At 33.7% G+C, this 118942-nt stretch overlaps 3 protein-coding genes and 1 long non-coding RNA gene across 9 annotated transcripts; 1 reads left to right on the forward strand and 3 right to left on the reverse strand.

Annotated features, from left to right (window-relative positions):
• Window positions 1-364: 364 nt before the first annotated feature.
• On the forward strand, window positions 365-44690 carry sntg1 (syntrophin, gamma 1). 4 transcript variants are annotated; one of them, XM_052595390.1, is made up of 20 exons: window positions 365-705; window positions 3920-4045; window positions 14217-14380; window positions 19173-19222; window positions 24070-24204; window positions 25748-25804; window positions 25892-25949; window positions 26040-26083; window positions 27062-27103; window positions 27319-27454; window positions 27538-27620; window positions 28592-28722; window positions 30309-30438; window positions 33790-33828; window positions 34309-34425; window positions 37950-38021; window positions 38779-38931; window positions 40601-40693; window positions 42310-42420; window positions 42751-44690. In XM_052595390.1, exons 4-20 carry the CDS (start codon window positions 19196-19198, stop codon window positions 42922-42924), a joined length of 1602 nt encoding a protein of 533 aa, XP_052451350.1. In that variant the 5' UTR covers window positions 365-705; window positions 3920-4045; window positions 14217-14380; window positions 19173-19195; the 3' UTR covers window positions 42925-44690. The 4 variants fall into 4 exon arrangements, with proteins under 4 accessions (XP_052451350.1, XP_052451349.1, XP_052451352.1 ...); XM_052595389.1 differs by lacking the exon at window positions 3920-4045 and having other exon boundaries at window positions 14214-14380; XM_052595392.1 differs by lacking the exon at window positions 3920-4045 and having other exon boundaries at window positions 14214-14380; window positions 27319-27421.
• Window positions 44691-45637: 947 nt separating this feature from the next.
• Window positions 45638-60439, reverse strand: pcmtd1 (protein-L-isoaspartate (D-aspartate) O-methyltransferase domain containing 1). 3 transcript variants are annotated; one of them, XM_052595464.1, is made up of 7 exons: window positions 60293-60439; window positions 59784-59935; window positions 53677-54174; window positions 52275-52377; window positions 50813-50984; window positions 49718-49841; window positions 45638-48196 (listed from the first exon to the last, which is right to left on the reverse strand). In XM_052595464.1, exons 3-7 carry the CDS (start codon window positions 53981-53983, stop codon window positions 47820-47822), a joined length of 1083 nt encoding a protein of 360 aa, XP_052451424.1. In that variant the 5' UTR covers window positions 53984-54174; window positions 59784-59935; window positions 60293-60439; the 3' UTR covers window positions 45638-47819. The 3 variants fall into 3 exon arrangements, with proteins under 3 accessions (XP_052451424.1, XP_052451426.1, XP_052451425.1); XM_052595466.1 differs by lacking the exons at window positions 59784-59935; window positions 60293-60439 and adding an exon at window positions 59022-59044; XM_052595465.1 differs by lacking the exons at window positions 59784-59935; window positions 60293-60439 and adding an exon at window positions 58802-58916.
• A 709-nt stretch (window positions 60440-61148) lies between these two features.
• On the reverse strand, window positions 61149-61917 carry LOC128012890 (uncharacterized). Its single transcript, XR_008183204.1, has 2 exons — window positions 61667-61917; window positions 61149-61329 (listed from the first exon to the last, which is right to left on the reverse strand). It is a non-coding gene; the product is annotated as an uncharacterized LOC128012890 (long non-coding RNA).
• Window positions 61918-63519: 1602 nt separating this feature from the next.
• st18 (ST18 C2H2C-type zinc finger transcription factor) lies at window positions 63520-113481 on the reverse strand. Its single transcript, XM_052595470.1, has 22 exons — window positions 113264-113481; window positions 98673-98780; window positions 96796-96838; window positions 92810-92840; window positions 90334-90521; window positions 85387-86091; window positions 83005-83139; window positions 81226-81316; window positions 79462-79554; window positions 79021-79220; window positions 77550-77746; window positions 74426-74671; window positions 72105-72211; window positions 71907-71969; window positions 71739-71807; window positions 71042-71104; window positions 70558-70638; window positions 67343-67564; window positions 66502-66590; window positions 66302-66405; window positions 66061-66204; window positions 63520-65135 (listed from the first exon to the last, which is right to left on the reverse strand). Exons 3-22 carry the CDS (start codon window positions 96836-96838, stop codon window positions 64995-64997), a joined length of 3012 nt encoding a protein of 1003 aa, XP_052451430.1. The 5' UTR covers window positions 98673-98780; window positions 113264-113481; the 3' UTR covers window positions 63520-64994.
• Window positions 113482-118942: the final 5461 nt, after the last annotated feature.

Below are 118942 nucleotides of genomic sequence, written 5' to 3' on the forward strand. Positions count from 1 at the left end.
CGACAAAACGGTTTTTTTCCCACCTAGGCTAGCCTACTAAATTACACATGCCACATTGACTATTTTGTGTGTAGCATGTTTTTCGAAATATAAAAAAACAATAGCAATAACTATATATATATATATATATATATATATATATATATATATATATATATATATATATATATATATATATATATATATATATATATATATATATATATATATTGCGCAAAGTGTACAGTACAGTGCCGTTCCATTTCGAACATCCAAGTTCTCTCATATGCGAGTGACTTCGCATGCACACGCTTTGCGAATCGGCTCGATCGAATCATTCAGGCGAACCGGTTCAAAGAATCGGACAACGCTACTTGTGGTTTTCAGCCGGTCATTATTATTGCTCAGGATGCCTAGCGACAGCAGAAGATATGTAGATGGAAAGCTGCATGGCTCGGATTGCGGAGGATGCTGGAGAACAAGACGACAGATGCGTCTCGCCTGCTGTGGGAATATAAACTAAGAGCAAGTTTAAACGACTCGCTTTGGAGGATTTTCCCAAGCGGTTGCGGATGGAGATTGAGCATTAGTGGTCGTTATGATCCGGAGGCTGATCATCACTCGTTTTCGCATAGACAATGATGACAAATGCAAGAGGGATGGAAGAATTGTGAACTTGAATGAGTGGATCCAATTGCAAATTACAACCTGTTAGTTGAATATCAGGTAAGCATTTATAACTAGTAGTAGTGGGATTTCTATTTAATGCAATACTGGAGATGCACATATTTTAACTGACCCGTCGTTTGTCTATTTGGTAAGCTTTTCTGATAAGTGTTTCTAACCAAATTAGTCACTATTCAAACAGATCAAATTACGGAGATGACAAATGAAGGAGTGAGATCCAGAATCTCACTGAACTCTCATCCAGATTCTTAAAAACGAGGCTTTGTTGCCTAAACTTGAGAACACAGATGAGTGTGTGAAGCCTTTGATACTGCATTAGAGATGCTGGAGCACAGAACAGCCTGCTTATGCACGTTCTGCTGTGTCAGATCTTCCATTCACATCAGGTGCAATAAAGCACATACCTCCTTGTTCTCATCCTTGTGCTAAATATTGTCTATCAAATTGTTCTTGGGCTGGCAGCCCTTCAAAGATGAGTCTTTAGGGACGCCCATCATTTTTAATTAAGGGTTTGCATGCCCTCAAGCACCCAATTTGTCCTCAGTTTAATGTGATTGAACAATTCATTTCAATAATATGATGTAGCTTGTTAATATTTGGCATGCAAACATCCCCAAAGAGATGTTTTGTGTAAAGCTGCTTTGAAACAATATGCCAAAAGCACTGTAGACATAAAACTTGACTTAGCACCACAAGTGTCAGACGGTCAGCTGTCATCTTTTTTGTTCAGACCCATCTGTGATTGTGTTGCATGTATTCACATTCATATCCATTATATCAGTTACGTGTTTCTCTCGCTCTACTAAGTAACTAGAATCAAGAGAAGTCTTCAACATGAACAGGCCAGCATTATAATAATGTTTTGCCAGCGTGATCTACGACAGATTGCTCATTACGCACATACACCCTATAGTGCCTCATTAACACGAAACACTGTTTAAATATAGTGAAAATGGTTCACCGTGTCGAGGGAGGAGTGACTGTGCTGTGTGCGTTGTTGACTCAACCTGAATGTGACCTGTAGACAGCTGGTGAATGTCTTGTGGCTTTCCCTTTCTTAAAAAGGTATCTTTCTTAAGGCTGTCTTGCTTTTTATGCAACAATAACAATAGGGAAATTCTCTGAACCCGAAAGATATATGCAGACAGGTAATTAGGGAGTCAAGTTTTTGTCTTGAGCTATTCTGTCAAGAGAGCAGGAAACAAAAATAGATTTGTGTTGTTGTTGTTGCACAGAATAAGAGAGTTTATGGTTTTATGAGCATTGAAAGAAATGCTTCTGAGATCATTTAGGGTTCTATTCTAATGAGAAGCATGCTATCAATAATCAATCATATACCTTTAATGAATATTTAATGTTTGATATGTCTGTTACAGACAAAAATAAGGGTTCTTTATTGGCTTTGATTATTCCATTTATCCTTCTGTCCAACAAAAGTTTCTTTACAGTTTTTTTTAGATTTTTAAAATGGAAGAAAAAAAAACATGTTCTTTTAAAAACTGTTCACTGAAACCAAGAATAGTTTTTCTATGGCAGTGGTTCCAAAACCTGGTCCCGGAGAACCCCCAACACTGCACATTTCTGGTGTCTCTCTTATCTGACGCACACATTTGTGGATTCTTCACTAATGAGGATTCACATGGTCTTCATATCACATCACCCACCTGCAGCGCTTCTGCGAGTGGAGAAAAATGTAATAAAGCTAGGCTTTATATAGCGAATAAATAGGCCTATACGAAAAAAAAATATTTACTTGAATAATAAATTACGAAAATGAATGAAAAATGCAGTTTTGGTTCATTTTTGTACAGCGCAAAAGGAAACAGATGACAGAAAGCAGTATCCTATTTTTCTTTAGGTTTATTGTCCACACAAAGATATGTTTTTATTGTGAATGTATACAAATAAAGGCAAACTGTTCAAAATTCCAATTATCTTTATGACTAAAAGGAGAAGTTGATTCCACTGTTAGAAGGAAAAAAATCAAGTGACTGTGCTGGCACCGCATTCGTTCAGAGTTAAGCTTTACTTCTTTGACAGTGCAGCCTGTTCATTTATCATAATAAAATACAGTCAGTCAAACATATGGATAAAAGAACACTTCTCAGTTTTAATATGTAATAATTTCTTTGCTTTTACACTTCTCAGTTTTAATATGTAATAATTTCTTTGCTTTTATGTGTTAAGTGTTTGTTTGCATAAGCGATGTTTACAGTGTTTATTATAATGTTTTCTAAACATTTCACGTCAGCAGTAGGCCTATTTCTGAATGAAATAATAAAACTATTTGTTTATTAATTCTTATTAATAGGCTACTTTTCTTTAAAAAACAAACAAAAAAGTATATGTGTAGTGTAGCCTATTTTAACACTGCAGCAAACATTTTGAAATATATTGATAAATTACAAAAAATAATAAATAAATGACTTTTTAAAACGTTTAACTGATTGTATTAATTGGTCAAAATTCTTAAATTTCATTAACGGTTAACTGGTTAAATTGAACATCCCTTTAAGGAACAGTTAATCCAAAAAATGATTATTTGCTGAGATTTTACTCACTCTCAGGCCATCAAAGATGTAGATCATTTGATTAGAAAAAATTTGACGTTACATCAGATGCTCACCAATGGATGCTCTGAAGTGAATGGGTGCTGCCAGAATAAGAGTCTAAACAGCTGATAAAACACAGTAATCCACAAGTAATCCACACAACTTCAATTAACAAAGCAAAAAACTGTGTGTTTTAAAGAAACAAATCCACCATTATGGCATTTTAACTATATCATTGCTTCTGGCCAAAATACCAATTTGTTTAAAACAGTTTTGGACAGTTTGTGCTTGTAAACAGTGTTTGATCAGTGTATATTTCTCTTAACTTTATCACCACAGAAAACACTATTATGAATAGAGGACTTGTATTATAGTCGGAAGCAATGGTTTTAAAAAAGCTTAAAAGCATCTTAATGATGGATTTATTTTAATTATTATTATTATTATTTTTTTTTTTTTTTACAAATGTGCAGCTGTTTGCTTCAGAAGTCATTAATTAATGGACTGGAGTGGTGGGGATTATTGTGATGTTTTTATCAGCTGTTTGGACCATTCACTTTAGAGGATCCATTGGTGCTAAATCCAAATCTTTGCTCATGCCTGCAGTGCACGGTTTATCGTTTTGTCTCACTTCCAGTCACATTCAAGGTTACCCAGCGCACCCTGAATAGTAACTGACAAGTTCTCTTTTGATCCATCAGGCAGCGGAAGCATCCAGCAGACATTTCTCGTAAAAAGTGTGATGGGACAGATGGTGAGGCCTTTGTAACAGCAGTGATTTCTTTGGAAGAAGCTTAAAAGAATGCAGAAACAATGAAAATGATGGGGTGCGTATAAGAGTGATATGATGACATTGGTGCGCTTTGATTCTTGTGCTTTCCAGTGTAAATTAAAAACAGTGTGTGGGCTCTAATGCAACATTGCAATTAGAAAATTCAATGCACAGAATATAACAATTGGTATGTCAGTCTAAAATGTATTGCATCTACATTATTCTGAATATATATTTAACATGGTTAAAAGTGCATCCATAATAACATTGGTTACTGATACTTGAACATTTCTTGGACAGTGTATGTCTTTTAAAAGCTCTGTCAGAAGAATGGAGGCTGTTATAACAGCAAAAGACGACCAACTCACTAATAATGTCTATGGTTTTGAATGTAAATGTTCAATAAGCACATATGTGTTGGGATGCAATCACACTTTTGGCCATTTGGTGTAATGAAGAGTGGGGTGAAAGTGTCTGTTTCACCTCATTAATCAGACAAACTGCATAATTCTTTGTCTATGACCATATATATAATTTTTTAGAAAATGTCAGTTATACACAGCTGACTGTGTTTGAGTGAAACAGATACGAATTTTTTTTTTTTTTTACATGACGTAAGTTTTCGACATTGCAGGTAAAATGCATTTTATTTCAATTACATTTCTAAAGGTCTAAATATACAGTATCTAAACATGGACAGTTTTAGACCAATACTAATACAAAATATTGACAGTCGTTTCATTACATTAATCTGAATATGAAAAATGTTTCAGACTAGTTTATGAACATGTGAATAAAGTGCATTAAAATAAAATTGTAACATTTTACAATAAGGTCCTATTAGTTAGCGTTAGTCAATGTATTAATTACCCCTAATAAATCCATTTGTTACAGTATTTATTCATCTTTGTTAATGTAATTTAATAAAATGCAACTGTTCATTGTTAGGTCATCTTAGTTCAGGCTCATTAATTAATTAATATTAAGAGGTACAACCTTGGTTGAAATAATGTGTAATTACATGTTGAAATGAACTTAAACTAAGATTAATGAATGCTTTAGAAGTATTGCTCATTGCTAGCTCATATTAACTAACAAAAGAAACGTATAAAGTGTTGCCTGTAAGACATTCATATTTGAATATGTGCTGGATTACTCTTAACGTAAAAAAAATATATGTAAAAAATATATTTTATAGAATATATATTTCAAACTCTAAAATATTGTGAACATTTTTTTTTTTTTACTGAAATATTCATCAAACTCTGTATGTGTCTACACTGTCATTGAGCTGTTAAGTGTGTAAGCATGTGTATATCTTTATTTGGATGCAGATGGTCATGAAGCATACAGTTGTTTCAGAATGTGTAGTGTGTTTGCAGTGCATGCAAGGATGGTCAAAGTCGAAAGTGTACAATAGCTTCAGGCAGTCATGCTCATTCATTCTTGTCAAGCGCACACAGTAATAAACTCAGCCTTTTGTTGCCAGATGATCCTTGTTTCTTGGCTGATACTTCATGTTTTGCAGGTTAGGCTGCTTGGTTTCTAGAACAGACCCCATTTTGTTATGCTGTGTGGTTGTTTAGCTGATTCCTCACCCTTATATCTCATTGGCTTGAAAATGGGTGTTTCCAAAAACACAGAACCACCCCTTGGATTGCCTCAAAATGATGCAGCACCTTTAGAGACGTGATTGGTTTTGGAATGAGGTGCCGTTCACTGTTTTCATCATCATTAAGCTCAGCGGCGTCTGTGTGGGGTTTCAGTGCATTGGGATTGAGCGGCCAGGTGGCGAGAATATAAAGTAATGGGTCATGAATAATAAACTCTCTTTGCTTTCTCATTCACACTTGCACTGATGCTCCAGCGTCTCACGAGCTGCTGAGGGTTAAGTACAGCATTCAAGGGCAGCACGGCAGTTTTTAGCAACAAGAGTCATTGAGTTTGTTCAGCCCCTGTGCACTGGACCTGAGATCTGAACTACTTATTTCTACCTCTGTGTTTCTACATTTCTTTATTTCCATGGAACCTGTCACATCCATCATGACTGTCTGTTAAAGTTTATAGTATATTCGAATATATCACTTTATTTGCAATATATTTACAGCAGATTTACCATTTATTTTTCCTTGAGGATCACAAATAAGATCGTGAGATGTCTTGATCAGTGTTATACAAAACCTGAAGCAAAAGAAAAATAAAGAAAAAATACATGGAATATAAATCACTTATCCATGTTGGTGAATGAATCAGTTACTCACCGATGAAGTGCCTGTGGCTCAGTGGTAGAGCATTGGGTTAACAGTGCTAAAGGTCATGGGTTCAATTCCCAAGGAACGCACATACTGCTAAAAAAAACATTTATAGCCTGAATGCACTATAAGTTGCTTTGGATAAATGTAAATCAAGACATTTGTTACTCTACTACTATTTGAACTACTAATATTTTTTTATAAAAATGACAAAAGCACAACATTACTTAAAATGAAAGTGACATTAAATTGAAAACTGAATAAATGCTAATTCAAAATAAAAGAAGCTATAGGCTAATACAAATACAATACATAATACAAAAGTTTTACTGGTTAAGTAAATGAATCATTGTTTAAGTGAATGCATCATTGACAGGTGCTTGTTTCATTCCTGAATGAATCAACATCAGTTGAAATAATTTGGTTCATTGACTTGAATGATTTAGTTTTTGAAAGAATTGCTTGAATGTATGATTCAAACGACTCGCTCATAAGGACAGTCACTTGTAGCCACCAAGGGTGCTTCCACACCTGTAGATCGATTGCTTTGTTCCGAAACAGGGATTCAAGTTATGACATTATTGCTTTTTATTCTTGGTGTGGTTTACTTTCACACGGCAAAGTTTCTAAATGGACCATGTGCGAGTAAACTTTTTTGTCATTGGTCAAAGTTCCACAGTTTATTTTCCGGGATTCCACTTAGCTGTCATGGCTGTCATCCATCAGGATGCAACAACAACAGCTTTGCAGGCTTATTGTTTTTTTGTTTTTTTTTAGCTGTCATGATATTAATTTATAATTTTGAGCAGGATTCCAGGATTGATTGGGAAAACATTTTTAAATTGCACCTACTATGAGGGAGAACAATAAAACAGCAATATAAAATAAAAAAGTGTGTTTTGGTTTTGAATGGGGGAGATATACTCACCCACAGATATTCACAGGTTCATTTTAAGGTATTAGCAAAACAACAAAGCCAATGCTTTTCACGGCACTTACGTAATCTATCATCATCATTCAGGTGATCTCAGACCGATTGTTTTGGCACGGATCCGAGCGTGATTGCTATGTTCACATATGCCCAAACAAACCGAGCTACAAGGGGTAATGAGCCAGGTTCCTAAACAAAAGGGCCAGGTGTGAAGGCACCCATAAAGAAAGAGTCAATGAAAACTTCGTACAGCAAATGTATTGACTGAAATGAACACAGACCAGCGGAATGACAAACAGTGAAATGTCCCTTTAGTGTTTGACTGTTCTATCAGTTAAACTGTTTTTAAACATTTATAATGATAATTTTCTGAGTTAGATTTATTACTACAGACGTGGTGATGTTTGTTTTCATCGGTAAAGCCTAAATGCCTTTTCACACGGAAAAATGAAAATTTTTTGTGAATGTTGAGCGCGATGGTGCTTTCGAATCGAAACAGTAGATCCCAGTGGGGTTATACATACTTGGTGTGAACATTCACGGCGTGCAAAATTGAGGATTTTTTTCTTCCTGTGTGCCGATTTTTTTCCCCCGTCGCTCAGTGATGAAATGGGCCATCCAATTTAATTTGAGCTTAGATCACATGCCCGGAGCAGCTGCTGTTTTGTATGTGTTATGTATGCAACTCATGGTACAATAACATAGCATTACAATAAAGTATGTTTATGAGAAATGATAAGCAGTGTAGTGTTATTAAACGTACAAAGATTGCATATCTACCTATTATAGAATCAAAATCAACTATAGATGGCAATCGGAAGTTATTACAAGCACTCGATGCTGTTTAAATCCATATACGAGATAAATATCTGAGGAAAAATGTATTGTTGTTTGGCGCCAACTAGTGTGCAGGCATGAATTAGCAACAGACGATCAATTGTTCGGCACTTTGTGTGAAAGCACCATTCGCCGCCAATTCGTTTTGCTTTTTCGCATCACGCTCAGTGTGAAAGAGCCTTAAGATTACTTGTGCAGCTCCAAGAACAATCACATTTTGAAATATCACGATGTTACTAGGATGTGCACGTTTAAAAAGACATTTTTTACTTTTTGCTAGTGTTTCTATAAGATTTCAAATTCTCAATTCTGTGTCAGTTGTTGTTGCATCCATAACAAAATTAGGTCCATGCTTATAAATATTCATCTTGATTGTCATCAGAAACGTAAGTTATCTGCCTCAGCGGTGCTCATCATGTTTACTAATGTGTGCCAGTTAGTCTCATGTCAACACAGCTAATTTATTCTGTTTTTAATGGGCTGGTCTCGCTGACAATTGAAGAGAGAGTCTGGTACCTCATAAACAAACCAAACTTTGTCTTGGTCTTGAATAAACAGTACGGCTCGGTCTGACAGCGGCAGTAATTACCCATTTTTGTGGGTGTAATGAGTCTCCTGTGTCCATTAGGTTTCTTCTGGCACCTCCTCTGTACTTTCAAGCACTGCCTCGCCAAAAGTCATCCGTCATGGAGAGAGAGGTCAGGACTTGAGTCTATAAATCTGCCATTTGCTAATTTACTGAGCTTCATTCTCATTGTTGCCTCCATGTCGATGTGGTTTGGTGAGGTGATGTAGGCCAGCGGGTCTCGCCGTTGTATTAACTAATGAGGGCTGAACAGACATCCGCCCAGCGGGCAGGACAAGGTTGCTTTTGGCAATGAGATGTCAGAGCAGGATAATGTAAAAGGATGAAGCTGGGATGAAACTTTAATCAAGTGTGATGCCGTGTCCAGGCTCTCTGCAGTGACCTTTGCATTGCTCGCCCTCAGCGTGTTCAACAGAGCGACGGTGTCGAGAAAGCTGAGAAACACTTGATCAGGCCTAACAGATCTGAGTCGGTGTGACATTTCTATCTGGTCATTACTTTAAGCATGGCACTTTGAAGTTTGAGATGAGATCCTCAAATATATGTTTACATGTTTTGCAAATCTTAAAGGGACAGTTCACCCAAAAATTTAAAATTCTATGTTTATCGACTTACCCCCAGGGCATCCAAGATGTAGGTGACTTTGTTTCTTCAGTAGAACATAAACTGATATATTTATTACTCAAACCGTTGCAGTCTGCTAGTCATACTATGCAAGTGGATGGGAATCATGGCTAAAACATACAATAAAAAAAAAAAAAAAAAAAACATACACAGACAAAACCAAATTAAACCCTGTGGCTCGTGACGATGCATTGATGTGTAAAGACACAAAACGATCTGTCAGTGCAAGAAACTGAACAGTATTTATATCGTGTTTTACCTCTGATGCACTAAAATGCCTGGAAGGTCTGAAATGTAAGGCGCATCCTCAACACAGCCTGCGCGTGAGGCTTCTTCTTCTTCTTCTTGCTTTACGGTGGATTGCAGACTTATAAGTGCATTACCGCCACCTCTCTCAAAGTGACCATTGACAATGTCTACAATCTCAATTGTGAGTGTCAATTGTCCAATGGTTTCTTGCACAGACCAATCGTTTTGTGTCTTTACACAAAAAAGACTTTAAGGTTGCTCTTTCATACATTTTGAGACTTAACTGAATAATGTTGTCTCAGATGTTTCTTAGGAAAGACAGAAATGGCATGTTTATATTATATTCATTAATATTATTTCAGAAATATTATTAGATAATTTTTGCAAATGTTACAATTTATTATATAAAAAAAAATTATACTTTTACAATTTTGTCTTAAATGTAATTGGAGAGAAATGCTTATATAATTAAATATTATAACATATATTTTATTATATAATATAATTTTTTATTACATTCTATTATTGAGATCTTTGTCTTATTTATTAATTAATTAATTTAATTTTAATTATTTTTAATTATTTTAATAAATCATTTTAATAATCCGAGCACAGTTTGCCACATTGTTGGGCAAGCATGAAATAGCATGAAATATCATAAAAGTCTCTGTTTTCTCTTCAGTTAATCTTATTCCAATCTAAAACAAATTGAGATTCATTATTTGCTGGTAATGATATATATTATGCAACTGATTGGTTACCGTCTTAATGCTCGATTTATTTACATAATTTAAAGAGTAACATGTAAAAAACAAACAAACAAACAAAAAAAACATGGTAGTATTTATGATTGAATGCATTTGTAAGGATGCTTTTGTTCAGAAGTGCAGGGCATTACTTGTGTTGCTGTGAGACGCCGACAGGCTATCCCACTAAATATAAGCATCGGATCATTTATTGTATTGGTTGCTTGCTGAAATGAAGCAATGTGAATACATCTAGCAATATAATTTAGCCAGTATAAGCTCATTTTATGCATACTATAAAAAAGAAAACAACCGTGTTATTTGAACAAACACTATGGTTGAAAATCACTTTGTAGCGTGACACAGCAGTGTTGTTTTGCCCTGATTCCAGGCAGTGGAAATGCCCAGTGCCCAGAGCAGTGTGAGTGTGTTTGCTCTCTCTGTGTCTGGGTGTTGAAATACACAGATAAAATGTGGTTTTCTGGCTTACATCTCATGGGAGCATGTTCACTCACCTGCTTGAGAGGAACCCGACGAAAAACATCGACCATGATAGGGCATCAACGTCACAGACAGCAGCGTGGCGAGCCAACCGTTTGACTTCTTGTTTCTTGTTGAGTCTATGCGGGTGTTCGTGGGAAGATTAGATTCATTCCTAAAGGAAACATTAACTGCATATGGTTAGATTCAGCAGCGCTGGAAAGGTTTATATCACAGAGTGTATTTATGTGCAGTTGCATTTATCAAATACCAGCACTTGATGCTTGTAATTTTCTCAAGGAGCGTGTGTTGAAATACGTTGAAAAATGTAGAAGCGCATTAAAAACTACAATGAAAATTGACCTAATAATGTGGGTTTAAAAAAAAAAAAAGGAAATACAAAGAGTCATTTCTAAGCAAAATTGTTTAATTTATTAGAATACAAAAAGTACACTAGGTTTTTTAAAATGGAAAATATTTTGGAGAATGTTGGTTACCAAACAGTTGACGGTACCCATTGACTTTCATAGTATAGAAAAAATATCATGGAAGTCAATGGCAGCCGGAAAATGTTTGGTTACCAATATTCTTCAGCACATCTTTATTTGTGTTCAATAACTGAAAGAAACTCATACAGGCTTGGAACAACATGAGGGTGAGTAAATGATGACAGAATTTTTATTAATGAGTGACCTATCCCCTTAAAGACTCTCCGTGACTCACACACATGCTCCTCAATACATTTTACAGTACGCATCTATTTATAGTAACAAATGTGAGTGAAATGCTCGCACCGTTGAGCCCTTAATACAGTTCCTCAGATATTGCCAGAGCATTTCTCTGTAATTTAGCCTGGATCTTGGTTGCTTGGTAAAAAATTGAAACACTTTGAGCTGCTGTTGCACCAGGGTCTCGCGGAAATGAATAGCTTTTTTGGCGGCCCGACGGATTGGCCATTATGATGGTGATAAGTACATGGGTTTCCAGTCCACTGTGACCGGTGGAGACCACAATAAACCGTTTTACAGCAACAGCCGAGTTATAGTTACAATTGCAGCGTTTTATCAAAGAAAAGGTTGAAGGTGTCAGCCGGAGAAAAAGGGAGAAGTTAGTCAGTCAGGATAGTTAAATGGATGAAGACACGCTGAGATGCTCTGTTGCACAAATTTACAGTTAATAAACATGTCCCAGCCACTGTAATGACACATATATATATATATGAAGCAAGATTGTATGAGTCAGCCGTGCTTAATGCAGTTTTAACGATGACAAATAATGGTTTTATTTTAGACGTTTCAGAGGGAAAATCACAGGGTTGTGAAATTAAACATGTGAAGTAGAGCTCAGCATGTAGAAACGTGCACAGAACGGCCATGGATGAATTAGCCTTGGGATGGGAGATCATATTGCATTATGTTCTATTGAAATAAACCCCTGCAAACTCCAAGACTGACTTAATGCAGTAGGCAATTTACAAAACATACGCCTTGTTGCTTTTTTTTTGGAGCTTATCCACAGCTACTAAACCGAATGCTTTCACATATAATAGTTTAATGCTTTTGCTATTCCTGCAGATAATGCTCTTAAACTAGCAAACGGAGCTGAATAGTTTGGAAGCAATCATGCACTAACATTATGAATCTAAAGGCTAGTCGTGTTGTTGGAAGCCTGGCGTTTTAATTTGACAGTATTGACTGTGTGCTTTGTGTCTCAGAATCTTTCTCTCGGGGAACGAGGGAGAAAAAGACGAGGCTTACAATGGAGGAGATGTAAATTGCTTTAGATTGTTTTGCTCTCAATGTCGGCCACTAAACGCAATTACCAGAATTCAATATTTCTTTTCAAAGTCCTGAAGAAAAGATAAAACCATTACAATTGGGGGATTGATGTGTTCTCTAGACAGCAGCAATGCATTACAAACCAAGTATTTTCGGATTTGTTCGTTTTCAAATCAAGAGGCCAAAATATCTCATAGAGCAGCTGTTTTGAACTGTTTTAAACATCAGCAATGTTCAGCGTTCACTGTTTTTTTTTTTAATGAAATATTTGTATCTTGGTAATTATGTATTTAATATATTAGTATTGTATGGTGCTGGTCAGTTTGACCAAAAATCTGTATCATGTTTTTTTTTTTTTTTTTTTTTTTTTTTTTAAGGATTTTGGTATCATGGTTTATAAAAAAAAATTCTCTGACTGTGCTTTTATATGAATCAGCATGTACGAAACCACTGCATTTTAATATCGATCCAAACAAACATTCTACATGCAGCATGAATATTTTTATTTATTTATTTAAATTAGATTGTATAATTAAAAAAAAGAAAAAGAAAAAAAAAAGAATAGTCTGACCTTAGTTTTGTGAAAATATGCTACATAAAACATCTGCATGAAACAAAAACAGCAGATGGGCTGAATGAGACGCAAACTCACACTCTGACAGCAGGTGGCGCTTATGGAACAGCAGCAATACAGCGTTTCCTGGTTAACACTGTAAGCAAAGCACTGCAGTGTTTTTAATGTAATATAAAACAGTATTAAAAGCTATTGGTATTGATAATGATATTAATATTTTGTTTATATTAATCAATTGATATTATATGTATATTAATATCAGTCAATATAAGTATTAATATTGAATAGTCCAAGCTGGCTGGATGAATCTATGACAATTTGACTAAATCCAAAGCCTTTAAAAAGAACAAAGACATTTGAAGAAGAAAGTCATTTTATTCTCCATTTAAATGAAATAGTTCACCTAAAAAATGAAACTTTCACCATAATTTATTCCCCGTCATGTCTTTTGAAACCATTTCAATAGCTTTCTTCCATGTAGCACAAAAGGAGTTATTCATAGCAGATTTTTCTGAGTTGCTCTTTACTCTACAAAGAGAGTGAATAGTCACCACTGTGGTTATTCTATCCAGCAATATTTCCAGTGAATAACTTACATTTCATATGGCTTTAAAGCACTTATAATATACCACGAGTATAATAAACCATTCAGTTAAACATCTTATTTAATGTTATACAGCAGAAAGAAATGACATAAAGGGGAGTAAATGATGACAGAGCTTTATTTTGACTGTTTTCTATAGCTTTAAAAGGATTTTTTTTTTACTATCCTAACTTTGCAAGATTTCAAGGTTAATTGAATTAACTTGCATTTTCCACCATTTGAAACCAGACCAATGCAACTACATTCAGAAAACAGCTGAAAACCAACTCGCGCTAAATGAAACAGAATGCAGGGGTCTTGATTTTTCCTGTTTTTAATTTGACACAGCATTAAAAGAGCAATGCTCATGGTGGGACATTTAAAAAAAATGTCACTCTGTAGCAGCAGGAGATGAAATGAAAGAAATTACTTTTTATTGAAGATTTTACTTAAAAAAAATTTTTACACTGAAAGTGCAGCATGATGCAAACATGCTAATTCAAGATTGGATGCTAAAAAGAGCTACTGTATCGACCTTGCTAATCAAATAATTCTACCTTACTAATTCTCTGCTTTACTCCAGCAGCTGTAGGACTCTGGCTGGGCCTGAGGGCCAAAACCTCGTTCTAGAATAAAGAAAGGAAGAAAAGAAAAACATCAGCCCTTAACCAGCATCTGCAAAGACTCCCCTGCCTCCTCCCTCATGGCTTGACCTCTATGCTGTGCTGTGCTGAAGATCTTTCCCTGGAGGTAAGCCGAAAATACCCAAGCCTCTAGCTGGAGCTTGACAAATCGACTCATTTGCTGAGTAGGTGATCTTAAAGGAATAGTTCATAGAAACAACGAACATTCTGTCATCATTTACTCACCCTTGTGTCATTCCAAACCGGCATTGCTTTCGTTCTTCCCATCTTTGAGTGCTACGGTTGCTAGTTTATGGGATTTTTATGGTGCTTTTTTGTCCTTATTGAAGCTTGACAGCCACTATAACCATTCGTTGGGTGGAAAAGAGCAGCATCAGCATGGGGTTTCACAGACAAACACATACGGATTTATACTTTTGAGTGAACTGTTCCTTTAAGAACATCTTAGCCAAATTTAGTTTGCTGTCATGTTATTAGAAGCATATTAGACTTGTACTACTGAGAGGAATGCTGTGTTTCACTCTGTACATTGCAATGCAGAAAACATAATTCTTAGAGACATCTCCCAGAAGGCTCAAGGAATTGTTGCGAGACGCCCAACCGATGAGGTGCCTGTATAAAAATAATGTTGCAGATGAAAAAAAAAATAAAATGCCATACTGCATTGGCCTGTTAACATGCAAATCACATCTCATTTTCACAGAACGGCAAAGCGAGTGAGTCAGTGTCAAACTGCATGAACTGAATGCCAGGCATGTTACTGAGAGAAAGCAAAGCATAGAAACAAAACATATTCAATTATGTAGTCACGGTGAAGAACACCCAATAACATTTCTATTTTTGTTTGCAAGCCACAGCAAATGCGATTTAATGAGCTCTGAATGTATAAGAATGACCTTGGTATTGATTTTTAGCTGTGTTGCACATGGTGTTGTTTTTAATAAACCAGTGCTGTAACAATAATACATGGTTATAATTCTATAAAATAAAAAGTTTTGGGGTTTTAAGGCATATTGCATGATGCTGGGTTATAGAAAAAAAGGGTAATATTTTGCATTAACAAAACAAACCTGTTATTGTAACTTTATTTTCATCACAGTTAAGCACAGGCTCCCATTCTTATTATTGCAATGTGAGAAAATAGATGTTAAAAATAATTTAAATAATTTGCTTTAGAGTAATACGAATATAAGAAGAATCCTCAAGAAAAAGAATAATAATTGCAAAATAAATGCATTTTTAAAGTCAGAATGCATTGTGATTATGTGAATGTATGTGCTTCATAATGTCACTATGCAAAATATCCAAATTTTTGGTTTTGAATATGATTCAAACATGTTTTGACATTGTTATGAATTTATTAGGGTGCTGAAAGTTTTTTTTGTGTGTAATTTTTAAAACAAACTTTCTGTGTTTAATTTAATGTTATATTGTGTATTTTATTGTTGTTTGTGATATAATTTATTTATTTATTAGTTTCTATTGCCAAAAAGTACCTTATTAAGATTAATAAAAATGTAATTAAAAAAAGTAAAATAATTGAAATTATTTAATTTAATAATTGATTGTGAATCATCATTAAAAAATATTAAAATATTAAAATAAATCAAATGAAAACATATGAATGCATTACAGTGATGCAAATTTAGGGAGAGATGAGCTTCATAATGTCACAAAGCAAAACATCCTAAAATCTTTTGAGGTGAAAAATGAATTAAAAACATGTTTAGTGACATTGTTATTGCTTTATTATTGTGCTTAAAGTTTCATATTTGTGTAGAAACAAATTTTTCCCTATAAGCATAATTTTTTTTCTTATACTGTTCCTGTTTCTTACGTGTTCCTGTAGCTCAATTGGTAGAGCATTAGCGCGAGGTTGGGGGTTCGATTCCCCGGGAACACATGATAGGTAAACAAGTGAAAGCCTGAAATGCACTGTAAGTCGCTTTGAATAAAAGCATCTGCAAAATGCATAAATTTAATTTAATTTAATTTATACTGTGTCTTTTATCATTGTTTGTGACATGTTATTTTGGTTTATTAAATTCTATAGCCAAAAAGTGGCTTTGTGACTCCCTTAGGCAACTATGAGAGCTTCATCGAATCAATAAAACATAATGAATATTTTTAAAATGTCCTACATTATGATAAACTATTGAGCGTCCTTCTGCGCATTTCCTCTGCCGCGTCTTTGATAGATGACAATGAGAATGATTTCATTAGCCACACGTTAAACTTATTGGCTTTTCTCGGTCTGTATGAAGGAAGCAGCAGATCGCACGCGAGTGGAAAGACCTGTAGACCTCACAGAGATGTTTATTAGGGAACACTCGTTCTTGCCACGCCAATGAATTATTCATAAAGCCGCTGTCTGAAGGCCTTGTGTATTGTGCCAGGACTTTCTTAGCTGGAATCGATCCGTGGTGGAAATTCTGAGCGATCCGCGACGTCTCCTCCAGCTCAGAGGTTTTAAAGGGGCATGTAGCTCATTTTGACAGATGGCACTCAAGAGGTACTCACCATCGCTGCTTTGGAGACACATGTCCTCTCCGTTATGAACCTCAGATTGCTATTTCCTCTTAAGTGCACTCCATGTGAGGACAAGGTTCATCACCGAGACGGCTTTTTGTCAATTTTTGGTATATAATGGGGAATTTGGAATCTAAGGGCTCACCAATATATCTCGCTTATCAAGGTATCTTATGGCACATGCCACTTATGGAGAAATGTTCCAACATTTTACCATTCAAGCACTCTTAGGGCAAAAACACGCAAAAACACTGATTAAAGTAGGGGAAAATAGCCAAGCTGTGCATGTGTTTGGAATACTGACAAAATATGGTGAAAACTATATATAAAAGTCAGAATGGTAAAATACAAACTCAGAATTCTAAGAAAAAACATCAGAACTGTAAAATAAAAAAGTTGTATTGACTTTTACATTTTTTTTATTCTGTGACGAAAAAAAATTAATTTTGAGATTTAAGAAATTCGAACTCAGAATTGTGACTCATAAATTCAGAGTTGTACAATTTAGCTTGCAATTCTGCTTAAAAAAGGCAGAATTATGGGATATAAACTTGCAAATGCCAAGAAAAGCCGGAATTCCAAGACATAGACTTGGAACTGTAAGGAAAAAAATCAGAGTGGTAAAATATAAACTCATAATTCCAAGAAAAAACATCAGAACTGCATGTAAAATTAAAATATCACAATTATTTTTACATTTTTTTTATTTGATGGAAAACTAATTTGAATTCTGAGGTTTAAAAAATTCTAAACTCAGAATTTTGACTCATAAATTCAGTTCTGTGCAATTTACCTTGCAATTCTAAGTCAGAATTATGAGATATCAACTTTCAACCGCAAGAAAAACAAATTCAGATTTGTGAGATGAAAAGTCAAGTACCGTTTTTATTTTTCATCCTGTAGCAGAAACTAAACAAAACTCAGAATGATTGAGAACTAAACTTGCAGTTCTGACAAGAAAAGTAGGAATTGGAAGATAAAAAAATCAATTACCTTTTTTATTATGTGGCAGAAAAAAACTGATTTGTAAGTTTTTTTTTGAGTCAAAACAGTCAGAATTGTTAGATAAAAAGTTGCAATTACAGTTTAATTATTTTATCCCATAGCAGAAACAAGCTTCCACAAAAAAAAAGCAGATAGAGCTGTAATCCCTCCACATTTGCCCCGCTGAGTGGTTTCAGACTGTGCGAATTATGCGATTGCTCTGATTAAATGCGGTCCGCTGGTTATGATTTTAATTTGTGCTACTCTGGGAGATGAAACAGCAGAAGTGATTCCTCTGTATTTAATCCTAGTGCTCACTAGTACTTCTTGTACACAAACAGTAACAGCGCTGTGGTCAGCTACTGTTGTGTGATACGATTCACAATAGGAATTATTTAGATGTTTGTAAAGCAGCACTAGAATAACACAGCAGGAAATATGCCTCCAGTCATTTATTCATCCTCTACAAATAAGTATCATTGTGTACCAGAAAAATGTGTTGCTGGGTGAATCTCTCAAACAGCATGTCTGAGTCATATTTCATCCCAAATAAAAAAAAATATATAGTGTTTTTTTGTGATAAAAATGTGATTTAGATATGTTTTTGCAAGATTTGTCCATCTGTGTCCATCATAGGATCATTATCATGATTCAATAATTATGCTAATGATGCTTCACTGTGGTTTGGCATTCATCTTACATCTTAATAACAAAGATATTATTATCACTTGTTGGTTTAATAACATTAACACCAGCCCCAAACATTAGGGTTGGTTTGAATGCCATATTCTTATTGCACAATGAAGCGTTCAAGCAGACCGTGTACAGCAATCCAGAAATTGCAGTACATGTTCAGAGACCATCCCAAACAGGCTGATATATTGTTTAACAATAACTCTCACTGAATTATTTAGTAGGCCTCGGAGCAACTTGAAATGCCACATTTGCATTCGTTTTCAGAAGTGGTTATTGCTTTCCGGTTGGTTAATCTCTTCTGCCATCCACATGTTAGCAAAATAAGAATGTAACACTTTTAGGAGTTTTTACACCGAATATCAAAGCGCGTCTTCCTCTTTGGCTTTGCATGTCCAGATGCTGTTGTTATTTGTCAAAAACAAATTTGCTGTGAAGAGTTTTGATTCAATTTCTGCACAGCCAAGTGCGCTTTCATGCAAGGCAAAGTTGTGTATTTCTAACTAAGCAATGATTAATTTCGAATGCATTTTCATTAATCTATAATGAATTTGTCTTTGCTTTGCAACACATGCAACTTTCATTGCAAACACCATTTATCATTGCAGGTCTATAACATTTAGCTTTTGCTAATGCAACGTGTTTTAATTACATGATGAATGGTTTTCTTTTTCATGTTTTTCCTCTCTAAGGGCTGTTTCTCTGACCTTAGCACATGGATTTCAAGACTTCAAATGAAGAGGTAAGTATGCTGCTGTTGAAACATTTTCTTATTTTAGATCAAGTAGATCAAGTAGTGTTCCCATACAACCTGTAACAGATCAATTGCAGTGTTATTTGCTGAACAAAACTCTATCCAGATAAATGCTCGCTGCAGTCGTGGAGAGAGGCAGGAGCACATCGATCAAATAAATAGATTTGTTGACTTTCCACTGGGAAACAAAGATGTTAGGTCAAAACCGATTGTTTTAATTCCCCTGTCTGCGGACTAGGAAACATTTATTTAATAGACAATAGATTTACAGTTCCATTCTCTGTAATACTTTTCACTTTCTGATGGCAATAAGGACTTAATGTAAGGATTATAAAGAGGATTACAATCTACTATAGAAAGTAAAAAGCCATATGGCACAAAAAAATCTATCTATAAATAATTCAAAAGTGTAATGGTATGGATTAATGATTGACTAAATAATCAATATTTGACAATTTTGAGATTTTTTTTTTTACATATTTTATTTTTATATATATATATATATTATTACACGGCTATTGGTCAGTGGTCCGGTGGTCAGATATTTCCTTGCCGAAAGTTGTATATTAGTTGCTTTTCTGGGTAACAGGAATGATAAATTGATGTAATGATGTTCATTTGTTTGTTATTATTATTGTTAATATTAATAATTTAAGTGAAAGAAATATCTCATTCGTTGTATAATGCACTGTATAATAAGCAATTACAAACTCATTTTAAATTAATCTGTTTGTATGAATTAGTATGACTATTAAAAGAATGAAAATTTGTCCCAAACATGAAAATTTGTTGAAAATGTACATTCACATGATGTAGATGAGTTCGTTTTTTTTTATCAGATTTGGAAAATTGCAGCATTACATCACTTGTTCACAAATGGATCCTCTGCAGTGAATGGGTGCCGTCAGAATGAGAGTCAGCTGATAAACACAGCACATTAATCCACATGACTCCAGTCCATCAATTAATGTCTTGTGAAGTGAAAGCTGCGTGTTTGTAAGCAACTAATCCATCATTAAGATATTTTTAACTTCTGGCTAAACTGCCAGTCCATAATCCATAATGACCCTTCCTCCAGTGAAAAAGTCCATCAAAACCTCAAAATCCACCCACATATTTGTTTCGAAAAGTGCTTGACCTGTGCATATTTCTCTCCAGATTCAGACAACGTTTTCACTGGAGAAAGCAATATTACCAAGGACTTTTATTTTAGCTGGAAGCAATAGTTTGAAGTAAAAAAAAAAATGTCATAAGTTTCTCGCTTGGTAAACCCTGAGGAAAAAAATCAACACTCTCAAGTCCCCAAACTTGCGCTCTCATTTCTAGAAACGCAGCTAGAATGAAATCTCACATCTCAGTTATGGATTACAGTGAAAATGACCACAGAAGACTTGATTATTAAAATGACTGTAATATTACTGTAGCAATGTTTGTTGTTTCTACGCTGATTGTTTTGCACAATCCAATGCAGTATTTTCGGTAGCACTTTATTTTACAGTCCTGTTCCTCATGTACATACTATGTACTTATTATAGTAATTTCAATAACTATGTAATAACTAGGTACTAACCCTGAACCTACCCCTAAACCTAACCCTACCCCATGTAGTTACCTTGTATTACCAGAACTTTCTTAGGTAAATACACTGTAAGTACACTATAAGTACATGTTAGTACATGTACTGTAAAATAAAGTGCAACCGTATTTTCTTCTTAGCGAACACTTTAATATCATATCAATGCAAGATTAGTAAACAATATTGACTCAAATTTATTCATTTAGATGTCTTGATCACCCTGTCAGGATTTGTTTTGAAATAATAACCGGCTGATTGTACTTTATATGCTATATATCAGCGTCTATATCGGATACTGAGAAATATCAATCGTCCACTAATCTGGATGTTTTTCTCAATTCATTAAAATTCAAGACATTCGATGTGCCCTGCATTATATTAATGCAGTTTGGGATGGGATACAAGGCTACTATATATGCAGAGAGCACACATTTAATAGCGTTTGGGCTCAGAAACGCTTATTATGTGTGGAAGATTAATGAGCGCTCAGAGGAGGATAAGTCTTGTGTATAGACAGAAGCATTTCTGTTTATTTACACACACTGCTATGCTTTTTAAACGTGACGTGCAAGGCAAGATTCAACACGTCGTGGTCAGAAAAAAAAAGCTTTTTTTTTTTTAAACTTTTTTTTCACTTTTTTTTCAGAGCCTGTGGGTGTTTTAACTTTGCTGAAGCATCAATATGATATTCATATTAGCTGTGCTTCGTCTTAATTGTGTGAATTAATGCAGTCCTCCTGGACTAACTACAGTTATTTCACTTCTGGAATGGCGTGGTCTATGTCTGAACATGTTTTGACTGAAAATCTCAAGGGTACCCTAAAAATGGCTGACACTTGGCTGCTATGGCAACAGAATCAAGCATGTGTCCTAGCAACTGAAGTTATGGAATAAATTTCATTCTGGTATAAAGTATTTGACTGACTTTGCAAGAAAGCGCAATGATGCAGATGCCAGACTCAACAGAAAACCCAGGCCTCTTTCCTATTTTATGAGCGACTGCTTACCAACCAATTTGGTCATCACAGGAGCGAGTCTTACAACACAACCGGGCCCTGAGGAATTGATTTTATCTCGTTTTTCACTGTGCTGACAAGCGGAAAGGCCAAAATATACACAGAGTCAGTTCTATGCATCATTTCAAAGCGGAAAAAGCTTTAATTAAATAGTAATGATGTTAGCAAAAATATAACAATGTGAAATTATGAAATATGTATTGGCAAATTTTTGTAAATAAATTATCTAGGGATGCAATCTTTTTTTCACTGCAGGTTTTTGCCGAATTTATGATGATTAGATAATTTTGTGAAGGCTTAATATGTTTACATGCCTTTAATGATGTTGAAAATAATATATGTAAAGTGAGATGGATTTCACATCATTTTCAAATGATGATTATTGCATCACACAAAATAGTTAGTTTGTTGGTGTTTCTTTACTTTTAGTTCCCTTGGGTTAATTTTTATTAAAGCTAACAAGTTTGCAGTGTGAAGCATGATGTGTGAAGAAAACAAAAGAAACATCAAGCTACATATAGATATCACTTGCTGAATATATCAATATATATAATATATCAAGCTTTAATTTTTTCAATCACGCAGAAAGCGTGACAGTATCTTTACTTGTGTGTGATGTATTAAGGATTTAAAGAAGACCAGTGTTATTTTAGTATGAGATATTATTATAGTTTTTATTCATATTTTGAATCGATTTTTATTATGTTTTCAGTTTTCATTTTAGTTAATTTTTTTTACGTTTTTGTCTTTTTATTCTATTTACGAAGTTTTTATTTGTTTAGTTTTAGTTATTTTAGTACATCAAGTTAAACTAAATGAAAGTGAAGTAACTCAAATTAGCTGAAATAAAAGGCTTTTATATTTTATTTCATTTTATGTTTTATTTTATATTTTAGTAACAAATATACAAATACTAAAATATAATTGATGTACATTTATTTCATGCTAATTATATAATACAAATACATTATGTACTTACCCTGCAATTGTACTTTTGGTATATTAAACTGGTATACTTTAAAGTCTGCTAAATTGAAATGAATTTTGTGCTTAATGCACTTTAATTGTGCTGAAGTCCAACTAAATATATGCTGAAGTATATTTGATTGTGCTAAAGTGGAACTACTGCAAGTATTCTTCAGGTTCACTTTAAATATCTTACATTTAAAGACCGATATTATTCAAAGATCATACAGTTCTCATCAATATTGATATTAAAACATTTTAAGCTTAATATTATGAAATGTGCATTCTGTACAAATTGTAAAAATACAAGTCGAATTGTAATTTTTATATCAATAAGTCTCGAGTGATTTGTCAGTAAATATGTTAACAGATTTGGACTATACTTGGTATGAAATAAATGTGATTTTAATAGGATATAATAACCCTGAATGAGACATAGGGCATTTAATTATGCCAATATTGCTGGAAATGTATAAAAACACAATACATCGTGTTGTGGAAATGTTCCTAACTTTCAAATAATGAATCTCTTGAATGAATAGTATATACACTGTTGGACATAAATCACTAAATTGGACACATTAAGAGAGATGAGGGCTGAAAGTGGCAATACTTGAAGAAACTCCCATTAATGAAGTGTTATTTAAGAACTGTTAAAGCAGAGCCATTTAAGTTCGCCGTCTGCTGTACTTTAAATGATTACTGTAGGGCAAGAACGTTTCATTGCTCAAAATTACATCTTGCCAGGCAGTTCAAGTGCTCGCATCGCAGTGCCTTATAGCTACATGATTCTCATGTCATTTTTCTCAAACATTTATCTACTGAAGTAAAGGCCTTGTGGTAAATACTGAATTAATATGGAGCCAATAAGCCACATTAAAACCTCTGACAGGCATTCTGTCAAGATGAGCATCTGGACTTCATTATCCATTTGTTGGAGACATTTTGTCACATATTCAAAAAGCTTCATCAGTCATTATGACACTGTGTGGTGTGAAGATGTTTAATCCACTATCAGATAACTGATGAAGCCACTTGGATGAGAGGAGCGGCAAAACATCTTCCACAAATGAATAAGCAAGTCCAGATGGTCTAGCAATAATTTTTCTCCCTGATATTCTGCAGTGACTTTGAATGTTCAGTTGTGTCTCTGCCAGGCAAACATGACTCTGCAAACACAAGCCCTCGCTGTTTATCACGCAATCAGTTTCACGGCTAATTAACTTCTTGTTGTCGAGTGAGGATTACAGATGTTTGTGTGACTCTGGCTGTTTCAGACAAAGACCGGGATTTATTTGCTTCAAGATGGTAGCGAGGAGCCTTTCAATATCCGTCTGCACCTGGCCAAAGATCTTCTCACCATTCAAGAGCAAGACGTCATCTGTGTGTCTGGAGAACCGTTCTACTCGAGCGTGAGTTCAGCAGTTCTCATTATAAGCCGGATTGATCCGGTCCTGGACAATATGAAGCTATGAGGTGAAACAGCTGTTCAGCACATTCTGTTGTTTTGGACATGTCAGGGACTGCATCGTCTACACTGGAAGAAAGTGTTTAGTCAGTTTCCCTCAACATGTTCCTAATGTGATGACAGTAAGGTCAAAAATATCATTTACAATGGCTAAATCACCTGACTACAGTTCAGTTCAGGCAGTTTTTAGAGTATGAAGACATAAATAGGCACATTTTATTAAGTAAATGTCACATCAAAATTGAACCTTTTAACATTCATGCATATTATTAAAAGTAATAAATAATAATAATAATATGTATTAAGAGTTTTTTTTACAAAAACAGTTAACTCCATTTTTAAAAATCATGGTTTTTATTATGTTATCATGTCTTAATTGTGTTTTATTGTGTTAGTTAGCTGTATTTTAGTAATTGTTTACCTAATCAAAATAACCCAACTGCAGTTGGATTGAGATGAATTGGAATGCAATGAAAAAACATCAGTAAAATAATTATAATAATCTGTTTATATATATATATATATTAGATTTTATGTAGAATTTTATACATAAATAGACAGACAGATTTTAGTTTTTTGTATTTTGTCTGTAAAATATTTGGTGGATTGACACTGATTTTCAATCACAACAAATAATAAACATTTGTTATTTTTACCAATTGCGATTTACTGCAAAACAAACAAAAAGCTCTAAATTACAATATTTTTATTTGAAATTTGGAGGAAATGTTATCTCACCTCTATTGAATAAAACAAATATTATAATTTTACTCAAACCCATACCTAGTAAATCCAGAGAAATTTTTATGTTGTCTCTTCATTTTTTTTTTTGATTGTCTTTTTATGTAGAATTTTGATAGATTCAATATTGATGGATTCATAATTTTGTACACATACATTATTGCTTACTTTCAGAGGACTTTGTTAATTACATCTGTGAGTTTTATTGGACTTGGAATATTATTGTGCAGCTCAGGATATAAATACGTCGCCTGAGGCGTTACCTCAAAATATCTTGCCGCAAGAAAAGAACAGAGCTGCCTTTCTTGCGACTGAGTCATTATTCAGCTCTGGAATGTGTCATCATCACACATGTAGGAATTTGCTTTGATTGATTTCATATTTAATCCAGTTAACCTGTGCCTCTTTGATTCAGCGTCATTGTAACTGCCGAGTGTGTATTTCACTGGAATATTCTGACCATTGTGTTGCATCTATCATTGTCCTTATAGCATTCAGCAGCTTTAGCACTGGTTTAAACAGACAGATCATGTTGTATTTACTGCCCTTTAATTAAGTTACTGGCATTGTTGGCATGGTGCCGTTTCCCCCTGGGAAATCTACATGAAAAGGAGGCAATTAAAATTAATTAAGGACCTTCTCAGTTTCATAAACCAAATTGAAATGAAAAGTAAACTACCTGTCTTCCTCAACACACAGACCCTGTATGGCATGAAAGTGACGAGTTCCCTTTGATTCCTTAACAGGAAAGAACAGTAACGATCCGTCGGCAGACAATCGGAGGGTTTGGGTTGAGCATCAAGGTGATGGCGCAGTTTCTCGCAGCTTTCACTCAGTTCTCACATTTCTCGCAAGACTTTGAAAGTCTTTGTTTTATCATTTTTTCATAGGGTGGTGCCGAACACAAGATCCCTGTTGTTATATCTAAAATATCAAAAGAACAGAAGGGTAGGCTGTTTACTTACTCTCTCTTCTCTCCTGCTCAGAAATAAGTTGTTTATTGGTTTATTACTTTTGTTTTTTTTCTTTCGTTTGCAGCTGAGCTTTCCGGACTTCTGTTTATTGGAGATGGAATTCTCCAGGTATGCTTAGATACATAAATGGGTCATAAGTACAAGATCATTTCATTGTTAGGGACGCTTTAAAACTCCAACGGTGTCTTAATGTAATTCACTCAGTTCCAGCCAGCAGATGTTTAGGGAGCGTCTTTCTTTTGATGGAAATTTGAGTTGTTATTTTGGAGCATATTCATATTCTGTCTGTATATTCCAATTATATGTTCAATCGGAATTATCTGTGTATTTTTCACAAAGGGCGTGTTTTAGATGTGGGAATACTTCAAAATATGCTTGCATTGATTGTCAGCTTTATTTAACATATCGACTTTCCTTAATATTAATATTAAATATTAATCTGTTATTCAATATGTTATTAAATTCAAAATTAATCCGTGCTCCAATTCTGATCTGATTCGGATCTTTGTTGAATGCACTTACAACTAGTGATTTTTTATTATTAAAACATTTATAGATTACTGTTCAAATGTTTATGGTCTGCAATAAAAAAAGAAGAAGTTTATTTAGCAACAATTTGATCAAAAGATAAAGCAAAACATTTTTAATGTTACAAAAGGTTACAAATAAATACAGTTCTATTGAACTTTCTATTCCTGAAAGAATAACGTATCAACATTTGCACAAAAATATGAAGCGGCGCAACTGTTCTCAACACTGATAATAAGAAATATTAGAATGCATTTATCAGAAGCATATTAGAATGATTTTTGAAGGATAATGTGACACTAATGAAAGTTCAGCGTTCAATCACAGGAATAAATTACATTCTAAAATATATTCAAATAGAAAACTTTGTAAAAAAAATTTAATAATATTTCATAATGTTGCTATTTTTACTGTATTTTTGAAATAAATGCAGCCTTGGTGAACATCAGAGGCTTGCTGAGCCCAACTTTTGAACAGTACTGTATATCAGGATCTATTCATAACTCCCTCTTATTACACTTTTACTAATTTGTATTCTTTTACTAATGTTGTCATTAGATAAACGGCATTAACGTGAGGAGTTATCGTCATGAAGAAGTGGTATGTTTCATCTTTTCTGGATAATATTTCAATTCAATCAGTGCTGCTTTTACAAAGCAATGAACAGGTTTATAACATTTATCCCTGTCGTCAGTCTTTTAACAGAAGTGTGTCAGTAATTTTGACTCACCCTTTAAAAGCTTGACTAATTGCAACAAAACGGTTGACACATCTATTCTAATAAATGAATAAGCAAGCATATTTATTGCTCTCAGGTGCAGGTTCTGCGAAATGCAGGTGAGGAAGTGACTCTGACCGTGTCTTTCCTGAAGAGGACGCCTGCATTTCTGAAGCTGCCGCTGTGTGAGGACTGCTTATGTACGTCTGGGATTGGACACGCTATATTCACCGGTTAATATAGAACCTAAAGTGTCAAAGTCTCTTAAATTGAAATTTATAATGAAATAACTTATCCGTTTATTTTATTTCTTTAGGTATACCAAGTGACCAGAGCAGTGGAACATCGTCTCCACTGTGTGACAGCGGCCTACATCTGAACTACCATCCCAACAACACAGTAAACATCAGACAAGAATCTATCTATCTATCTGTCTGTCTATCTGTCTGTCTGACGATCTATCTGTCTATCTGTCGATCTGTCTGTCTGTCTGTCTGTCGATCTGTCTGTCTATCTGTCTGTCTATCTGTTTGTCTGTCAATCTCGTCTGTCTGTCTGTCTGACGATCTGTCTGTCTGTCTGTCTGTGTGTCTGTCTGTCTGTCTGTCTATCTGTTTGTCTGTCAATCTCGTCTGTCTGTCTGTCTGACGATCTGTCTGTCTGTCTGTCTGTGTGTCTGTCTGTCTGTCTGTCTGTGTGTCTGTGTGTCAATCTATCTGTCTGTCTGACGGTCTATCTGAAAGTCTGTCTGTCTGTCGATCTGTCTGTCTGTGTGTTGGTCAGTCTGTCTGATGGACAGTCGATCTGTCTGTCTGTCAATCTATCTGTCTGTCTGTCAATCTATCTGTCTGTCTGTCGATCTGTCTGTCTGTTTGTCTGTCGATCTGTCTGTCTGTCAATCTATCTGTCTGTTTGTCTGTCTGTCTGTCTGTCTGTCTGTCTTTGTGTTGGTCAGTCTGTCTGATGGAGAGTCGATCTGTCTGTCTGTCAATCTATCTGTCTGTCTGTCGATCTGTCTGTCTGTCAATCTATCTGTCTGTCTGTCTGTATGTCTGTCTGTCGATCTGTCTGTCTGTCTGTTTGTCTGTCTGTTTGTCGATCTGTCTGTCTATCTGTCTGTCTGTCAATCTATCCGTCTATCTGTCTGTCGATCTGTCTGTCTATCTGTCTGTCTGTCAATCTATCTGTCTGTCTGTCTGTCTGTCTGTTTGTCTGTCGATCTCGTCTGTCTGTCTGTCTGACGATCTGTCTGTCTGTCTGTGTGTTGGTCAGTCTGTCTGATGGATAGTCGGTCTGTTGGTCTCTCTTTCTGTCTGTCTGTACGTCCATCTATCTCTCATCTTAATCTCTAATCTCTATGTATGTGGCAGGACACATTGTCTTGCTCATCTTGGCCGATGTCTCCGGGGTTGCGCTGGGAGAAGAGATGGATGGATCTTCGTCTCATACCTCTCTTGCATGCACGTCTGTCCCAGTACGTCCCAGGTTCTGACATTTGCAGGTGAGCTGAACAGGAACCACACAATAAATGTCTCTGTTTTGTCTTTGGCTTTGAAAGCACTTACAGTTGTTTGTAGAGTTGCTTTGCCTAATATGATGTATTTTGCTCTTGCTTTCATCTAGTAATTCTGTTTGTATTCTAGTCACACAGGATTTTCCTTGATTAGTATTTTAGGGGTTATATTAACCTCCTGAAACCCGAGAGATTGCCTGCTGTGCATTTTATAATTTTTCTTGCTATTTGGGATATGTAGGACCTAATAAGTATAATACCTAAAATTTGTTTTTGTACAGGAAGTAGTTTTCCCAGAAAAAAGATGTCCTCATGTGAGGACAGTGGGTCTATCATGATGTGAAATGCTGCAAAGCAGTTTCATTCACTTTGCAAGCACAGATGCACATTGCATGTCATGCATCGCACACAGGATTTCCCAGTGCAGGCTTGTGCTCTGCATTCATGCATTTCATTTATAAAGTTATGTTATGTCCTCGGCAGAGGACATCGGGACTCAATTTCTAAAAAAAAATGAAAAGACATGAATGAAAATGCATAGGCAAAAACAATAGATTTTTTAAAATCACCAATAAATTTTTAATGTTCAAGATTTTTTTTTTTTTTTTTTTACCAAACTTTGTATAAAGATGATTCTCAACTATGGTATAACAGAATAATTCAGTATAACATTTTTCTTTCTGCAAAATGTGTGTAAAATTACCATTAATGGGTTTTCTAATTATATACAATGTATCTATAAACTAAATCTAATTTGCATATAAATGTGTTTTTGGGGCAACATGTAATGAAAAAAGAAGTGTAATAATGTGAGTAATAATTGTCAAGATTTTCATAATAATATATAATATTTCATAGAATATTGAAATATAATTTCTTTCTCTATTCATTTGTTATGTCTCCAAAAATGCGTCATAAGCATGCGTTTAGTCCCGGTGTCCTCATCTGAGGACATGTATGAAATCAATGTCCTGTTTAGTAACAGAAAGTCATATTTTGATTTGAAACCCCATAACATATTTCTGAGATGTTGATTTATGACACAGAATTTAAAAATTAGACAGATTTAAATGATAACTACAATATATTATAGAAATATTATCATATTTCTATAAGAGTGTCACTAAATTAATTTCAGACATTTTGATGACCAAGGAGAGGGAGTGGTCATGTGAAACATCCAATCATTTGGTATCTCTGAAAAGCCCTGAATGTGCTCTGTACAGGACATCCAGATCTAAAACTGTGGCATGAACAGACTCAGAGAAATTCACAAAAATATAATGTCCTCATATGAGGCCACAGGGTCTCAAGAGGTTAATTCACAGCCATTCCCGAATGAACCACATTAGACCTTTAATACCAAATGCATACTTTGATGAGGTTAAGCTATTTGAAATGAGACCTTTTGTGGAACGTAATTGAAAACTCTTAAATTGGATTGAATCAAATCAATCTGTTTTTTAAATTGCTTCGAATTAAAGTGAGTTGAAAAAGGAGAATTAGACCTTAGTTAGCTACTTTTTGCATTTTGTGGAATGTCTCCTGAGTGTGCATATTTTTAATTTCTCCAGGCAAAATGCCTTTCAAGTTATTGCTGTGGATGGGGTGTGCAGCGGGGTAATTCAGTGCCCCAGTACTGATGAATGCACCGAATGGCTGCAAGCAATAGCTTCAAACATTTCTGCCCTCACCAAGCACAACGTGAGTACCAATGCAGTTTCAGCATGGTTTAACTGTGGCAATTTAACAACCAAAGTCAATTCTTACACAAACGCTAATGGCTTAGATTGTAAGTACTAATGAGATGTAACCTCTGTGTCTTATAATGTGAATATGCAATGTTTAGAGGGGTCCAAAAATCTGAAATCACACTCAACTGTGAGATTCATTTCCTTTCAACCTGGAAAAAATGAAAAGTTTCAGATTTTGAAGAACCTAAAACATAAAACAAGTTTTGGTCGGTAAGATTTTTGAACGTTTTTGAAAGAAGTCTCTTATGGTCACCAATGCTGCATTTATTTAATAAAATGTACAGTAAAAAACGCAATAATGTGAAATATTATTACTATTTCAAAGAATTATTTTATATTTGAATATTTTTTTAAATATTATTAATTTATTTGATGCTCCGCTGTATTTTCAGCATCATTCCTCCAGTCTTCAGTGTCACATGATCCTTCAGAAATCATTCTAATATGCTGATTTACTGTTCAAGAAACATTTCTTTTCATTATTAATGTGGTAAAAAGTTGTTCTGATTAAAATGTTTGTGGAAATAGTGATACGTTTTCTTTTTTTCAGGATTCTTTGATGAATAGAATTGATAATTTATCAATATAATGCATCCTTGAAAAAAAAAGGAAAAAAGAAAATCCTACTGACCCCAAACTTTTTAACAGTAGTGCATGTGTATATTTATATATACATTTATTAAATTATATGTAAAGACCACCGTTGGCTTTATTTAGTCTTTTCAATAATAAAAAATACAAATATTATTAGCATTTATCAAATTAATTCATACATTTAATTGTGTCTTCCTTCATTTCCATTAGTTTCCTTTTGATTTTGTGTCTTTTTGCACAATATAAAAATTAACTGGTATAATTCAAGTTGAACTGAACACTGAAGCCCTGGTTTAATGATTAGCGCCCATCATCAGACATATTCAGCGTGAATCATGATATTTCTTGCTTTTGTTCCCCCTCATTTCCTTTCCTCTTTCCACCATTGTTTTTCTATGAGTTCCCTGATTAATACAACCTAAAACACCAGGTGTTGTGGTTTGTTTGGACCAGACTCTGTGCAACTGTGTCAAGGCAACATTCGCAGATTTATAGTGCATTATTGTCTCTGGAGAGAGTGTACCGAACCAATTTGTGCCATAAACTACATTTATGCTCAGTGATGGAGAAGACAGTAAATTATTTGTCATAAATGTTCATTTTCACCACGCAGGTCTTGTGTTGTAATCCCCTCAATGCAGTAGATTAAGGCATTAAAATGGCATTTCCCACACAATGAAGGATTTCACTCTTAATTACCGATAGAGTACAGCGTGTGCCTCATGGCCCAGATCATTCGCTTTTGAGCGAACCCCTACAAAAATCCTCCATCCTCCATCTAGCCTTGTTTTATTTTGAGTGTGTTTAGCATTTCCCGGAAGAATCCTCTCAAGGTAGATGGTATGTTTGCTCCTTGTGAACTGTAATAGTGTACTGTAGCTTTTGCCTTGGATTATCCTGCAAAGGGATCATCTGGATGAGCTTTCAGTGCATTTTCTGCAAGGAAAATAGACCTTATTCCACATTCAAATGGAGCTATTAGAGTCATTTGTGAGGCAGCAGTTACTGGCCAGGGTTACGTGGGTAATGAAGCTAGTGAGAATGTTAATCTTGAATAAAGCTTCGCAGCAGGAGCGATTCTCCTGTGCTCTGGATGAACAGTAGCTCCTCTGTTAGTCTGAAACACACAAGATGCATGACGTTCTTTTATCTGCTAGTTGAATAATTGGGCTGAGACACGCTAAAGGTCATTCGGTGATCACCAGAGCTCTTTATTTTATATCTGGGAAGCAGATTGCCCTATTCGCTGGCCTTTTGAATGGATATATGATTGAGATGTCTAGGAAATCAGTTTTGTGTCAGGAAGCTGAGGTTGATTGAAAAGGAATAATGAAACCGTATCTGTAACGTCGTACAGTTTTGTGGATTTTTTTTTTGTTCCCTAAAGTGCATTTATACTTTAAGTTAGTGTTTCCTGCACTGAATATTCTTAAAATACAGTAAATTACTTACAATGCTTCTCATTTGTAGGTCACTCTGGAAAAAGCAAATCTGCTGAATGAATAAATGTAAAAAAAGAAAATCCCCCAAAAGTCATGGGCCTGCTTTATAGTGTACATATCACGTTATAATATATTATAAATGTGTGTTAATATGAAGGCAAAAATATACATATTAAGTATAATATATAGAAATGTTTAAATATGTTTATTTAGAAAATATATTTTATATTTACATTATATTTCAATACATATTTAAACAATATTTTCTGTTAATAAACAAATATTATTGTTTAAAAACTAATCTATTACTTACAGTGCACACATCCTCTTTAAATCTATATTATTATCAGTATAGCTCTAAAATATATTTAATAGTATATAAATATTAAATATAATATATAGAAATATTTTAACTATTTATTTCACAAATAATTTTATTATTCAATATAATATACATTTTACATGTTTTATTTAAACAAACTTATTTAATTATAGTGCACACATTATCTTTAAGTATTCTAAATATATATTCTAATCATAAATGTAAAATATATTTAAAGGTATATGAATATTAAATATAATATCTATAAATATTTCAATTATCTATTTAAAAGTACTTGTTTTATGTTGTATATTTATATTTCATAATGCAATATATACTTGTAAAATATATGCATATTTAAAAAAAACTAATCTAATTATAGTGCACACATCATAAAAAAAAAATATATATATGAAATAAAAAAAAATAATATATACATTATTTTCTAAATGTCAGTATTTTTTAATAAATATAATATCTAGAAATATTTAAATTATCTATTTAAAAGTACATTTTTTATATTTTATTTTTATATTTCATAATGCAATATATACTTGTAAAATATATGCATATTTTAAAAAACAAATCTAATTATAGTGCACACATCATTTTTAAATATATATATATATTTCTTTTACATTTTATAAAATACTGACATTTAGAAAATAATATATATATTATTTACTTTTATTTTATATTCTGTGTGTGTGTAAGTGTAATAAATAATATATACATTATTTTATAAATTTCAGTATTTTATAAAATGTAAAAAAAAAATATATATATAAAATATGTTAATTCTTTTAGTGAACACATAAACTTTAAATATGTATTAGGTGTATACATTCATTATAAAATATTTCCTTTTTTGATTATTTGATATATTTGAATGTGCATTTTTTGTAGAAACACATTCAAAAGTCTCTTTATGGTTCTATTGCAGGTGAAGAAGATCAACAGAAACTTTCCAGTAAACCAACAGGTAAGGGAACCGAATCAGACTTGTTGAGAAGGTGTGAACTGGGCCTTGAAAGAGTGACAGAAAGCCTGCAGAGATCCAGCTAAAGCCCTGATAGAGCGAGAGACTTGTCCAGCACACTTGAATGAAGCACACTACAATGATGTTTTCTGTCAGAGCCGCTATTCTTCATGCGCTGTGACGCATGTGCCCTGCAGAAAGCCAAGAGTCAAGTTCACAGGGCATCGAGACGCTGTGCTCCTCAAAACCGTTTGACACACACAGACTGACAGATACTTGGTCACGGCGTCCAGTTTTAGTCTGTGACCTCCCAATGCTGACATTTTAAACGATCAAGATCCGAATTAGGCTTAATTTTTAACAAGTGTTGATAGAGAAGAGCGTTTCTTTCTGGAAACTCTGTGCAGAGTAATTACTTGGAACATCTTAGTCCTTCTATAACCTATTTGACACTTTCTTTTTTTGTGTCTTTCTGTCATTTAGATTATATTTATGGGCTGGGTGGATGAGAAGGAACAAGATTCTGTTCAGGACCGAATGTACACACCAAAGTTTCTTGCCTTGAGGGGTTCGTCTCTCTTCAAATTCTCTGCACCTCCAGTGAGTTCTTCTGCATGATTTACTGCATCAGGAGCCTTTCAGTTTCAGTAGCTGACTTTTATATGATTTTATATTTAGCATACACACGCAATATTTATTCTACTTGGGGCAACTTTGGCTGAAAAAAGAAACTGCTACAATTATGAAAGCACATCAAACTCTTGTTGAAACTTTTCTTGAGTGCAGTTCATTGCACTGAAGAATTGGTAAAGAAATAGTTGACCCAAAAATGCATATTTCTTCACTCGTTTAAAACTTTTAAGCAGTTTTTAGTGTAAAACAAAAGATTTAGACCTGAATTTCAGTGTTTTCTTTACACAAATCTAGCTCTCAAGTCATATCAATTATGTTATGGAGTTTTTTGTTATATTTGAAGCAAATATGAACATTGTTAACTTTTTAGAATTATTCATAAAATAAAAATGTTACATTTAAAATTATGATAATAATAATAATACAAATCTTCTTTGATGTTCCATGAAAATATATCTATTAAAAATAATTTTGTTAACTGAAATTAAGATGCAATTGAATAAAATATATAGATTAGAAAGAATTAGACTTAAAAACATTTTTGAACTTTTAAAAAACTTTAATTAGAAATTATAAATGTTGCCTTGGCAACAAAATTAAATAAAATTTATTAAAATTAAATTGAAGTTGAAGTATATTTTCTAAATAAATACATTTAAACAAAATTATTGAAATAAGTATTAAAATCACTCAATTACTGAAATAAAATTTTTAAACATTAATATGAAAAAATACAATAAAAATTACAAAAGCATATAACACAATTACAGAAACTAAAATTAATATGAAAACTGAAAATACAAAAATAAAATCGTATTAATAGTATGCAAATAATTCTAATAAAGCTACACAAAATTACAAAAGCATGTAACAAAATTAAAAAAAACTAAAATTATTATGAAAACTGAAATTATAAAAATTAAAGCTAGTTTAAAGTATTTAAAGATACTTCAATATTATGCAAATAATGCTAAAACAAATATGAAAAAAAACACAAAATTAAAAAGCATGTAACAAAATTGCAAAAACTAAAATTATAATGAAAACTGAAGAAAAAAAAATGCTAATTTAAAATATAAAACATAAAATATTTTAATGGTATGTAAATAATACTAAAATAGCTCTGCATGGTACAGTATGGGTTTGGAATTACTCCTTCAAATAATTCCCCATTTTCACCCCCAAGCAGCTGGCATCCACATGATTTGCTCCAATTGCTATCGACTTTATGAAATCCATTAATCCGTTCAGCTGTCCACAGGCTAAATCACCTAACCTGATGCTCTAACACCTCCATTTAATAAAGCCTAATCTCCGTACACATCAGCAATTAAACACCTTCATCATAATTCTAGGAAATGATTTAGAATGAAACATGAATGATAATCTGGGAAGTGTCTCATTAAAGGTAAACCTCTCCTAATATTGAGGTTGATAGCATTGATAACGCTGGTTTTTAACTCTCAGTCTCCCCCCGTGTTTCATGTCAGATGGTACGCTCCTGATGAAATGAGGAATTGCTGTAGTTGGTGCTTCTAGATGTTGCCACTTAATTAATTTATCTTGAAGAGATCGAGACATCAAAGAGCTTCATCCAATCTGCCATTAATCGTAATTTGATTGTGGAGTGGGAGGAAGATCAAAAGTTTGGATGTGGAAACCTATAATGGCATACGCAGATGCAAAATTACATTGGAGAGAACTTATGACACTCAGCAGTTTGTCCAAAGACTCTCTCAGGTTATTTCAGCTCGTTCAGATGTTCTCCTCTCGCGCCAGTAAACACTTGACATGCTGTCTTGCAGGAAGGACTACGTAGAAAGTTGGATTATTTTTAGCAAATTTTGACATGAAAGCAGTTCAGGTGAACAAAGCCAAGTTTTGGTTAATCTGGTAAGCCCCCCGAAACGATATTGTTTTGAATGTCTGTTGCTGTTCAGAACCTGTTACTTTCAAAATCTGAGACATTTCTGAGTAACAAAGGACATTCAAGCAGACCAAATATAGAATGACTTGATTTTTGCAACTGTGAGTGGATTGTGAAAAGTGTCTCTGTGTGACACATGAGGTTGGAGGAGTTGAAAAATAAAAGGCCTTTATGAAAAAGAAAGTCATTTCAGATTTCATTTTGATGAACGATTATGGAGACCATCATATTTTTCTTAGCAATAACTTCAGTGATTAATCATACACAACTAGAACAGTACCGTGTGAATAAAGTTACATTTTATTGTTTTATTACATTTATTTAGTAATTTATTTAAAACTATCCAATAATAATTATACATTTTTTTCTTTATTATAATTTATTATAATTATTTATTTTTCATAATTTATTAATATTTTCTGTTTTATTTATTTTGTATTTTTTTTGTAATATCATTAAAAACTTCTTTTTTTTTTCTTCTTTGGAGTAACACACAGTAAGGCCAGAAACAAAGAAAAGTATCATTTTATTATTATTATTATTATTATTGTTATTATTATTATTATTATTATTATTATTATTGTGTTCACTTATTAAATGTATTCAAATAATTTGTTTATTTGTAATGTTTATATTATTTGTATAATTTTTATAAATTTTTTTCTTGGAATTATTTTTTCACATGCTTTGATGAATCATACACAATAGAAGCGAGTTTAAAAAGTAAAAAAATAAATTATTATTATAACATTAATTCATTAAATATATTTTAAGTATTTATTCATCAAAATATTTTATTTATTATTATACAATTAATTCATTTTTCATAAAGTACAAAGGGTTATTAATAATTGTATTATTAGTATTGCTATTATTATTGCATTTACATTTATATATTAAATTAATTAAAAAGGTATCCAAATATTTCTTTTTAGAATTTTTTATAATGTTTTATTATTATCCTATTAATAAAAATATTTATGATAATAATGGCTAAGTTAACCAATTGGCTCAACTAAGTTAATGCACTACTTCCAAACGCCATATATTACCTTTTTATTATGTATTGTTCAATGCATCAAGGAGATATTTAGATTTGTGTGTGTGTGTGTGTGTGTGTGTGTGCGTGTGTGCATGCATGTTTGTGTGTGTGTGTGTGTGTGTGCGTGCATGCGTGCGTGTGTGTGTGTGTGTGCATGCGTGCGTGTGTGTGTGTGTGCACGTTTACTCAAGCAGTGAGTTCTTGACTGGTATTCTGACATTTAAAACTCTGCTCTGAGCCACTTGGGTCTGAAGAAAACACTCCTGAGTCTCTGTTCCGTCATGATCCATCTTCACTGGCCTTTGGGCATCAGAGGTTACTGCAGATGCTCAGCGTGAGTCGCTCTCGTACACAGGATCTCAGGGGGTTTTCCCTCTTTCGTCGACGAGCAGAACGTTGTTTACTTCATGTAGCATTTGAATGATCCCTCGAGGGCCGCAGTGAGAGCGAGTGACCCTGAGCTAATCTGAATAACACACTGTCTGTGACGACTGACTGTGACAGCCGTCTAAACTCCTCTAGGTCACCACCTGGGACTGGACCAGAGCCGAGAAGAGCTTCACCGACTACGAGATCATGTTCAAGATCCTGAAGGTATGAGCTCAAGTACTTGTGTCAAGCCTTACAAATAAATACTGTGATGCTATCCGATATTAAGTTGGTTATAAATCAGTGTCCCCCTATAGGTATGTATTCTGTGCTTATTTATTGAGTAATGATTAGAATTACATTTCATTTAAAACCCATTTAATTTCTAGTTTAAAACCCATTGATAATTGCAATTTGTAGATATAAAACTGAAGAAAGTGTAAAAAAAGTATATTTAATATTCTTCTTTTCGTATTCACTAATACAGTTTTATAACTATAATTATGTCATTCTCAAAAAATATTGTTTGTCTGATTCACAGTGTTTTGACTTTAGCTATTTTTCTGCCATATAAAGGCAGATGTAATTCTTAGCTAAATATTATTTTTATTTGCATTTAACATCCCATATGCATACACTTCATTTCAGAAAAAAATTAAAAATTAAATATATATTTTGTATAAAATATTTATATATTGCACTAATGCTTCACTTAGGAAAATAAAATCAGTAAAGAAATAAACAAATAAATATTAATGATTAGATATGGACTATAAAATCATTATTAGACTAAATAACTAACACTTTATATATTGTCAAAAGTTTAGAAACATGATTTTTAAACGTTTTAATGAAGTCTCTTGTGCTCACCAAGGCGTTATTTAATAAAGAATACAGTAAAAACGGTAATATTATAATGAGCCAATCCATAAAATCATACATCTGTGTTTTAACATTATTTCAATTCAATGCATTCTTTTAGGACATTGAGCTGGTGGACAAGCGGAAGCACTGCTTCAGCGTTCAGACGGACTCGGGTGAGGACATCTTCTTCAGCGTGGAGCTGGAGTGTGAGCTGCTTCTGTGGGAGAAAGCCTTTCAGATGGCCACCTTCTTCGAAGTGGAGCGAATACAGGTACTGAAGCAGAGTTAGTGCGATCCAGCTCCAGTTTAACTGCTCAGACAGACTAAATCAAACTCTGTAAGTGAAATGAGATGACATGAGGGACTGTCAGCGGCGATGTTACGTCTCGCTTGTCTTCTTGGCATGATCAACAAACCCAGCAGAGCTGAGATCAGATCCAGGCGAATAAAACTGCACCTGCCAGACAGTGTTGGCCTCCATCTGAACAACACAAACCTGGAGCGATTGAGGATGTGCCAAATAGAGATTAAATCCGACTTGTTATTCACTACTTGAAGGAAACACGTTGATCACAAACGCATTATGAAAACACACTTTGTTTGCAGATATTAATATAATCTAATCCTCTGTTGGACCTGATGAATTGAGTTTCTTCAGCTACAGCCACTTTTATGAGCCAGCTGTTGCTTTTTTTATATATATATATATGGTCACATTTTCAGATGTTTTACACTTTTTCAGATGTTATTTATTAATAGCAAGCTTTCAAACATAAATAGGTGTGTGTGTGTGTGTGTGTGTGTATATATATATGTATATATATATATATATATATATATATATATATATATATATATAGTTGGTAAAATCTATGAAAAATGGAAATGAAAAAAAAAAACAAAAAAAACATTGAAAATCCATAGTACAAATATGAATTTTGTAAACTAAAATAATCATTTCAGATAGTGAAACGAACGTCGGTCATTACCTTTTTTTTGTCCAAATCTTTTGATGAAAATATTGTTAATTTAGGAACATAAAATGTTAGTTGTTAAATAAGCCTTAGCAAAACAAAGAGGTCATTTATTTTCCAAGAAAAAATGTAATAAAAAATTGTTACTTGAAATAAATGAAAAATTAAATTAAATTAAATTAAATTAAATTAAATTAAATTAAATTAAATTAAATTAAATTAAATTAAATTAAATTAAAAACTTGGTAGCATTTTACATTACAGTCCTATTAAATAATTTGTTAATGTTAACAAATTTAACCTTATTAGAGTGTTACAAATACTTATTATATTCTCCTTATCATTTAATTTAACTTGATGTACAAAAATAACAAAAATAAAAAAGGAATAAAAAAAAAACTAAATAGACATATTTTAAAAAAAATGAATAAAAATGACAAAAACACAACAGAATTACTAAACTTGAAATTGGAGAATATAAAAATAAAATAAAATGTAAATAATTAACAAAAATTATGAAGGTACAACAATATTAAATTAACACTGATGTGTGAAAAATGTCTTTTGACAGAGTTTTTGTTCTTACTGGATCAAAATTGGCCATAGTTGTAGAAATAGCCGTAGATTCATGTATGATGTTTATTTAAAATATTATACAGTATGTAAGTACAGCATGCACTTTTGCATTGAAGCAAATCTATTTTCCATATTCTAGCAAAAAAGATATATGGACAATTTCCTGCAACTGTTTCAGATTCATGGAAAACAAGAGTTGCACAAATAAAATCGCTGCCAAGTTGTCCCACTAAACCAAACTAATGCGGCAAAACCTCGTGCCAAAATATCGCTTCTGTTTATTTTTCTCCCAAAACAATTATGTACGACACTTATCGTGCTAATTAAACATTTAAGAGATGGAAGAGATGTCTGTGTCTGATTAACAATGCCAAGTGTCTCTCGTTTCAGTGTAAAACATACGCTTGCATCATGGACAGTCATCTCATGGGACTCACCATCGATTTCAGCATGGGCTTCGTCTGCTTCGATGCTGCCACAAAGGTGAAGCATGCATCCTTCAGTCTTAATGTAACTGAAGTAAAGGTAAAATACATGATCACAGCTTATTCAAATCTTATTCATTAGAGCTACTCGTTTGCTACGTGCTTTGTATTTATATCACAACAAATATTTATAGAAGCTCCTCTTCTTTCTTAATGACACTCTTCATCTGTCAACTCTATGTTATGTAAACGTATATAAACATTTGTTTTATTTGAGTGTAGTTGTTTAAAGTGTTCTGTGGGTTTGATAATATTATTACTCTATTAAAGGAACAAACCACGTTTTTTGAGTTGAGTTTTACCGTTTTCGAATCCATTCAGCCGATCTCCGGGTCTGGAGGTAGCACTTTTAGCTTAGCTTAGCATAGATCATTGAATCTGATTAGACCGTTAGCATCTTGCTCAAAAATGACCAAAGAGTTTTGATATTTTCCCTATTTCAAACTTGACTCTTCTGTAGTCACATCCTATACTAAGATCGAAGGAAAATGAAAAGTTGCAAAAATTTTAACATTTTTTCACAAAAAAAAAAAAAAAAAAATTCAAACAATTTTTTTATTTTTATTTTATTTTTTTTAAAGTGGGGTGTTCCTTTAAGATACTGTGACTCTGATTGTAATAACCAACTTGCCACTGGCTATATTCACAGTAATAATATTTAAAAGTAATAAAAAAGTACTAATTTTATACAAACAACGTGTAGAATTAACACTTTACAAGTGTGACGAAAGTGGTTTTGGTGTGTAAAAAAAAAAAAAAGTTGTACATCAAAAATTTATTTAATGACAATGTCATATAACAGAGAATTAAATTAGAAAATGTGATATTTAAAAAAATATTTTGTTTGTGTTTTTTAATTAAAAAAAAGAACCCGTTAAATTGATCAAATGTGACAGTAAAACTAAACTAAGAAAAACTTTTAAGCAGCACAACTGTTTTCAACATTGATTATGATAATAAATGACCATATTAGAATGATTTATGAAAGTTCAGCTTTACATCACAGAAATAAATTATATATTCACATTGAAAACACATTTTAAATTCTAATGATATTTCACAATATTACTGTAACTTTTATCAAATCTTTATCTTGCTGAGCATTTTCAAAAATACAAAAAATAAATAACTAAATAAACTGACTTTTTTTACTAAGAAATGTAACATTTCTTTGTTAAAAACCCATTGGGAAGAACATGAGAGAACACGAATGCTTGTTTTCTCTCCTAACCTGTACCCCAAACTTCAGCATCCGATATCAGTTATCTACTAATATTATGTTGTTGTTTTTTGCTCCAGAAATTCAAATTAACAGCCAGATAAAAACATGAGGAATAAAATAACAAATATGAGAAGACTTGATGCTTTTGTGTGAGATATGGCCTGTGCTGTTTGTCTGAAATATGCGAAATAATTAAAAGCTAAGAAATTCCATTAACAAAGGAGTCAAACGAGTTGCAATAAACAACAGCTTAATGGGTATGAAATATTATTATTCAATGCAAATATTTGTTAAATATGAATAGTAAATGTCCACAGTTCTCTGGTTAATTTAAGACACTTTTCATATCTATAGAGTTATTAATATGCATAATATTTAAACCTCCATTATAGGCCGTGCTGTGGAGATATAAATTCTCTCAGCTGAAAGGATCATCAGATGACGGCAAGAGTAAAATCAAGTTCCTGTTCCAGAATCCAGACACAAAACTTATTGAAGCAAAGGTAAGTTTTGCTCTTGTTATAGGTTTTATAAAGTCTATCTTTGAAAAAGAAAACTGTTTCTCACTCTTAAGCATTTCAATAAACCTGAAGCAGGTATACTCGTATCATCAGCATATCAGACACTTTCCAAAAAACATCAGAATCTTGCCAGAGCAAAAGAAACAGCTGAAGGAAGCAGATAAAAATAAAGCGTGATGATATGAATTTCCTGTTTGATTATTTTCCCCGTAGGAGGTAAACGCAAGCACTTTCACGCACCGAGTTTGATTTGATTTCTGCTTGAGGCTTCCACCTTTCTTCACGATCATGTTTTCTCCCTGATGTTTCCAGGAGCTGGAGTTTTCCAACCTCTTCGCGGTCCTCCACTGCATCCACGCTTTCTTCGCCGCCAAAGTGGCTTGTCTGGATCCCATGTTCGTGAGCAGCCGAAACACCACCATGGTGTCGGCCACTTCCACCTTAACCGCCCCGTCACAGATCTCCAAGCTCAAATACACCAGCTGACAGACTCCAGCGACCTATCTTCTCCTTCCAGACTTTGAGAATGTAGGATGAGAGGAACCAGCACTGATGAACGAGTGGACATCCACTTTAAAACAAACAATTCAAGTATGTGAGATTGAAAACCTGGCTATATTCTCCAGACGGGAATCAGACTCAAATTTGAACGTGCGCTGGATGAATTTAAAACATTTTAGCATCATTCATCCAGCTGATAATCTTTGAGCTGTAGTTGCCAGGTCATTCGAAAAATGGACTCTTTCCTTTTGATATTGCGGTGTATCTGTTTGCATTCAAATGATATTAACACTTCTTGGTGTGTACTTTTAGAACATTATTTAATCTGGTTATTGACTGGAATGGACCTGTTGTGAAAGTGCATCATCTTCTAGCGCTGCGTTTTCTCAAACAGTTAACAAAAACAAAACCAGCCATCTTAAATATACACTGACACAAAAACAAACTTCTGAATGTTTGATAGCTATTCAATATTTGGCAGCGCAGAAGCTGTTGTTTTGGTCCAGAATGTTTTTAAGTCACTTAAATTGAACATCAGTTTTTAAATCAGTTGAAAAACTATTTAAATGGCGCCCCGTCTGACTGCCTAGAGAAACAGACTGGAGAATGTGGGACTTATTTTCATATTCCTATTTTGATACTTTATTAAAGGATGAATCACGGAGGTGAAGATGAACTGGAATTGTATGACGTGACTGTATGATGCACATTTTAACTTTCTCAAGGGAACGACAAGCTAATCAACGAAGTGATTATCTTTTTTTTTTTTTTTTGGCCATTATCTAAGATACATATATTAGTGTATAACTAGTCATTTTTGCAGTCAAAATATGTCACTCTTTTAACCTGATAAAGTCAACATGAAATGAAAACAGACCCTATTTACTAAAAATTAGTGCTGTCAAATGATTAATCGCGATTAATCGCATCCAAAATAAAAGTTTCTGTGTGTACATAATATATGTGTGTGTGTACTGTGTATATTTATTATGTATAAATAAATACACACACATACAGTATATATTTTGAAACTATTTACATGTATACATTTATATTCCTATATTTAAATCTATAAACTTTTTTCTGAAATATACAAATGCATGTGTGTATTTATATATACACAATAAATATATACAGTACACACACATATTATGTTAACTGAAACTTTAACTTAATTTAGTTGTTGCAGCGTTTATGAATTTTTGTTAATATTAAAAAAAGGTAAAATATATTTTACAGCGTCCTTATATTTACTATGAAAAAAAAGCATAATTACATGCAACTAACCCCAAACCAAACCCTCATCCCAACCCTAACCATACATTACATACAAGTACATGTAGTTTATTAACATGAATCAGTATTAAATGTATAATTACACTGCAACAAGGACACCTTAAAATTGTGTAACCAAAAAAACAACTGTTCATGTCAGCTGAGGTTCATCAAATAATATTAACTTTGATTTGAATAATGAATTAGTAAATGTTGAAATTAACATTTATTAAGATTGCTTTAGAATTGTTTGTCACTGTTTATTCAGATTAACTCATGGAAACTTATTGTAAAATGTTGCCATTTAAATGAATGTGTCTGTTCATTATTCAGAAAAACATTGGCTTTATTTTTTTTGGTAGTTTCATCTAGACTGTGTGGGCTGTTAGTTCAATTATTTAGATGTTTTTAGGTAACTGCTGTACTATAGATTTATGCAATTAACACGGTACATTTCATTTTAATGCTGGTTAACAGGAGGTTATTAAACAAAAAACAAAAAATATATTATATATATATATATATATATATATATATATATATATATATATATATATATATATATTAGTAGAGTGGGTTATGTATACACTTTCATGTTGACAAATTTCTCCAAACTGTACATATTTAAGGCTGCTGTTATGATGCTGTCATTTAACGCATGCTAGTGTCACGAACTGATATGTAGGATATATATATATATATATATATATATATATATATATATATGTGTGTTATCTAGCATTATGGCCAAAGCTTTAAATTCAGACATTTAACATTTCCTCATGCTGAAGTATGTAACTGTACTAAAAAAAAAAAAAACATTATCTTCCTCAACTACCACCTTGATTGAACTTATACATTTCTAAGTCCACAAAGTGATACCCCCGTCCACCCCAGTTTTGTAATAATCTAGAAAATGAGAAGCACTTTTGAGCCATTAAATCGATCTTATTTTTGTCATAGCCCTGATTTTCGTCCTGGTGTTGAGCGTTTAGTCTATGCAAAAGAGAGATTTGTGATTTACCCCAGACTGGGACATCTTTGGATAAAGATGGGACTGGAAAAGCGTTCTTTTATTTTTAGCAAACTCTGGTTTGTTTTAATAAAGATGTATAGTTAATAAAGATTTTATAATGTGAACTGGAAGGTTTTATTGTTGTCCAAGCTGAAGTGTGTTTTGAAGTTTTAAAGATAATGGTATTTGATTTTTAATGCACACTTTTTACACCCATTACACTATTGTGCAATAGGAAAAGCAACTTCCATAATTAGAATATTTTATAATTTATTCCAAAGAAAGAGTTAGGCATGAAACAAGCATATATATATATATAGTTTTTTTTCTTCTTTTTTAATATTATAATTTCAGAAGTTTTTGACACAAACTCAATTGACCACACCATCTCAGTAAAAACATCAGAGGTTGGCTATAAATATATTTAATGAAAAGATGGTTGAGAAACATGGCATCAAATTACAGTCAGAAAAAGACAGGGAGCATCTGTAGGACATCATGCTGTGGAATAAGATCTCATGAAACGATCAAACCGTCACAAACGCAACGGACAAATTCCTCTTACCTTGAGAAACGGTCCGGTCTACAGTCAATAAGCAATATGAAAAATAATTACAAGGTACGCTCACGTAGAATCTGCATGGCCTGTTGTTTCTTCTCTCAAGATCTCAAACGCTTTGAGCATTTTCATGATTGACTGAAAATAGTCATAAAAGGTCTTTGTTTTCAGGAGGGTAACCTATTAAAGTTTAATACAATTTTACACGTAAATGTGCCATCCTGCTGTCTCAATAACAAAACACACGAACCTCTCTCTTTTATGAGTTTTGAAGTCACTTTGAATTCGAAGCTGGTGCAATACTGTTTAAAAAGATGAAAGCATTGTTTCTAGACGGTGCTGGTGTAGATCTATCAGAGATACTGTGCCTTAACATGGAAGGCGAAATATGAAAAATCATTTTGGTTTTTATCTTTACATTCTAGTTTCCCTTTCACCATCATTTCATAGATAGGCGATGATTTAAGGTGCTTAAAGTCCCTATAAATCAAATAAAAATTGTCTGTGCGCTACCATATTTAAAAGAAAAAAAGTATTTTACAGTCAAATCATCAGCTTATCAATTTGTGGTTCATAGCTGTGGCATCATGGAGTTATTTTAGGAAAAAAATAAAAGAAAATATAGTCAGTATTAATATAAAATCTTACAATGGATTTTACAATGATTTTATTAATTTAGTACTGCCCTGGTAAAGCTGCACAACAGATATGTACATATATACTTCACAACACAAAGTCATTTTAATTAAACAAAAGATCCTGTTGAAAAGTTTACATTCTTGGTTCTTGATATCATGTGTGGTTTCCTCAAGCGTTAATTACTGTACGTTTTCAATCTTTTCTGATGGTTTTGTCAGGCCCTGAGTAAAACTGGATCTCAACATACTATAGCCACTGTGAGGAAGAACTCGAATGGATCCGGAGGACTTCTGTGGGACAAACCAGAGATGCACAACCATCACAAAAGACAACGAATGAACGGTTACAATATTAAGAACCTTTCAACAGAATCATTTATATAAATAAAGTTCTTTAGTACTGTATATATCCTACATAGCTTCATCAGGGCAGTACTAAAACAACAAAATGCTATTTTTATTTTCAGAATTTTCAGATGAATTTAAACAACTGAACATTCTATAAACATACTTTGCGGTTTTTTTCAATATCTTAATCTGTGTGTATTTTTGTGACAAACATGGCAGATGCAAATTCTATTATATTTCATTTCACCGTAACAAAATCCTTTACAATCAACTGAAGAACTGGAATGAAGCCATAGATTCCCTATGCTGACAATATATTGCAAACAAGTTGTTACGATATTGAGAAATCACCGATTACAAACCCACACGAACAGTGACGTTTCTTACATTTTATGATCACAAGCAGAACAGTGGAGCGTTAGGTCTTCAGGAGGTCGACTTGAAGACGAGAGATAGGAACGATCCAAAAAAATGACTTCATCTATTAAGTGACAGCTCAATATTTGCAAAACAAAAAAAAACACACCGGCCGAATAAAAAAACCAAACAATCTCTAGATGAACTTCACTAAAACAGTTCAAAGAGCTATCGAAAGCATTAGCATCATAAACAATGAAAACTCCCGAAAGCTTCGGAGAATCAAAGAAGGCAAAAATCAATCACAAAATAATGACTCGAATTCTCCCTAGAATTAAAATAAGAAAGAAAACTGTCATTACTGGTTTCATCAAACAGCTGGTCTTACAATACAAGCCTGTGAAAAAGAGCTTCCTTCACATCTTCTCAATACAAATAAGGTGAGCAAGAAGTTTCTAAGCCCCCAAGGTCCTCTGAAGTGAAAAATGTGAATATTACAATGTTATGAGCCATTAGATCAAACACAGCAAGCACAATCAAACCTGACGTCTCCGGCCAACGCAGCCCAACCCGGTTTCAATCTTTCAATTATGCTACATTATCCCAAAAAACTATGAAATTGAGTAGTCTGAGAAGGAAAGTGGAAACCACCGCCACTGATGAATGCTTCTACGGGCCGGCGTGTGTGTTATTTCTCGCGGTAGAACAGCAGGTACGCCTTCAGCGACTCGGGCAGCGGCAGACTCAGGATTTTGTCTCTCAGATGGTTGACCCGTGGCTCCTCAGGTTTAACCGGCTCAGTGTCTTTCTCCTGCTCCTCCTCTTTGCTCTCCTCCTCGATGCATTCATCCTCCTCGCTGTCCATGGGTTGAGGAATCAGCTGGTTGCCCACGAACACGTAGGTGTTGATGCGGCGGCGGCGACGGCGACAGCGTCTGCGTTTGCGCTTCTGGGACGATCGCTGTGTGTTGTTGTTGGCCGGTTGCTCCTCGTTGGTCAGGTTGCGGAGGGTACGGCGGATATAGATCCGCGCCAGGTCCTGAAGACTCCTCACGGACAGCGGCGCTGAGGGACGGAGGAATAGACGGTGAATAATACAGGTTCACGACTACAGATTTCGCGCAGATCTCATTTGTGTGCACAACTAATTAACGTAAAGACACCGCAGGTCTACAGGGTAAAAACAAATCGATATCACTACACTGCACAAGCTGATTCTTCGCAGTACATTAAGACAACCGTTTTGAAATTGTATGTTTAAATATGCAAATGAGGCACGATCTCATTAAAAATCCGCTAATTTGCATATACGTCCAAATTTGAAATCGAATTACTGAATAAAGCCACACTGCAATAAAAAGTGATTTCTGTTGCTTTTTAAATAATTACAATGAGTTTAAGCAACACAAGTACTTTAAGTACAAGTACACTTGCATTCTACACTGAAAAACAAAAACAAAAAAAAAAAACTAGACTTTTGACTAGACAGATTAAGTACTGTTTAGTAACACTGGGTTAAATAAAAGAAGAAATTTTGAAGTAGACACTGGATAGTATCTTGTTGTGAAACAATTTAATAATTTGTTTTATTTAAAAATTTACTTGTATTTTTACGATGTCCAGCCTACTTCTAAACAACTGTTTACTCAATATGTAAATTAAAAAATGTCATATGTTTACTTAATGCAATAAAAATGATTTATGTAGTCCCAACTCAATCAATTAATTAACTGTCAACATTAACAATCAATTTATTTATAAAATAAATAAATAAAACTGGGCAGTTAAAAATAACTTCCCACTGTAAATTCCCAGATTCCCAATGTAAAAAACATGGCTGATAGCCAACACACAGCGCTAATGCATTATTGGCAGCGGTTAACAATAGCCAATAGAATGATAATACTAATTTTTTTAATTAAATCTAAATCAGATGACCGATACATGAACAAATTCTTCTTCAGAATGCAAAACTGTAAAGTTTGGTTGCACTCTTAAACATAAAGGTGCTTCACGAATGCCATAGAAGAACTTTTTTTTGTCTAAATGGTTCCATAAAGAACCTTTAGCATCTGAAGATTACAAAAGTTTACAAAGGTTGTGTTCTTTGTGGTGAAAGAAGGTTCTTCAGATTATAAAAAGTTAAGAAAAAGATGGTTATTAGAGTGAATGGTTCTTTGTGGAACCAAAAACAGAACCTTTTAAGCACATTTATTTTTAAGAGTGTATGCAGGCATTACTGATGAAGAAAAAAAAAAAACTGAAAGAAAACTGCCTTTAAAGACGTCTACGGTAACTGAAATCTACAGGTGCAAATAGATAAAGTGTAATAAAATATATAATATAACTCTTTGTAATCTGTACTTTGGATGTTTTCTATCCACTTGTCTGAATAGCCCAAAATCTCAAGACTAACCAATGCGTGGAAGAAAAAAAAACATGAGTTTTGGCCTGTAGTGTTGTTTACTGTTCTGAATGAATCAGGTTTGTAATGGAATGTGCAATAAATCAGTCTGGAACACTGTGCCTAGCAGCAGCTGATTGGCCAGGACAGTGTGAGGTCATAAAAGAGAGGCGGAGACTCACGGAGCACCACAGCTTCAGGCTTGCAGCCGTCTGTCCTGCTCTGCGGAACAAGAGGAGCAAATGACACGGCCAGGATATTCTTACTCTCCCAGGAGCTCTGACCGGTTCTGGTGATCTGAGTCAGCTGCAGCAACACACAAACACTCGACTAATAAAGAGCTCAGACATTCCATGCTCAACAGCTTCAGAAAAGTTACTATTAATATTCTACAATATCATGCATTTATATTAATGTGATGCAATTTTTTACAATTTTCTCATTGAGAACTTTTAAGATGCCAAATATAGACAATAAAAGATTAGATGCATTTTTGTAAGTCTTTTTTCAAGCAGTTGTACATACTGTAGGTTAGCCAAGGCTTTTATCATTCTACTCAACATTTTAAAAGGCCAATTTCTACAACACCAAAATTAATTTGCACACTTTATAAAAACAAATAACTGAATGACTGAAGTGACGTTTATTTGGAATAAAAAGCAAAAGTACACCTGTCAAGCAAAACTTATCAAAAAAATAATTTTCGTTAGTTTGTCCTTAGTGGATATTTAATATAATGAACCACAGCTGTGGTTGCTCTACTTATTTTAGTTTTGTTTATATATACATATGTTTCTTTTTTATAGTTTTTTTGTAATGTGCTTTAGTAATTTCTAAAGGTTTATTTTTAATATTTATATTTAGCATACATGTTTTATTAATAATTAAGTTGAATTAAACATTTTATTTCATTAAGCAGCCAAGGCAACATTAAACATTTTCACTTGCATTTTAAGTTTAAATTTATCATCTAATATTTTTTATTTCAGCTTTATTTTAATAGTTTTAACCAATTTAATTAAATTTTTCCCAGCAATAAAAAAAAATTATAAAGAGCTGATTTCATCCAAAAATTTTTTTTAAATAAATCAAAACACCAGTGAATTAAAAAGACATTTAGCAAAAATGATGAAGCAAAGTAAATTAGTGATGAGAAAAGATCTTGAGATGGATCAGGGTTGAGATTTTTTGTGGTTTAATGACATTGATTTATTTGTAAGTGTGACTGAAGTCTCCTAACCTTTTATGCCCACTGTGTGTATCATCCTGTGTTTTACCTGATCCTCTATCGGCATGACCAAAATGCCTCCGACTTTCAGCAGGATCTTCATGTAGTTCTCGTGGTCCTTCTGAACTCCAGCGCCGCAGTAGATGCGGTCGTACTGGTGACTGTCTGAGGAAATCTCCAGACAATTCCCCACCACAAAGTGTGGTTCACAGAACTCAAACCTGAAATGACACATTTATAACATTGACAGTTATTTCTAGAACATCTACAACACAATTTCTCACAGCTATGTGGTTTCTAACGTGTTCCAGTTGATTTTAGTGTGCTACTATGCCGTTTCTGGGGTGTTTTCAACCTTTTTGACCTGAAGACCTGTCCAACACAATACTTCGTAAGCGATCGAATTTCCTTCGGCATTATATTTGTGACTCCAGTAGTTTCAAGAACTGTATAGTAGTTAACAGAAAAAAAAAGTTTTAAGTAACTATATATATATATATATATATATATATATATATATATATATATATATATATATATATATATATATATATATATATTTTTTTTTTTTTTTGTGTTTACTTTATAACAATTTTAATATTTATTTTAATTTTTACTTTGAAAGAGACTCTTTTTTAATACAATAATTTGAATCTTTATTCATTTTTAAATTGTATTTTTTTTTATTACTCTTTCATTGCAAAACAATTATTGTGAATGTGTGTGTATATATATATATATATATATATATATATACAAAATATAAAAAGCATTTTAGGCAAAAAAAAAAAAAAGAAAAAAAAAAGATGTACGATTATTTTTATTTTAACACACAAAACAATCCACCATGTGTGTCTACAATATTCTGGCCTCTACATGTGCAGGTGTTTTGCAAGATTTAATGTCTGCCAGGCAAAAATTGCTTTTCAAATCGTTTTGGGGTAATAGCACACCTCTTTTCAACAAGCTATATAATTTGAGCTATCACTAATGTGACAACGAAAGAACCACATAGCAACCAAATAGCAATGCACTAACAACACCCAAGCATTATGTCAGCCAGTTTTGCACAGACAAGTATATTCGCATTTTCTTCAGAACATTTACGAATCTATTTTCATGACTGAATAAAAAAGCTGTTTTCCTTATTTAACTGGTGGAGAACTGACATGATGCCAAGAGCAATCTGTTATTGAGCATATTATTAGCATCAGTCCATCCGCGGTTTTATTTGTTTAGCAGCAGTTTTATTGAGCAGTCACAGACTTGACAAGACGTGAAACAGATATCGAGCTCCGAACATTGATTAAGCGACCTTTGGACACATGGCCTTCTGTTATGAAACACATTTATGGCTTGTTTAATTTCGTCAGTGCTTTATCTGATGCGTCATTACAGCTCTCATTAAGCAAATTTCATTTCTATAGTTGTAACAAATCTAGCACTTTTTTTTTTTACTCACACTTACTGTAGATCTATAAAAACAAATGCAAGATAAGAGTTGAACATGCCTGTCAAAGCTGTCGCTGTTTTTAATGAAGTCATCCAGTCTTTCTTTTGCATATTCCACCACATCCTTGTGTAGCTCAACGCCATGATTTACCCCAAACGGACCTGCAATTAATAGTAATAATGAATACAAATCTTTTTTCTTATTAATTAAAATATATTTTAATTATTATTAGTCAAATACCATAATAATTAACTGAAAATAAATATATACAGACAATAAGACACCAAAAATGTTATATTCGGAATAAAAAAAAAACAAATGCACAAAACCTGCCAGTGTGCTGCTCTGCAGTATATTGTATATTATCACACAAATAAATTATATTTCAAAATATATTACAAATGGTAAACGATTTCAAACTGCAATAATATTTTACCATATTAGTTTTAACTGTATTTGTTATCAAATATATATAGCTTTGGTCATATAAATGTCAATGTACAGAATTGTGTACGATTTTTTTAAACACTTTTTACATTTATCCAACTACAAATCATAAATCTACTAACTAATAAAAGTTATATCACATTCTCTACTCAACACTTTCATGATTTGAGTCATTCATGTCTGTAGGACCAACATTTATGTTTGTCTAAATCCCTAAAATTGAGTAATAATAAGAATAACAGTGATGCAAATAAAAGAGTTATTAACTAAATATAATTCAAAAGTGAAATTAATATTAGGCACAATGTTTAAAAAAACTAAAAACTGAGACCTTCCTCTGGTCTCAGTTGGCAAGAGGCTGGTGGACAAAAAGTTGATTTATGCGACTTAATTGAAATAAAAAACTCGGATTGAAATGTAAAACTCGGATTGGTCCTAAAATAGTCTTTATCATTGTTAGCAAGTTTATTATTTATTCTTCTCATATTTTTTCTTTTTCTTTTGAATACTACTTCTATTATTATTATTATTATTATATTTTTAAGTATTTATTAGAATACTTAAAAATATAATAATAATAATAGAAGTAGTATTCAAAAGAAAAAGAAAAAAATATGCGAAGAATAAATAATAAACTTGTTAAATAAATAATTATTTAAAGATTAAATAAATAATTAATCTATTAAAACAGATTAGACAATAAATCAATTCTACACTCTTAAAAAGAAAGTAGCTTCACGATGCCATAGAAGAACCTTTTGGTCTAAATGGTTAACCTGTAACATTCTGTTTCACAAAAGGTTCTTTGATGAAAAAGAAGGTTCTAAAGATTATAAAAAGGTAAGAAAGCGATGGTTCTTTAAAGAACCTTTGACTGAACGTTTCTTTGTGGGACCAAAAATTGTTCTTCTATGCCATGGCTGTGAAGAAGCGTTTCCGCACCTTTATTTTTAAGAGTGTACCCTCAATCTGGGCTGTTTCCTTTATCGATCTGTCATTAGAGTGGTTCTCACCTATGATCAGGCCCACCATGGTGCTCAGGTACCCCGTGCCGCTGCCGAGGTTCAGGAAAGACAAACCCTGCTGGAGTTTCAGGGCTTCCATCACCTCAGAGTAGATACACGGCGCTGACAGGTGTATATTCCCGTGCTTCCACGCCAGATCCTTGTAGGCATTTTCTCTGTAGCCGTCCAGGTAATAATCTCCACGGTCTATGGCCCTAAAGGCCTGCTCCACGCGGTCTGTGCGGATGTACTGGGCATCCTTCAGGTTGTCTATCAAATCGTCATTGTCTTCGCCAGCACTCACTGCTCCCCCCATGATCCCCTCCGAGAAAAGAAACAAAACAAACAAAAAAAAATAGGAAAAATGCAGAGGAGGTGAGAGACGGATAACTAGACCGGTCCTCACATCCAGATGAAAGCTCTAGAGCGATTCTCCGCAGGGATGCACGGTCGTGATGCCTGTGTCCCACACAAATCACCTCAAACCATTCTCAGCTACGCCAAGATCTGAGGATTAAAAAACAAAAGGTGATGGGTTAGATCTCTCTCTCTCTCTCACACACACACACATTTCAGTTTACCCTTCTCTCCTGAAACACCTGATACCTGCCGGCTTTGATTCCTCAGCTAGGTGTTGCATGCACCTGATGTTACCTGCCTGATGCAAGCGGCTTTAATATTGCAGAATGTCTGAAGTCTTATTGTATGTCACAGATGATAATAAAATAAACAAATGTCAGAACAATCAAATAGACAAAGCGCTAATCTTTATTATAGTAGATTACATTTTTAACCCATTTTTTGTTCCTACAAACACACATACACACAAACAATATATATATATAAAACTAAACATGTAAATATAAGTAAATTCAATAAAAGTACACATTGTGTTTAAAAAGTGACAGTAGATAAAGACATTTATAAATGTTAAAAAGATTTACATTTCAAATAAATGCTCTTCTTTTTAAAACCTATTCACCAAAGAGTTCTGAGAAAAATGTATCAGTTTCCAAAAAAGCTCAACCGTTTTAAACATTAATTATAATAATAAATGCTAGAAGTACCATGTGTTACTGATGACTGATTAAAAAAAAACTGCTTTTCTGTCACAGAATTCAATTGTATTATTGACGGTCATTTTATATTATAATAATATTTCTGGATTTTTTTAAACTGGATTTTTTGATCGAAAACATTAAAAAGTACATTTGTTAATAATATCACATCTCTACTCAACAAGACATCTGATTTGATGAACAGTTCCAAATGTGGCACAAATGTGCCAATTTTCCAAGTTTATGACTTAGAAGTTTGTTCAAATACCTAAACGTAAGCATGCACAAGAATAAGAATAGTGATGCAAATAAAAGACACATTATCTTCGTATGACTCAAGGACACAGTTACTATTGAGGTGACCTGTCTGATGCTAGCAGCTTTAGCACTGCAGAAAACAGCAGAAGTTCAAGCCTGAAGTCTTACTACCCTTCTCACATGATAATATAATAAATGCCAAAGCAAAAAAAAAAAAAAAAAAAGTTATTAATCAGGACATCTGACCGTCTGCTTCGTGGAAATGCTATGCTCTTAAGAACAGAATAGGCTTTGAAAGCAAGAGCAAAGCAAGTCTGAAAGTGGCATTTGGGCTGCAGACAGGACATTTAGAAAGTGTCAGAATTTGCATGTCTGGTAATTGAGTTAAGCTGAAGTTCTGTAACCCCAAGGATTTTCATGAACCTGAACTTGATATGGATTTAAACAAACAAACATGAGGCTTATTTACTCACAACGGTTCAGTGAGTTCAAGAAAATCCCAATTACTGTACATCGAAACATCTCCATTCTCCAGTCCAATTAGGGATGGGTTTGCACAACCATCCATCTAAAAAAGAAACCAATTAAATCGGTTTCATTTTCTATGTTGACATACTTCCTATTGAAATTAAAGAGCTCATCCCTTTTTGTAATATATGAATTTTTACATTGTTTTTTAAAAGCAAACAGGCTTTCGTTTACATCACGACCAATAAAATCATGATGTTCTACTTGCAATTGCCAGTCAGGAACAGCTAGGATTAGAAGGATGAGATGTTCTCACTTTTACAGAGCCCTTAAAGTGACAACTGCAGAAGACAAACCCAAGAAAACCCAGAGACTTTCACATGCAAACAAAACCTTTTCCAAAGTGCACAGGAAAACAGGCTTTTACATTCACGGTCTATGCTAAAATGTAGAATACATTTAGTTTTAATGCTTTTTATTGTCTCTTATTCTCACCAAGGCTAACCAAAAATACATTAAAGCAGTAAAAATGTGAAATATTAATACTATTTGTACTAGCTGCTATTCAACAACGATGTATCAAAAGCAAAAGTAGGGGTATTTATATATTCAAATAGAAGACATTTTAAATGTTAATAATATTTCACAGTATTACTGTATTTATCAAATAAATGCAGCTTTGGTTCAAGCATAAAGCAGAATAAAAATAAATAAATAAAAAAAATCCAAAATATTGTTTTTTACACATTTATTAGTGTGTTTATTAGTGTGTTTTGTTTTGTTTTTATGCAAATGTACAAGTTTTTCATGCATGTATGAAAGTCTCAGGGTTTTTTTTTCTGCAAATGTCACTTTAGAAGATACGGAGCATCTAGAGAGCATTTGATTGGACAAAAACATTGGACACGCCCATTAGTGTAACATGATGTCATCAATATTTTTGCTCGTGAAAGACTGAAAACTATAAATGCACATTTTTAATTAAAGTTAATTATGTCCATATTTTAATAAGCACTAAACAGAAATGGATTAAAAACCACAAAACTCACGTTTTGATTTTTACAGGGTTTTAAATGTTTATATTTATGTCTTCATCCCTGTTATTTTCTTGTTTCTTTTTTCTTTTTTTTTTTGGCATATGCCTTCCTTTTCAGCCTTTTCCTGTAAAGCTGCCCTTTCAGTCTCCTGCACTAAAAATACTGCAGGGAGGGATCTAGGTCAAACCTCCTACTCTGTTTTGTACAAGACCTGATTGCAACCCTACAGAGACTCTCTGCACATCAGTATACAACTTACAAAAGGGAACGGCACGTATCACATTAGTGCTCTCTCTCTAACAACAGAGACAGACATATAGTGTTTATAACACTATAAACCAATAAAGCCATTAATATTGGATAGAAAAACAGGATGCTGGTTTTCATGCCATCGCTAGCTGGTTTTGTCGTGGAGTAACTGCTGGATGGTTGTGGAGTTAATACTGGAAGCAGAACAATGAACTGGAACAGTTTGTTATAAGGCTTAGCTGATCCGTCATTAACATGTTTAAACTTGCTGGTTGCATAATTGCAACATTATCACAGAACACTGATGTTCGGCCAGAACTAATCTGTTTACAATTCCTCTGTGCTTTTCAAGTGAAGATAAAACTTAAAATAAAGCAGGCCTACACTTTCTGATGTTCTTAGCCCTCATTGTTTTGATAAAATGTCGTCAGCTGAACCTTCACATAAGCCACTTTATAATCCAAAACTGTCCTGTCAATAAATAATTAATAAAAATAATGGTTCAGGTCATATTTCATCAAAAAAATAAAATAAATTATAATTATACATAGTGTTCCTGTAGCTCAGGTGGTAGAGAATTGCGCTAACAGCACAAGGTTGGGGTTCGAATCCCAGGGAACACGCTAGAAGAAAATTGTTCAATGTAAGTTGCTTAGGATAACAGCATCTGCTAAATGCATAAATTTAATTCATTATATATATATATATATATATATATATATATATATATATATATATATATATATATATATATATATATATATACACATACATACATACATACATACATACATATATATATAGATTCTCTAGTTTGACTAAAGAAAAGGATAAGGTCTTCCTGAAGTGCAAAACTATTTATAATTTCTTCTTATTATTATTATTATTTTCTTTTTGATTTTGCCATGAAATGCAACCTTTACATGACTGTAAGATTAAAACAATGAGAATAATTGACATAACTTTGTGCATTAAAGCCAAAATACATGCGGCAAAATATATTAATATCCATTCCTTACAACTTACTAGTGTCGAGCTTTGTTACCTATACTTACTTAAAACTATTTATATTGTCTTTAACTATTCAAAAAGTTACTAGTGTCTATTCCAGTTTCCTAGTATTAGCAAACAAATAGACACTAGTCAAGACTCTAGTGTGAAAGATTTGCATTATAAAGGGAAACGTGTGTGTGTGTGTGTGTGTGTGGCTACAGAGAGCAAACATACATTTATGTTGCTTTCCTTTTATTTCTATATTCATCATTTTTATTAATATTCTTTTTTAATAATATTACTCATTATTATCCATGCTCCTGCAATGCTGGCTCTTGTGGTCTAATCTTCTGATTGTGTCTTCACAAGTCACAGATAAGAAGGAATGTTTCCATTTCAAGGTTTCACAGGAGGTTGTGAAGCAGTTTGGTAACTTTTACGATAATCAGACGAACCCAGGCGAATCACAGACAGACAAAGACGTAAATGAGATCATTCAATAAACTCTGTTAATCTATTATTTATCCCTTTTTTACCTTAGTAAAATGGAAGACAATTAAGAATAATTCACTTGTTGACCGTTTGGATATCAAGACCAACATTGTGGCGGAGACAAGTTTTTTTTTACCATGGCTGGATCCAACATTCCCGGTGACTGAAAGTGACTGGTAAGATTTTTAATTTGACTGTAAAGCACCATTCCTTCATGTAAGTAGAGCTCAATGGCAAATTATTGATATTGTGGAAAATGCTGATAGTAGCTAGAGAACAGTAAAAAACCAAGGCCTACTAGTAGGCTATATGAATAAGGACTAGTATTTAATGAGCAGTTATTGTGAATCTTAAAATATATAACTATCTCTCTTAAATTGCTAACTAGTAGGCTAATTATAAAATGGGTTAGGTTACTAGCAACTTAACTAGTTAGTTGTAAGGAACACCTTTTCAAGAAGCTGCCATAACATCACACCAACGCTGGTCTCTAAACAAATATGACGCCAAAACGCTATATAACAACCAATTTTGTATTCTGGTTGATGTTTTTGTCGACAATGGAAAGAAAAACCGTACTTGCGACTCTGTCGGTTGTTTGTTTGTTTACGTTCGACGCACATTCCATGTGGATGGTGACGAGCCGCGTGACGTAGATCGCTGCGGTCCGTCCACGCGCATACAGATCTACAGTTCACGACGCACTTATAAAACACTACACACATCCGCACTGCGTTAAAACAAAACCGAGTTAAGCGACGTGTGCAGTGCGCATTAAATCTACACTGTATAGGCCTACCTGAGACGATCAGATGTGGTAATATCAGCAAAATCGAAGAAGTGGCAAGAGAGAAAATATAAGCGCTTTGCATGTTTAGATCCGACATAATCTCTCAAGCAGGACTTGCATGCATATTTTAAATAAAAAAACTCATCAGATCTAATAAACAACAAGGTTATGCAACAACACTTGTCATTTAAAATATGTATGAACTAAAACTCCTGGTGCGTCGTGCATCTGGCCTTGGTTATTATGCGTGTTGTGTAATGAACAAAAGGGTAGAGCTAAATCGAAAAAGGAAGTCGTTACGGAATAAAGCTTCAGAGACAGTTGTTTTACAGCTATTGTTAGTGTTTTTCTTACAAGTATCAGTAAACTTGAAGCAGCTGGATAAAACACCTCTGAATGTCTGAACTACAGTCTGTAACGTTAATTCAGATGAAAATAATCTGAGAGAGACGGCAAAACCTCTAGTTATTCGGTTTCTAAAGAAATCCATGCTGTAAGAGGGCATTTAAACGCTGCATGACTGGGAAAACCAGTAAGACGGGGTCATTGTGTATGTCCTGGCACAACAAACCAATCAATAGACAATACATAATTTGTGCATTTCATCAAAACAGATATTTTGGCCTTTACTGCATGCGTTAAACCAAGTTAGCAGGCTTGCATTTCAATGTATGCCGCATGCTCCATCTAACCCCAGCTTGCTCAAATCAACGCAAAGCAACAAAACAAAAATGTCGGCATCATCTCTGCGGAATAACAATGTTCACTGACCTTTGTAAAGCCATGTACTGGTCTCGGACTTTGCAGGAGCAAAACACGCTGGATGCACATTAGAGTGGTGTTTATGACCGCACTGTTGTTGTTGTGAGATGTATAGATTTTCGTGGCGTTGAAGATCCAGCGCTGTTTTTCTCGAGGAACAGCTGAGAGGATGTAAACACACGTCACATGGTTCACAGAAACGAGGCTGCGGACATTAGACGGCAAATGCTGTTTGCTAATAACTGGTCTCATTACAGTCCACCAGGGTGCTCCCTGAGGCCCAAAAAGTGAAACTTACATTGAGCTGCATTCAACTATCAGCTCGATTATTGAAATATTAGAGGCATTTGTAAATGTAAGTGTATAATCGTTTGAATCTGTTCATACTAAGGAATGATTTTTGAGTTATGTTTACAAATATGCTTCATAAAAATGATTGAATTCCATTTGCCTATCAATTAATCATAAAAGAGTGTGATTAGTCCATCTAAAGCAGCGGTGAAAAAAGTAACACGTACCACTTGACAAGACAGTCAACACGTGTCTTCACTAGCTGTCTTGAGCAGCGCTTGATTAAAAATAGCGAGATAAAACAGTTAAAATATAACATGTATTAATTATATTCACAAAATAGGACAAATTAGAGACAATTTCTAGGCTACTACCACGCCAGGCAACGTCGTCTAAATGTGCTATTTGCTATTTGCTATTTTTCGCCACCTGTGTCACAACACCGCCCCCCTGAACCAGGATTGGCTAGTAGGCTACAAAGGCGGTTAGTGATTGGACAATTTAGGAATCGTTCATATTGACGTAGCAAGCAAAGCTATTGAGAGGAGGCGAGACATGAGTGGAAAAAGACAAATTGTCTTGTAAAGGCATTTAGAATACACTTAAAACACCCAACGTAAACCAAATAATTACTGGCTTTAGCAGTGAATCAATACTTGTGTAAATCAGTTGAACAGCTTCGATCAGGGACTGTGTGTTAGCAAGCAGACTGATTTATAAAGATGATTTTTGGTGTTGAAATCTGTTGACAGTGGCTCATTCTGAAGCACACAGTCCTCCTGGAAAAGAACAAGCACGCCTTCTTGATTACATCCAAAGCGCCCATCTTGTGCCTATAGGGTTGCATCATTGAATGCTAAATCAGTCTGAATACAAGCATACTGCTGTCTGTCTGGCTGGTGTAAATATAAGCCTGGTGAACAGTTCTGTTGGTTGCATTTGTCATGTGTCAGTGCTCTCATCCGCACTGGAAAACAGTATTCACTTACCACTATGACATCTTTTTATTTTCCCATTGGCCACTCTACCCTGTTGACCCATCATGGCCCTGTAAGATCCTCTTAGTCCAACTCTACTAGGAAATTAGCATTTTGAAACCAGTTTAATATTAGTAAGTGTCCATTTACACATCTGGATAATTATGATAGAGGATGATGCTCCTACAGGACTGACTGCGTAATATTTTTTTTTTCCACATGCATCAGGCCATGAAGTTCAAACACTGTACCGAGAGAGCACAATGCTCTGCAACTTCAGAAAAATCCTGCAAATAGAAAAAGCACCAGCAAATCAAGAAAACCTCTTCGTCAGATGGACAGCAGGTGCTGCAAATGCTCATAACACAATTTTATTTGCTGCGCATTTCTTCATTTGGTTGTGTTGTGAGCATTTTCAGCGTAATTATATTATAGCAAGATAATTTTCTGGTATATCCCCCATGTTTGTAAATCAGTGGTTAAGATCAGATATACCTAACGATAACCTCAGTTAAGATGAGAAGACCACTTTATGTCAAATCACGTACTAAAATCTGTGCACACAGTGAATTTTGATGCATACAGCAGCTTTTTTAAATTTGTCATCTGCATGAGGATTAGTACCTTTAAAACGTAGATGAATAAAGTTGAACTCATTCCTAGGCACTATTTGCTAATGAGGACAGCTAGTATTGTGAGGCCTCGGGCCTGGGGTGGCTACAGAAGTTCACCGGCGCAGTGGGACAAAGAGCGAGCAGCTCTGCTTTTTCTCAGATTTTCATGAGATTTCTGTAGATCGCCATGAGCGAGAGATTCAGGCGAATCAACAGAAATCATGCATACATCATATGCTGTGCACGTCTGTCATGGACTATTTAATAATTGCTGGGTTTGTTTGTAGGTGACGTGTAACAGGAAAGCTGTGCCTCCTTTCAGGTAATTAGATGTCATTTGCATCATCATCAACTCATCAAAGGCAAGGATAAATTACTCTGATAATTATCAAAGATAATTACAAAGGGTAACAAACCAAACACCATATTTACACGGCGCAGATTTCACAGGGTCACGTGAGGGGGCATGAAAATACCTCATTGTGCAGTGATTTAACCAGTCAAACTGGTTAACATGTATTGTTTATTTGTTCTTGCAGTTGCTAAAACTGAAATCTGATTTTTTTTCTTCTTACTGTTCCATTCCAGGAACGAAGGCCTGAAACCGATTATACCACAAAGTTGCATTCATACGCCATCTGCTGGTAAATATGAAAATAGTTTTTGAAAATCTCATAATGTTCTCTAGGCCTAGAACATGTCAAGAGCACAATTTAAAATGCTACGCTCAAATTTGATTTCTGAAACAATACATTTTGGATTTGGTTTTCAGCGTTGATGTAATTCGGAACACCATTAACAACAAACTTATGTGAGGAGCAAAATTCCAACCTTTTCAGGCATTTTTGCAATTGCTACAATCCATTTTTGCAGTTTTATGAAACAATATGAGACTTTATGGAATATTTATACTTTCAAAAATGTTTTTTTTTTCCCCCACAAAGCAAGAGCAATCAAACTAAGTGAAAAGTTGAGAGTAAATTAGAGTTGAGTCAAAAACGTTTGAAATGTTAGTCAAATTGATTTGCAGATTGTATAATTTTGGATTTTACTTTTTTGATTTAATCGGGAAGCCATTACAACAACAAACTTCTGTGAGGAGGAAAAATGCTTCCCTTCATTTCACGAAGATTCAAGGCTTTTTTTTTTTCCTCCCCAAATTCTACAGTGTATTTCTTGCAGTTTTATTAATTAAATACAATACTACATGTAATGTTTCTAATTAAAAAAAATAAATAAAATTACATCAAAAGATTATTTAAAATAAACTAAAAAAGGAAAAATGTAGTGACCATGAAACCAGCAAAATGTGCATATTTATGAAAATCCGAACCTAAAATATATGTAGTAAAATAAGTTCAGATATAATATGTATATACAGTATATATCAAATGCACTCTTCATATATATATCTAGAAATATCTGTATATGAGCTTTAATATGAATTATATAATTTTTATAAGACTCTAATATGAGCAACTGTACAATAAGTGCTATGCAGATCATTTCAATAGTTTATTTCTACCATACACAAACTGTACAACACAGCGCAGTACTGCTTATGAAATTTTAAAAGTGTAAGGAAATCCTGATATACAAACTACTCAAACGGAAAGAAATTATAATAATAATTTAAAAACAAAAACAAACTAAATCATTTACAGTACTGTGTATTATACTATGTTTTTCTTTTACACAAAAATTCATATCACATTACAAAACATCAAATACAAAAAGGAAAAATAAATATTCCTCACAAAACTTCCTGAGCAAACAATCTGTGGTTTATAAATTAAAATTAGGAATTACAAATAATTGAAAGAAAATGTATCATGAATCATACAGTAATTTAGGATAATAATAAAAAAAAAAACATTCAGTTTTATTGAGAATACAATTTGTTATGCACGTTTGGTCGGATGATAGTGTTTTATTCCATCTGAATGACCTGCAAAAACACAATTTTTGACATTACCAATGGACAAGGTAAAACTAAGGTTAAACTCCTTCAGTGTGCTTATTAACCTGCACCGATCACACATTTGTGACCTGCTCAAAATAAACACTAAATAACAGAATAAAAGTGCAAAAGGGTACGTTTAGTGTTAGAGAAAGCTTAAAAAGTGCAGTGACGAGGCCGTTTGTGATCGTAACAGCACTAAGGTGACCTCGGCCGTGCATTAAAACACAAAATCAAGTGATACAGATCCAGTCAAAATGGAAAGATTACTCTCTGTTGCCGTTCTCTTGCTGTAAATTGTCAATTTTTAGATTTTGGTGGCTTGAAAACATGAAGTGCTTTGAGAAAATATCATTCATAAAACTTATTTGAGAGCCCACCGTTTGTCGCACATAAGAAGCCGAAGGTTGAGGAGTTCAGTCTCACAGAAAAGAATAAAAAACGTATTTTGCCTGATCATAAAACACCTTTTTTTTTTTTACAAGAATATCGTCACATACTTAAAATGGCGTATAAACAGTAGGTAAACAGAGTTTAGAGGCTTTTCATTCGGAAAATAAATATACTGCAGAATAAAATGAATCACCATTCACGTAATACTGCTCTACCACAAAACATAGCATGTTCCATGTACTCATTTACATTTAGGCACATATATGCACACACGGATGTGCACACCAAAGGCAGTTCATATGAACAGAAACGGAAATAAGTTGTGTGTGTGTGTGTGTATGTGTGGATGATTTTTGATTTTGTCGTTTGGAGAGTTAATCAGATCAATATTTTTCTTTTTGCTCTCTTGTCAACAAATGATGTCATTTCAGTGGTGTACACTAACTACATGTCAGGTTTGGATACAGTACAGCTCTAATAGACCAATACCAGCTGCTCACCTACAGGTGGCGCAAGTGGACTGTTCTCACATTTGACATCTGTTGATGAAGAACAAGTCATCGTGATAACTTTTGAACGACTAAAACTCTCAGTTATTGTACAACAAATGCAAAATTAAAATTCACAATATGTAAGATTGGCCTTTTTCCATTTTGGAGTTGCAGCAATAAATAAATCAATAAATAAGATTACTGTGAGATAAATAGTACCGATGAATAAAGATAATATGTAGCAATAATATAATAACACACAAAAGAACAATACGGAGGAAAGTCAAGCAAACCATAAGAAATAAATAAGTGCAAAAGGAGGTCAAATCTCACTAAAAGGAACATTGAGCTGTAAAAATCAGGCTGGTCATTTTCAGTGCAGTGAATTTGTCATGGAATGGAGTTGTTGTTGTTGTTTTAAACGAGACATATCTTGCACAGATGATAAAGCCAGCCCTCGGCAGACAATCAAACACTTGTGAGAGAGTTTGGCCTTATACGTGAATGCCCTTGATGGCCTGTCTGATGCTGTCCAGTAAGGCTTTGCATTCGGGCGAATACTCATGCTCTGAATTGTTGTACATATCCGTCAACGTGTTCACGTACGCTTCGAAGTTCTGTTCATTTATTGGACCCTGAAACACATTAAAGAACACATTCAGTAAATGCATTCATTCCTTACAAACGTGCACAATTTGAACTGTGGTTTACCTTAAAATACCACAATTGTTGTTGCTAGAGTAAAATCATATTAAATTAATTCCTCATGTGGCTATTAAATTGTCTTGTAATAATGATTAATATAAAAGTTACCACCATTTTATGATACTTTGTTCAAAAATACACTGTAAAATATCAAAGGTTCCTCAAGGAAATATTTATAGCTGATAGAAATGGTATAATCTAATTGATTCAATAGGATTTGGCCATATTAAATATGATTTTAGTTAATGCATTAACTAACAATAACAATGAGCATTTAATACAGTATTTATCAAATAACTTTATTGCTATCATCTTGAAATTTTGTACATTTTGAAATGAACTGCTTTAGAATTATTTTATATTGTTAGTTCATTGTACTTAATGTGGTTAATTAATATTACACAAATAAAGGCCTTAAAAAGGTCTTAATGGGAAGTTTAAATAAAATGTAATGTTGCATGCACTGCACTGAATAAATGAATAAATGCATACTGTCTCGTTACATTTACATGTGAAGATAGCTGAAGTCTTGTTTTTTGAGAAATGTAACAAATATAAGTGATTTTATTCTTTAAGCTATTACAAATATATATCAGTAAGGTAAGAAAACTATCATTTTATTTACTTCGTCTTCAACAAATATTTAAAAAGTCTTAACTCGGCCTTCATAAAACCTGCAGAAACCTTAGAAGTAGTGCATTGCCGTATTTTTAAATGATTATGTTACCTGAAAACTGGAAACGGTATAGTTTTTTGTAAGGGACCTTATGCGGTGATCAAAAACGGTTTAATGGTACGTGCTGAGAGAGATCAGGTTGTGTTTTACATGTTCATCAGAGTGTGTGTCAGTCTCACCATTTGCGGCAGCTGGATATCTGTCAGACTGTTGATAAGTGCTTGACTCAGATGTGCTAACTCCTTCAACAGACTGTCGTTGTGCTGCTCGATTATTTTATTCTCCTCCTCGATAGTTTTCAGGTTGCACTCCATGGATGAAATCTGTTTGAAAACAGGGAAACACTTCAGCTCTGAAACTACATTACCCACAATGCTCAGTGTGTAAGAAGGTCAAATGAATGCATATCATGTTATCTACCTGAGTCTGGAGCTGCATCATGTCTGCTTCTATCTTCAGATTGGATTCATTTAGCTCCTTTATTTCGTGATCCAAGTGCTGCATGTCTTCACTGTTTTCAATACCTGATTGACAGAAGACAAGCCAGGCCATGTTCATCTTGAGAAAGCTACGGCAAACTTATGAAGCTCTTTTCTCTTATAAGCTCTTGAATTACTCACCGCTGCTGGTTTTGAGTTTGATGGTCATCATCTCTTCATCGGAGAGTTTCTTCTTGATACTCTGAGCGTTTAGTGGACATCCTGACAAACTGTCAAGGGACAAAACACAAAATCTACAAATCAATACTAGCAATTTTTTTTTTTTTTTTTAATATATATCTAGTTACAGATAATAAGTATAAGCATTCACAGAATGTTTACATTTACAAATAATAACATTATTGGATACTGTAATGGTGATCAAAAATGAATAAATTTGAAATTTCAGAAGAAAATGCATATTTTGCATAATGAATACTGCTATTTTTACTTATTTCTAAAGTCAAGTGGTTTATTTTTGCATATTTTAATATTCATTTTGTATGTTATGTGAAAGAAATAACATTAATAAACCACACATGTAAGCTTGATTGGAAATAATAGTAATAATACTGGAAATGTATTGGAAGTATTATAATAATATAATGAGTTCTGTATTGTGTGTGTGTGTGTGTGTATAATTACAGACAAAAATGCATTATTTTTTATCTTATTTCTGAAGTAAACATGTATATATTCGTGTAATTTAATATTCGTTTTGTATATTTATGTGAACATTTAAATAATGTATAGTGTTTATTTAGAATATTATATAAAATAGAATTATATAGAATAGAATAGAATTGAATGTAAATCACATTTCAATATAATGTTATTTAAGATAATATATATGTACAAAACATATATAACAACTCAAAGTTCACAGTGTGTATGTTCAGGTTGGGTCAAGAGGTCTCAGTATACAGTAGATACTAGGTGTAACATCAGAAGTGAAGTTCAGGTGATGGTATAGTTTCCTCACCTCCTGTGTGTGACAAAGACGTTGTTGGCGTGACCCAAGCCGTTGCAGCCGGGCAGAGGGCAGTGTGGAAGCTCCTGTTTACAGAGCTTCCAGGAGAAGGCCGATCCGTTCACAGAGCTCTCCTTCTGCCGCTTGGTGGCGATGGGGCAACTTCCTGCGCTGCGATGAGACGTGTATTTACCCGACACATGGCCCTGACCGTCACAGCCTGCCACTGGGCACCTGGTGCACGAGAAAGGAAATATATACTTACCATTGCATTAACAATGGATTTCACTGAAGATTATGTGCATCTTGGTAAAGATATTTTCAATGTACATAAATTAAGACCCCCCCCCCCTCCAACAACTGATCAGTGAAACATCATCATCATCAGGGGATCGAAGAAAATATCGTTTTTCCTATTCATTTTATGAGAAAAATGTGTGATACAGCAAAATGTTATTGAAAATAGAATAAAAAATATATTTATCAGTTAATAATTAAAAAAGTTATATTACTAGAGAACTTTTTTAGACCTAATTTATGAGGTGCACATATACAAATTTCAGAATTGTCAATAACTTTAATGTTATTATAGCTTTTATGTATCTAAATATGGAAATAAAATAAAACATCAAATTTTTTAAATTGAAATAAAATAAACATTAACTGAAATAAAATAAAATGTATAAAAATGTTTGAATTCAGCTAGCTTCCAGGCAACTATTTTAATCTAGTTAAAAAATGAATAAAAAGGAAATCTATAAAGGCATACGATGTGTATGCATGTAATGACTATGGAAAATGACAAAAAAAATCACTAAAACTTTATGACTTTAATTTTACATTTTATTTAATGTTGGTTGAAATTTTAGTGTTTTTGTTGTGGGTTTTTCAAATTTTTAGTAGTTTTTGTTATATATATATATATATATATATATATATATATATATATGTGTGTGTGTGTGTGTGTGTGTATATAAACTTTTAACAACTAGAATTAAATAAAAACTGAAAATGTAAAAAAACTGAATAGAAAAATACAAATAAAATACCTATAACACTATATCAGCGATATTAAAACAATAATCGTTGGGGGGAACCAGGTCATAATTTGCATCACAAAGGTTGTTTGGTACAGATTTCTGGGTCAGCATGCCAAAACCCACACAGATGTGACCCGACCCCTCGACCTGCTTAAATGAAACCCCCCGCACAGCCCCCTTTTGTTGTCCTAAACTCAGCAGAGTAACAGTGATTGCCAAAGATAATCTCTTATTTGAGACTGAACTAGTTTCAGAGCTTACACCGCAAACACAAACGAGCCTGTATACATTCGCTTGATAATTTAATGGCTAAAACTTCCGAGGGTCCACACCGCTGACCGCGGCGCGTTTGTCATTTCGCGAGTCCGTAAACACCCCCACCCCCAATTTGCCGAGTTGGAAGACTTTTCAAATACCATTAAGGAGATTAATCCTGTGAAATGCTGATTAAAAATGTATTCAAAGCAGAAAAAAGGGAAGGAATAATTCTATCGGCACAGGCGGACTTCGTCTGAAACGCACTCCAGTAAATAATTACGGGCAGGGAGGTTAACGTGCCGCCGATGGAAAACATAAGCCCTACCAAGTTGAAGACTAGAGTGGTGAGGAGTTGGCCAATTTATTTTGCTGCTCACTTTCCCCCTAGGTCAGTAATGGAATGACATAAATTGCAGATAATTGTTGCGCGTCCTCCACAGGGGGGAAAAAGCACATGATTTGGAGGTGGCTGACCCTTTCCCTGATAGCCCATATTGGAAAAGGTGAGAGGTTATCTGGGATTGTACAAATAGCTTGTCTGCGGGCCTGTGTTGGAAAGGTTGTTATGGCAGTTTTGGCTCTAATACACTGACTAAAACAAGACAACATTACGACTCAACACTGGCCATTGCGTCCGGCTCCGGGAATGGTGTTCCTGACTCCGGGACAACAGTGATGGACCATATGGCCGCCAATTTACAATAATCTAGCGATATTACAGATGTACTTTCCGTTTCTCTGCCTCTCTGTTCCTCCTTTAGTGTGTGCCGACCTGCTACCGTCTGATTCCTAAGCTCTCGTCTTTGCATTAGTAATTAAAAATGAAATACTAGCCCAGATGCAAAAGTAGGAAAGCCCTGTCACTCTGGGTTAGACTTCGGATTTAAGGCTGGAATCAATTCAATTAATTTTTTTTTTCCTCCATAGAATTATGTTTTTACAAAACAAACTGCAGGGTTAATTGCAATTAAATAAGATCTTACGTAAAAACGAGGAAAGAGGATGATATTTTTGAATGTTCTTTTTTTCTTTTAGGAAATGCAGTGATACAAACATAAACTGTCCTTCTGTTTTTATAATAATAAAAAAGAAAAGGATTTCTATAATGATTTTCATCTGTTTGCTTTCTGGCATACAGTATTCCCTAAAACAACATTTATGTTATATTTACATGTGTTTTATTGTGAAAATAATTGTTTTAAAGGCTAGTTGTACAGGTTGTTTTGATGTAAAAAATAAATAATTATATGCACACTTTATATAAAATTTAATTTTGATTTTAAATGATTTTATAGTACATATATTGTCCTTTTTTCCCAACAAATTTAAACGTTTTTAATTTTTAAACCCATTAATTTTGTGAGAAAAATTGTGGGATACAGTGAAATAATGTTTTTCATGTAAAATATGTCTAACAGTTTTAGATATTAACAAAGCACCATTTTTTATAAAGATATAGACATTTGATGCATTTAAACCTGTTAGTTTAATTCAGTTTAATTTGAAATTAATTTTGTAATAGTTAATTATCAAATAATTTTCACCACAAAAAAATTTGACTCTCTGTGAATAATTGAACATTTGTACACATATTCACAATTAATATTTTATGGTTATGTTTCAATCATTTGATACATTTAAACCTAGCTACATTTCATACTAGGTACATTTTTATTTTATAATAGATTTTAAACCTACCAAATAGTTCTCACCTAAAAGCTTGTGCCTCTAATGCTTTAGTAAAAAAGTGTCACCTTAAGTGTACTCCATATATGGAAAGTGCATTCTAGATGAAAAATTTTATTGAATCAAATAAACAAGACATTTTGTGTCAATTGATGATGCATTAAAGTGTAAAGTAAAACCTTTCTGCTCAGTCGAAATAAAAACAGCAAACATTTGGATGTCATTGTTCTGGTGGTGTCTTACTTCATCTCTGGCTCTTCTTTGTCCTCTTTGCTTGGCGTGAGCTTCAAGGTTCCTTTCCTGGCACGAGGGCACCCTGACAGACTGGGAAGGAACATGACATATGTGACGAACCTTTCAGAAGTTCAAGCGTGCAGACGTGTGTGTGGGAAAGATACGGCCGCTGCGTTTACAAGCTTTGACACCTGTCGTGTTGCCATTGAACAGGGGTCATTACCTCAACAGCCGTGAAATGCCACAAAGTATTTACTCTTTGGCAATTACCCGGTGTTAAATGCAAATGATTTAACCCATTGAGTGCCTTTGTGTTGCCTGATGTCTAAAATCTATTAAAGTGTAACATCCAGAACTAGAACGCACTGGTTTAAAAATGAGACATTGTGTTGTTATGAAAAGCATGACCATTTTTGACACGCAGAAACATCAAAAACTGTCACTACATTGTCATCTTTCATTGAATAGAGATGTCCTGTCTAATGAGGCTCACCTCCTATGAGAGGCGTAGTTTCCTGTCACATGACCTGAACCGTCACAGCCAGGAGTTGGACATCTTTAAAAGAAATAGAAATTAGTGTCAATGATATAAATTAATATGATGTAAGAAAAACAGAAAAAAAATTATATATGTATATATATATATATATATATATATATATATATATATATATATATATATATATATATATATATATTCATTATATCATATTAAATAATTAAATTAAATAATGATCACACACACATAACATTTGTATATATTTATATGTACATAAACAGTTTTAATAGATATAATAATAATAAAAAAATAATTCATATTTAATCATTTAAATTGTACATTTAACATTTTTATTTTTTAATATTAAAAAATAATACAACTAAAATATGTACATCATAATAATTTATTAAATATTAATATTTAATATATAAATATTAATAGTTACTGTTAGTATTTATTCAATATTAATTATTACATACAATATTAATAAAATGCATTATACACACAAACAATGACAATTACAACAGTAACAACAAAAATAATACATATTTATAATTATAGTACAATTGTAGTTACTACCGGTATAATAATTTATAAAATACATATATTTACATTAGTTCTAAACATGAATTATTTGCAATTTTAAATTAATTTCTTATTTTATTGGATTGAAACTTTAGCTGACTCTTACTTGAGCTCTTGAGAATTAGCAGCCATTAGTGATTTCAGGGTCTTGTCAGCCAATGGGCAACCGGATACACTACAAAAAAAAAAAAAAAAAATTATTATGTATATTTTTTTCCAAGTTATTTTGCTGCTTGAAAAATAAAGATTGTGAAAAATATGCAAGGCTTTTTACCTTCTATGTGATGCATAATTTCCTGTCACATGACCACTACCATCACAGCCTGGTGTCGGACAACTGCAAAGAGAAAAAGAGCAGTTTGATGACCAGATGCACACAGCCTATGATTCTTGATCTATTATTAACAGGGCCTTTATCATGCTCACGTGTGACCCAGAAACCCCAAAACAGTGGTTCAAATAATATTATTACCTCATTAGATCTTTCTTGTTGTCTCTTATCAGCATCTTGTTTTTTGCCATGTTTGCATCTCCATTGTACACTTTATCCTCGAGAGACACCTTCTCCAGTTGATCCATCTACAAGAAAAGGGACAAGTGGTCAAAAAATCATACAATTTTTTCAAGAAAAGATGCAACGGCGTTCTGTGAGCACACGTGCACTAATAGTCTGAAAGAGGTCTGATGCTGCTTAAGTATACTTAGTAAAACATATATCCATTTAAACTCCACTATAATCCCTCGTGGTATTTATGATAGGCATAAAACCTTTGGATTTACTTACTTTGTTTATAAGGTAAGTATCTTTGAGCACCAGATGTCAGAGGGAGAACCAGACAAACCTACAACTGTCTGGGTTTGTTCTTTGACTCTAAAGAGAATGAAAAATTGTCGTCTTTTCAGGAACATTCTTCTGTGATTTCTTTTAAACTTTAGTGTCATAGCAGCACATCGCAAGAGACAGTGCGCCTAAAGACATGGCTGACTGAACCAGATAGTTTAGTTGAAGAAATAGAAACATAAGGGTTTTAAGTTGAATATGTTCCTATTGCAGCGTTCAACAAAGTCAAAAAGCATTCAGAAACAGAATCTCTTTCCTCAGGACATTATTATAAATAGACACTCAATTTTATTCGAGTTTTGCATACTACAGTTCAAGTTTTTTTTTTTTAATGTTCAACAAGGATGCATTAAACTGATCGAAACTGACAATAGAGATATTTTATGATGTTTCAAAATATTTATATTCCCAAATAATTTATTTATCAAAGAATCATAAAAAGATATAAAGCAGCTTTTCTGTAATAATAATATAGAACAATAATAATAACAAATGTTTCTTGAGCAGCAAATCAGCATATCAGGGCCGGGTTTCCCGAAAACGATTGATCCTAGAGCTTAAGAGCATTTTCTATGAGTAAATTTGCAATCGTTTGTTATTGTTTCACGTGCGTTTCCCAACAATGCACTTTTAACACAGTTGCACGTAGCTGTGCTTTAAGCTACTTAGGAGTCGCTGTCCGTTTATCAAGTGCTGAAATGTCACATTATAGAATGGCTCTTAATTGTAGTACACTATCGTTTTATTAACGTTAACCTAATGCTGCGTTCCAAACAGACAACTTGGATTTAATAACTATAACACAATACAATATTATATTATATTATAGTCTATAATATTATACTTTACATAATAATATATAATATATTTTTTTGTATATTTATATATTATGTTAGGTCAAAAATGTTAGCCTGAATGCACTGTAAGTCACTTTGGATAAAAGCGTCTGCTGAATGCATAAAATGATTTAAATTAATTAATTTATAGACAGTATAGATAGAGAGAGTGAGATGTTTTTTTTCGGATCAGATACATAGCTGTATATTTTTTCCCCCAGTCTTTGAAACATTTCCTACATTAGTTATTTTATTCTTTTTTTTAATTCTTTTTTTTTTTTTGTTTAGTCATTTAATTTAAATGTGTATTTCTATATTTCTGCCCTTTTTAATGATTTCATTTATAAATTAATAAAATAAAAATAACAAAAATGAGTCATAAAGTGTACAATAAAGCACAATAAAATCCTTATATTATAATCACATTGCACTTGAATCAAGTTAAAGGTGTAATCTGCCGAATGTCCTGCAGATGACCGCATAAAGTTTAGCGGTTAGGGTTTAACGATTACTCCAGAGCACTTGTAGATCTGCAATGATTTTCAAGTGCTACTTAAGTTACAAAGCTTTTGGGAATCCCGGCCCAGAATGTTTTCTGAAGACCATGTGACGCTGAAGACTGAAGTAATGATGCTGAAAATTCAGCTGCGCATCACAGGAAGAAATTACATTTTAAATAGTTTCAAACAATTAATTGCGATTAATCGCATCCAAAATAACGTTTTTGCTTATGTAATATATGTGCATATTTATTATGTATAGTAAGTAAAGTATACATTTAGAAAATATTTAGACTACAATTTATATATATAAATGATTTTTTTTATATACAAATACAACATATTTTTCTTAAATATATACATGCATGCATGTGTGTGTATTTATATATACAATAAATAAATATACACAGTACACACACACACACACACACACACACATATATTATGTAAACCAAAACTTTCATTTTGGATGCGATTAATCGCGATTAATCATTTGAAAGCACTAATTACAATTAAAAATTGAATAATTTTTCTGTTTCTACTGTAGTTTTATCGAATAAATGCAGCTACGGTGACCCGAATCGCTGAACGCTATTGTAAACTGCCTCTGTCTCACCTCTTTGTCTTGTTGCGCAGGTGTTTTGCTGTAGTTCAGCGGCGTGTCCCAGGCGTCCTGTTCGTAGAGGACGCGGTAGATGGCCGGGGAGATCTGGAGACCCCCTGCTTTGGCTAGAGAAGGTTCAGGTGGGGTGAAAAGAGCATCTCCTAATGCAGGCATCATGGGAGAGTCCCTCGCCTTTTCTCTCTTCTTCTTCATACTTAAATCCAGCGTTCCATTCTCGTCTACCTCTATCAGCGAGTCCTGAATGATAAAGAAACATAGAACGTCTTGTTTATACCCAAGAGCACTTTTCCCATAGTTCTGAACTTGTTTTCAGAGCCAAAACCTAGAACATCACACTATTGTTGCTCATAATTAGGGTTAGAGGCTTGAACAAACCCCTAACTGTGAATATTACAATTTTGTGCACAGCCCATCCAACCTTATTTGTGTTACAAACATAAATGGTTCCTCAAAACATGTGGTTTGTTACAATGTGGTGCACTTTTACTTTTCTAACCAGTCAAACTTACAATTTTTGCATTGCAGACCTATTTTTATTTTACAAAAAAAAAAAAAAAATATATATATATATATATATATATATATATATATATATATATATATATATATAAAGAAATACTCATGCATGTATATATTTAAGAAAAATATATTGTTTATATATAACATACATTTATATATATTATAAACAATATAAATATATACATGTACATTTTTCAAAATATATGCTTTTTAATATACATGTGCAAAATATGTGTGTGTGTCTTTATATATACATAATAAATATACACAGTACACACACATATATTATGTACATAAAAACTTTTATTTTGGATGTGATTTATCGCGATTTATAATTGCCTATCACTAATTACACCATCTTATTTTCAGATGATTAATATCATGACTTTTAAGTTTTTCTGCAACTCGTTAACTGCTTAAAATGTGACGCACCAATTATTCCACACAGTAGCAAACAAAGGAGAGTTTAACGGGAACTAATCGTGATAATTCAGATTGTAAACCAAACATGTCTCTCTCTCAAACCAGCTAGAAGCGACCGACTGCACACCTATCGAGTTCATCCCTGTGCAGGATGTGAGTTTTTCTCGTCTGATGAGATTCTCTCCAGCCTTAGAAACAAGTGAGGTGACATCTTTCTCCCACACCAAAAAAACAAGCGACTTGGCACAAACAGGGAAATCGAGATACTTAACATGCATAAAGACATTTCGACGCAGACATCAGCAGATGACAGATCGACTAACACTGTTTTATTCATTGGCTCAGTTTGTACAGTATACCTGCTCTCTGCCCACTGAGTGCCGGGACTACGAGCGGCCTGTGTGCTGTGTAGGTGTGTGAAGCATTTCACGCCATACTTCTGTGAGTTTTTCTCAGTTTTAACTCTCCGTGTCTAAGAGGAAGACCTGATTTGATTGAAGTCGCCAATGTTGCCTGGATGTTTCTAAATTTGACTGAAATCTTCAGTATTAGGATCCTGGATTGCTGTTTTTATTATTTTTGCGTAAAGTAAGAAAGTTAGTTAAATCACATAAATGACATTATATATATATATATATATATATATATATATATATATATATATATATATATATATATATATATAAATTTATATACAAATTTAACAATAATATACATAAAATATACATATAATATATAGTTTTTCATAGTACAAAAATAAAAAAATAAAAATAAAAATTATATATATATATTATTATTATTATTATTATTATTATTATTATTATTATTATTATTATTATAGCACAATTTATTGGCACATTTCCATTTTTTTGGAGAGAAAACAAGAAATAATACAGAAAATATTGCATGCAGGATTCGAACTTGCTTTGCCCATATGCACTAATCACTAGGCCATGACTCCAGCATGCTTTTTATTATTTTATTGTTGTTTTAATTATGTACAAATTATTATTATTCACATTATTAATTCAGATTATGTTAAATCACATTATATATTCTATGTCAATTATTTTATTAACAGTTTTTAAAATAAAAAATGTTTGCATAAACCCAGAAGACTTTTATTTTTAATATCATATTTATATTTAATAGCTCTCTTTTTTTTGCCACTTTTCCAGTTTTGATTCCAGCATGCTTTTTAATTCATTTTTAATTGTTCTTTTTTATTATTATTATTAATATATATGTATCAACAGTTTGTTTTTCTTTTAAAAAAGAGGCTGGATATATAAAAAATATACTGTAATTCGAAGGTTTCAAACTAAATGGATCAGTATGTTATTTTTTTTATTATTACTAGAATACTCAGCATTAGGATCCTGTATTGTTTTAAATATGTATTTTAAAATTAAATTTTATTATGCATTTAAATTGCATTAAATGTCAAGTGCTTATTTTTAATAATATAGTTGTACAGTTTCATGAATGCATAAAGCCAGAGAACGTCATATTTATGATTATAATAGCTCTATTAAAAACAAGGCTTAAATGAAAGAACACAACTTTTAATCATAACATCACATATCCATGTTCACACTGTAACATACATGATCTGAAGCCCTGTGTAGACTTTCCTTATTTAATTGAAATAAAAGAGTGATGTCTATTAATCCCCCAACCAATTGATTTAATCCAACTTCTCATAGATCGTCTGCTGTTAGAGATCAACGCCAAAGGATCTGTGTGAGCTTATCTAGGATAATATATTACTTAGCAAAATGTCTTCGACCATCTGCACTTAAAAAAAAAAAAAAAAGCTCTCTCCTGCAAACAAGAGAAAGACCGAACATTACCATTAGTGAATTTAAATGCACGGCCACATGTTTTACAAAAAGCCTTATAATTGTCATAGAGAAGGAAGCTGTGATTGTATTCCTCCCAACTCTTTTTGATGTGATTACACAAATTCTCCTTTGTGTACATTAAAGCTTTAGGGCCAGTGTGGGTAAAAGAAAAAAGCTCCCACTCTCTTGTTGTTGTGCCACCAGAGGCTACACAGTTCTCCGTGCCAAAAAGTGTCTTTTGATGTTACTCCTCTTTTTCATACACAAATCACAGTTGTTTCAGAATGACCACATTAAATACCTTTTTCTGAGTGCTCTAATTTGATTACCTTTGTGGATGATGCCAGGGGCCGGCTGGGGGGCGGGGCCTCGCTGTTGTCTCGGCAACGGGTGGAGAGGTTGAGGATGGCTGCGGATGCCATGTTGGACTGGAGGGCGTTGCTTTGGGCTTTATGGCGACTGGGGCTGTTGTCTCCGGCCATGATCATACGACCACCAGAACCCAGAAAACAGGGGAACTGAGCGGCTGGAAATGGTGGGAATAGTTAGTACTCAGAAAAAGAGGAACTGAGAGAGAGAGAGAGAGAGAGAGAGAGAGGGAGGGAGAGAGCATCACTGATCATATTATGAAGAGAGGAAATACAAACCCACATCTATGTAGAAGGCAGGTTTCAAAAGGTATTATACATATACTGAATGTAATATTATTAATATGCAATATTATTACCCATGTGTATTTATCATTCAATCACACACACATATTTAATGTTAATATTCAGTTTATATACAAATGGCTTACTACACTTTATTTTTACAATCAATTACACGAAAAGACAAGATATACAAAAAGAGCACCCTCCCTCTCTCTGTCTCTAAATAAAATCATTATTATTTAAATAATTTATATACATGACCATTTTTATTATAGACTTTATTATAGATTAATTTATCATATACATGTATAATTTAAATAATGTATAAGTTAATATGATTAAGAAATAATATTGTATTTCATATATTATTTAATTAAATTTATAAGAAAAAGTATATATTGTATGTATTATTTATATTTTGCCTTTTATATTGATTATATATTTATATATAATTATTTTATTATATATTTATAATGTCAAATATATATATATATATATATATATATATAAAATATGTATTATATTTACTAGTTATATGTATTTTTTATATTTTTATTTTATATTTATTACATATTTTATTAATATATAATTCTTAATTTTTTAATATTTATATATTTATATAAATGTTGTAAATTACATATATAATTTAAATACACATTATCTATCTATCTATCTATCTATCTATCTATCTATCTATCTATCTATCTATCTATCTATCTATCTATCTATCTATCTATCTATCTATCTATATATCTATCTAAAAACATTTAAAAAATTACATATTTGTTAAATTCATAATAATTAATATGATTAATGAATAAATAATTTTATTAGAAATGTTATTATATATTAATTATATATATTTTTCTAAAGATAATGTGAATGGTGTTTTCACATGCAAATGAATCCAGGGTGTTGCTATGCAGTTGCCAAGATGTTCTGAGTGTTTTCAGTGTTGTTATGTGGTTGCTAGGGTGTTCTAGGTGGTTGATTATTGGCCCAAATCAGGGTGCTTGATGAAGATTGAGCAGAGCACAAACGTATGCCGCACATGTACATGCACTAAGTCACACGTGATGACACTGAAAACAACTTAATGTCAGTGCATGCTGGGTAACCTTTGATTTGAAGCAGAATAGACACTCACAGTCAGCAAAGTGTGAAGATTCGTGACTCTGCTCGGATGCCATCTGAGCCTGCTTGCCAAAGACCTGGGCGTCAAAACTGGCGTAGTCAAAGTGGCCTTTAGTGTACTTGTCCATGTCTTTGGCCATGCTGGCCTGCAACGCTGCCATAGGATGTGCAAATCTGTACGTGAAGTCAAATTTATTCATGTTTCCTAAAGGTCTGAACAGAAGAGAAGAAAAACATCAAGACTTCAGAATTGCACTAATGTTTCTAAAACATGTTTGAGTTGCTGCTTATTCTTCATCATTAGAAATCACACTAATTTAGATTGAGATTCAGATGAGATGCCTATTATTATCCTTCAGGAAGAAACATATTAACATATTTTCAGCTTGATTGATGGTAAAGGAGTATATAAAGGATATGTATAAGGGCTGCATCAAGGATGAAGGTTTCTCACCTCGTCATCCTCTCTGGCGTCTGTCTGCACTTTACAGGATCGTCCTGCGGTTTGGAGATCTTTTCTGCAGCAGCTATCGGGCAGCCTGAGAGACTGTGAAAACAGACATCAGACGTTAATCTCTTTTGGGTTGTTAACTTTATTTTAATTGACTTGGGGTGCACTGAAGTAATTGTACAATTAAAAGTAATCCAATAGTTTCTATGCAATAAACATCACACTGTTTTATAGTCTAGTTTAAGTGTCATTGGATTTTTCCTGAAAGAGTGAAACTTCATGATTCTTTTTAAAGGTGCTGTAGGGAACTTTTGTAAAAAAATATTTTTTACATATTTATTAAACCTGTCAATATGTCCTGACAGTAGAATATGAGACAGATAATCTGTGAAAAAATCAAGCTCCTCTGGCTCCTCCCAGTGCTCCTATTGCCATTTGCAGAAATTCATCCGCTCCCGGTAAGAAACAACCAATCAGAGCTGCGGTCCGTAACTTTGTTTGTGTTCAAAATGTAGAAAAATGTATATAATAAGCGAGTACACCATGAATCCATTTTCCAAACCATGTTTTTAGCTTGTCCTGAATCACTAGGGTGCACCTATAATAAGTGTTTATATTCAGACTATTTTAGATTGCTTCGGGGATACCGCGGCGGAGTAACCCAGTACCTTTGTGATTCTTCATAGACATAAACAGAGAGAAGTAGTTCCGGCTACAATGTTCTTCCGCAAGACGCAAGCAGTTCTGTTTATTAACCACTAGAGCGTCAAAAGTTACCCACCGTAGCTTTAAGGAAATATCCAGGTTTCATTGCAAGCGCATCTCTTTTTAGGGTAAATTAATGTTTCTGATGCTTGAATTTAAGGTGGTTTTAGTCAGTGCAACCGTGCAAAATAAAGTAACACTGAATTTTATTGGGGTCAAATTCAGGATGTAGTCAACTGGTAATGTTATTATCAACTTTTTTTTTCCAGTTTAACTTTTCCCCCTGCTGCTAAATATCTATGCAAATCTACAATGAGCAAGAAAAGTTAAAAAAAAACAAAAAAAAACAATAGTGTAATTTGAGTATAAACCTTTTGCTGCTTGAAATAAAATAAACTTTAACTTACAATATATATATATATATAAATCACTTTATAGTAAAAAAAAAAAAAAAAATCAAAAAAAAAAAATCAGCCAGTTCTCATTTCTCATGTACTAAAACTAAATACATAATAATAATAACAATAATAATAACAAACAAATAAATATAAAATTAAATAAATAAAATAATAATAATAAAAACAGTTGAAGTAAATTTATACCATAGAATAAAATGTATGTATATACATATACATATACATATACATACATACATATATATATATATATATATATATATATATATATATATATATATATATATATATATATACATACAATATAAATACTTTTTTCCTGACAATTCACTAACATTTCTGATTGTATATAAAAAAAAAATTCCCATCAGAATTGCAAGAAACAAATTGTGAATTGTAAGATAAGTCTAATACCATTTTTATTAAATACATTTATTTCTATGGCAAAAATGGGCTTCCATTAAAAAAAAACACATATAGACTTATAAAAAATACAAAAATAAAAACACAAAAACACAACAAAATTTTTAAAATAAAAGTGAAAAAAGTATTTATAAAAATAAATTAATTCTCAGTATTAACAAACTTTTAAGAATCTTAAGAATCTTAAAGATACGAAAACATCGGCTGTTTTCTTTGTGCTGACCTTCTATGTGTGCTACGGTTACTGTTGACATGACCTCTTCCTGTACAGCCAGGGGTCGGACACTTGAGGACGTTTTCGTGCATGGCGAGGACTGTAAGAAAAAACAGAATAATGTTTATCAAAAGAACAATTGTATAGTAATTCAGCATTTAGTGGAATTCACACAAGCTTCTCCTGCAGCTTCTCAACTTTTCATGTTAAATAGAGTTTCCCATGCCATTCTTTGCATTTTAAAATTGCGTCTCGCTTCCAATATAAACCTGCAAAAACATAATGACTACAAATGCATTTTGATTACCATTTAAGAGACACACACATATTGCTGAAGTCCTATCCTTAGTAACTTTTCAGTCTGTTTATATAATTTATAATAAGTTTGGAGGATGTGCCCGTCTATTTAGGCTTCATCCGCAGGTCCTTTGATTCGCAGAATGTTGCCTCTGGTTTAGGAGTACATGCTTTCATATTGTAGGGAATTTTTTTTTTTTACTTAATTACATTTTCTGTTCCTTTTGTCACATCACTGTTTAATGGCGAATGTTTGTTGTGCGACTCGCAAAAGGAGAAAACAGCAAGTGAAAAGTTGTTTCCAGAATGCTTTTTTAATTAGCCTACCACAGGAAATCAAACCTCACTTGTGATGATGACTAAAAAGTTTCTTTGAAAAAGAAAATATATTATTCTTTTTTATTTTTTTTTACTTTCAGCGTGGTGCAACATTATGTGGTTTCCACTGGAAGGCTCAAGATAAGAGGTAAATACATAATTAACATGCAAATTACATATTACATACTTCATATCTGTGCACTTTTTACTCATTTAAATCTTGAAAAATGACACTTCAGATTATGTTTAGTCTATGTTTATTATATATATTTTAAAATATTTATCACATCTTCTTCAATAAAAATGGTAATTTTTCACTTTTTGGAGGAAAATTTAGCAATTAGCTTTGAACTTACGAAATATAAAAAGAGATGGATTGCTTTATAATTAAAATGCTCTAATTGTAACAAAAAATGGGTAATAAAGATAATTTCATATCATAATGTAAAAAAACGTCTAAATTAAAGACATCATAATCTAATTGCTTATTATTTTCTTTAAAATATATGTGTAAAAAATGATAACATTAATTAATACTAAATAAATATGATGTATTTTAAGTAAGGTGTAAAGCAAAATTGTCCTGAATTTTTTACTTCTTTTATAAATGTATTGTTGCATGAAAATATAGAGTTTTGGTTCAAATTCTGTGTAATTTGGAGTGATACTGAAACATTTTTATGTTTATGTTAATATAAAAAAAAATATCATTATTATTTTTTTTTTTTGGCAAATGTAGCACTTAATAGAATAGAAATAGTATTTAAAAAATACAATTAAAGCTTAAATAATACATCCTTTAAAACTAGAATATATATTTAAAAATGTTCTATAAAAAGGAAGAATCATGCATTTTCTATCACAGAAAAAAATAACTATTCAATATTTTTATAGTATGCATTTCAACTGATACACTTTATGTTATGTCTCTATGCAGAAACGTTCTGAACATTATAAAGCCTGGTTAGTTAAGCAATCACCATACAATTTTTAGTCCCTCAGTATCTGTTCAACTAAACCTTGATCATTAATAAGACATGAATATTTATGGTCTGAAAATTATCCCAGTGTTATCACTAATTGTATTTGTTCTGTTTGTATTGTACCGCTGTGAAGGGAGGAAATGTGGCTAATGTCCTCAGGAAGTGATGCGTAACACGAGAACAGACTCACTCTCTGGGGGCACTCTGACTTTGTGGGGACATCCTGATAGACTCCGGTGATGAGGGTAGAGGCCTGTCACATGACCCGTCCCATCACAGCCCGGGGTCGGACATTTGATGTCTTTCTTTTCAGTCCGAGGGGAATCTATAACACACACACACAAACAGTAAAAACAGTGCTCTTGAAGAACATGTAGTTACAGTTAATCCCATCCAGTCTGGTTTCTCTGTGTAAGCTGAAGCGCATCCTGTAAAAGCATGTTGGGTGTGTATGTATTCATCTGTGACATTAGTTAAGGCTGCAGTCTTACTCAGGGCACTGGTTTCTTAGCACTGATCCATAGAGAGATTATCTTCAGAGATTACCCATTAAACAGCAGTCATCGCAAGAATCAAAGTGCTTAAAGCTCATACTTTACTAGGATTTATGACTTAATTTATGCTCATGGTGAAATATCTGGCCGATACCGATAAAAATCCAGCGTTTCGTGTTACAGACATAAAACATGTTGGTTATTTACCATTAAATATTTTGTTGGCTAAATGTTTTTAGCATTTAAGAGGATTTTATTTATCTATCCCTCTCGGCTAGAAACTCTCTGTCTCTTTCTTTGTATGTGTTGTTGATACTGCAGCATTTCAATCTTATTGCAAAAATGCATGTAATATAAAACACACCACCAACACATATAACTCTAAAGACATTTTTAGACATCAAATTTCAGCGAGAAAAGAAATGATGCCACATTACAATGAGATCCCATTTAATAATGCATTGACTAATATTACCTAACAATGAGCTACACATTTGTTGCCGTGTTTATTACACTTTGTTAATGTTAAGGAATAAAAATACTGTTCATTGTTAGTTTATGTTAGCATTACTAATGTAGTTTTCTAATGTTAACAAATTAAACCTTATTGTGTTTTTTAAAGAAATTAGTAGTTTTTTTTAATATGAATTTACGATTAGCATTAATAGTGTAAATGACATTACTTAACAAGCTACAAGAAATGACATACTTTTCCCACATTTTTGGGGTTCTTAGTGAATTAGTGAAATGCTGCTTCGCCAATGTGGATGAAATATCGTGCAATATACTTAAAGCATACTATACGGCACCAAAAGACTGCTACTACTAAACATACATCGCAACTATTTTTTTTTGTCATAAATATAGGCTATAAAACAACAAGTCCTACCACTGAATTAATCTTAGCCTGTTCTTTTTAGTGAATCAAAAACATATATAATGCAACTAGTGACATATGACTGCCGAATAAGCTAGTTTTTTTTTTTTAGCGAATAAGAAAAAAATGACTGAATCACTTTAATGTCGAGTGTATACTTCACTTTTTACGTGTACGGGCACTACGCAATTTTTATAACCTCACGTATTTTGTACGCACAGGTCACACAGGTGCACTGAATTTGTTTTGTAGTAATCAGTTGTTCCACAAGGTGGAGACGCTGGTTTGCAACAACAATAGATGGCTGCATTTACAAGCCAAGCGAGAGGACAGGGATAGCCCAGCTTTTGGTTTAAAAGAGTTAAAAATATTTGTCATTAGTCATGATTTATGGAGAAAGATAGAGCAGACACTGGACATGGATGAAGCTTTCAAGAGCACATGTGTCTAGCGCTTGCATCAAATGGAGTACACTTTGAAAGGCTATGCGTTCGACTTTACGCTAGCATATGCGTACAAAAAGTAAGTATAATTTGGGCTTAATGAGCTATTTACAAGTGAATCAGATACACTTAAAGCGCAACAAGTCTGACTGTTGAATAGATAACTTTGAATCGGTTCTTTTTAACGAATCGGAAGAATACAGCGCGACCAGTGTAGTTCACTTCCTGAACGAATGACTCTAATTAGCCATTTCTTTTTAGTGAATCAAACACAAACAGCGTGCCCAGCGTAGTCTAACTCCTGTCCTTTCAGTGAATCAAATGCATAAAGTTCAACCACTGTAGTGCGATTCGCAAACAAACGACTCTAGTTAATTTCAATGAATCAAACACTTACTGTGCGACCAGAATTGTCCAACTTCTGAACAAATGAGTCTGTTCATTTTAATGAATCAAAAGCATGCAATCCAACCAGTGTACTGCAATTTGCAAAACAAACGACTCTAGTTCTTTTTAGTGAATAAAACACATCGAACTAATTGTGAGTTACTGATTAGTTGATCATATGATAACATGTATTTAAAGAGACCTAAATGAATTACTTTAAAAGTAAATAAATGTCGATTCAAACACGTCTTTTGCGAGAATTGTTTAAAACTATTGATCATTTGGCAATTTGCAAATTGTATTTCTTTATTCCAAATATTCATTCCCTTAGTACTAAAAGAGTTGTAAATGAACCAGAATTCAAATCTCACCTTTGCTGCTGTGGTACATGGCTCGAGCATCTATCTCCAGCATCCTCTGCTGTCTCCGCTCATGGTTCATCTGCTCCAGGAGGAAGTGGTCCATGTCTTTGTAGGCACTGTGGAGAACCTGTCTATGTTCAGACTGCAGCACCATGGCCTGCTCTAGAAGACTGAGGTTCAGTCGGGCCCTGTCCAGCTCCAGACGTCTGGCCACCAGACCCGGACCCCAAACACCTCCTCGCTCCTCCATCCTGGGCGTCTGGAGCTCCTCCTCACTGTCACTGAACTCTCTTGCAGAACCATACTCTTCCATAAAGGTCCCTGCACTGTTTCTGTTCATGTAAGCGGAAAGAGCGTCTTCGTGCAGCTGCTGTCCAATCCGGAGTCTCTTCAGAAGAGTATCATCTGCAGGTGGACTGGGGCTGTGATGGATCCCGTTGACCTTCGTTAGGGACGGAGGAGTGCTCCATTCTTCTTCATCTGCCTCTGTGCCTGGAGACAGGTGATAACTGGCTCTGATCTCTTCTTGGTTTTTGTCTTCAAAGTCCTGGTTGTGTTCCTCCTCCTCCTCTTGCTCATTCTGGTGTTCAGATATCTGGGCCGCCAGGTCTGGCGAACCTTCACTCGTTCCTTCTGACCACGACAACAAGTGGTGAGACTTTGCGTTGTGATAGATAGCGTCTTCCAGAACATCACCACCATTGAGGTCCTCATCTGAGACACAGAAGAACAGACAGCGCTTAAATTGATGGATCATCTGCAAGAGCTCATAACATGATTGACACATGCCTTTGGTGTGAGAGACCCGGGTTCGAATCCACTGTGAGACCCCAATGTGTCCCTGAGCAAGACACTTAACCCCTAGTTGCTCCAGAGGTGTGTGACCTCTGACATATATAGCAATTGTAAGTCGTTTTGGATAAAAGTGTCAGCTAAATGAGTAATATATAATATAACATGACAACTTGAGGCAAGTGTAGGGAATCACTAAATATTAAAAAACTCCTAAAAAGTAAATCATTTGTCACATTTCAAATGTGAACTTTTGGTCAAATGAAAAACACATACAATAAATACAATTATTAAAATAATTTAAAAAAACTATATAAAATGATATCAAATAAACCAAAAATGTGAAGATAAGCACAAAATATGACAAACCTTAAATAAGTAGATAGATAGATTAATAGATAGACAGACAGACAGACAGACAGACAGACAGACAGACAGATAGACAGACAGATAGATAGATAGATAGATAGATAGATAGATAGATAGATAGATAGATAGATAGATAGATAGATAGATAGATAGATAGATAGATAGATAGAAGTGCATAAAAATATTTTTGTCTAAAACGCCATCTATTTTCCATCCAAAGTTCAGATTACTAACTGAAATCTATACATAACTTGACCTTAACAAATAAATAAATAACATATATAAAATATATAAATATTTATAAATAAATAAATAAACAAACATTTCCCCTTCTAATTTAATCTTCCATCTGTTCAACTTACATAACAGCATTTTTTTTTTTTTATGTACTGAAAAAAAAAAAATGTTTCCACATCCACAAAGGATATAAGACTACATGATATAAAGCTCTGAACGCTAATCAAAAAAGAAGCTCGATTTGCTATACTACTGTACTACTTTTGATAAATCCATAAAGCTTATTTGACTGGGGTTTATAGGGTGAATAATTCCTTTTTTGACCAATCTCAGACATTTTATCCTTTAAAATCACCTTTAAAAGACTTACTGGAATCGCAACAGACCCGATTATATTAAGTAATCGAGTCAATGATTAACAAAAGAAACTATCAGCTGGATTGATTTACAATCCACTACTGATCTCTCTGACACTTTCCCGCCGGGGTTAAAGCTCTTTGGGCACCAGGGTTTAAAGTTCACAATACAGTGTAAGCACGAGACACATCTATCCTCTTAGAGAGACTTATGCCACCCTCCAAACCATATGCAACCACTGAGTTGATTAGATATTAGAGCATTTTGGCTGCCGCCACAAGCGGTTTCAGGGGCTTCTAATGGGATCATACTGCCTTAACAAACAGTTGCTAGTCTTAAAGAGCATATAAAGTAGTCCTGCTTTTAATCCCCCCGAAACATCCCTAAATGGGGGATAGAGAGCTCAGTGGCATTTACAATCTCACCCGTCTCTTGCCAAAAATGGAAACCAGGCTTTGAGGGGTTAGAGTGTGCTTGCCGATGCGTTCATACCATGCCAAACTCCGGCATAATGTCGCCGAGGTCTACTTTGGCGCTGTACGAATGCGAAGGCATAATGCTAACGCACAACCTAAATTTTGATTCTGTTTGTGCAGATAATTATAGTTTTTATGCATGCTGCTTGAGGAAAGGGTGGATAATCTCGTCCCTTTTTATTTTTGGAATTGCATCCAGTTGTATGCGTGTCGAATGTTTCAGCACTGATTCTTGAGAGATGAAACGTGTCCCACACTTTTAAGTCAACATTGATATTAATCAGAATGGAATGTTCTTTACACAAATGAGCCATTTCATCCAAGTTATATTTTCACTCACCAAACAACTCTCAGTAAATATGTAGATTTAAAAAGAATATACATACACTGACAAAAAAAATTCAGATTCAGTATTTTTCTCTTGTTTTTTCAGTACAAATATTTTAACATTCATTAATCAAGATACTTTTACGTGAGAAGCATCAAAGTTTCAAAATTAAGAGTTTATGCTTAAAAAAGAAAAAAAAACTGAAAATTAACAGAAAAATAAAAATTTTTTCAGAAAACAAGAGCTAACAAATTTACCTTATTAAGTAAATATTCTACTATAAAACAAGACAAAAATCCAAAGCAAAAGTTTATTCATTTTGCTGTGTATTTTATACATTTTAAAATACAACTTATTGACCACACAGCTTTCAATTTGTTAATGTTAATGGAATCATGTGGAATCATATTTTTCCATCTGCTATTATAGGAACTCCAGAAAAACTAAATGACTACAAAACATCCAACTAAATGTGATTATTTTGTCAACAACCTCCAATTTTCCATGAGATTCTGCTGATATTTCAAAATATGGAGCTGAAAATCTGTTAGAAACCATCCTGTATTCTCAATTTTCTCTTAATCAGAGTTGAATACTCCATTTATTATAAATATCCAAAATGACAGTACTTAATATGTTTGTATCTGATGGTGTTGACCCATACAGAGCGATAGGAAAGGAATAAAAATGGAAGAAGTAGGAGCTTTCACCAAAACATATAACACAGATTTAACTTTAATATTTTTTAATGTCTGATCACAAGAATCAGTAGCCCACCAACAATGCAAAAACAAGCAGGAAAACATGAAGCATCTGGGAGCCCAAACCAAATAGACTCCACAGCGGATGCACTTAAAACCGTCCCGATTTTCCTGATTTTGTCGCTTTTGTCGCTTTTGTCAGCAGTTTGAGGTGTGAAAACCCAAAGCGGTCCAGCGCAGATGAAAAGTTCGCCAGTTATGCTAAGACACAATTAACAGAGCAGATGATTAGGAGTTCTCTGCCATCCAGATGGAGATACAGCCCTGACCAAAAAAAAAAAAAAAAAAGACTGGAGCGAACAAGGGCGAAAAATGCTTGGATGCAGAGAGTGGTTTGTATTTTGGAACAGGTGAATGGTTTATACTCCAGAATAACCATTACCATTGTGTGTATGGAGACCAGAAGCTTGGCTGGAGACACACACACACACACACACACACACACAAACACACACACACACACCAGCACCAAATGGAAGCCTTACACCCCTTTAATTTCTCCCCTGCCTTTCCTTTTCCCTTTTTTCCCTCATGAAATCCACATATCCCTCTCGTCCCCCTACAGATCCATTAATTTCGCTACGGTCCCAGTCGCCATCCACTCCCAGTCACACCCCGCACATTATGTCTTTGAATTTTTTTCTTCTCCACCACCACTTCTTCGGTAGTGCACTTTGGCAAAACGCAAAGCTAACATGTTGCAGGACAGCAGGGAAATATGACAAATGAGATTTTGTTTTTTTTCTACTGCAACTTCAGAAAATAATACTACAAATTTGAAGGAGGAGGAGGAGGGGGGAAAAAAGGTTATGATTATTGTGGGTAATATGAAATCAGAGAAACAAATAAATTCCATTTCCAATGATGCTGTTCAATTTATTGAGCTATTTTGTTGTCCATTTAACAACCCACATGTGTCCAATAATGAGCCGCACACATTATGCCTAATTATGTATATTTGGGCTGTGTTCGATGGTCTAACAAAAGCTTTCGAAAGGGACAATTACGTTTGTTGCTTGGTTACATCGTTAAAAATATACCAAATAAGTGCAGATTATAGGGGTGTGGAGGTACACATGTAAAGCATGGGTATTGTTGCCAACATGCTCATAATTTGATTCATTAGGAGATGGCAGCATTTTGTTTCTAGAAAGGAGACTGCTTTAAAACGTAATATCGACTTTAACGTTTCCGTGCCTTCGTTGCCAAAAATGTTTTGTTGTTGGAGTGTATGATCACTCTCTTTTGTCAACGAGGCACAATATAATTTGGTGCATTCTATTCTCAGTTACCCTATTTGCATAATTATGCAAGCAACCACAGTTGCTTATAAAAAAGCACTTTTCCAGGCTGCATAATCAACCCGCCGCCGCCAGTTTTTAATCCGGGTTTCAAAGAAGCCGAGCGCAGGAAATCGCCTTAATCTGGACACCGGATGCATGAAAAAACGAACGGGAATCGACTGCGGTGAACTTCCCCGGGATGGACGAAGAGACGGAGGGAGGGGGGGGAGAGGAGACGAAGGAGGAGGAGGAGGAGGAGGAGGGAAACAAATATATGAATGCAACAGATGGTAGTTTAAAATTCAGCGTCAATTGTTCATCAAAACAGACAAAACAACAGGACATCTGTCTACCTGCTGGAGTGTCAGTGTTCCTGGGCGCGTCTTTGTCTTGAGCGCTTGCCAGGTCTTCCTCGCTGGGGCTGGGACAGGGACTGGGACTGTAGTGGCGGGGCTTCATCAGGAGCGATTTCCTCTTGTTGACCGGCGCCCCACGCCCCCCTTCTGCGGCCGCCCGCTTTTTACCCGCTCCGAGATGCAAGCTGAAACAGATCACGAGGGTCATTAAATGGAAGCGTCATGTCACAAATCATGGAGTATGATATTGGTTGAGGCCACTATTGACTTGGTTCTTTCAGCAAAGAAAACTCTTGTTATATGGTTCTTAGAGTAGCTACATGATGCTTTAAAGAGTAAATAATTCTGTTGCACATTCATAAAATGTGCAAAAAGATGCATTTACCTGACTACAGTTAAAAAGTTCAGGATCAGTATCATTTTTATTCAAATTTGTTTTATTATTATTTAAGTATTTTTATGCATTAAACTGATTGAAAGTGACAGTTAAAACTTAAAACGTTACAAAATTCTATTTCAAATAGGTGCTGTTCTTTTGAACTTTCTGAGAAATTCTAAGAATTTTTACAAAGATATTAAGCGGCACAACTGGTTTTCAACATTAATAATAATAATAAATGTTTCCTGAGCAGCAAAGAAGCATAAGAAAATGATTTCTGAAGGATCATGTGACTCTGAAGACTGGAGTAATAATGCTGAAAATTCAACATTGCCATTGAATCATAAATTACATTTTAAAATATATCCAATTATAAAACCATCTTTTTAATTTATAATAATATTTAAAAAATAATACTGTTTTTACTGTATTATTATTATTATTATTATTATTATTTATGCATGAAAATAGACTTATTTCAGACCCCAAACTTTTGAATGGCAGTGTGAACAAATTTGAATGGGATTAACACTGGTGTTTCTTAATTCACATTTCTGGTCTTGCTGTAAATGATTAGTTGGGACACATTATTCCAAAAGTATAATCACTAATAATTCAACCTCTGAACCAACTTTCCATTTTGGGCTTCTTATTTTTCAACCCCTCCCCTCCAACCACTTATAAGAAACCACTTTTCATCATCCAATCAATTCCCAATGGATCAAATCAAGCTTGTCCCTGCATTTTGTCTCACTGAACATCCTGTTTCATAAAAAATAAAAATAAATAAAAAAAAGTCACAGGAGTAAAATGCATTATGTGCTCTTTGGGGCAGTGAGTTTGTTACAAAACTCATCAGGGCAGCATCTGAAATTCCCTGCAAGATGTGACTAAGAAAATCAGCATCACAGATCTTCATGTGTGAACTTATGTGTGAATACAGAGTCCAAAACACTCAAGCATGAACTGGCTCATTATTGTCAATGAGAAATCTGTTGCTATTATCAGCGATCTCGCTGCATAATAAGCAATGATACAGAGAATAAAATGTTTGCTGTAGGCCGATAACATAAAAAGGTTAGTGTAGAGTATGACACAAAATGCACAAAAAAACTTGCACTAGACAATTAATTAACAGTGGCCCCAAATAGTATTTTGACACTTAAGTCACACTTACTGTATAAAAACATAGAAATAAAATATTAAATAAAAAAGAGAAAATATATATATATATCATATCATATACAGTTCAAAAGTGTAGAATCAGTGTCTTTTTAATATGATTTTGTATTATTTTTTAAATTATTTATGCATTAAATTAATCCAAAGTGAGTATTTCAAATATGTGCTGTTCTTTGGAACTTTCTATTTATCAAATAATTCTGAAAATAAAATGTTAATAAAATGAAAACAAAATAAAATCTTGTTTCCATAAAAATATTAAACAGCACAATTGAATATTAGCATGTATAATAGCAAATCAGCATATTAGAATGATTTCTGAAGGATCATGAGACACTGAAGACTGGAGGAATTAAAATTCAGCTTTGATCACAGGAATAAATTACATTTCAAGAAGTTATTTTAAATTGTAATAATATTATACAATATTACCAATTTCACTGTCGATTTAAAAAAAAATTTAAATGCAATAGACTCATAAAGCATTAAAATTCTTACAGATCCAAACACTTTTAGTGTAAATTTATATATAATATACATATATTATATAAAATCCTAAAGTATAAAACACTAAATCAACCAACTTTAACTTTTAAAGTTCACTTTTCAAGCAAAAATAGTTCACATGTGATTTAAAATCTGTTGCCAGATGTTCACAGTTAATGTTCTAAACTAACTCACTTCTTTCGACCACTTAAAATCATCAGAATTAAAGTCATTGACCAAGAGAAAAGCTCTTGATTTGTGTGCAAACACAACTTTAATAGTTTGTATCCAATGCAATTCATTCATTTTTAAGTGTGACTTAAAATAAGTCTTACATGTAACTTTTGACAGCTGCACGTATGCTGTAAAAGGCATCAGAAAAGGCACAAACTGACACTCAGAAGCAGGTAGTGAACTCTGGCTTACCTGGGCGCCTCAGCGATGCAGTCAGGCAGAACTGCAAACAGAAATAGAGAGAGAAAGAGTAAACACATGTGTTTACATTTCCACCAGCGAGACCGGCCCCTCCAGCACCTGCCTGTGATCCTTCACACACCTCTCGCTTTAATGTCACACTCAGATGGACACAATGACGAAGGCTCCTGCTGACTCGGTGATAGACGCTTATGTTGAGGATACAGCTCGTGTGGCATACAAAACATCATAAATAAACCTCCTTATGTGCTCTGTAAGTATAGCTATGGATAGTAGCAAAAAAGATGCAAATCCAAACAAAACAGAGATGCAAATAAGGCTTCAGGTTTTTAAACCGCATGAGAGGATCTGGCCTTGTCTAGTATCAGCTGACCCGATTTAGCTAAGATTTCAAGTAGTGCTGATGGGTAAACAACAACCTAGAAAAACTCAATAAATCACACAGATGAGAGATGCATGCAGTCATGCAGGTTTGGAGCAACATAAAGGCAAGAAAATTATGACAAAATCTTCACTTTTGAATGATTCGTCCCTTTAAGGTCAAGCATTTTGGGAAATGCCTCTTTGAGGAAGTAGTGCTGACTATCAAACAATCAACAGCAGCCAGTTCAGACTTCATTATGAGACTAAAACTGTGCCATCATTATCTAAAGAAGGTATTTTTTTATATGACTTTTATTGGTGCATCACACAGTAATCAGCTCTTATAAAATGTATTTTATATAATTTTCAATATATAATTTGTTTATGTTTGACTTGAATAAAACCATGTAATTTAAATGTTGCAACATGATGCACTTTTTTAGTTAAGATTTTGTATGGACATGGGGAAAAACATGAGATGGGTTGACTTTGCATTTGCTCAGAAAACTTTCGGATTCTCTCTCAAATCATTTGCATTCTCTCACACAGCTATTGCATTCCGCCAACATCAGCCAAATCTTTACGTTCCCCAAAAAACGTTACGTTCATTCGCAAAATGTTTGTGTTCTCTCATGAAAAGACATGTTTTCATTTGCGTTTTTTAGCCAAATTTTGCATCCATAAAAATTCCCCCCCAAAAAGTTGCATTCTCTTGAAAAACATTTGCGATCTTTTGAAAATATCTGTGTGCCCTCACAAAACATTTGTTTTCTAGCCAAATTTTTAATTTCCCTTGAAACTTTTAATTCCCTCACAAAACATTTCTAAAATCTTCTAAAACATTTGCAATCTTTCTAAAACCATTGGTATTCTCTCTCAAAACATTTGCGATCTTTCGCGAAAACATTATAATTCTCTCGTAAAACATGTGCGATCGTTTTCTAGCCCAATTTTGCATTCCCCAATAAACTTTGTACTATCTATTAAAAAACATATGTAATATTTCACAAAAAAATTTGCATTCTCTCACAAGACTATTCCTTGCCAAATTTCTTGCATTCCTTAAGAACCGTTGCATTAGTTCTTAAAATATTTGTGATCCTTCGCAAAACATTTGCACTCTCACAAAAATGTGTTTTCTAGCCAAATTTTGCATTCCCCACGAAACTTTGCTGTATTCTCTCAGCTTTTGCATTTTCTAAATTTTTTTTGCAATCTTTCACAAAACATTTCTATTTATGAAATATTTGCATTTCTATCTCAATTTTAGCCCCCCCCCACAAAAAACAACAACAACAAAAAAAAAAATTCTATGCATTTGTGTTCTCTCTTACAAAAGAAAAATCTTGAAAAATTTTTATCTTGAAAAACTGCAAAAAATATTGCATTCTTATAAAATTTCTGCATTTCCCCCCAAAACTTTGCATTCTCTCACAGAAGAGACAAAAGTTTCCTGAAAAGTTTTGCAAGCAAATGCAAACATCCTTAAGGGGAATGCAACATATTTGCAAGAGAAAGCAAAAGTATTGCAAGCGAACACAAAAGCATAGAAATACAATCTTTCCTCCCATCACCATGTTCCTTCAGTGGCTCTGTACTCTTTCATAATCTTGCAGACTAAATAAAAGCTAAGGTAAACTGAACACTCTCTGACAGGAATGAATTGTTTTACATTTCATAATGCATGTTTAGGAAGTGCAATACTTCCACTTGGGGCAAAATTTGCAACCAATTACACAATGTAAAACAATACACGTATCTGGATTTGCATGGTGATAAAGCTGGTTCACTTTACTAAACAGTGTTTAACAATCGGGGATCTGACAACATGATATATTCAAAGCCTCGCTGTGAACCTAGTCTCACGAGATGTACAGACAGACAGACAGAGAAGGAATGTGTGTCAGTGGGAGAGAATGTCTCATTCACAGCTTCACCTCAATCCCATGGTGAAGACTCAATAAAACACCATCATGAATTTTTACCGGCACATTAAAGGGCCAGGCGCTCGTGAGAGGTACAGTATGCGGCTCTAAACACTTGAATAATGATGTCCCCTGTCATGCTTTAGCTGCTCTTTCCATTCACGTCGCCCTCCTTAACTCGTTTGAAAGAATATTGCCACATAATGAAGTCACTGTCTCTGCATAATGCATCGCCGTGGCAACCACACCTCTCTACAGCTAAAGAGGATTGATATTAAAATTGACAGATCTGATGTGAGACCGTTAAACTAACACTTCAGATCAAATGTGCGTAGGATAAGGCTGCGTGCGCACACATGAGGAAGTCAGCCTGTCAGAAGGCCGTCGCTGAGGCATTATGGGAAATGTGTTCACCTTGTTTATGTGAACTTTGTACGGGGCAAATATAATGCATCCCTGCATGTTTATACAAACCAATAATGCACGCTAAAGAGTGGTATGAGATTATGTTTCATAACAAGTGCTTTAAATAAATATTATGTTGCAGAGGTAATGGGTTATAAAACTTTACAATGATATGAAAGACTTATTATGTCATTAAACTTCATCATGCTAAACGTTGATTAAAATAAGAATATAAAAATATGTAAATAAAAGGTGAGATTTCTAACTATTTGAATAAAGACAATTGAGTATGCATAATTAAATATACACGTGTACAATGCTTAGGTATAAAACTAGTAGAATAAAGTAGAATAAATAAAGTCTAATAAAATAAATAATATATTTGTAAGATATTTTCTAAATTTATTATAATAAATAAATATTATGAGTTAAACATCTTTAAAATTATATAAAAGTTATTACAACATTAACATGTAATGCTAAACAGATCAGTTAATTTTAATACTAATACTTATAATAATAATTATATATATATATATATATGGAAATAAATAAAAGTTAACATTTCTAACTATTTAATATAAATAATTGAGTACTCGTAATTATATGTAAAGTATAAAATGTTAAATATTCAATATTTAAATATTTAAATACACAATATAAATAATTATCAGCTGATCTTTGGATAATTATACTAAGTAAGATACAAAATTAAGTACAAACAACGGATAGCTATTTGATTTGAACTTTAAACTATGAATTAAAATGTATTTGCCTAATATAGTGAGATTGATTTAGTGATAATAAATAATATGGGTGTATAGTTGGGTTTATATTTTAGTGAATCATAGTATGTATGCAGATGATCTTAGTGTTTAGTCCTATCATTGCTAGTTTTCAACAGCTTTTAACTATGTGTCTATCAAATATAAGGGTTAGTACTATACAGTATCAGTCAAAACTGTGGAGACATTGGGATTGGTGCATTTTGTAACTTTCTATTGTGCGTGGTAGATGCTGTGGGTTGTTTATTTTGTCCTATTGTCTTGTTTTATTTTTTTATTTGGACCTTGAGTCTGTAATAAAAGATTGATTGATTGATTGATTGATTTAGGTAAAAAAAAACATTGAACTAGATTTGAGATATAAAACTACATAATAAAAACATTATTATATTATATTATATTATATTATATTATATTATATTATATTATATTATATATAACAGATTTAGTATATATTTTATATAAATTATACATTTGTGTGTTTTGTTAGAGCTCTTACCATCACATGTTTCACTGCGATTCTCTTCACTGTCAGACTCCATCTGGAAAGAGAAAGTGGAAAAAAAAAATAGTTAATAACAAATAGCACTTTTAAATTTCAGAGATTTATAATCCAGTTTAATAACTCATCTCAACAGGATCTCATCATCAGAGTGATGGTTAAGTTCCAGTCAGTTTAGGTTATTAACAAGTAAGCCAGATTAGTGTCATTCAAAGAGTTTCTCGCACTGCACGCATCTGATTCGCTTTGCTATTTCACAAACAGCACACCTCACAACTTCAGATCTTACAAAAGAAAGTTTCAAACCACAGGACTACAGTAAATAACAGTAGTAAAAAACCTAATCCAATCAATTCCGCAACTCCTGGCGCATGCGATGAAGCGTCAGCGCGAAAAGGTCAGTGAACTTTACGACAAATAAAAAGTGGAAATTTCACGCAGCAGATCAGCTCCATTACTTGCATTGTGTGGCCTGCTTCATATTTCGGCTTGATTTAATTGATTTCGAAACTACAGAAACAAACTGCCAGCGCAGAGAGAACAACCAGACAGGCCTTCACTTTTAAGAGGGTAAGACAGGGGGCGAGCACAAATATAATAATGCAAAAACCAGTGACAAACAAAAGTAGTAGTTGTGTGTGTGTGTGTTTAGACAAAAAGAGTTGTTAATACTGCAGCACCTACTCACTCTCCCTCTCTCTCTCAGTTTCTCTCTGCCAGCAGTGCCTTGCTGATCCCAAATAAAACCTATTAAATGTAATTATTCTGGGCTGATGGCGCTCTATAGCGGTCGGAGGGTCTGGTGAGCTCGGTGAGTCACTGGCTGGGCTGTTACTTCGCTTATAATGGGAAACATGACTCCTATCTCCCCTTCTCTCGGCTTGGCTGTTGTGATTGAAGCCACTGACCTGTCATACATTTATAATAGGGGGAGCAGGTGTGGCATTGATGGACCTTAATTTCCTTTAATAAACCTTTTATGTGGCCCACTCTTAATGCCACGCCGGCCCTCTCCCGGCTCCCGACGCGTAATAGCTTCATTACTTTTGATTACTGGGGGCCCCTATTGAGACAAACAACTCCCAAACACTATAGATTACATTCTGTAAAAACTAATGTACCTGATTAGTTCATTACACTCGCTCGCTCGTGTACACATAGACGCGCGCTAACGCACACCACGCCAGAAGTGGCCCGTCGCTTCCGGACGGGCTTTTCTGAACGCCTCTTGAAAGCCCAAACTATTAAAAACTGCCAGAGCCGGGTTTTGTTTGGCGATTTCGCTATTGTTTCGCTGGGGGAGTGAAAAGAAATCTTTTATTAGCCCCACAAGCGCTGGGGTTTATTGTAACAAAGAGGAAGCAGATTTCCAGGCTTACGTAATTTGATATTTCTAATATTCTGAGCGGAAACTTTGACATGAGGAGGAGAGAGCAATCAGGCAACAGCTGGCTGCTAACAATCCCTTTAAATAACACCGTCACCCCCTTGCAAAACCCAACCATATGTCAACAAGCGCCGAGAACCTCAACAAGTCGGTTTCGAACCGAAACAACTTTGTAAATGATGGCCCAAGTGGTTCCAAAGCCAAATCACAGACTCGTTTTAATACAGCAGAATTATTATTGCACAAGCTAAACCTTTTAAACATTGCCAGATTTAAAACAACAGATGTTGCATTCAATGTTTAACTGTTTGGTGCAACATTTTTTGACATTTTTAATAATTGATTAAGCAGCATGTAAATGCACACAAACATGAAAAACAGAGGTGAGTCCACAAAATGATATGTAACATACAAACAAGAATGTGTAAACTACACCTGCACATATGAGATACTCTGACTGCTCTGTAGAAACAATGGCTAATTTTACCTTAGTTTGTTCGGCCTGTAATCAATAAGTAGTTCTGTGAGGTCCCTCTCCGGTTACTGCACACACGTTTCTTCAGCTGTTCTAAGATCTGAGTGTGACATTCATGCTCTGAGGGCAAAAAATGACAAAAGATGTCAGTGACAACTTGAATTACGCTTGAGGTGTTTACAGAGTATTTTTGAATCGCTAGTGTGAAATCAATTTTTACATCACAAATGTGTCCTTAGGTCAAAAACATGTTATGCAGACATTACTGATTATTGACAGTGTAAAACATTCAAATGTGTGGTTTTTACTCTTAAAAGGAATTTGCACTTGTTAAAAATCCCTGTAACTCAATGCATTCTGTTCACTTTAGTCAAACTGTATGAGTAATGATAAGACATTAAAATGCATGATATAATTAATGACATGGTGTAAAAAAAATAAAAATGAGCATTTGTTACACTAAAATCACTGTAAATTCATCCATTCAGGTCGCTTTATTAAAATTTATAATGATACACTGTAAAAGATACACTATAAAAAATGTGCAAAAATCACTGTAACTCGCGTAAATGCACCCAGTGATCTTAAATAATATGATAAATGACAGATGGTAAAAAACATGCTGTTTTTAGTCAAAAAAGTGATTTTTAGTTGTTAAAAATCATTGTAACACTGTAAGTTATATTAAATAATATGATTAATGACACACTGTAAAACATTAAAACATGCTGTTTTTGCTCTAGAATGCTATATCTACCTGATTTGATTTGCTATGAAAATAAAAAAACATTAAAAACTCAATGTACTCAGGTTGCTTGTGATATATTTCAGTTTCTAGACTTGCTTGGACGACTACATTTGTTAGTTGCTGGGATAGAAACATTTCAAACAGCGCCGTGGAGAAACCTGGGAGCGGATTCACAGACAAGACCTCATGTGGCTTTCTTAACAAGATGCAAATTGATTGCTTGACAGAAATCAAATAGCTTGTGTGTAATTAATATGGTTAATCCGGGAAGAGTTTTGTGTGATTGCGCGCATCGGGACAATTTAAACGCTGCGCTACACAACGCCTGAGCTCCGCTATTGGTGAGCCATTCATGCCTGTTGGCTTTGAGGGAGAGAAAGAGAGAGCTTTGTGTTAATTATGGCTAAAAACTCCCAGAATCTTTTGCCCCCCACCGCCGGGGACGAGGAGGGGCCCCCTCATTAGCATAAGAAGAAAGACGGCCCATCATCTGCTGAATCATTATAAGGGGGTTTCTCTCTGCCTCTTCTGCACGCAGGCAGCGTCCCTCTGAGAGCCGGGCCGCTTAATGTGCATGGCCTCGCAGTCTCCAAGGAGAACGCGCTTCCTGATTCAGCGTGCGCGTGTCTGCGTGTCTGCGTGTGCGCGCGCGGCCGGTGCTCTATGCCCTAACCCATCTGCTCTTTTTCTCAAAGCCCCGTCTGAGCCGAATGAGAGTTGCACTTTACAGCCTCTGAGCATCAATGGGCAGGATTCGTTTCAAATAAATGACACTTCGACCCTTAAAAACACACATACAAAGAAGATTAGTGTTAGCATGCGCAATTTCTTAGTAGAAAAAAAATGAATGACATGTTGTGGTCAAAACATTAACGCACACACGCTATGATTAAGACAGAGCATTTCTACTCTTTATCACATGAATGCTAGCATCACCGAAAATAAGAGGAACAAACAGACAAGTGCACAATGCATATGGTAATTATGTTTGTTATCAGCATCACAATCGCTCATTTGATTTAACTGCTCAAGGGACGACTGCTAGTAATCAAACCTCAAATCATCTTTATCTTTATAATGGCATGCGCAGAAATGGGTTAAATTACAAGTTTGGAGACAATACTTGTGGGATCCTGTTGATTTGAACAAACAAAAAACAAACAAATCATGCATTGACAATTATGCACTTACAATTAAAGTCTATGGGGACAGCGCACAAGCTTAAACACAAGTTGAGTTTTAACATATTTCACCAAGAATTATATTTATTTTAAGCACTTGAATTAATTCAAGGGTATCAGTAATCAGGTGAGTGTTACTGACGTATTTTTAGATATATCAAACATTATAATTTTTTATGTTAGACTTGAGGATGTGGATACAAAAAAGGGATACAAATTATTGAAAATAATAGCAGTAAAAAACTAATTCTGTGGTTAAATGATAGAAAGTGATGGTTAAAAATTAAACAAAAATAAAAAAGTCTCATATTATTGTCTTTAAGCTACTAAAATATTTTTTTAGCAATGTTTATATTTTTTATATTTTCAGATTTCTCAAGTCAAGTTAATGTTTCATCTAGATAGTTTTATTAATATTGATTACATTTTTAGTCATTTTAGTATCAAGGTCAACTTAATCAAAGTGAAAAATGTAAAATAAAATAAGTTTTGAAGTTTAAAAAAAATATATTTTATGTTATTTCAAATGTTTTTTATTTTTTTAAATAATAACCCTGGCTTATAACAGTTCCAGCTCCACACTTTTTTTATTTTTTTATAACAATGCATTTAATTCATAAATAAACTGCCAAATCCAGAATATGCCTTTAACCTTTTAACTGTCACCCCCATTTTTGAACATAGATGTGGAAGTACACTATTCACACTTAAATTGTTATAAATCATAAACGCTTTTGAATACAGACCAAAGGTTGGTCTCTTTTTAAAGAAGACAATCTGCAAATTATTGCAGAAGTGAAATCATTTTAAAAAATGAAAGCATAAAAAAGTAATAGAAGTTTAAATTTACTGTAAATACGTTTATTATTTTATTTTTATTATATTTTATATAAAATAAATATTTAATAAAATATGTTTTAATCCAAAATTGCTATAAAATTAAAGCCATATGTCTAAATAAGTTGTGTTCCAAATTTGAAGTTGATATGAAAAAAATGTAGGTTCATATGCAATTTTGTTTAGGCGTTATACCACAAAAAGCCACCGGGGGCCATTGAAACTCCATTGAATTTTTTGGATGCATTTGTTTGTCACAAATGTATCAATTTCTCTCTCAATATTATGTCTATGACAAAATAACCACCAAATATGGAATCTTGAGACTCAGACCTTTCCAACGATATGTATTTTGTCAAGATTATGAAAAGTTTTGATTCTAAAAGACCGTAATATATTTGGAATATGACCCCTCCCACTAAGGGGGAGGACCACGCTAAAAGATTTTAAAGTACGATTTCCATGGTAACGCAGTGTTCGATTTCAAAATGGTTTTCATAAGATGAATTTGGAGTATATAAGCTTTCAAATGATATATAATTTATGATGATTACTAAAATATGTGATAGGGAAAAAGGAAGCGGAATAGATTTTTTGTAACAAAGGTCAGAACTCCAGTTATGATGTATATGTTTTGAGGTGCACTCTTTTTATAAATTAATCTTTTACTGTTCCTTCATAATTTCTTAACAACAAAACGTGGTCAAATATATATTTAGGAGTCTTAGACCTTTCCAACGATATATAGTTTGTCATGATTAGATTAGGATATAATTGTAATATATTGAAGTAAATTTAGGCGTCCCGTATACGGGACGGTGACATTTATCAGGTTAAACCTTTAAGGCAAATTTTTTATTAAACATGCATGCCTTTTTTTTTTTTAAGTCCTCTTTCGCTTGAATTAAGATGTTTCTTTGCATCTAGACTTTGGGAAAGAAATAAGCATAGCAAACATTCGAAGCGCACTCAGTGCCCTTGTCCTTCCTGAATGACTGTTATGATTAGATTGTACTTTCAGTGTAATTACGGAATAAGCACTATGTGGCACTAAACAATGAATAAATAAAGACCTCCAGCTCTATCTCAACCCAGACACCCCCCTCTCTCCCTCTCTCTCTCCTTCCAATCACCTTTCCCCATTTTCTTCTCCTCTCTCCATATCACCTGTCTGTGCTCGTATCGCGCATAGAGAGTTATGAAGACACAGGGTCTCATTGCAAGGTCACCCGCTCTCTTTCTATATCTCTCCCTCCCGCTTTTTGTTCGTCTGTAGCGTCTGGCTGGAAAAGGGTTAAGCCAGGAATGGATTTAATTATGGAATGAATGGAATCACAATGCGCCTGCAGCAAGTTTGTGCCTCCTTATTTATTAAAGCTGCTGATGGTCCAGGTTTGATGAGCCACTTCGGGCGTAATTGAGTCATCATACAAAGAGGGTTCCACGCATTCAGAGAGGTTTTATCAGCTGCAAACAGACCTGATTACTGGCAATTACACTCTGATCTAGGAGGATGGTGGTGGGGGGCGGGAGGGGTAACTTGTGTGTTTATAGTTTACCCCAGGAATAATTTCCACATTCATTTTACATGCTAAGTGTTTTTTCTGTTGCGGCATAATAAAAGCGCAAAATAAGAGATAGGGGTGTTTTACTTACATTTTTCCCCCGCTCTGCATGTCTTACTGTAACTGAAAAAAGGGGGAAAAGAAGAAGAATAGAAGAAAATAATTGCAACTGAATGCGAATCGGAAAAAAGGCTGTTGGGGGTTTGTTTACACACTCTTTGAAATAAAAAGCGAGCGGAGGTGTGAAACAAACAAATTGGGTTGAGCTGAGTACAATCCATTATGTATTATTAGTGAAAATTAATTAAATGCACCTTAAACATCCAGTCAAAATAAGACATTAAAAACATGTATAAATATAAACAATGATAAAAAGCTCACCATTTAGGCCTTCTACATAGAAACAAAGACAGAGAGATGGGAAGAAAAGAGGCGCTCCAGATTAGAAGGGGCGGGTGTGTGTAAACGCAAGATATCAGTCTCCATGTAGTTCATGCCAGAGACTTTAAACTGTGAAATCTGAGAACTCAAAAGCTGCTATTTTAACTTCTGTTAGCTCCTGGAAGATGAGGCTATGTTTTCTTTCTAGGGCAAGCATAATTAGTTTCAGTATAATTACCTTAAAGTGCATCATCTGTCCCTAGGTCTAATGTGGGAGTAACTTCAAAGATACACTTGTTTCCAACTGTTTAAAGCATTTCTCATCTGATAAATTATTCTAGGAGAAATCTGCCAAATGCAGATGAAAAAAAATAAATAAATAAAAAAAATCATTGTTTGTGATGAAAATAAGCATTCGTAAAGTTAAAGCTTGTGCAAACAATTCTGCAAAAGTGACCAAAGAAAATAAATATACACAAATAAAATATACTGTAGAATAATTTAGAGGAGCGAGACAAGTTTGAGACCATGACTCATAATAATGCCATTTTTTTAATAAATAAACAAAAGATTTTATACACACTATAATTTAATTTAATTATAATTATAAATTAAATACATAACATTAAAAAAATTCTATTTTATAGTTGTTTATAATAAGGTTCAGAATGGAAAATTAGCAAATAAATAAATAAATAAATAAACAAGCACATAATTTATAAAGGTATATTTTTAAATAATTAATATATATATATATATAATATATATATATGCTTGATAATATTATTATTTTATTATTAATATTATTAGTTACTGCTATTATTATTTAAATTAGCTATATATATATATATATACATATATTTTTCATAATATGTATTTAATTTGGAGTTTTCAGCTTCTTTCAAAATATTTGAACAACTATTTCCAATTTTACGTCATCGTAGTCAATCCATATGGAAAAAAAAACTAACATTATTAATAATTTCTCATGGCAGAATCACACACACTCAAAGCTAAATATTATTGTCAGGCACTTTAAAATAATGGCTAAAGTCAGATATGAAGTTCCCGCTTTCTACTGAAGCACTTTTAAAGTCCCGTTTGAACAGAAAGCGATACTTTTAGTCATTAAAGTTTAATAAAAGTCTTTTAGGACATAGATATATATTGGAAAAGTTACTGAGCAATGCAAATAGCCGCTATTTATGTATGCATTTGCATTGCATTGTCTCTTCATCTTCCATTCAAAGGCAGAGATATCGCCTCGCTTAATTTGGTTTGAGAGAAGCATAAAAGGGCATCTGAAACCAAAAAAGAGATGGCCAGGTGTTAGCAGGAACAACTTCCACGCCCGTCCTCCGTTATCAGAGCACACTGATCCGGCCCATTGTTTCAGGACGGGAAGGTATCTCAATAGAGAGGACGTATGAGTACTACCAGGTGCTCGGCAATTTGTGAAGCCGTGGCTACCATTCCAGCTAAATCCTGGAGCACAAAAGACAGGTCTCCAGGCTCTGAAGCCCTTGGGTTAAAAAAAATAATAAAAAAGGAAAGGGAGGAGGGTGGGTTGTTCTTTTGGAGTATATCACGGGCAGGGTTTGAAAGGAGAAGACCCTTTAAACTCCTGATTCCTAATAAGATTGAAATGAACAGCTCGCATGGCAGCTGTACTTTTCCCAGGGTTAATTACCTTTCACTGCACTTGCCTAATGAGTCAGCTGTTCCTGTCATTAAACAACTCCACTTCACCATGGCTTCTTCATCCTCCACAAACACTGCCCCTCCTGTTTGCTCACTTGTTCCAGCTGGGGTGGGGTGAGACGGAGAGAGAGACAAGGGAAAGGTTGCCCTTCACGGCATATGTTTGGAAACTGGCGGATGCTGACAATGTTGAGCTCTGATTATGAAATCGAAACCCCAAAACAATCTGGCAACTCAAGTGGAGGTGAATTACACTTCATATTTAGATTCACTCATAAACTGATTTCTTCACAATTTTACATTTATGGGGATATTACTTGGAAAACCAACTTTTCCCATATGCACAAGCATTTCTAATCAAAGAATTGATGCCTTTTCAATCCTGCTTAGTGAAACTTGATGATAAAAATGATGATAAAGATAATAATATATCATAAAAATGTAATACTATTAAAACAGCAACTAATTATAATTAATGTCATTTCTTTATAAGGACAAAAACTATTCAATCAGTGAAGTTTTACACTTAACGTAGTATACATGCACAAATTTATTGTTAATAATAATAATAATAATTAGATTAAAACCACAACTAATTATGGTTATTAGCATTATTTCAGTTCATTTATAAGGACAAAAATGAAATAATGTTGAATCAGTTTTACACCAAGAATATATGTGCTACTTATAATAATAATAATAATAATAATAATAATAATAATAATAATAATGATGATAAACGAATGAATGCACGAATTAATGAATGAATGAATAAATAAGCAAGCAGTAATAAAAGACTAAAACTACAGCTCATTTTGATTAATATAATTATTTAAATTCCTTTAAAAGCACAAAAATATAATAATAATAAAGTATAATGTAATCTATAAAATTCACCCCTAAAAGTAGAACATGTCCTGATTACAATAAATAACAATACAATAAATAATTATAATAGCACCAATAAAAATAAATAAATAAAACATTAAATGATAATAAGACATTAATCAATTAAAACTGCATCTACTTGTGGTAAATATCTCTATTTAAAAAAATAAAAATGTGTAATCTGTAAAGTTTTACACTACTTATTGAGTCTCCTACAATAGCTTTTGTTGTTGTTTCAAAGTAACTTTGATAATATTACTGATCATTCTAAATGCTAAATATTCAGCATTAATATTAAATATTAATGCTAATTTATACATATAATAACATAAGTGTATATGAGGGTACTTGAGCCTCATTGATGAGGTTATCAGGGTACATGTGACAAAAAAAAAAAAAGATGGGAGCACTGCAAGACACTTTGCACGAGCTGAGTCGAACAGACAGACATATTCGACTCAAACGGTGTCAAATCCCTCTATAAACCCAAACGAGCCGGTCTATAACCCGCTGGAACGTCCTCTTTGGCTTCTAAACAAACAGCGGCAGCACGGACCTCTGCTTCAGCACATCTCCGACTGTGCCGTCATCATTTCAGCCCGGATACTGCAGCTCAGGCTGTTCGGGGAGTTTTAAGTGATTTCTGCCAGTGTGTGGCGAAATCCCCCGGCCACCTGGATTACAAACTCTAGTCCTTTAACTCATGCCAGTCTAAATCCATGTTAACTCGGATTTACCTCTGGCATAGGAATTCCCAGTCCGAGTAAGCTTTGTTTGGAAAGAGTTGCGCCTAAGTATTTTATGCATTAAAAAGAGGACTGGTGGGGAATTCTGATTTAACTAAAATGTCTAAAAGAGCTGAGGGATCAGGATCATGGATTTATCAAGTCTCATTCTGTAATCTTCTAATAAATAGAATGGATGCATGCACACTCTCGGCATAAACTTGGTTTTACAACTTGCTTTTAAGGTGCTTACTATAAATTATGTCTAGTGTAGGAAATAAACCGGAAATAAAAAATCCATAATTGCCTTATTTTATCCTAATAACATGAATACTTGTGTAAGCAAAAGTGTAAAACAACACAGACAGAGAGCAAGCACACACACACACACACTATTTCTAAATAAAGCCCATTATAAATTACTAAACCAATAATAAAAATGTGCATAAAAAAAGACATTTCAAGTCTTCAAATGAAAACATCCTAAAATGTCTCCAAAGAGAAGTTATAAGCAAACACACACACACACACACACACACGCACAGTCGCAGACACACACTCATTTGTGACCCTACAGTGAGGTCACACTATTTACTACTTAAAAGGTCAACAAATGCACATTACGAGTTTAAAACAAGCTTCCCAGACCAGCAGATGGAACTTGAACATGATTATGCGCATCAATAAAATGAATAATCTTTAACGAAATGTAAATTTGACTTAACCCCAGGATTTAATAAAGAGGATGGATTCTGAACACTCTTAACCCATATTCTCATAGTCAGAGAGGGAAAAAGGATATGCATCTTTTAAAGGACCAAATGTTCGATAAAGAAGTACTTTGTAAATTGAAGTCATTTCAATATCTGGATTTTACCTGGGAACATTCGCATTCATCAGACTGACAAAAATGTCTAAATGGTGTGTGCATCATATCTGAACCACACACACACACAAATAAATAAATAAATAAAACTAGCCATGTGACAAACTATAAAATCTTAGTTTACATTATTTATGCATTTTTTGCTATTTTTAAATGTATTGCAATTTTTTTAAATTAAAATCAATATTTCATATTATAATAAAATATAAATTCTAAATAACTAAACTACACAAACACACACACACACACAAAACCTGTGTGCATCATATCTGAAGCAAACAAATAATTGTAAAAATAACTAGCCATAAAAATAAAAAAATATAAATATATTTAATTATTTAAATTTAATTTATTTAGAAATATTTTTTTATTCCAAATTAATGCGAAACCAAAATCACTATTTTAGATTATAATAAGAATATACATTCAAAATAACCAAATGATGCAATAAAAAAATAATTTAAAAAAGAATGAAAAAAGTTTTCAAGTATAAAATATAAATTTAATGTTTTTAGGTTTTTTTTGTTTTGTTTTGTTTTTTTACTTTCCACATCCATTTGTGTGTAACTGTGCAGAATAAAACTTAGAGAAAAACCGAAACATCAGTTAACATCCTCTGATTCAACAGTCCTGAAACAATCAATTAACCGTGTAGCATGAAGTCCACAAAATCAGCAAACACAAGCTCTTAATCTGCATCTTTGGAAGAACCTACTTAAGTTTTCACATATGCCATTATCAGAACGCCACGCTTCCCAATACAAACTACAACTCCTCAAAAGTACAAACCTCACAATGAAATTTAAGAACTACATTGCGAACACAAAAGTAAAGTGTACATACGCAAAGACAAACAATGCATTAATTACAGTGAAGAGTTGTATCCAAAGAAGAGTGTCTCTGAAACATGCTTGCGGGAGCATCACCCCTCTCAAACACGACCCTGGAAATGACAGCTTACAAAAAGCACTGCACTTGTCTTGATGCATTTCACAGATCAAACCAAGCATCCTTCTCACCCACTACCCACCTCTCAGCTTCTCCCTCTCCCTCTTAACAAACACAGACGCGCAGACGGACACAAACACGGTCAGCAGGGCAGTGAAGGACCACCTGACTTACCACGTCCACACTAGCTTTTCACAGCGACATGAAAGGTGTTGTTAGTGGAGAGCAGAGGAGGTGGGGTCGGGGTTACGCCGTGTCTTGCTGTTGTGTCGCGTGGCGAGAGTGCTTTGGGTCTCTATCCCCCCATTTGCCCCCCTTCAGCCTTTGTGTCATTCATTTAACGACCAATCTCATTAGGCAGCAACGCACAATGGGCTGAACTATTTTCAGTATAAATATACCACATGGTGACCCTCAAGGTATAACTTATGAAGGTCTGTCTAATCTCATAAAAGATGGATTGGAAAAGAAAAAAACGGTTCAGGGGTGTTCCAGCAAAGGTCACATAATAAATGAATAAATAAAGGAGAGAATGCTTTCATATATGAACTTGAATAAAACATCACTTAGGGTCTTAAAATATTCAGCCGTAATCTAATAAACGAATATAGTAAATGCAATTAATGTTATTTCAATTTCAGTAATGTTCCAAAAGATGCAACATTTGAATAAATATGCAAGGTGTAAAATTAGCATGAATAAAAGAAATATATAAACATGCTATTAAAATATAAATAAAAATGTGTTCAAATTCTAAATATAAAAGGCGTATTGATTAAATATTAATATATGTAAAATGCTTATTAAATTTTCTTACGCATTTTAATTTCTTTAATATTTACCATGATTACAAAATATGAATTATGTACTTTTTTATTGAAAGACAGAGTGTTTTTTAAACATCAATACAAAACAAAAATAAATGTTTGTTTTTTATCAAAGTGAAGTAAATAAAAAACATGAATGGATAAAGCATCGCAAACTATTAATAAAAAAAATTAAAGCTTACTGTACATATTATTCTTTCATTTTGTTTTGCCATAATTTTTTCTTACTGTGACCATACCTAAAAAACAATAAAATAAATTAATAAAATAAAACATTTTTATAATATCTTCAATTACTTCAATTAAAGTTTTAGGGAAAAAAGAAAGAGGCATATACCAATTATATATTATTATTTGATTGTACTTAGCAACCGTGACTAAAACGGATTTTATTGTTATTACTTAAATTTCTCCAAAGTGTAATAGAAAAATAAAAAAATAAACATTTTACAACCAATGCAATGTCAATATAAAACACTGTAAACTATTAATTAATTAAATAATTATATTTAATTAATTATTTCCTCAATATTTCCTCAATACTCAATATTTCCTCAATATTTCAACCGTGCACACAAAATTTTTTTTTTTTTACATTTATTATTATCATTACTTTATTTACTCCATTTGACAAATGATAAAGAGATGGAGTGCATTGCCAATATCACTATTCAAAGCAAATAGAAATGTCCTACAATCAGAGCGATGTTCAGTAAGGTTGCACAGGCCGCTGTGTCCTTCTGACTCCATATTGTCTTTCTGCTCATAATTCCATGTAAAATGCATTAAGGTGGGACTCACACCAGTGGCAGCTGTCCATAATCAGCAGGGACATGTCTATTGGCTAACTTGACCCATGTCAGTCGACAAAACAAACAGAGATGCACACACACACACACACACACACACACACACACACCATAAAAAAAAAGCTTTCTAAAGCCCAGGACTTGCCGAGCGAGGTCACTGGAGATTTTCCAGACAAACGCAATCCGGAGGGGTGCTGGATGGTGTGTGTGTGTGTGGTGAAGGGGTGGTGGATGGTGTGGTTAAAAGAGGTGGGGGGGGGGTGGAAGAATAAAAAAGGACAGGCTTAGAATCTCATTTTACCAGACCGCACACAATCTGGGCTCCCACTGAACTATCTCTGCCTGACCGCTTTCTATTTATCCCTTATCAGTGTTTACCAACCGCTACTTCTCTTTCATTCATACTGTGCGGCAGTTCTCTTACTATCTGTCAACAGCTGACACCATGGAACAGCCTCAAAGGCATAGGAAAGGATCAAAACTGAACCAAAGCTGTTTAAACAATACAACAGAGGAAATAAATTCATAAATCCTAATTCTTCCCAGCCCACAAGGGTACAGGCAGATCCTTTATAGTTAGGCCAACAAACACACCCGCAGCCAATGAGGTAACACTGCTATCAAGGTAGATGCTGAAATATATTCAGAGGGAAAAAAAGTGTCAAAAAGGCCCATGTAATTTTAATTACACAACGTGGCTTGCTGCCTTTTCGTGCTTTACATCGATTTACTTCTATTTTTGCACTGGATGTTTTTCAAATCGCATTCGATCTGTTATATGAAAGATATCTGCTCAGGGGAACATTTGACGTGTCGCTTGAATCTCTTAAAGCCAGTCAGATGGAGATGATTCTGTGCCTTTTGTTTCCATTTACACGTTTTCGGTTAATTGCGAATATAATTCCAGAGTCATCGCATCAAACGCTCGCCGCTAGAAATCAAACGTGGCTCTATTGTGTGTAATCTTCCTGCCATGCTCTTGATTTCACTTGCTTTTCTCCAACACACACAGTCACACACACACACGGCGCTCTGTTTTCCTGGACTACTGTTCAAAAGTTAAGTAATTAATTACATTCAGTCTATCACCAGCTGCTCCACAGCAGATGGAACATTTTTAAAACCTTGTTGAATTAAACCCACAAAATTCATTTGCCTGGATTAACCAAGTGAAGTTTGTGCATGGATGGCTTTGTGGAAGGAAAGCAAGAAAAAAAAAAACAGGTAACAAGATGTTACACGGATACACAATTACGCCGTTAACGTTTTGGTGGCGTGTCTTGATTTATTGAGCCAAAATGGCGGCGTGTCTATGTTTTGCTTTAATTTCTGTTGTACTTGTAGTTTTACTCTGCTGAATGGGTGTAAACCAGCAGGTTAAAGGGTCATGAAAGTTAAAAACGAACTCGGATGACCTAAAGCAGTAAAGCAGAGGATAGTGTTTCTGTGTTCAGCACTCATTTTGGAGAGCAGCACCATGGACAGTTCCCTAAACTCTCATTACACCACAAAATGAAACTGCTGCGCTCCTGTAATGCAACTCCGATCCTGACATAATTTGAATGAAATGTGACAGAGGAGTATAAAACATCATTCAGTTTGCTCAGGCAACACGCAATTCTGTTGACTTTAACTGAGCATCGGCGAACAACTTGACGAAATGATGAGAATCGCATAATCTGGGCTTGTTTTTATAAGGGAATTTTACTTTATCACAGAAATATCACAAAGTGCTGAATTTGAAGATGTCTACAAGGAGATTTTGACTTGAAACCAACAAAACTACTGTACATTTTGTAGTTAGTAAATGTTCTGTTAAATTAACAAAATACTAACATAGTATTTCATAACAGATGTACTTATAAAATATTCTTTCATTAAGATGTTAGTAAATACAATACATATAAATCAATATATTAACCAGCGGAGGAAAATATAATGATTAATTGTCTAAAACTCTTTTAGAACATTTACTGAACTAAAAGGATGCTATTTCATAGATTTTTTATTATATATATATATATATATATATATATATATATATATATATATATATATATATATATATATATATATATATATATATATATATATATAAATAATAATAATACTGTACTTGTACTGAATGTGTTCATCAACAACAACCTAAAATATCAATAAAATAACCTGTTGACATGCCAATGACTCAAATTTCTACTTTGGAAAATTCAGCTCACATGCAAACTTAAGTGTACTAAAATAACCGGTTCATAAAATGCCATTTAGTTCGATTTGCATTGACATCCCAGTAGAGATTGTGTCATAATGTCATCTCCTTCAATGTTACTAATTATTAAAGGTCCTCATGCACATGCACAGAATCTTTTAGCGAGTCAAAGTTTCAGCTCGTCTACAATATAATATACAACCATAAAGTCTGTTTTATCCGTGACTCCACATAAACACAGATCTGAGCTTGATTTTCAGGTTGCAAGTGCGAAACTAAACTAAAACCAAACGGCGTTCGGCCGAAACGCAGCAGATTGAAGGCAGCGCTAACGCAGCCTAAAGCCTGAAAGTTTGAGATGAAAGACAGGAAGGGCTGTGTGTGCTCAGCTGCTGTACCGAAAGCCCAAGCTTTGTGCTAACACACAATGCTAACACGTCTAAGACTCGCTTAAACCCTCCGGCACACGCACAGGGACTTTAATTTAGGTAGACAACATCTACTGTTATCGGTGTGATTAAAAAATAGGTCATTCTTCTTCAAATACACAGCTTGAGCTGTCTAATCTGCCCTCGTGCTTTATGGATCCAAGACAGGTCTTGAACAAAAGTCGCTTTTGGTGAACAATAAAAAATAAGTACAAAATAAATTTTAAAAAAATTAAAAATATCTATAATTAATATTTAAAAATATATACATTTATAAAATAATAAAGTAAACAAAGTAAATTGTTACATCAAACGATCTAAATTCGAATTCTCATTCCAAACTTTTTTTTCGCACTGTCACAGCGTCGCATCCTCTCAGTTCAAACACAAACAGCTCGGTTTGCTTCCCAAACACCGACCACAGACGGCTTCAGCTACTGTCACATCAAAAAACAAGCAGAACACCAACCTACTTGACTGATGCTGAAAGTTAGCTGCGGAATCTGTGGTCCCTGCTCGGCTGATGCTCTAGCGCTGGAGCCGGTAGCTTTTGAAAGGTAGTCCCCAGGAATATGACACACTATGTCTGTGACAGCCCCGAGATAAGCACCTGCGTTCTGCTCTCTTTCTACGTCACACCTCCCTATTCACAAGCTCTCAATATGATGCACATTTGCACATCAACAGCAACCCCTCCACTACCACACACACACACACACACACACACACACACACACACACACACACTTCACTCCACTCCCACATCCGCAAAACATAAGAACCGGCGAGCAGAGGGGAGGAACAGTTTTTTTCCTCTCCCATCACTCTCCACATGCACACACTGATTTATCCTGCTTTTTCTAACATGTGCATGCATGTATGTGGAATTGCATGCTTAAAAAAACACTAAACTTTCGCTTGTATATTGTTGTAATGGGTGTTTGTGCATATGTCCTTCCAAGCACCCCCCCCCCCCCTTTACCCCCATCCCACTCCACCCACAATCTCTCCTCCCCCCATATCAGTTACCATGCAAATGAGATGGAATGTCAGCCTTCGGTAGCAGATGGTCAGAGATGATAACAATGGCTCAACAGACCAGTTCCAATGTCTGCCACTTTATTGCTACGGAAACAACAAGCAGAAGTATATGTAATGAGAGGTCGGCCTGGTGAACGTTTTTTCTTATTTGCACTCCGTGCCCTTTAATAAATAAGTCTTAACCGGTTTCATGCTAGTTTGTATTGCACGAGTGCGGATGGATGCTGTTCGATGAGGTGGTTTATTCCAAACATTTTTGAAAAATTAAATCAGATAAATGTGTTTTAGTGAAAATAAATTGCCATCTTGACATAAAAATGTAATATAAATTTTGACATAATTATGCTTTGAGAGAGGCTGACAATAACAAGCGTAACAGCTTTACAGTTTAATTTGATTTTACATGATTTTTAATCAAGGTGCTTCGTATAGTTAAACTCTAAAGCTGATATTTCCAACCTGATAAAAATTATTTGCAATAAATGCCAAATTTGTAAGAAACCATGCAAGTTTTGCAAAAATTAAAGGAGCTAAACTTAAACACAGAGCCTGATGCCTTATTCATTCCCTTAACTTCAAATTCACGAAAGTACTTTTAGTACAGTCTAAATTGTACAATTTCATATATTGTCATGTCATACAAATTATTGCAAGCCTGGATATTTCTATGAAAAAAAAAAAAAATTATGAATAGAATAAATTATAAATAATTAAAAATATTAATATTAGGCACATGACTGACATTTTAAGATGTGTGATTTATGAAAAAAATCCACTTTGGAATAAACAAAAAATATTACAAAAATATTATTATTAAAAACACTTATCACTTTTATTTATTTTATTTTTTTTAAATCATACAAAATATGGATGAGATTATAATATCAGTTGATAAAGATTATAAGAAATGGCTGCACTTTTTAGTTTGGAATTAAAAAAAAAATATCAGTAAACTTTTTCATAATAATTGTGTTATTTATAAATGCATTTAATTATGTCTTTACAGATACACTGTAAAGTGCTTAACAGTTTTGCAGTTTAATTTAAATCTGGTATTTCTACAAACATTTCAATGATTACCATAACTTCGTAAAATAAATCATCCCCTTAAATAGGTGTAATGAAATTGTGATTTTTATATATATATATATATATATATATACATATATATATAATTTTTTTTTTTCTGGAGAAGTTCATCACTTCAAAAAATCTAAAATCTAAAAAAAAAACTCTATTCGTCCAAAATGTGAAACATCTTATATATTAAGGACATGGGGCAGGCCACATCTGACCAAATACTAATTATAATAATCTACATAAAAAAATAAAATAACAATAAAAAAAAGAAAAGTTACTGGATTTTTGCTACATGTATAGGTTTAGGAAAACGTCTAGAATTACACATAATAAAGCTTTAGTTGTTAGGCATCAGCTATCCTAAAATCCTCTAAATCATGTACACGAGACACAAATGGCAGCCGTTTTATAGATAGACCCCGTCTGTGGGTTTGATGTTGTTTGGTGACTTAGAGAAGCAGGACTAGTAATTACGCGAGTGATGAGGTGTAATTCCTCCCTGTAGACTGTCACTTTTGGGAAAGGTTGGGTGAGGGGGGCCCGTCTGCAGGACATGGCGTTTACAGGGTGTGACAGACAAAACCCGGCGGCGATGATGTCACGGCACTCCTTGAGCCGGCTGACTTTTGCAAACGTACACCCATCAGCAAGAGCAAACAGCGAGTGAGCCTTTAACAAACACAGGCCGGATTACAATGACAAAGAGTGCCACACTTCTGGAGGGCGAGGAGAGGGTTTGAGGGGGGGACGCCCATGGCCAAGTGCTCAAAATGAGTGAGAACGCACGAGGGGCCCACAAGATGCTCCCATCTGATGCACGTGTCCTTGCCAAGACCCCTCCAAACCCCCCTTTCCCTGGGTTCAGCGAAAGCTCATATCTGTTTTGTTCTGTTCTCCAGAGGATAAGGCGCAAGCACAATGTCCGGCGAGTTTTTCATCAGCCGAGCGTGAATTTTGAGGAAAAGAGACAGAAGGGCAAGTCATTACAAAAGGTTTGGCGGTTGATCTTGTTGTAGATTTCATTTGAAAGTCTAATTCCGCAACTGCTTTCGGGAGGTTTGTCACTTCTATATGTGCGAGAGGACAGATTGGACGCACTTGCGACATAAAACAACATGTTTCTTACTTCTGTAATCTCCCGCGACACAAGTGAGGAGTTGTCGCTACAAGCGTCTTATTTAATGGAAAACCTGTCTTGAAGATCCAAAGACTGCGCAATCTGATTCCAATCAAGACGTCGCTGATCTCTCGTAATTTGCCGAGACAGCTGGCGAAAGAAAAGAACACGACACATAAATAAGTTTTAAATGGGATCAAGTTTGTTACAACAGTCTTGATGAATCAGTGGATGGGAAGGAAATCCTATAGGAAGGAATATTAATCATGCTTTTCCATCGAGGATGTGCGGAGCATCAGGAAGTGAATAAAAGTGCATTCTGGGTGTTAGATTTGGGGTTTTATAAAAATAAAAATAAAAAATGCACACATGCCACAATAGGTGTATATTAGAGGGAAAATTAGAGCTAAAGTGGGCGAAATGAAATGACATGTCACACAAAGGTCTGCGTTTTTCAAAGTACACGGCATGTTTGGAGAAAATGTTTGATTGCGTTTATAAAAGTATCACACTGGGTCACACATAATGTCTAAAAGCTTTTTGCATTAGTCCGCCAATTATGTAAGCAAAGTTAAATGCATCTGGACCCTGTTGTTTATGTGCCTTAGTCAATCCTACACAACTCTATAGTTTAGACAGAAATGCTTACAGTGCCACATTTGCTGCAGTATTTTAAAGACATTTTGAGAGCTCAATTACGGCGCACGAATCCAATGTGCCGGAAAACAAAAAATGTGACTGATGTGCATGCATTTCTTGTAGGCTATTAGCACCTAATAGTTCACAAAAACGGAAAATTATGTTATTTACTCGCACTCGTGTTGATTGAGACAGTGAGAAACAGTGTGAGTTTATTTCTTGTGTGGAAAACAATAGGAGATGTCATGCAAGATGTTCACTCTGCTTTGAAAACATACAGACGAAGCATATAGTAACCAAGTAGTATATGACTTATGACTGTATTACAAATCTCTTAAAGTCAAATAATAGCTTTGTTTGAGAAATAGATGAAACTGTTCAGTGAAAATCTTCACTTTACTTTCACCATAGTTGATAAATGTAAATCAGACTTTGAATTATTCATATTTGGTGTGTTGTGTAATTTGGCTACAAGACATGTGAGAACCAATAATTTATATCAAACCTGCAGTTGACGAACAAATATACTCGCATACACAAATGTAAGAGCGCTAAGGGATCTTTTTTTTTTTTTTTTTTGTCAATAAACCTTTACATTTTTATCTGTTCCAAGCAAAAGCTATCATGTGGTTTCAGAAGATTTGGAATTTAGTTCTGGGATTATTAAAAGTTGAAAAAGACCCTCAAATAATGATCCCCTTAAAAAAATAGAAAGAAAAAAGAGAAGATATTTAACTGCATTCCTAAGTAATATTATCACAGCTATACACATTTATTATTTATGAAGACCAGTTTATGTATTGTGGAAAAGGCTTGATATTATAAAGAAATTGATCGCAAAAACATGCTCTTATATTGTTACAGTAATGCAGCCAAAGCAAAAAAATAAAAATAAATAATAATAATAATAATAATAATAATAATATTATATATATATATATATATATATATATATATATATATATATATATATATATATATATATATATATATATATATATATATATTATCTGGAAAATATTGACTGAGGGTCAGTAATATATATATTTATTTTGGAAGAAGAAGAAGAAGAAATATATACTTTTATTCAGCAAAGACAGTTCAAATTGATCAAAAGTGTCTGTAAATACATTTATAATGTTATAATAGATTCTATTTCAAATAAATGCTGTACTTTTTAATTTTCTATTCATCAAAGAATCCTGAAAAAAACATGTATCATGGTTTTAAAATGAATGAATGAATGAATTTTTTTTTAAAAATGTTTTCAATATTCATAATTATAAGCATATCAGCAAATTACCATGACTTCTGAAGGCTCGTGTGACCCTGAAGAGTAATAGAATTTTCAAGAATTTCCTAGAATTTTCAAATTGAAAACAATTTTAAATCATATAAATATTTAATAATAGTTTTAAGTGAATAAATTCAGCCTTTGTGAGAATAACTTCTTTCAAAAATATTGAAATGATTTGAATAACTTTTCAACAGTATAGTTTATCGTTGTTTTAGCCGCTTTTAAAGTCAGATGTATAAACCTGAAGAAAAATACTTTTAATTAAATTCCCAATAAATATTTGTGTAACACTTGTAACAAAAAATATAATTCTATCTGAGATACCAAGCCCTAAAAATGTATTTCCAAAGTCTTGAACCCCAGGTTGAAAACCCTTGATCTACAGGCCAGGTTTTATGGACTACTTGACTAATTTTATGGTGCTCTTTTGTCCATTAAACATTCTACAAAATGTGTCCTTTTGAGTTTCACACAAGAATCAAAGTTGAGTTTTATAACAACAAGAGGCTAAGCGAATAATGACAGAATTTTGATTTTGGTTGAACTATAAAAGCCTAAAATGAACTGTATCACGCCCAGCGCCATTGTCATGACAAACTCCACTATAGCTCAGGTGCAGCAAATTGTCTTAACAAGGCGCATAATCAGTGGAATGGCCTCCATCTGTGTCCACTGATAGTGTGTCAAATGGTTTAAAAACACCTGTGAGAGAGACTCACCTGTCCATGTCTGCTCTCTCAATCAAAGCAAGAGCATCTAATTAGAAGATGCCAACCAATAGCCGGAGAACAGCTTGATCAGATTAAAATGAATTACAGATCAGCGGATATGTATGAAAATGTCAATGACACTGACTCCTGTGTTTTGGATTCGAGGTTTGCCTCTTGGAATCTATACGGTTTGGAAACTATAGGACTCACAGATGCAACAACCATAAAGTCCTCCAGGGAAGTATGCAGTGTGCTGCTGTAGTTCTTG

Source organism: Carassius gibelio, chromosome B24 (genome assembly GCF_023724105.1).
Source record: "Carassius gibelio isolate Cgi1373 ecotype wild population from Czech Republic chromosome B24, carGib1.2-hapl.c, whole genome shotgun sequence".
In the NCBI taxonomy this organism is placed as follows: Eukaryota; Metazoa; Chordata; class Actinopteri; order Cypriniformes; family Cyprinidae; genus Carassius; species Carassius gibelio.

Excerpts from the sequence above, each read along its gene's own strand:
- pcmtd1 (XM_052595464.1), bottom strand. The coding sequence starts at position 53,983 with ATGGGGGGAGCAGTGAGTGCTGGCGAAGACAATGACGATTTGATAGAC. Across the intron at positions 50,985-52,274 it reads AACAGCGACAGCTTTGACAG|GTTTGAGTTCTGTGAACCAC; the intron begins GCATGTTCAACT and ends GTGTCATTTCAG. Across the intron at positions 48,197-49,717 it reads GCCTGAAGCTGTGGTGCTCC|CGCCGCTGTCCGTGAGGAGT; the intron begins GTGAGTCTCCGC and ends TCCGTCCCTCAG.
- st18 (XM_052595470.1), bottom strand. The coding sequence starts at position 96,838 with ATGGAGTCTGACAGTGAAGAGAATCGCAGTGAAACATGTGATG. Across the intron at positions 90,522-92,809 it reads TGCATCGCTGAGGCGCCCAG|CTTGCATCTCGGAGCGGGTA; the intron begins GTAAGCCAGAGT and ends GATCTGTTTCAG. Across the intron at positions 66,406-66,501 it reads CAAACTCAAAACCAGCAGCG|GTATTGAAAACAGTGAAGAC; the intron begins GTGAGTAATTCA and ends TCTGTCAATCAG.
- sntg1 (XM_052595390.1), top strand. The coding sequence starts at position 19,196 with ATGGATTTCAAGACTTCAAATGAAGAG. Across the intron at positions 25,805-25,891 it reads GGTTTGGGTTGAGCATCAAG|GGTGGTGCCGAACACAAGAT; the intron begins GTGATGGCGCAG and ends ATTTTTTCATAG. Across the intron at positions 27,104-27,318 it reads GTTATCGTCATGAAGAAGTG|GTGCAGGTTCTGCGAAATGC; the intron begins GTATGTTTCATC and ends TATTGCTCTCAG.